Source organism: Seriola aureovittata, chromosome 1 (assembly GCF_021018895.1).
Source record: "Seriola aureovittata isolate HTS-2021-v1 ecotype China chromosome 1, ASM2101889v1, whole genome shotgun sequence".
In the NCBI taxonomy this organism is placed as follows: domain Eukaryota; kingdom Metazoa; phylum Chordata; class Actinopteri; order Carangiformes; family Carangidae; genus Seriola; species Seriola aureovittata.
Genome location: NC_079364.1, coordinates 26,444,976 through 26,589,154, shown reverse-complemented (window position 1 = coordinate 26,589,154; position 144,179 = coordinate 26,444,976). Strand labels below are relative to the sequence as shown.

At 40.0% G+C, this 144,179-nt stretch overlaps 6 protein-coding genes and 1 long non-coding RNA gene across 7 annotated transcripts in view; 6 read left to right on the top strand and 1 right to left on the bottom strand.

Moving 5' to 3' along the window:
• LOC130169704 (synaptosomal-associated protein 25-A-like) overlaps positions 1 to 28,593 on the top strand; it is a 38,934-nt gene extending 10,341 nt beyond the window's left edge. Inside the window, exons 2-8 of the mRNA XM_056376648.1 lie at positions 4,097 to 4,203; positions 5,801 to 5,842; positions 14,445 to 14,493; positions 20,794 to 20,911; positions 24,511 to 24,630; positions 26,076 to 26,220; positions 27,113 to 28,593. Of these exons, the coding sequence (XP_056232623.1) occupies positions 4,132 to 4,203; positions 5,801 to 5,842; positions 14,445 to 14,493; positions 20,794 to 20,911; positions 24,511 to 24,630; positions 26,076 to 26,220; positions 27,113 to 27,181 (615 nt within the window). The 5' untranslated portion in view covers positions 4,097 to 4,131 and the 3' untranslated portion in view covers positions 27,182 to 28,593. The remainder of the gene's footprint in view (positions 1 to 4,096; positions 4,204 to 5,800; positions 5,843 to 14,444; positions 14,494 to 20,793; positions 20,912 to 24,510; positions 24,631 to 26,075; positions 26,221 to 27,112) is intronic.
• Positions 28,594 to 31,494: 2,901 nt separating this feature from the next.
• Positions 31,495 to 34,340, top strand: LOC130169781 (cytochrome c oxidase subunit 5A, mitochondrial-like). The gene is made up of 5 exons (XM_056376788.1): positions 31,495 to 31,653; positions 33,351 to 33,467; positions 33,623 to 33,744; positions 33,868 to 33,990; positions 34,211 to 34,340. The coding sequence occupies exons 1-4, from the start codon at positions 31,581 to 31,583 to the stop codon at positions 33,979 to 33,981; spliced, it is 426 nt and encodes a 141-aa protein (XP_056232763.1). The 5' UTR covers positions 31,495 to 31,580; the 3' UTR covers positions 33,982 to 33,990; positions 34,211 to 34,340.
• Positions 34,341 to 36,837: 2,497 nt separating this feature from the next.
• On the top strand, positions 36,838 to 45,097 carry fam219b (family with sequence similarity 219 member B). Its single transcript, XM_056364843.1, has 6 exons — positions 36,838 to 37,149; positions 37,736 to 37,844; positions 40,231 to 40,324; positions 40,459 to 40,536; positions 41,048 to 41,099; positions 42,265 to 45,097. The coding sequence occupies exons 1-6, from the start codon at positions 37,075 to 37,077 to the stop codon at positions 42,412 to 42,414; spliced, it is 558 nt and encodes a 185-aa protein (XP_056220818.1). The 5' UTR covers positions 36,838 to 37,074; the 3' UTR covers positions 42,415 to 45,097.
• Positions 45,098 to 45,240: 143 nt separating this feature from the next.
• On the top strand, positions 45,241 to 99,907 carry LOC130161406 (AT-rich interactive domain-containing protein 3B-like). Its single transcript, XM_056364721.1, has 9 exons — positions 45,241 to 46,206; positions 47,518 to 48,150; positions 71,480 to 71,554; positions 72,060 to 72,132; positions 91,002 to 91,185; positions 92,679 to 92,938; positions 94,687 to 94,959; positions 95,364 to 95,456; positions 95,636 to 99,907. The coding sequence occupies exons 1-9, from the start codon at positions 46,171 to 46,173 to the stop codon at positions 95,827 to 95,829; spliced, it is 1,821 nt and encodes a 606-aa protein (XP_056220696.1). The 5' UTR covers positions 45,241 to 46,170; the 3' UTR covers positions 95,830 to 99,907.
• Positions 99,908 to 100,747: 840 nt separating this feature from the next.
• On the bottom strand, positions 100,748 to 115,444 carry LOC130161336 (semaphorin-7A). The gene is made up of 14 exons (XM_056364608.1): positions 115,303 to 115,444; positions 112,894 to 113,027; positions 112,762 to 112,809; positions 112,558 to 112,656; positions 112,179 to 112,287; positions 111,003 to 111,110; positions 110,743 to 110,885; positions 110,364 to 110,542; positions 109,734 to 109,842; positions 109,452 to 109,641; positions 108,066 to 108,181; positions 107,704 to 107,849; positions 104,899 to 104,963; positions 100,748 to 102,455 (listed from the first exon to the last, which is right to left on the bottom strand). The coding sequence occupies exons 1-14, from the start codon at positions 115,403 to 115,405 to the stop codon at positions 102,097 to 102,099; spliced, it is 1,908 nt and encodes a 635-aa protein (XP_056220583.1). The 5' UTR covers positions 115,406 to 115,444; the 3' UTR covers positions 100,748 to 102,096.
• LOC130161552 (uncharacterized) lies at positions 112,881 to 121,479 on the top strand. The gene is made up of 4 exons (XR_008826183.1): positions 112,881 to 113,000; positions 116,869 to 117,053; positions 118,421 to 118,567; positions 121,185 to 121,479. It is a non-coding gene; the product is annotated as an uncharacterized LOC130161552 (long non-coding RNA).
• Positions 121,480 to 127,002: 5,523 nt separating this feature from the next.
• On the top strand, positions 127,003 to 138,091 carry LOC130176858 (synaptotagmin-5). The gene is made up of 5 exons (XM_056388274.1): positions 127,003 to 127,507; positions 129,918 to 130,915; positions 134,931 to 135,102; positions 136,511 to 136,677; positions 136,796 to 138,091. Exons 1-5 carry the CDS (start codon positions 127,486 to 127,488, stop codon positions 136,940 to 136,942), a joined length of 1,506 nt encoding a protein of 501 aa, XP_056244249.1. The 5' UTR covers positions 127,003 to 127,485; the 3' UTR covers positions 136,943 to 138,091.
• Positions 138,092 to 144,179: the final 6,088 nt, after the last annotated feature.

Here is a 144,179-nt window from a genome sequence, read left to right as displayed (position 1 = left end):
TTCATTGGTGACCTTTTAATGTCTCCATTTAAGTCTGTGTTTGAATTTGTGTGGAAATCAGAGTGCTAGTCTCGGAATTTGTTGCTCGGCCATCTTCAGGAAATCGTATCACTTTGACCTGACACTAGTTTTAAAGTGTTCGGCTACAAACAGCCGTAGTGGCTTTTATTGAAAGGTAAATGGTATAGTACAGTGTTACTACCTAAATCTTATGTGACGTGCTCTCTCATTCTCGTTCCTTGACACACACACACTGTATACTTCCATGGAACGGAGAGGGCGTGGAAGGTGGATGGAGCACAACAAAGAAAGCAAGAGAGAGAGGCGATGGAGTTGGAGAAGAGTGTGTATGTGTAAGAGAGAGAGAGAGAGAGGAGAAAACAGTGGAGGGTAAATCCTCTTTCCCCGCTGACTTTAATCTCTCTACGGGCTGAGCCTGGCAGTTCAGGCCTTACTGCAGCCGTCAGTCAAGACGAGTGACAGCCAGCAGGGCCACAGGTGGGGGATGGTGAGGGCTGGACCTTGCGTTATGTCAGCTCCAATGTTGTGTGTGTGTGTGTGTGTGTGTGTGTGTGTGTGCTTGTCCATGAAACATGTTAAGCATGTTAAAGAGGAAGTGACTTTCACAGTGGGAAGAATGGACCAGGCTGTTGTCCCTGTCCTTCAGAAAGCTGACTAATGAAATCAACAAGTTAATTTGCTATTATTAAATTGGTCGCATCACGTGTCTGTTGTATATGAAAGTGACAGGATATAATGAGATACCTGGAGGGTAGAGTGGTCTTGTGGATCAAAATGTTACTGTTATGAGGAATGTTACAAGTCAAATCAATAGGTTTCTTACAGAATTTAGATTACAATGACAGTAACACACAGGTGTAGCTGAGAGGAACTAGCTTGGCTTTTTTTTGTCACATGATGTAACTTGCAACCTAAGCCAGTAAGATCATTTGAAAAGAGCAACTGAATTTACCTTCTAATTTCTGGTGTGTTACCTTTGTGTGCAAATAAAATGTGCTTACAGAACAGTGGATGTTAATGGAGCAGGTTGATGTGCTGATTTTTTGAACTTTTTAGCCCCTCTAAAGATGGCACTGTTGGCCAGGCAGTCCACCACTTTGGTCCAGACCATACCAGCCAACATTTGGGTTGTTATAGACTGAGTTGTTGCTGCTGTGAAAGGTTTGTAACATCTCAGTACATGAAGAGTACAGTCTGTTTCTTTTATGGGACATGCATCACTGGAACATCGATACTGTTGCCACTGACAACACAACCACGGCAACACTGTCTACAAGTGGTCATTGCCATAGATATGGCCAGTCTTGGTTCACTGCCATTTAGGATACTTCAGATCCATTGATTCGATTATAGCCTGAGTATCTTCTCCACCACTGAAAAGATGTGCAGACATCGTTCGCAAACTCACATGATCTAAGTTTTATAAAGCTCTCCTTGGGCCTCAGCAGGTATTTACAACTTTAAAATTCAGTTAGTTCACTCAGTTTATCTGTATTTGTCCTTGTCCTCGTCTGCTCTGTGTGGTTCACATGTAATGTTGCTGATCCATCACCTGAAGCTCATGTTGCTGTTGCTCTCATTGTGAGGAGCTCTGGATTACAGCGTCAGCCAAGAGTCTAAAATGTAAAATGTCAACATAAATATTTGAAAGTGCAACTATGTACCAAGTATAGCAGAGAAAAACACACACACACATGCATGCACACACACACACACACAATTAGAGAAGCACTTTGAAATGGCTGCCGCCTCCCCCCTCCATCTCTTTTCCTGGCACATGTTGAATTATTAACTGGCCTGACGACTCCACTGGGACGGAGGCAGAGACAGATAGACAGAAGGCGCGGCACAACAAGGAGATACCTTATCAAACATCTAGCTGTGACTCTAAATGACCTTCTGTGTGTTCACCTCGGTGATGCTCTGACAGGAACTGACTGATGGACGCTTCTGGAATCGAGCAGAAAACTAACTACCAAAATCTGGAACATCAACAAAATGAACCAGCTATTTTTGCAGTTTTACACTAGCACCACCCAAAAAATATAACCATACCCTGGCAGCTTAAAGCCAGTCTAGAATATTACAAATTCATCCATATAAACCTGTTTTTGGAATCAGCCTCCTTCTGCAGCCACAGCATCTGATTGAGTCCAAACGTCAGTGGTCCCTTGGTCCCATCGCTACACTGTACATCGCAGTAGATTAGATTATATAAAGCATTAATGACCCCTGAGTTGAGTGCTGCTGGGTGGTTAAATTTATATCAGTGGCAAGACACATTAGAAGAAAAACTTCTCAATATGATTTGTGCAATAGAAACAAAAGCACATTCGACACACATTTGAGATTTGATTGGACCAGATCAGATTATTTGCCTCATTAAAGGCTTAATTGAAAAAGAACGAGTGAGGGAAAGAAGGAAAGATACAGGGAGACCGAGCTGCTTTTCTTTGTCTCCTCAGCCCTCATCACCTTTCGCTCTGACCAGCAGCAGCAGCAACAGCAGCAGCAGCAGCAGCATGTAGCTCTGTCAGCCTGCAGAGTAACAGCCACATACATTTTTCATGGACCATACCTCCAGCCCTACTGTGTGTGGCTTTATGAAAAACTGTCTGGCAGCGTGCCAGAGGAGCAAAAATAGACCCTGTCTCTGTCCTGATATTTTTTCTTCTAACCGTAGTGATGAACCCCCCCACCCCCTACCCTCACCCCACCCCCCCTCGTTCATCTTGATTTACTGTTGATCCCTGAGGAGGAAATTCAGGGTCGTCAGGGTGTAGCAACAATGTTTGGGGTGTGTGTGCATGCGCATGTACGAGCGCGTGTGATTGGGTCTGTTAACAAAAGGAGAATCTATTTACTCATGGTGTTTAAACAGTCAGTTATGCGTCAGTTGTGCTTATGTGGTAAGAATGTTGCCATTAACTTTAGCTCAGTCAACATCTTTGCTGCCTTTGTTCCATCTCATGTGTTGATGGTCTTTTATTGTGCTATTGACAGTGACTGAGCAGGTCTGAAAACAGCTTTTCACACTTAAATACTGGCCAGCTCTGACTACAGGAACATTTCCAGGAACCTTTTTAGGAAGCCAGAGCAACTCACCTGCATTGAGCCGTACTTCCTGTTTCCCCAAAAAGTAGTTCCAGTGAGTATGAAATAGATATTTGACAAGTGTTGGCATCAGGATTCAGAGAGGGGTCAAGACTGGTGTGAAAAGCTATTCACTGATTTGCTGAAGGACACTTTGACCATAACTGCTATGAAGAGAGATTGAACCTGTGGCCCTGCTGTTATAGAACAACCTGTCCAACCTCTAATAGCTCTAGATGAATCTCACAACAGATGGGAGCAGAAAATGGCATAAATCTTTAAGATGATTATGAATATTCATTCATTCATTTGACTTGACTGCAATAGTTCAGTGACCTCACAAGTCATCACAAGCAGCAGGTGTAATGAAAGCATCAGAGCTGTGCTGCCTTTGCATTCATTAATGATGTTTGAATAAACTGATTTGAGTTAAAGTGATGTTTTTGGTGTTGTTGGGGACAGATGGGAAATGGGCTGCTATTGATGCAGATCAGGAAACAGACTCTTTTGTCCATTGGCCACAGTGGATGTCTTTCCAAAAAGAACTGTACGACAGTTTTATCTGTTACTCGAACTGGACTTCCTGGATTGTATTTCATGTCATACTGGTACCTGAAGCAGGGTGAATGGTTGTTTGTCTCTATATGTCGGGCCTGTGATAGACTGGCGATGTGTCCAGGGTGTATCTCACCCACACCTGATGAAAACCGGGATTGGCTCCAGCCCCTCTATTACCCTCAAAGGATAAGGGGTTTGGCTAATGGGGCTAATGGTACCTGAAGCTGCACACCCTCACCAGTGCATCCCTGTGTGTTGTTTCAATGCACATGCCATCTGATGCTCTGAAATCCTCTGATTTTTTCTTTCATTGAGGTGACATGCTGTCCATAGCACCATCTTTTATACAATTTTATTCTGTTGTATTGTTGATGGACTAACCTGCCTCTTCCTCTGTCTCTCTCTCTCTCTCTCTCTCCTTCAGTCTTTCTTATTTGAGGTCAAAGTTCAACAGTCATCATGGCAGACGAAGCAGATATGCGCAATGAGCTGGCCGACCTCCAGACACGCGCAGACCAGATAGCTGATGAGGTAAAGCAGAGGACACACTCACACACTGTTTAACATGCACATGTTGACACACAAACACTGATGTTATCTGTTCCAATATTGACAATAAAGATAATGCATCACATTATATTTTTCAAATAAATGCAATTTACAGTGCAGTACTTCCTTCAGAGAAAAAATATGATTTTTGCCTGCTGCTCATTGGGCACTGCAGTAAAATGTGATTCCTTATGATCCTGCGTTACCTGCTGAGGTGGCTGCTACAGTGATCTTATTATTATTTAAATTTAACAAAACCTATTGTAATATTTATATTATAATTACTTGTTAATATACGCTTTTTAAAATGCAAATCATTCCATTATTGATCTCAATAAGAAAAAGTGGCATTTAACTTAATTTGGGAAAGATCATCTTCTGTATTTTCATTTGTTTTCAACTCCAACCTCCAGTGAAATAATGATAGATTTTGTGACAGTTGCTTGGGTAATTTGAGAGGGGTGTTGCAAATACAAACAGTCTCTCCATAGAAAGTATATCATGCACTACAATCTACACGTACATGTTGAACATTTTAAATTATCTGCCAATCCAGAAAGCTTGTTGTAACCTGGGTAGTTGGTTTTCAATCAGCCAGTCAATCGTTCAGTCTTCATGAACATTTGCACATCTAACATCACAGCAAAAAACAATCAGTTCAGTTACTGTTGTAGGAGGCTACCTTCTTTTGCCAAATAAATAAGTAAAAATGTAACTTGCTGCGTACTTGTAGGTGAAGATGGCAGCACACCAGAAAGCAGAAAAACAGAGGAGGAATTTTTTTCAAAACTTGGTCAAGAGTTTAAACTGATTTTTGGTACATGACATGACCATTATAATTTGACATTTCAAAATGACCTGTTCTCATAAGGACAGATGTATCCCCAAAGCCTCCAGGCTACCAGACGCAGCTGCTTTAATGTGACCCTCCCTTGTTTTAGTCATTTGTTCTCTAAGTCTATTTCATCAAGACTGTGCTTTTTTGGGATAAGGGAGAACTTTTCCCTTTTTAATGAGTCGAGAGGAGCTCAGGAAGAGCAGATAATTCTGTGCAGCAGAATAATAGAGAAGCTCAAATGGCCTTATTAAACATTCATGAGGAGATAATGCAAGGCCAAGAGGCTTCACGGATGTGAAGGGAGGAGAGGAAGGGATGAATAAGGAAGGCAGGGATTGATGGATGGAGATGAGATTACCAAGGGGAAACAGTGAAATAAGGATTAGGAAGGAGAGAGTGTTTGGTTTAAGAGGGGTCCTGCAGAGGATAGAAAGTTAGCAAACAAAAGGCAGAAATCAGATAATTAATACTGGAGTCAGAGGAGAAGAGAGGAGGGAAATAATCAAAGTTCATTATATGACTCAGTAATTTGTCTGATACATATTTGTGATTTTCTGATCTCCTTTGATCACCTTAATGTATGATTTTAAACCCTTAATATTCCATCTTAACACTGAGATATCTTGGTGATATCTGTCACAGGGGATACGCTTGTGTGTCTGTGTTTGCTCTCTTGTGGACTCTCAGCTAATCAGCCCTCTCTCTCTTTCTCTCTCTCTCTCTCTGCCTCTCTGCTTGCAGTCTCTGGAGAGCACTCGGCGTATGCTGGCTCTGGTTGAGGAGGTGAGTCCAACATTACAATGACACACATCACATTACCAGTCACAACAGAAAGAGAATAAGCATGCTCACGATTACACAAACAGTGATTTATCATAGAGATTGGCGATGGGCGGTTTCCCGCCTCTCGTCCTGAGATAGCTGGGATTGGCTCCTGCCCCACCATGACCTTCAGAGGATAAGTGGTATAGCTAATGGATGTATGGATGATTTGTCTTGGTGTTTTCATTTGTTGACATCTACCAATACCTTCCTCATGCTAAGTAGTGAAGATGTTTTTTTTCCTCCCAGTACATGGTTTAACTAGCTCTTCTTTACATCTACAACACTTGTCAGGTACATTTCAAGTCAATTCAGTAATGAATCAGTGTCTCACTCGGATTCACCTGGTCAGTCAGTTCATGGAGAAAACAACCAGTTTTTAGTACTTAGGTTATTAAAGGGGTGTGTCCTTCCATCAAGAATAAATAAATTGGAGTCTTTTAAAAATGAATTCCTGCTTCTTTAGAGAATCATCCAAAGAGACTTAAGGGGGAGTTGGGGCAACTTCTTTTTTTTAATAATTATCAAATTGGTGATCCTTCCATTGAAATCTGAATTGAAACATAAATTGCCTCAACTTTTGAACATAATTATATTTTATTCAGAACTTGGTTTATTTATTGCCCAGTGATATAGCATCATATTCAGCATACTATAACCACAACATAAGAAATAAAGGCAAACCTCTAAAATGTGAGATCTAATTGCATCATAAGAAATGTTGAACATTTAACACACTGTTCACATTGTTATGGTGATTTCAGAAAACATAACATTTAAAATATTAGGTCCAAAAAGCTCTACTGAACTTGAAGGACATATTCAGTTTGTAACCTGTTAAAAAAGTCTCTTCTTTGCATGATTGTTTTTTCAGTGAACCTTGGTTTGCATAAAACTGTTTTCAGCACTTTCATTGCTCATACTGACGTTGTAAATTGCAACCAAATGTTCAGCTACTCAGTGAAGTGAATGAGAGAAGTGCTTGGTGTCCAAGGAGCATGAACCATCTGTAGAAACGTCACGGTTGGTTGATCAGCCAGGTGTCTGTACCGGGTTTGTTCATCATGCTGTGGACTGCTATGTCCTCTCCAAGTTTGTGAGAGTTTAGCTGCAGAAGAAGGTTCAGCAAAGATATGTTTAATAGCCTGTTCACTCTGAAAATTATGTTCTTAGCTTTCCCTGCATGGGAAAACAATCTCCTTGTATGTTGTGCTCTCCTATAGCTGTGCCTGTCAAGTATAAAAGGTCTTAAAGGAGCTATTTGTGAGTTTTGCTATTTCTACATAGCCAACATTAGCATTAACAGCTGTTTACTAACCACTTACTTACCTTGCAAGTTCAGCATCGAACATCATTCCTTCACTCATCAAGAGCTGCCTCCAGTGGTGCAAAGCAACACCAATGCTAACTCTAACTGTAGCTTCCAATCTGTCCTGAAGACGTAGCGCTGCTCAGAAGGCGTATTATAACCTCTTGAATTATAAAGACAACGATGGCTGAAGCTCTCGTCAAGCGACAATCACCACCACCTGCTCCCAGCAATAAACTACGTTTTGGCGGCAAAGAAAACTTACAAATAGCCCCTTTAACTACCACAGTGTTTGGGCATGGTGGCTTGTTTCTTTTATATTCTCTAGAAGTACTGTTTAAATATACCACTCAGGTGTTTGAGATTAGATATTGTGTCCGTATGCTAAGAAAAGTTAGCATGAAGTTATCTTTAAGAACTGCCAAGCTGATGTCGCTGGCATTAAATCAGCGTGTGCACTGGGGCTCTAGTGCCTGTTACATTCCTACTAGCATCAGACCCCAGCCACTAAGTCTTAATGAGACAAAGCTGGGAGGAACAGTTTTGAGTCCTGCGGCTGACCTCAACAGTGACCTACTCGGCAGACAAGCCTCTATACTGACAGTGGCTGAATATGTGACCTTTGAAGATAATGCCAGGAGAATGCCATTTGTTCATTTCAACTGCTAGTCTCTGATTTGAAAATATCCAGTGGTTTGTTAGCTCAGAGTGTGTTCCCCTGTGATGCTCCTAGATTGTTGTTTTGGATATAAAAACCAGTGAAAGACACAGAGGCAAACAGCTACAGTTTCATGTTCATCTTCTCCTCTCTGTCTGCCAACATGATCTTTATCCATCTCACTTAGTATCTCTCCAGAGAAAAAGGCTCAGTATAGACTGCAAATAGGCAATAAAACAACATGAATTATGGATGAGACTCTACATGCTGCTTCTTATAATACAGTAGATATTATACAACTAGCTCTGGGGTTTTTTTTGAGTTTATGGCTTAATTTTTTAGCATTTGAATAATGGTCAACACTAAAGTTGTGACAAAGCAACTTTCATATATCAGTTTTTATTATTCTCTCTATGTTGCCCATAGATGCCATACATGCAGACTGGATACAAAATGGAGTCTGTTATTAAAGTGATTCTGTTTCTAACCATATAGTCCACCTTTCTCTCACATAGGAAATTGGAAGCACATGCTAATACTCCGTGACCTCGCTGTTGAAAGGGCTTATAGTGAAGCTTACACTAATAGAATGAGTGGGGAGCAGTCAGACCAAACTCGTCCAGTGATCTATCTGAGATCTGTGCAGTGATACCTGCTTGTTCAGGGCCTGTCCAGGTCTGAGTCTGCACCAAGACTATATCAGATAAAACATTCTCAGTTATATGCATCTGTACTGGAGTTTTGATCCGTGTAGTGCCCTGCTAAAAAGGTATTAAAGGACAGTGATGGCATTTAGCCTTAGATGTCTCGTGCTTCCTCCGTGAAGCTTAAAGGATAACGCCGGAATTTTTTAACCTGGGTCTTACTTTTCCATGTTTTTAGGTGTAAATGATTAATAGGGACAAAAATCTTTGTGATGAATGTTCCACTACTGAGCAAGAACGCTATATATGGCAACTGTGTAACAGCTGCTACAATATAATAAATGGGCATCAAAGTATGTCAACTAAAAGTGCTTGTTTTTTCCACTGACAGGTTCAGATTGTTATTATCAGTGTCTGATAACATTATGGATGTGATTCCTACTGAGATAGACATTTTTTTGTAAAAGCGTAAGATCCATTTTGTCTAAGCAGTAACAGCCATTATATCGCTCTGTTCAAAAACGGTAATTAGCTTACAGAACACAGAAACTGATAGTCTACCGTTTGTTTGTGATTGTGACATTCAGTGGTGGAAGGAGTATTCAGATTCCTTTACTTTACTCAAAGTACCACACAATAACATTAACAAAGTAACTGATTGAGGCAGCGGTTTGTTATAATGTTGATGATCCAGAAAAGAAAGCTTATCCTACATTAGTACCCAGTAAGTCGAGGTGGTTCAACTCATCAGCCTAATACCTTAAATGTAATTGTAAAATCCATGCAGAACCTGTATCATAACAACATTATGCATGGATTCTCATTAGAAATGCATGAACTTACATCAGAGAGCAACACAGTGAATCAATTTTATGTTATTATCATATAAATCAAATTTATAGAGATTAATATGAAACACAAACATAAAGATTTTTTTCAGTTGCGTTTCAGTTTTAGCCTTACAGTGGTAATAATAATATCAGCACTGTTGTTCTATTGGAAGAAGTCTTAATATCCACCTCTGTGGCTACACAGTGTGCACAGTGTATACAGTTTACATGTATTACTGTAATAACTGGTGTATTAAAGCCATAAAACACTAGAGGACATACTTTCCTTGAAACATGAGTGATATAATGTGTCCTTGTCTCATGCAAATGTGACCCATAATTCATTCTCTGGACCACCATGTGGCATGACTTTTATTTTGTAAGATGCCATGAAAACGACTGTATCTGCATCAACTGACTGAAATGTTTACAGTGTCCTACGTCTGCAGGTCTTCTGAGTTTGTCAATTAAAGGCATAGTTTCACATTTTTGGAAGGATAGAGTAAGACTTAGACCACAAGATCAATACCACTCTCATGTTTGTGCTGTAAATATGTAGCTAGAGCCAGCAGCCAGTTAGCTTAGCTTAGCACAAACACTGGAGGTAGGGGGGAGAAAGCTAGACTGGCTCTGGCTTTGTATTTAACAAACAATTTCTATCAGTATTAGTAAATATATATATAAATATATGCTAGAATTTGGAATTCATTAACTGAAATCCATTGTATTCTACTATATTTTGCACAAGCTTTGCTGCCTCTATGATGAAATTGTTACCTTTATTAAAACATACATTTTCATTGGATTCCGATTCACTGAAGACTTATTTACATGATATAAAGCAAATACTGGCTCAGTCCTATGCAAAATCTGTGCATCAATAGAATAAACCCCCAAGTGCTATATCTAATATGTATCAGCAATGAAGAGATGTGGTGCAATGAATTCTGTTCTTGGAAATGAATCGACTTGGTAGAGCAGCACATTTCACATTTCCCATGTCTCTGAAATGGTTTTATCAAGACAGACCCAGAGAAGGTTTTATGAAAACGTTATCTTCACACGAGGCCCGCGCGCAAGAGAAATGAGAAACTGCTGGATGGCTCAGAACGAAATGTGAAGAAAGAAAGTGAGAGAGATGGAAATGACAAGGAGAAAGTAAGACAGCCGTGAACACGAGAGGGACGAAGACTGAGACGAGGAGAGTGTGAGAGATAAACAGTGAAGGACATCAGTCCAAAGCCAGTGTCTCTGTGGAGCAGTACGGGAAATCTGATTTTATCTGATTCTGATTTGAACAGCGTCAGGCCTGAAGTCAGATAATACAGTACACATGATGGACATGATATTATATTCATGAGGGCTGTTATATGCCTAGAAACCATTACATTACAAGTTGGCATGTCAGAGAGATGAGTTAACAAATAGTTAATTGATGGTTTTAAGGGGAATTATGTGCTAGCAGACTTTCTTGGCTAGTAGCAGTAACTTCAAGTTACTGCTGGTTGCTTGGCAACACTTTTTTTTTGTACAGCTTGAATAAATGTTTTAATTTGTGATATTTATTAAAAGGCAGCTTTTATCATTTTCAGACAGAGCCAGGCTAGATGTTTCTCCTTGTTGACAGTCTTTGTGCTAAGCTAAGATAAGCTCTTACTATATGTTTAGATATGAAATCAATCTTCTCATTTAACTCAACTCAGCAAGAAAGCAAATTAATGAATTAATTGAAAAATAAATAAATAGTTGTAAAATAGCTGTGATTAAGTAGTTTTGTGTTTATGTATCAGATATCACGTCAGGTGCTGGTTGACCAGTGGCAGGCAGCAGGTGCACATGTGGGTCATCCTGGTGCACTCGTCTCCACCGTGACTGAATTAGCATAGATTCCAGGAGACATTAGGGAGGATATCTCACTAAAAAATCAATACCAGGCTACAGAGGGCTGCGTCTTAATGTCAACAGACCTCTTTCTCTCTTTCTTTGCCTTGCTTATTTTTCTTACTCCATTCTCTCTTTCTTCTTTCCTGAAATTACTATATTTTTTGATCATTACTGATACAGACACCATCGTCAGGCTTTTAGCAACACTTTTAATTCACCGAACCTTTAAGGCAACCAAAGTTTTATTTAAAGACAACATTAATTCCTACTTTATTATTCAACTAAATGAAGTTAAACTTCACAAAATATCCCCAAAAAAACTCCAGACCGCTTCACACCAGCAATTCTTCTAAACACTGAAATGAAGAAGAAGGAAAGAGATGAAATGAGTTTAAAATATTCATCAGCACATGTTCATTTCCTGGGCAGAAGATTATTTTGGGAGAAACTGCTTTAAACATCATCAGGTCCTTAATGGAGACTATACGGCTTTCTGTGTCGCAGCAAAGTGTGACGACCTGATGGTGTGTGTGTGTGTGTGTGTGTCTGTGTGTCTGTGTGTGTGTGTGTATGTGTCTGTGTGTGTGTATGTGTTTGTGTGTGTGTGTATGTGTCTGTGTGTGTGTATGTGTTTGTGTGTGTGTGTATGTGTCTGTGTGTGTGTATGTGTGTCTGTGTGTTTAACCACCCATGTAGAAAGAAGTGATGTCACCACATCAGACTATGCCAGTTGGCGTGGTCAGATATCCTGTCCTGTGTAGTCCTGAAGCCCGACTACCCTTGCATGTCTGTGATTTCCCATGATTCCTGGTGGGTAAACAAGCAGTTCTCCTGCTCGATTTAAGCCCATCTAAACACAAACAGTAACTCTGCTGAGGTTTCCGTGCTGAAGATTATATAATTCTTCTTCTTCTATCCCCCTAGTTCATGTAAATGAACCTGTTTTCTTCTTCTTAACTTCACACTCATACAGATCCATGGCCACTGGTAGATCTTTTTGACAGTCAGTTTGATTGATACTTATATCAGTTTCATGTCCAACCGGCCTCCAGCACTGGACTCTATCCATCACTGCCCCAAGAAGGTCAGAGTGCATTTTGATCCAAAACGGCTGATGCGTGAACTGAACGGCCTTTGGACTTTTATATGTGTTAGAGGAGGCCTCAGGCTCGTGGAGAGCACAAAGCTGTTGTTTTGTTGTGTGCGCAGCAGTTAATGCGGTTATCGTGTACTCACTGAAGTGTGTTATTATGTGATGAAGCCCATGCACAAAGACATAACAGCGTATGAGTCTGCATGGATGTTCTTGTTCTGTGTGTACATATGTGTATGAACGCGTGACAACTGTGTAAGCCAAATCAGAGTGTTTCATTACCGGAGCTTTGTCAACAAATCTGTGGTACCAGCCCAGTGAACATAACAAATATAGCACATGCCATTTGGTGGATGAGTTTATCCTGAGAGTCTGTGCAGAGACATGCAGGAATATATTTATGGCGTTTTGATATGTTCTCTGGAGATTTTTCGCATCTTTTCTGAGGTTTTATGGAGCTTGTAAATTTTTTCATCTGCCTGATTCTTAATTAGGTGGATGTAAATCTGTCTATATGCAACGCTGCCTCATAGAAATTATGTTTCCATACAACTAAACTGTAAGAGCAAATATGTTTTGTGGGAAACATAACTGTGACCGGATTAGGATCTCTATTAACATTACATAACAATAACAATGAGGATATGTTTACATATCAGTAAAATGTTCATAGACATAACAGAAATATTTGTTTTCCTCCAAAATATCTGATCTTGTAGTACCACATCCATTTGCTGTGGCTACAGCATTATTACACTTTTCATGGTTATGTTTGGGGACTCATCACAGCACTCATTAAGTTTAAGGAAAGATCCTGGTCTGGCTTAATACAGAAAAAGTTCACAGTGACTTCAGACAGCAATGCCACTAACATCTTCATTCATTTTAACAAAAAAAAAAAAGAGAGAAAAAAGTTGCCTTTCCATGTAATCCAGCCAGTAATCACATTTCCTACAAAACATTTTTGCTGTTTGCTCTGTGGTTGCTATATGAGACATAAACTTTATTGACAATCTCAAAAGGCTTTCTAACCCATGATCCATGTACCACTGACACGGTACCGATCATGCTTATGTTTTAGGTGCTATTTTTCATTTATTTTCACACAGCGTTTCACTGGCTGTGAGAAAGTGAATCTCTTACTGTCGGTGTGTGGTGGTGTGTATGTGGCCATTCTCTACCTAAATGATTTTTCTGTGGTCAGATTCTTTTCAAGAGCAGTATTTACTTATTCTCTGTGACATTTTATTCCCATGACTTTGCTTCATTCTTGGGTCAAATATAGCTGATGAAATCCTTCCCTTTTTCTGACTGATTGTTATAGCGACATTTTGGAAAATTTGTGTATGTGTTTGATATGTATGTTTTTTTTGTGTGTAAGTAGATTGATACTGCTATCAGGTCTGTACACTAAAAATTAAGCTAGATACAACAGATAATTAGCTTAGCTTTGCATAAAGACTGGAAACAGGGAAACATCTAGCCTGGTTCAGTCCAAAGGTAACGGACTCCACCTACCAGCACTTGCTCACACATTAACATGTTACATCTGGTTTGCTTAATCCGTACAATAACCATAAAATAAAATAAGTGTGTGGAAACAACATGGCAAGTCTTGTCATTTTTAAGATGTGTTCATATAGAGAGAAAAACGAATCTTCTGCTTTCACCACTTGACTGTTTGTGCAGTCTGAACTGATTCATCCAAAGCAGGTTATATATCAACTGCACAGATGTTAGCTGCAGATTAGCAACACATGTACTTCCATTTTTGTTTGGATAAAACCAATGAGATATAATGTGTTAATTAGTGAGCTTTAAAGATGCTGGTTCATTTTGTGAGAGCCAGGTAATCTAACCAGCTGTAGCTCCATTCAGCATACACACATGAGAGAAGTATCAATCTTCTCATTCAACTTTTAGCAAGAAAGCAAATAAGCAGAAATTTCAAACTAGTCCTTGAAGGTTGAGCTGTTTCAACAACATCAGACGAGATCAGTCACACTCAAAAAAGTGATTTCAAACAGTAATTTGACCCACCTCTGCTGTCCTGCACCGTTGCCCTTCACTGATCTCTTTCATTTATTCCTCTTTTCCGCTTCACTTCTCTTTCTTTTCCTCTCTTTCTCTCTGTCTGTCTGTTAGAGTAAAGATGCCGGCATCAGGACTCTGGTCATGTTGGATGAGCAGGGAGGTAAGTTGACAGGGAGCGATCACCAAACAACCTTCAATCTGCTAGACTCGACCAATTCTCTCTCGCTGCTTCTTAACGCTGTATAATGGGAGAATCGTCATCAGCAGCACATCTGGTATAAGACTGTAGAGTCCGAATCAAATTTACAACACCAGGGAAAATGACCTTTATGGTTTTATAATTACTAAAGTAAATGAACAGTTTATTTCTTTTTGAGTTTGTGCCAAGTCTTTAAAAGGAACCTTAGCTACACTGTGAACTAATGTGGCCAACATGATTATACTGGATGTGACTGCTTCAGCTAGCCCTCTGCTTTGCCTCCCTATTATTTCACTCTTATACTTATTTGTCAAATGAATATATATTAAATTAATCTTATAGATTATATTTTAGCTGTATGTTAAACTGTATAACAAGGACATGAACCACTTTAAAATCAATGTTTCTAACCTTGCTCTCTGAAACCTGGTTGAGATGTTTTCCAGGACACATGACTGACTGACTCAGAGGTCAGCTGGTAATTGATATATTTTACTACTATACTTTTTGTGAGGTAAAACAATTGACTGGCAACAAACTTGTGCACTATTTCCTCATATTCCTCCACAACCTCTCCAGTTCTGCCCTGTTTATGGCTCAATCCTCCAATAAGAATTAAAGGGCCCCTCCACAGGCTTTAGATGTCCGCCAGTGTACCAGTCTCACACAGTCCCACTGCCAGATCAGATGTGTGATGTCTTCTGCTGCTCTGGAGGAGCTTTCTAAAGCCTGAGAAAGTGGCATCACTTGGTTCCGATCACTTCAAATAAAGCAGTCTTTATTTGTGACTCTTCATCAGAGGTGATGACCTTTCTGAGCAGTTCAACCAAACACTGATTTCTCTTGTTCAGATTGCTTCATTTGTACGTTTTTCAGGGGCCTGAATAGGTAAAAGTATCCAGTTCTTCACAAAAGATTTTGAGAAAAGTACAATTTAATGTAACAGAAAATATTGTAATAATGTAGTGCATTCTTATTACAACTTTGATGACTGTAAGAGCTTAATTGCACCAGCTTTTACTAAGTGGATATTTTACTAAATTAAAATTTGGCGTGCCACACAAACTTGGTTTACATTGAGATAATATTTACACCCAGTAACTGCTGGGTGTAGCTGACCTACCAAACCTCACATTAGCTTGCTAATATAATATGACTTGTTTAGAAAGGAAAGAAAAAGACATGTATAGAATATCGAAGACAATCTGATGTGACACTTTATCACAGTTTTTAAATTACATTTCTCAAAGACAATACCATGTACCTTATAATTACAAAACATTGGCCTCAATACCACGTTTCCACTCAGTCTCAACCGCGCAAATACTACCAACTGTGATACACATATTCCTCCATGTTTGCACATATAAATAAAACAAAGCTATACCTAAATTTACAAAATGTTGGCAGTCAAGTTCAATATATCTTTATTTTTGAAGGTTATGCTACAGCTGTTGACTTCCTGTTAACACTGTTAATTGATTGGATGTTCTTTAACACATCACTGACATCTTTAGTTTTAATGATGCAACCCAATTTAGTAAGTCAGTAGTTTGAAACTAAGTAGTGGAAACTAAGATACTTAGGAAAGACTTTATGCTTAAACTAAGTAATGGATTTATGAATAGCTGCTGCAGCTGAGCACTGATTTGCAGTGAAATATAAAGTCAGACAGAGGGATGTTTTGATACTGAAGAATTCAATTTTTACACAATCCGTGTACTCATACAGAAATGTCATATATTACATATATGTCCCTATATCAACAGATATATAAGGAGATATATTATTATCACATATATATATCCTCTGGCAATATGGACATATACGTTTATAACATATGAAATACCCATAGTAAATATTTGTATATGTACATATAATGAAAATATCTATATGATGGATTTTTATATGGTACAACATGTTGCAACCATGTTAACAATACATGTTTGATCCAAACGTATATGCAAGTTTATTAAAACAACATACATATGAAAATTCTATGTGCTTTTATATATGTGTTTCTCATAAATTTCTTATTAATTTTAAACATGTCTATCTTCCCATTCAAGGGAAGTGGTCTCAGACTTCTGGACCCTCTGTATATAATATCAACATATATTGACAGGTTTTGGGATGGGTTTGGGATATATATTTATGTAACATACATAAAACATAAACATACATATTTGTATGGGCTGGACATATATGTTGAGATATCAAATTGTTCCAATTTCTAAAAGGTTTGATATATAAGTTTTACGTATATGTTTTTATTTTATATGTACATATATTTCATATATTGAAATTCAATATATATATTACATTTTTGTATCTTAAAGTGTTTGATTCTTTTAATATTTTAGAGAGACTGTACACGACACCATGAACTTTGACTGAATGACTGGAACATGAACAGAGAGGGAGAAAAGCTGCTAAGCACAAGCCAGATTAATACTATAAGTCCTCTTTTATTCTGTAAATCTTGGTCAGAGCGACAAAGTTCCTACGTTCAATCAGACTAATGTTTCCACTTTTTCACATTTTATACTCGCATGAAAGTGGCTGGTGTTTTGTGGGTACGTTTACTGTGTGCAGCGGAGCGTCTACTCATAATATGCGTTGGAGATGTGTGTGTATGCGTGTTACCGAAGGCCTGTACTTAGTTCCATGCGTGAAAGAGCAGTCTAATTGGCCTGTCAAAGGAACAGATAGCCTGTTTCCCCCCTTCGCGCTCTCTTTCGTCCTGTCTTTTCCCCCGGAGAAACGGCTGCTACAGCGCACAGCTCACTGCTGTTATCACAGGACACCAATCAATTCACAGATTTAAATTACCTCTGCCTCTCAGCTAATGTCCTCTATACCTGATCCCCATCTGTCTAGCTCTTTTCTTCTTTTCTTTATTTCATGTTCCTATTCTTTCTCGCCAGCACCTGCTCCATTTGCTTTTATCTCCTGACCTCCACTTTTTGTTTTGCTTTTTCAGTTAATTTGCATGGAGATCCCTCCATTACATTAATGATGAGGCCCTTTCTCGTCTTTCTTCTTTCTAGTCATCCTTCTCCTTCTCCTTCTCCCGCTCCCAACTCCTCCTTCCTGTTTGCAGTGAATACTGAACTACAAAAGCTTCTACCTTATTTGTCTGTGACATATTTTACATGTTATTTAAATCAAGAATTCCCTCTTACATTGCCAAAGAAAAAAAAGACTCGTAAGTAATATCCTTCCATGGTAATCAGTGAAGTCTTGTGGAGCTGTAAACAGGGGGGTAGCTGTCCTTTACACACACACGCAGGTCATACATAGGAGGAGATTTGTCGTTACTTGCAGTGATGTATATCCTGTGTTGGAGGTCTCACTGCAGCTAATGAGTTGCTCCCTGCTTGGCTGTTACGTCCGTGTTGAACTGAATTACACTCAGTCAGGGCTGATGAATTGCATCTGCTCGTCAGTGAGCCCCCACACATGTAGCAAGATGTCATAGCTCAGGGCACAAGATGTTGGTTTGATTTTAGCTCTTGCAGGTTGAAGATGTACATGGAGTGTGATTGTTTTTTTTTTTGTTTTATGTTGATACATTTATTTTAATTGCCTTAAATTAATAACTGGAGATCATAGGTTTCCTTCTTTTTGTTTATTGGACTAGAGCATCACAGCTTGTCCCAGTGACTCTCCTCTTTTCCTGTTTCTCTTGGATCAATGTTGAACCCAAAAATAGATTTACTTGCATACCAGTCAATGACACACAACAAGCCAACAACATACATCAGTGTCTCATTTTCGTCTCCATGACACTGCAAGTAAAGTGAATTGAAGTGATGGACTGGTGCATTTCAAGAGTTATATCTTACAGAACCTGGTGAAGCACGAAGTGAAGGTCTTTATTTAAATCTGACAAACTAAACTGGAGATCTGGCTGGGATCAAAATGTTTGAATACATTTTATGGCCTGTAGTCAGTGTGTACTTTTGTATGCACAGTGCATATTTTTTAGATTTTTAAAGAAATACTTTTTATCATAATATATATCTGATGTGGGTATAATGACACCCCTTTAGGAATGGGATAATAAAGCAGTGAGTGCAGCATATTAGAAAGTTAATGCAAGGTTTACTATTACCAGCATTGCTGTAATGGAGCACGCCTCACCATCAGCTTTTAAAACTGTATTTTTAATACTTTAAAGCTTTTATGGGAATTTCCTTGTAGAAACAGAACTGTGGCCTAATGCCAACGTGGTTTAAATAATAAAATGAATGATGGCTGATTTCCCTTTAGCTGCTTCACTTTCAGGTTCAGTCACGTCACTTCAATAGAATAGAGCTATTGTTAATGTTATTAGTAACACCTGTGCTTTTCCTGATGTTGTGAAGAAGGCCTATTGCACCTATTAAGTCATCCTTCTTTCTAGCTGGTTAAACCTGTGACTGACTCACGGTCCAGGAGGGAGGAGGGAGGAGGGAGGAGGGAGGAGGGGAGGCCCTCAGCCCTGTAATCCTCAGATGAAAGGGAGGAGGCAGGTTGTTAAGTCTGGCCTGGCTGTGCAAAGGCAAGGAGATAAACAATGCCTTTCTCTCTCACTCTCTCTCCCTCTCACGTTCCTCCTTCTCTGACTTACCTGACTAATGTAGTCATCTTTATGAAACATTTGTTCCTTGTATTTTCAGAGCACTGGTAGACTGACTCCTTCCCTCCCTGCTGGTTATAGTTAGGATGTTGGTTATGTAGAAAGTGAAGTCCACTGTTGCAGAGAGGAAGATAAAACACAGAGAAGACGTTTAGTGAGGAACATGTAGTTTTCCAGTTCCATGTTCTGTAGCTGATAGTGTCTACCCCCTGTTTATTGAGGCTCTGTATCTGTATGAAATGACACAACTTATTGTTTGTTGCTTCCCAGATCAAATGAGTCTGATCAGGCAGGATAAGTACAAACAGCTGTGAGCGTGTGCAGAGCTTTTAAGTAAAAAAACAGAAGTATTATCTGCAAATTGCTCTTAAATGATCAACAAGTGAAGTCTGACTACCTCAAATCGAACTTGAGTGAATGTACTTGGTTACATTCACCACTGATGACAGACAAGGTAAGCCAAGGTTGTAATTTACCATCAGATGTTGTTAATGAGTTCAACTAATTATTAGCAGCTGCAGCACCTGAACCTGTGTTCTATGGTCATCGGAGTCCTCTGCACTACAGTGTGACTAATCAAATCTTAAGAGTTTCTCTTGGAGGACAAAATGGGCCTTTTCCCCTGATGGAGATTATTGCCGTCCATGTCCTATAACCATTAACCAGCCACAGAGAGGATCTGACCTTGAATCAGAGCCTTTTTATAGCTCGGTGCCTTATTGACCACCTGAGTAAGGAAACGCGCATGACTTCATGTGCCTGAATGATGCTTTCCATTACATTCATTTCATGATTTGTTTATTGATTAGCTGCTCGTTCATTCGTTTGTCTTTGAGGGCTGTCACATCTTCATGAGCTGGTTTCTGTGTGTGTGGTGTTCCTCTAAACTTTGTATCATCAGGACAGTCTTGGATTTCTCTCTGTGTCGTCTCTCTCTGCTCTCACTGGTATGCAGTAGTATTCATACAGTCGTGCACAGATACAGCTGGATGAAGCATACTGCCTCTGCCGCTCAGATGAAATACTCAGAAAAGAAATACATTCCTCTGGATGGAGGTAGGAAACAAAATGTAGAATCCATAGGGGAAAAAAATCACATGCAAAGCAAAAGCGTGTCAACAGTAATACCCAGGTAATACCCAGGTAATCTTCGTGCTTGTTGCCTTCTTTGCCTTCTGCATCTAGACAAAATATGTTGCCTCTTGCACTGTAGCATCTAGAGCGCCAACCCTCAAAAAATAAACAAACCAGTCAATCTTATTTCACTGCTCTCATGCCTTTGTCCTTACCAGAACAACTTGATCGTGTGGAGGAGGGCATGAACAAGGTGAACGCAGACCTGAAGGAGGCCGAGAAAGATTTAAAAGATTTAGGACAATGCTGTGGTCTGATATGCCCATGTATTAAAAAGTAGGTACCGGCCAGGAGCCCCACGCTCTTGCCTGTCCAGTGCTGGTGGTGGTGGTGATGTCTGATGTCTCTCTTGTCACAGTCAATGTCTTTTTTTTGTCTCTTCTCCTTTGTTTCCCCTTTCTACTCCCCTCCCTTCCTTCCACCTGCGACTTCTTCCTCCTCTCTTCTCTTCTCACGTGCTTTCGTTCTTTTGCTGGGAAAAATGACAATGTGTTGGTAATCAGAACAACTGGAGCGCATCGAGGAGGGGATGGACCAAATCAATAAGGACATGAAGGATGCAGAAAAGAATTTGAACAATCTAGGACAGTTCTGTGGTCTATGTTCATGTCCCTGTAACAAGTAGGTGCTGCCTGTGTCGCCTGACTACATGTGTTTCAGTGACCGCCTACCTGCCTCTCTATCCGTCTGCCTGCTTCTGGTGTATAGAGCATGGTGACCTGTGGTGTGAGCAGTCAGGCCCATAGCCACAACAACACACTCTCTGAACAGGCACCAGCACTGCATGCACGTGTGGGTGTGCTGAAGTTGAGACTGGATTGAGTGAAACATTGTGTGCGTGCATGAACAAAACACACATGCACAACAGGTCCGACTGCCACTTTATTTGCTCTCCAGCCTCCTTGGCTGGTGTCTTCAAAAGCCCTTCATTCCACATTGGATGAGAGATTCTCTTCCAGCAGGTAGCAGCATCAGCAGGGATCTGGCCACAGCACCCACCATACCCCTGAACCCCACCCGAGCACCCACCCTAACACCCTGCAGCATGAGGCATGCTGTGTACAAAGTCCAAGCAAAGAGTAAATCAACTAGCCAACTTCTCTACTAAATTTTTTATTTTGTGGCCATTTATAACTCTATTAACGTTGGTATTTACATGGATCTCTTGCGGTGCATTCAAAGAAAAGTATCTGATTTTAAATGAAATGTTTCATTAAGACTCTTAGTTCCTGGAATTTAAGAGATGCAAAGCATGCTCCTGATTTATTTTGCATTACATTTGAGAAACTGGCTGTTATTTTAATCAAGTATGTGGCAGTACAGTATATTACACAACTGGTACTTGTAGCCAAGCAATCTGAATGATCATTCAGATCAGATGCCTATTTTAAAGTTATAGTTCAACATTTCAGAAATATGCTAATTTGCTTTTTTGCAGAGAGTTGGATGAGAAGATTGATACCACATGTCTGCTGGAGGAGGTGGCAGACGATTGGCTGAGAAACAGGGGAAACAGATAGCCAGCTAGCTCTGTCCAAAGCTAACAAGATACTCCTGCCATCACCTCGAAAGCTCATGAATTAATTAAGCAAATTAAATTGTGCTTGTTTAATATAAAAACTAAACATAGCAATTTTCCAGGGGGTTATGAGCTGCACTATCTTTAGGGGAGCTGTTTGATTAATTTGGACAGTGCTTTGACAGGCTTGGTGTTTCCCCCTGTTTCCATTTGTTGTGAGAAGCTAAGCTAACTAGCTGCTTGTGTAGCTTCATATTTACATGGCAGTGGTGTCCACTCATTAAACTCTCTACAGGAAGTCAAATGAACAAAACTATCCCTTTAAGTATAATTTTTTTTTTGGGTCCAAGTTCTTAGGTGCAATGATTGATTTTTTTATTCTTGATGTATAATATTTTCTATACATTTTTCAGGCAGTACACAGTGGTTAAATTGTAAGTAAGGCTTAATATAGTTCAGGGTGTTCTCTGCTCTGTTAACAGATGTGAAGGTGATGCAACATTTTATTTATTTCATGACCTATTCCAGTACACAAACCTTATAATTAGAATAAAGATGCATTTTAAAGAAATGAGAGCTACTAAAATACCCAACTTACTCTTTAACACACCAACTGTGCCGTATGAACCTCAGATAACTGGTAAACTAAAGATGCCTTGGAGCCTCTTCCCTCTCCTCCCTCAGGACTGTCCTACAGAATGAAATATCATGCATGAGTTAGGCAAACGTTTTTATAATCACACTCTACATCGGGTAATACCATGTTAATGTCAAAGCTCTGAAACCCTGTATTTGTGGCTTTGTTAAGAAGATGGACTTTTCATACCAGTTTTGCCAAACTCCTGTGTGATCTGTTCTCTGGACCTTCACAGCCAAACTATGGCCACTGAGTCATGTCTGAGCATACTATACTCTGGGACCAATACATGTACTGTATACAGTTGTTTATCTCAGAGCTATAGAAAACACAAGTGGCTGACAAACCAAGACAGAAATGGCTATTTTGCATATTTTGTGTTGGGTTCGCAGCAACATATTTCTCATTCAATCCTCTGGGAATGAATTAAGTGAGGTCATAATGATTTGATACATAATGATACATGGGATACACTATATGTAATATTTATATTATTGTCGGGTATTAGTATAAAATGTGGTTTTTGAGAAAAGGCAAACAGACCCAAAACAATTCTATAGATAGATATATGATTTTCTATTTTACATCTGACCTAGAAAGCAAAATTGTGGTACTTCCTTGCCTTCAGTGTGTATCACAATAATTTTTATAAACATTCTGGAGATTAAATTCGGCACATCAAATTATTATTTTGTCCAAAACAGGATTATCATGAGCAGGATGTTGACAATAGTGTAGTTACAATGGTTACAATGTGTAACTAATCTGTTTTACTAGTTACTTCCTGATTTTGGACTGAACTTTTCGTTTTCTGTATGAAGGTATATTTGGGGTTTGCTGCCTCCATTTGGTCCATTTTGGTCCTGCTTCCAGGGTTCAGATCTTGTCTGTTCTATAGCTCTTTGGTCATCCCTGTCACAAACCACTTGTTATGTAATCCCGTGGTTATGTCATGTGTTTCATCTGACTCTTTTTTATGGCGGCCCTGGGTCAAATAGCATAATAAAGATAATTCTTGCTTGTTGTTATAAACTGTCTGGAGCACAGAATGGGTGTGATTTACCACCTCAAGACAATACTGCTACATACAATAGTTTTCCTTCATTGAAAAGTGAACAAAATCAGCTTTTAAACTGTGTATTTAGACAGCCATCGTATTGTCCCTAGTGGTGTCTCCCACCCATAAGGTACTTCAAGCATAATAAAACAATGCTAAGAATTACATTTGACTATTTGACTGTATACAGTGTATCATCCTACAGATCTATCCATCCAGATGAAATGAAGGGCTCATCACAGCTACTGTATCACTTAGTCTTGCATGCAAAATGTTCTTTGGTTGGTTTTCCACAATGGATCTAACTATTTGGTTTTCTTTTAATAGATACAACATGTGTCTGATCCTGTTCCTCTCTAAGTGTTTTCCCTGCCCATGTCAAACATTGTGTACTATGTGTCTGCCTTGCATGTCCTCTCACTCTGCATGTTTATATGTATGTGTGTGTTTGTGTCTCCTCTGTCTGGAGTCTGGTTACTGTGTTTGTGCTCTTCTCTATGTGCTTGTGGGAGAGTGTTTTTAAGTCTTAATTACTTTCTAACACAAGCCACATGTGAACTTATCGTGCTCAGATTGAATTGATCTGCATGTTAGATCAATTATTCACTAACAGACTGCAAGTGCATGTATGTGCCTTTTATCATACGTGGCATGTTGCTTTTAGTACCTAAATGGCTTGAAACCATACGATCCAATGCTTTCTAAACATATATTAATGTATATGTTTTTTATAGTAAATCGCTAGAAAACATGCACTTACATAGACATGCATATACACAGTCACACTCCAGTGCACACACACCCACACACACCCACACACCCACACAGTGTCACACACAGTGGCCAACATACTGTACACTTATAAGCACACCCACAGTGCACCTAATCTTTGCTACATTCACAAACAAGCAAACAAGTGCGCACACATACCTGTACACAAACAAATACAAAAACAAACACTCAATACAACAGTTCCATTGGCCCTGACTGAAATGTGTGTGTGATAGGATTAAGGGTGGGGGCCAGGCCTGGGGATCGAACCAGGATGGAGTGGTGAACAGCCAGCCAGGGGCTCGAGTGGTGGACGAGCGTGAACAGATGGCCATCAGTGGGGGCTTCATTCGCAGGTAAGTGCGTGTGTATAGGTGTTGGCCTGCGTGTGCCCCTCTGTATGCGTGTAGCTGGCATTATTGTTTGTTTGTGCGTGTGTGTGAGAGGTCGTAAATGTTTGTGTGTTTGTGCATATTTGAGTAGGTGATAATGTTTATATAATGTTATATGAGACTTATCCTGGAATAGATCGCCCATTTTGACTTTTAAATAAATATTTCACCATCATTATGGACAGCATGTCAGTTAGTGATAGTTTGCTGCAGGAACAATACAGTTTCCCCTTGGGAATGGATGAAATTGTATCTCAATGTACTGTAACATTTCTAAGCTAACAGAGTGAAGGAATTCCCAGAGGTACCAGGACACATTCAGCTCAGTTTGCAACAATGAGTTCAATAAGGCGATGTAGTTGTTTCATATTTAGAAAAAAAGAGTTACCACTGGAACAAATTTGGATATACTGTATAAACCTGATGTTATTTCACTACTTTCCAACCTTTTTGTGTGTGACCTTCAACAAAACCTGAAAAGGTAAAACTCTTTACAAAAAAAAACAACAATTAGAGATACATCCAACAAAAAAGAATTCAAATTTGTTTAGCAGAGCTTCATTTGAATCATCTTGCGACCCAGTGGAGGGGTCCTGACCCTCTAGTTGGGAATCACAGTATAAAATTATAAAATATAATTCAAGTCATATGGATCTGAGTGCATTGGGGTAACAGGGTGCTTTCGTCTGTTTTTTTGGTTCCTTGAAAACAGGACTCTCTCAGTCATGTAAGGTGCTGTCCATGGTACTGACTCTTCAGCCAACCTATAACATGAATGAGACAGAGTAGGCCATGTGATAGATAAATACATTTTAATGAGTAGCCAGTATCCCTTATTGTTTCATCCTTAAATGTCCTAATATCTGAAAAAGAAAGATACTGACTTGTTTTACTGATGTCCAGGAATTCATTTAAAACATATTGTATCTACTTGTCCCGTTCTGTACTGTACTATAGATAGATAGATAGATAGATAGATAGATAGATACTTTATATATCCTCTAGGGGAAATTCATGTGTCCATTATCCCATTGTTGATAATATAATAATAAAAACAGTTAATAATGAATAAGCAATAATAATACTTAGATTAGTCCACATCCTTTGGCTGAGGTGTTGTATAGCCTGATGGCAGTGGGAACAAAGGATCTCCTGAACCTCTCTGTTCTGCAGCGCAGTGAGATGAGATGTTTGCTGCAGCTGTAGCTGCTTCTCTGTCCTGCCAGAATGTTGTGGAGAGGATGGTTGGTATTGTCCAATATGGCCTCCATCTTACATTGCATGCGTTATACAGTTATACCGTTTTGTGGTGCTTGTGCTTTTGGGCACAATCCAACAGGTCACAACAGTATCTACCACGTAATCTATGGCCATTAATTAGTCCCACTTCCTCACCCTGTGTGCTGTAGGGTAACAGATGATGCCCGGGAGAATGAGATGGATGAGAATCTGGAGCAGGTGGGCGGCATCATTGGCAATCTGCGTCACATGGCCTTGGACATGGGCCAGGAGATTGACACCCAGAACCGCCAGATTGACAGGATCATGGACAAGGTACTGCACAATGAGCCCTACATGTATACCACTGCCATGGAGAAGATCAGGGAGTGTTTGCAGTATTTTTTAGAGAAATGAATGACTCTTATGTACTACTCCTCGCTATTTTGAATTCATAGTCATTGATGGAAACAAGTCAGTTGTTACTAGGCAACAACCTCTACTAGTTGTTGGAGAAGAAAATTACAGTTGAATCCAAAGTTGGACAAAGACAGTGGCAACAGAGTTTATAGGTAAAACTGTGATGCTCCAAAATATTGGCAACATGGGACAACAGCCCGATACAATGTGAGGCTCAAGGAGGAAATACAAGTACAGATTTGCTGTATTTATGTATTTGTATTGATGAAACTAGAAAATTAAGACGCTGCAAAGTGCACAAGATTTTCAAGACTATTCAGTGAAATAACCATTTAAGGGCCCATTTATATTAATGCTAGGAGAAGGTGTGAAAAGCTATGAGGGCAAACAGAGGTGTGGTCAAATTTATACATTTAGTTATGCAAGAAAGTGTAGTTGTGACACTGTATTGTAAGAATTACAGGTAAACTAAGTAAACGAAAGGTAACAGACTAGAAAAAATGTTGCTAATATACAGTAGAGAGTATAGCATTTAGCTGATATTTGGTGTGGTTTACATGTTTAGCATTAGGTAATGTGACAGTGAATGCAGCGGTGCTGATTTAGAGCAGATTACGCCTGGGTTTGACACACTAATGGAGAAAATCTGGTTCACATGCCAATGGACAAAATCAGGGTTAAACATCATTTGTCCATCAGTATGTATGTTTTTATAAAAGTTTCTCATCTCCACCATCTAGCACTGGTTTGACCACTTTTCCAACTGTTACCTGAGCGGAGTAAGAACCCGTCTTTTTTTTCCTTTCAGGCTGATTCCAACAAGACCAGGATTGACGAGGCCAACCAGCGTGCGACAAAGATGTTGGGCAGTGGCTAAACTGCAGTGAAAAAGTGCTTTCATCCCCGTTTAACCCCAGGCACCCTAAAAATAACAACACCAACCAAACCCAGCCCGACCCCCAACACCAACAGCGCCCACTTCCTTGGCTCAACAGCAGGCGCTGCAATATCATGCTTTTATTGTGATACTTGTAGAAGTTTGTACACATGCACATATCATACATCCTTCTGCCCCCCACCCCCATTCCTGACCATCCCTTCCCCTCAGTCCCTTCCCTCCCCTTATTGTCAGTGTTGTTCTGTGTTGTCACTCTTTTGATTTTGTTAAGAAATAATAGTTCTGTCACACAACGTCCACTCAAACTCTCTCCATACTGTACATAGTGCTTCTTAAATGGCTTAATTGATTTAGATCACTTGTCCTGTGTTCTTCATCACTCTTTTTTTTTAAGTCTGCGTGTAATATAAACTGTATGTACACCTTGTTCCATGATGCCCCCCCTCATGTCAGTAATCTGATGTTGTCCATGTGAGACACATTGTGTATTCATCCGTTAAGATGTCGTGATGGTACATGATAAAGCCACAGTGATTTGTTGTTAATATAGTGAACATGCAACATGCACAGCTTGTAACCAAGGCCGTTGTTTGAATACAGTTATTTAATGTAGATGTGGAGCCACTCAGATCTTAATAACATAGTAGACCATGGATACTCAGTGAAGTATTTGCAAGTATTTGAGCCATTTGAATGAAAATATGAACTTTTTAGTCATGACTGTTAGTGCACCAGTCTTTCCCCAACTCTACTAATGGAGCAGCATTAAAACAGTTTGATGCCATATACTGTATAGTATATACTTTTTCCTCAGGGAGCTAAATCTAACCATTCAAAAGCAAGGGTTGAATTTTGAATTGATTACTGACACTTCATATTTGTATCATAAGGCTCAGTGTCTGTGCGAAACACTGCGTTTGTATGTGGTCTGAACAGCATGATTGATGGGACTCTTGTTTAACAGACAAATTATTGGGCATTAATCGTAACAGCTAACTTTGTGATTGATAATGAAAGGAGGTGGAGCTTTGCTTCAAGGTCATAGTTCAGCAGCAACCAATCCAACTGTTCGGCAAAGTTATACACGCACATACCAGGTCAGACTGCTTTACCCGTGATTCAACCCTAGCAATATCAAGTACCGCATTAAGTGTTATGCATGTCCATCCACTGCTAGAAGACACTGAATAATTCATTTTTCCAGGCAAGAAATATCCTAACATGGCAACCGCATGCTACATATGTAGGCCACACAGAGGAGAGGCCCATATTTATCTGCAATAGTGCCACTCTTTTTGTTTCATGTCTGTTTACCTTTCCAGACTGTGACCATCACTGTAAAATAATACCTTGGAAAATGCCAATAAAACCATGATAAACATAGAACCAAACTACGCTTCTTTTGTATTTTTATTACACTATTGTGGAGAAAAATGTTTGCAGTCATGGTACAATACCATGCTTGAGATCAAATTGTCAGCAGTGTTATTTTATTTTGAACTGCAATGACAACCAGTGTTAGGGAAGCTGCTTTGAAAGCTACCAATTACTCCATGCTGGGGGAGGTTGAGCTACAGCAAAGCTTCTCTAGGGAAATATCTAGTTTGGTTCACTAAAGCTACTTAGAAAAAGAAGTTCAAACTACTTTGTGAAAAATTATTAAGTTGACAATTTACATGTGATACAAAATTTTGACTAAATATAATCCAAAAACATCACATGCCATTTCATTGCAAAAAGTGCCTTCTTGTTCACAGGTAAATTGAAAAAAAAAAAAAAAGAAATACCATGATATTCATGGGAAACTGCTGGAATGTCAGGTTTGGTTTTGTACACAATAGCTGCTTGAGTGTGACCATGGTGATTCTTGATTCAAGACGTTTATCCACGATGACGTTGTCGCTGTGTGAACACTGGGTGACACCACTGCCCTTGGCTTTTTGCACATGCACTGTGTATGTGGTGGCTTCCTGACGAAAGCATTCCCTGGGTGTGCCTTCACAGGGGTCAGGATGAAAGAAAAAGAGGGTGGGGCTGGCCAAAAGGGGGTTCGATTACAGTAGAGAATCAATGGTAAAATAAAAAATCATTCCTTTCCTTTAATGGCCCAAAATGTTTTGTAGTTTCAGTTGTTAACAACATATATTCATTCTGTAGGCCTACATAGATACCATTATCTAGATTGATATACGATGACTGCAACAGTAGAATTGGCTTCAGATGCCTCAAAAAGCAACAAAACTATGAAAGCAAGATCAGATGTGCAGTGCCTGCAATATAACAATTATTCTTGTGATCTTAAAAGGACCACGTGACAGAGCGGTGGTTAAAAAATAAGAAATAAAGCAAATGGTGGTCAATAGAATTGGATTTTTCACTTCTATGTGACAGAGTATTGATTAAGTATCAAGTAAACAGGAGATGATGATTTGGCAAAGGACATACATTGGAACCATGAGGCACTACTTTTTTAAAAAGATTTGAGAAAAATAAAAGAGGTTTTATCATATGTGTACTCAATACTTGTCTCATGTTATGTTGAATTTTCTCATTTCTGTCAAATGTGATTGATATCTCTTTTGTGTTATAACAGTAAATTCCTTCACTGACTGACGGGCGACAGTTGTTAGTTCAATCTTTATCCTCCACACACAGTCACATGACCTACAGCTTTACATAAGAAAAAGAAGATGTCACAAGCTTTAAGTTGAACTTTTTTGTAGGTTATATTACTATAGTAATAACTTCACAATTCACAAGGGAACATAAATGTAAAATAATGTTACACTGTTTTCATCCAATTGACGAAAATGTGTTTTTCCTGCGCTGTTCCACAGAGAGGTCAGAGATCAGGAAGCTTATCCCTAACTACTGGTTTTAAGACGCTCTGACACTCGAACTAAATACCTAAAATATGCAGCGTCAACACACACATATATCAAGCACTAGTGTATAGTGGGTATGGAATAAAATACAAGACAGATAGGGAGAGAAAGAGACAGGCAGAGACAGAGACAGAGAGGGAAAGATGTGCAGCAGCATATTACACTAATGGATATCTACTGTGGTGCGCTGGGCTTAGGGCGGATTAGCGTTTACCACGTCATGAGGAACACACACACACACACACACACACACACACACACACACACACAAGCAAGTTGAATCAACAACAGATACACACCACAGGGTAATCCGCTATACCTTGGGTACACCCATTACTCTGCCCCTGCACACGTATTTCATGTGTGTGCATATACACAGAGTTAAATAAAATGGATGAATATTTTTATCCGGTGTTATCAATGTTAAGAAAAAATCTTACATGTATGATTGTTTGTGGTTTAATAAATAAAAAATGATTTCCCCCCTAAAATTGTAATGTCATGTTTTGGAATGGGATTTGTCAGTTCTTCTGCTCCTCACGTGAACTTGTTATAAAAGTTATTTGTATTGGACCAATAAATCAAAGAAACTTGCTTTGTTGCTCACTGAGGGCAAGAGTACATTTTTAAATCAAGAGCTCCCTCTGCTGGTAATATATGCCTATCTACCGTATCTTCTGACTAGCTGGGCCAACTAAAGGGGCACTCCACCAATTCTACAGATTCAATTCAGTTTACTCATCATTGAGAGTAAAGCTTGTGAGAAGTGTTGTGTATTGTCTTTTGTGTCTCTGTAGAAACTTTCTGAAGTTTTAGAAATTTATGTCAGTTTTAGCAGAAGACTTCAAATTTTGTAAAAGAAAGCCTGTGTCGTAAGTGTGGAGTCTAAATGATGTGGTGGTTTATCAGTCAGTAATTAAGGGTCTAATGAAAGATGCATTATCGGAAGTGTGGGGCTGAAAGTCAGGATATTTTCGTCCCTGCTGCCTTGAATTTGACTCTTTTTTTAAGTTCAAGTGTGAATGTGAGTGTGATTAAAAAAAGAATAGAAAGAAAGAAAAATAAAACTTTGATCTCTTCGCGACAAACAAAATTATGGACGCTGCCACAACTGGAGGCCATTTAGTCTCAAAAAGGTCCAAACCAAACCCCTTTCTGGCAATATAATACTAAATCAATTACTGAGCCTTAATAAATAATTATAGATGTGTGAAGTTTGTCCTGAAGAGTCCTGAAGCAATGTTTAGCAAACACTTAAAATTATCATTACAAGATTAAATGGTTTATGTATTGAAGACAGTTTGTCAAAAGGTCAAAACCAAAACAGTTTCTCACTTACAGTACCATGTTCCGGAAACGGACCTATCAACAGCTTGAACGTAGAGGATTCGGCTCCCTCCGCCAGTCACGTGACTCTTGTCTCCCTCTTCGTGTTTGTCCGTCCAGAGTCGCCCTCTTTAGCACAAGGGACGGTTAGCATCCGCTGCGGTACCATGTTCCGAGCCGTCTTCCGACTGTCTGCCACAGGGGCCCGGAGCCTGGCTCGGTCACAACCCTTTTACTCAGGTAGGACTGTCTGCTGTCTAACTGCCGGCCGTGAAAGTAAATAATCTCTGTAATAAAAATTACCAAATTAAGCTTCCCCGGCTAGCTGCCTAGCTTAGCTTCAGATGTGTGTGGAGTAAAAGCTAACGCGGGGTGACATTGAATGATTTTTATGAGTAGCTGGCTTTGTGGGCTTGAAATGAATATTTTCTTCAACCTCCACCTTTTGTAGAGTATTTTAACAGAAGAGGCGCGAAATGAATTTTAGTTTAAAAAAAAAAGTCACGACCTTGTGATGACCCTATGTAGTTAGTTCACGGGTGTCAGTGGCCGCAGTTTATGCGCAGCTGATATCAACACATTGAAACGCTAACTCGAACCATATGAAATATTGGAATTTTAGAAGCCATATTTAAAACTTACACATAGATTTTTAATGATTTTGTATGCGAGTTATTTTGATTTTATTAGTCTCCCATACTAACTTTCCCGAACCGCTCTGGTTAGGTCATCATTGCTTAGCTTGCGCATTGGGTATGTGTGTAGTCTAGGTTACACTCGATAAGGTGCATTCCACTCTTGTTAGTGCGAAGAAACTGTATGTATATTTTTCATTTAAAAAACGTGATGCGAATAAGATGAGTTGTTAGTGACAATGTGATGTGTTGAGGAAATTAGATTTTAAAAAATGAATTTGGATATTATGTACTCCACTCACTGACATAATTTGCATTGGTTTCATTTTTCAATTTCAAGTTGGTTGAAACGGATGTGATGTGGAGGTCACATGACTAAACACTCTAAACACTGCAACCTCAAGCATTGCGGCAAGTTTATAGTCCATTATCTTCTAAATGAGATTTACAGACCCACAATATCACTACCCTGATGATTGTAGCTATAAATGTTGTTGTGCCACCTGATATTAATTTAGTCCTTAATGTACTAAATAATCACTACTGGGCATGTAACCACAGAGACACAATCTCTGTTCCATATTTAATATAGATGTTACCTCATGTTGCTTTGCTCACTGACTGATATGAAAGCAATGTGTACAATGTGACTCAAAAGCTTTTTGAATACATTGGATTTTCCACATGATTCACCCATTTGATGTGAGGTTATCACAGTCAATAATTACAAACACTGTAGATTCATGACTTATCACTGTCAGAAGATTTGATGTTATTATCACATTTTTTTAAAATCTTGATCTGTCCTTCATTCTATCTTCAAATTTTTCACAGTTCTCTTTTGGGCTTGGCATTGAACGTGGGTACCTTAAGTACCCAATCAAATGAGTCTGTAGCAGCAAGTATCAGAAGCCATAACGTACCAAAAATCATTCATAATCGTATGTACTTATTTTTACACAAGATATATACTGGTTTTGTTTGAACAAAGTTGTTGTGCTGCCAGTTTTAGACAACTTTTCAGAAATGTGGCTTTTTTGGTTAGATAAGAAAAAGGGGCGGAGTCATTACTAAAATTAAAACGACATATTAGCAGTTGTGTTTAAAGGTTTCAAGTGATACTAAGCCTTACTTTTCTTAATGACAGTCAAACTTGTTACACAATTTATACTTTGTATCCTAAGTTTTATTTTTTTTAATGCCTTTATAATTGAATTTTGACCTTATTCATGATAATATATATAAGAATAGTCTAGCATAATAAATATTATAAAAATAAATATTCTGTCTAATGTTTTTCAGCTCCATTGGCCTCCAGATGTTACTCTCATGCCAAAGTGGAGACAGACGAGGAGTTTGATGCCCGCTGGGTCACTTACTTTAGCAAGCCCGACATAGATGCCTGGGAACTGAGGAAAGGTGACTGACGTGTTATTTATCATTTCCTCAGTTTGGTCATTGTTTTGGTTCCAGTTTCCAATTTCGTATGTTTATTATATAACTGTACCTGTGACATAATGGGGCTTTATAATTTATAATGTATTATTATTATAATTTATAATTTCAACTTTAAGGCATGAACACCCTGATTGGGTATGACCTGGTACCTGAGCCCAAGATCCTGGATTCAGCACTAAGAGCTTGCCGGAGACTGAATGACCTGGCCAGCGCCATCCGCATCCTTGAGGCTGTCAAGGTGAGCGACACTCCCTTTATAGGTTTGCTTAGGGAATGCATAACCTTCAAGTTTCATCAAGTACTGCCTGTGATAAAATGCTCCTCTTTTGTAGTTGAAATTTTTTTGTGTGTTGTTTCGCAGGACAAAGCAGGCCCCCGCAAAGACATCTATCCCTACGTGATCCAAGAACTCAAGCCCACCCTGACAGAACTCGGCATCTCAACACCAGAAGAGCTGGGCATTGACAAGTTATAGACTGTCAAGGTGAGACTGCACTATACCACACTCCTACGTGTTACTTGGGCATGTGATTGTGGCTTTAAAGATATAATTACTTCAGCCAGAAGTACTGATGCTGTCCAGTACTGCTCCACACGCTACATATGTATGCTGGCTGGCTCTGTGTACAGTAGATCATGGGTTATATTGCATATTACTTGCTTAGAGCTGAAAAAAATCTCTTTTTTTCCCCCTCTGTCCTCAGGTCATTTCATGTATAAAGAGATGAGCTCTCCTGATTCTCTCCTGTCAAAAATGTCTATATTGTTGATTAAATCCATGCTGTCCTGTTGTGTACAAAATGGTGGACCTAATAAAGAAAACCAATAACCGAAGGATGTGTGTCAGTTTTTTTCCTTTCCTGGTAAATCATTGAATGTTTTTTAATCTGTACCTGACAGTTATTTTTACAACAGACTGAATTACTATTGACAGTTGCATTCAATGTTATACATCTTCACTGGCATGGCTTGCAAAGCTCCTTAAATAGAATAAAGCCATTGTTAATGTTAGTAGGTCCACCTTTGCTTCTCTTGCTGTCAAAAATAGTGCATATACAGTATGTATGTGTAGGTGTGTTAAAAACTGTATAAACAAACCATGACCAGTTTGTCTCAGGTTCAGTGACTAAAACAGTAGCACTGTTGTAATGGATGCTCACACAATGAAAAGTAAAATGGCAACCAGTGCTGCAGTTTTTGGACAGTGGTGATGTTATCTGCATTTCACAAATGCAAAATACCTTTTTGCAAAGGAGCAAGTAGTGGTCAAGGTCAAAGAACAAAAATGAGGTTGATGAATGCTGTCCACTTCTCTCTGTGTCCCTCCTGAATTCTTCACTGTCTTTTCTGTGGGGAAATGTTTGGCTCATTTCCATGTGGGTCTCTTCACACCTGTTCTCCAACATTGTGCTCAATGTTTGTCCTTGTCACTGTGACTCTTGAATGCATCTTGCATATAAAGTGATACATAGTTTTGTCTGTTATGGATTCTTGTTTTTCTGATGCTGTGTTGCATTTCACATGCTGATTGTTATACACAATTCCTTCTGTGCCTGTTTTTATACTTAATTGGCAAATGAACTTGAACTTGATCAACTTGATAGACTAACAGAGTGGAAGTATAGAAGGAGGTTAAAAGATGAGGCTCAGATGGGACGTTGTTGCAGCTAAGCAGGGCAAATATTATAAAGAGAAATCTCTCTCACAAAGGTGTGTGACATGTCCTGCTCTGTCATGTTGCATGCATTAGTGACAGCAGGTGCAGTCAGGTGCAATGACCAGGACAGAGCTTATGACAGGATATTAGATTCGAATTTGATTTCATGTATTTCTTATATCATTCATTGCAGTATGTAAAATGCCACATAATGCCTGTGTGGATATATATATATATATATAGAGAGAGAGAGAGAGAGAGAGAGAGAGAGAGAGAGAGAGAGAGAGAGAGAGAGAGAGAGAGAGAGAGAGAGAGAGAGAGAGAGAGAGAGAGAGAGAGAGAGAGAGAGAGAGAGAGAGAGAGAGAGAGAGAGAGAGAGAGAGAGAGAGAGAGAGAGAAAGAGAGAGAGAGAGAGAGAGAGAGAGAGCCTATATATAGAATATATAGGAAGAGTACAGCTTTCAGGCTGCACGGTGGTGCAGTGGTTAGCGCTGTCGCCTCACAGCAAGAAAGTTCCGGGTTCGAGTCCCGGCTCTGACGTGGGATCTTTCTGTGTGGAGTTTGCATGTTCTTCCCGTGCCTGTGTGGGTTCTCTCCGGGTACTCCAGCTTCCTCCCACAGGGGAGTAAACAAATGGGGACTAGGCTAATTGGATTATCTAAATTGACCATAGGTGTGGCTGTGAGTGTGAATGGTTGTCTGTCTCTATGTGACCTGTCCAGGGTGTACCCCGCCTCTCGCCCGAAAAGATGCTGGGATAGGCTCCAGCCCCCTACGACCCTACTAGAGGATAAGCGGAAGAAAATGGATGGATGGATCAAAGTATCTCCAGTATCAGTGATGCAGGTGGAAATGGGAGAAATGCCTTTAAGGCTTTAATCAGAAGATCAAGTTACTGCTGGCAGATTGGGTTAATCTCCAGTGGGACAGGGACAATGTGATACACAAAAGTGTTATTTAACAGACTGCTGGGAACATGAGACAAATCTCACATGTTTTGGGTGGATAGGTGATACAAAGGCAAAAAGCCCAAGGTTATACCAATTACAGCAATGACCAATGGTTCCTATTCCTTTCCATTCCTCCATGGTAATTGACCTTGCCAAAGGTTGCACTCAGTATATAGCAGGAGGAAGGACAAGTCACAGCAACTTCCAGTATGGTACATAGTCCAGAACTATTTTGATTAGTGCTTTTCAGACTCAGTGATCCTTATACTGGGTGTGCAGGTGCCACAGTTTATATCGCAGTGAGTGAGTCATGTATTAAAAAAAGCAAAACAGACCATGTGTAAGTATACCACAGAGGTATTGGCAATATTTTTGGCAATGCAATAGTTAGAGGGGGAAACAGCTCATCATTGTATCTGATAGCTATTCAGTATTCACAAGCATACAATCTGGCAGATTACCGTCTAGGACAGATATTATCAATGACATATTCCTTATAATGTAAAGGGTCGAAGCTAAGGGTTTATATATATACGCTTCATATGGGTTCCTGCTCATGTTGATGTGAAGGGAAATGAGCTGGTGGATATTCTGACAAACACTCTGAATTAAACAAGAGGACATAGTATATACTATAGTAAACGTATAAACCTACAACATGTAGGAGGTTACACCAAATACACCTGGAAAATGCACAGTGCAGTAAACCAAAAACAGTCAAACATGTCCAGTCCACTCGGCGGCGGTAATGCGCTTCTAAACTGGTTTGCCAACCTCCAATAAACACCAACGAAGAAGAAGCAAACGCGGAGCACCCTAAAGAAGAAGAAGCAGAAGAAGAGAACCCTAAAGAAGAAGAAGAAGCCTCCCTGCTCCCGAGGAAAACAACAAAGTCCCCTGCCGGTGGGATACTTGTCATCATGGCTGTGTTGTGGTGTGAAGTGTGACAGCTAACGCCAAGATGATGAACGACATCATAGAGGAACCGGAGAAGGACACGCTGCTTGAAGCGCAGCCGGAGCCACAAGTTTTGTCGGTAATGTCAGCCGACGTTAAAGCTAGCCCGGCTAAGGCTAGCTTGTAAATAGACACTGTGAGGCTCGCTAACTAGCCTAGCTTGTGATTTTGACAGTTCTTTAGATGAGACATGCTCTGAAAATAATTTTCGAGACGGTAAGCTATTAATTATTGCCAAGTTTGACTGTAAATAATGTGGAGGGACATGCTCAGTAAGCTTGAAAACACATATAATTGATTTTCACTTCCTCTAAACCGAAGGGGTTGATGGGAAATTTTGGAGGAGGTTTTGATTTTCAAAATTGTATGTGGTAGGTGAAAGTTTGGTGTTTGTCACTGGATACAGACTTAATTTGACATAAGACTTGAAAACAGTAAGATGAAACGTCACGTTCAAAAAGACGTGCATATAACAAATATTTTTTCATGAAGATTATGATTAAAAAACATTGGAATTATTAAAAATATCCCTATAAACTGTGTCATCTTGTCATTTAGATATCGCATGATGTAATTTAGTTATTATCATATCAATGTCTTGTTTACTTTTTTATCATACACGAATCTCAGCTACATATTTTTTTTTGTCATTTCTGCAATACAAGGGGCCCAGTAGTGGCACAAGACCTAAGACTACTGATGGAGGCATCAGGCCTGTGGAGAAAAGAGGACCTTACATCATGTCCAGAGCTCCAGCCATCCACCTCAAACTACGTAAGCGTGTTCTTGACTCATCATAACTGGTGATGTGAACAGGTCATTATTATGCTGGTCTGTAGGTCAGAAGTCCTTTAATAATTGTTGTTTTCTTGAGTCCAGCTGCGGTTTCTCTTAGTACAAAATAAGAAAGCTGAAGAGTATTGATTATGCAGACAGCATAGTGAGTCATATGACACTCATAGGCTCAGATGCCCTCATTTTCACTCATGCTGTGTGTCAAAAAAGCAATTATTGTTGTCAACTTTTCATAATGTCATTCACTGCCTACTTGTATCATATCATATTGATTTATTTGTAGTGGCCCACCACAATATCAAAATTGACCGTTGCATATTTATTTTACTATTTCAAATGGCTAAAATCTTATTTAATTGTAGAGCTGTGTGCAACGCATTGATTTTCTCAGTAGAGTTGTTATGCTGGTTTAGTTGATATGAGCTTAAACTGGTTTGATTTTATGCCAACCAGCTGAAGCAACATTTGTCATTATGATATGTTAGGGCAAATTTCAAAGCAGCCTACACCAGCAATATGACGATGAGATTAAAATGATGTTTGTTTATGAATGGATTTATGGAGCCAGTTGTGTCGCTGTGTGCAATTTACTGCTAAGCCAAGGCCAGCAAAATGAAGTAGATCAAATTTCAGTATCAGCAGTTGGCAAACCGTTTTAGAGGTGCATTATTGCCACCAAGTGGACTGGAGTCACTCGCTGTCTCATTACGTTCCACTCAGGAGCATCTGCTGAGTAAAGTGTGACACCTAGTGGTAAAACTCAGTACAGTGGTCTGGTCAAGTGTTTGGTTTAATGACAAACTGGTTTGAACATTTTTACAGCAGCCCAACCCGATCACTCAGCCCCCCCTTTCCCCACTCTCTCTATCTCTCTCTTCCTCTCTTTCTCCCTCTCTCTCTCTCAGCACACACAGACACATTAACAATGGACCCGTCTGTCATAGTTGGAACGACCAAAAACAACAGAGCATTTGGTCTTTCCAAAGGGAAATGATATGTGTTTATTTATATATATATAGAGTTGGTAGTCACCTGAGACACATGTTAATGCCAGGTCTGAAAGAGGCCTTTGTGATATGTGGAGCTGTCAAGATGTCTACATTACACTAGTGACTGACTAGCAACTGTGATTCCAGTAATCACATGGCATCTACAAAAACTTTCCACACAGAGAAGAGGTGATGTTGGGTTCTGAGTGTGGGAAGTCACCGCAGTGTTGATCTGTCATGTGACGCCTGAAAGACGTATTGCATCAGCCACATGACATATTTAACAGACTCCTTTGTCTCTGTTTAAAATATGTTCACACTCAGTAAATGAGAAAGATAATGTGTAGAACTCAGTTTATCCTCTGAATTCCTGAAACATTACTGACTTTTTGTATCTCTTCTTTGGAGATACCAGTTAAACCCAACTTGAACAAATATACTTTAATACAATAAGTCAATTTTGTTAATTTGCAAAGAATTGGTTAGGTTATGGTTATCTCTGCAGCATAATAATTTGTTACACCTAATCTATGTTCCCCACTTTCCAGACAACACTCTTGGTTGAATCTGTGATCCACACACATCACAACACTTGTTCCAGGCCTAATGATGCATAATTTGTTTTTATTTAGGCAGAGGAGTAATGGATGTTATCAACTTTATAGGAAAAGATAATTTTCCTAAAGATAGGAAAGTCACCCCATCACCCAGCTGTAGCTGCTCTAACCTTTTTAAAATCTCTTGTAAATGGAAAATTACAGAACAGTTAACACGCACATTTCAGTGGTTATGGAAATATACAATGTTAAAGTCTTTAAAATACCAACAAGCTTCTTGAAAGGTATTTATTGAATTAAAACTCTCAACTAATTTTGTCTGAGATTGAATCACTCATTCATATTTGAAATGTGTGATATCCACTTAGTAACTGCCAAGAGAAACCACAAAACATCATAAATTTAGTTTAGCATCACAACATAATGAGATGTCAAACCTTTACAAAGGAGAACTTGTTCTTCTTGTTGAGGATGTTGTATCATAAATCTCAAGTCATACACTGCGCTGAGAGTAATTTTTCATTCCTAGATCACCTTTCAGTGAGATTGTTTGAGGCTTTATCAGTAAAGGCCCTAGGTAAGGTTTCACTTAAATACTGATTATATAGTATGACTGGGTCCCATGAATTTTGGGAGTCTTTTTTTATGGTTATGTATGATTCTGAACAGTTCATTGTAACAGATAATTGAGTGGAGTGATTGTCCCAGCCAATTCTCAGATTAAAGTCCTCAATAAACTTCTTATGTCACCTATCCTTGATCATTGTACAGTCAGTCCTTGTCAGCACAAAAACTGTTTCTTATTCTGGTTATTCACAGAGAAACACAGGGAGATGGCGAGAAAAGCACTGAAGAAGAAAGCCCTCTCACCAGGACCTCCAGTGATGCATCAGCCCAGACAAGGAGCCAAGAGGTGAGGAGAGGAGGAGGATGATGTTGAGGAAAGAGGAAGCCGATTTTTGTGATGTCAGCACAATGCAGGAGAAGAGATGTTTGTTTTGAACATTTTATTATTTTTTTTTTAACATTTAATGCTTCTTCTTGTAGGACAGTGAAGTACAACAAGGGCTACGCTGCTTTGAGTCAGCATGCTGAGGACACTTTGGTTGCACTGGACTCAGACAGGTAAGGTTACACCAAGTACACAGGGGATAGGGGTTGTTGAATTCCTACTATATGCAGTAAACTGAGCACTGAAACACTTACTGACAGTCGTTTTGTTATTAGAAACAGTACTCTCTCCTTATTGGTCTCCCTTTATGTTATTCTCATAAGCATACACATCTAAAAGATATGTCCTGAATGCGCTCAATCGTTGTAGTGCACAAGCAACATATTTGCTTACATAACAGAATAAAATCTCTTCTTTTCAGTTGTCCAACTAAAAATTGTCATGAGAAGCAAAGTATATGACTAGTTTTAAGTGTGATTACAGATTAAAGAATCACATTTAATGTTTAAGTTTAACGCATCATTTTATATTGTACCTTTTAACATCATGTGATCTTGGCTTTTGTTATGTCCAGTTGGAGTTTTGACATTTTCCTCGCTCTGTTGTCCCTAAACACGTTTTCCAGTTGACATATTTAAATTGTTGACATCAGAATGACAGAACCTGTCCTACTTGTTTTAACAGTGATGAAGAGATCGATTTTGAGCAGTATTCCTCAGGATACTCTTCAGCTGAGGTGAGTTAGACATTCTTCAGATTGTCACACAGTGAAACTGGCTGTATGACTATGGCTGTGTAGGTGTGAAAACACTTTGTTTTTTTTGGCCATTCATACATGTTCAAAGAGAAGTGTTATTATCAGCCTGGACTTTGTTTTTCCATTTTGTCCTTTTATTTTATGACCTCTGTGCGATCTTTCGCTAACACTTTGGTTTGAATTGTCAGGCCAGCACACACAGTTGGAATTGTAAACTCTTGCCCTTCGTCTCGCAAAACCTTCACAATGTAAACATTTAGTACCCATGGAGAAAATAAAAACTGTGTAGACGAAGAAAAAACTGGCAAAGTGTTTGAGAGGTTTTTCGAAGTCGTAGTGCCATCAAATCATGCACGTTTGCTGAACAGTAAATAGGTAAGGGGTTAAGAGGAACCAGTTTGTCTCAAAGGACATAATCGAAAACAACTTGGGTGAAAGAAGTTATCATTGGTACATTTGCACATCAAACAGTTAAAACTGGTGCCAGATCTTGTTTGTGCTTTCATTCATTCATGCGTTTGTAGTAGTAGTAGTATTTACTGAGTACCTGTCCATGGATAAATGTGAGAGCAAAGGATGTGTTTTATTTTTCTACCTTACCATTGTTGTTTTTTTAGTCACAAGCCTCTGGCTGTGTCCTGACCTCAGATATGTAGCCAGAGTTGTTTGCACCGCCAGAGCTTAAATTCAGTATTACCTGTTTTCTCACATTGCTATTAAGTAACTGTAGAATTTTCCTAAGAGACATTTGTACCTATGGGTACAAATAAAGTACCCTAACATAATATATTTTAATAGTTCATGGAGAGGCACAGAGTCATAGATGATGGAAATGGGGTTTTGGATTTGAAAAAGTAAATTAAAATTATATCATACACCTTTGAACATGATTTTTAATCTCTAACACTAACTGGTGGTACTGGCGACCTAACTTGATCCCAAAAGCCAGTTAATTCATGTCCATTGACAGACAATGGCTACCTAAGCAACTTTGTAACTAAGTTTGGTTCATAACAACAAAGATACTTAATCATGAGTATGAAAAGATCATTATAAACAGATGAACCTTAGTGAGATGTCCATAAGGTTAAGCCACATTACTCATGGATGAGTGTGTGTTACTGAGGTCCTTATTGCTCTTCAGGTCCATCCCGATTTAAGCAGGCAGCTGCTTCAGGACGGCTACCGTCTGGATGAGATCCCTGATGACGAGGACCTGGACCTGATTCCGCCCAAAGCCATGGGCTCCTCTGTGTGCTGCTGCTCCGAGGGCCCGTCTTGCTCCATGCAGTGATGCTGGTGCCGTGACTCAAACCTTACAAAGGCTTGGCTCCAGTTTTAGTCGCTGACTTTTGTCACTGGTGCCTGAGGCCGTCTTTTTAACCCAGCTCCACCGCTGCGCTGCCTGAAGACTTCCAACCCCGAAGCCAAACTCCTGTTCATGCAGGACTGCATGCACCGACATCGCTCACCCCACAAGACAACGTGGATGGACGTAAGAACAAGCCTTATCCACTGTGACCCCAAAGCTTGACTATTTTTTTATTTTTCTTTTTATAGAACTACAGGAAGTACTAACTATGCCACTGCTTCAAATTGAGTGGGAAAGTAATTCATCATTTGGGATATGTCCATGTTGACCCAGTGGAGAGCTGGTTACTGTCTGGTGAACAGGTCTGCAGGCCTCTAAGCACGACACGCATACAAGTATGATGTATTGTGTTTGATGTTCCAGTTGAATTTTATTTATCTTATTAATCAACTGTTATATGAAGGCGCCTCACTTGACCATTTACATTCCTTGACTACTGTTCCATTAACTGGCTTTGTTTTTTCTTTAGTGTATCTGTCCTCAGAAATTACATTGGAGTTTTATTCCAAAATGAAAGGGCCACCACTTGGGGAAAATATGACATTATTATTAATATTATTTGAACAAAAATAACAACCTAAAGTTATGTTTTAAGTAGAAGAATGACTTAAATAGGATGTGCAGTGTTGCCACTTCAATTCTTTGTGGCTCATGTGTGATGATAATTATTTTTTCTGCCTCTGCTGCAAACTCAAAAACCTTAATACAAGTATAGAAGATAATCCAAGGCAAGGATTATTTTCCACTGGTTCCATATGTTCTTCTTTGTGTCTGAGAATGCAAAGAACTCATTACATCTTAGAAGTCGCCATTGAGAAAACTGCTACATACAAAGAGGGACTCACTCATGCAAAAAATCATCTTATCACTGTTAATAAGAGTAACACGTACTCTTACCAGATGTTACACAACTATACACGGAACAAGCTGTCCACAGATGAGTTACTGAAGTACTTTGATGGAACCACGGATATTTGTTTAGATTGGACTTCACAGTCTCTGTGTTGTATAAATAAGTTTCCAGAAACCGATGTCACCTTTTAACACGCTGCTACAAAAAGATTGTTGGCATAAAAACGAAATATATTACAGATTCCTGTATAATTCATCCTGTCATCTTAAAATGTTTGGTTATGTGGTTAGATATGTGTATGTTTAAATTCTCTCTTTTTTAAAAAATATGTATATGCTTTAGAAAACAATTTGACACAGATGGGGAGAATTTAAAAATAGGTTACTTTATTATTATTATTGTCTTTTTTTTTTTTTTTGCCAAAATTGATATGTAGCCTCTTAGATTAAAACTTTATCCAGGATCTGATGTAACTCTTAAAAAGGTTGTGTCATCTTTAACACATCAGAGTGTGTGTGTACAGCAGATCAGAGTTACATTATTTTATTTATTTATTTTTTATACATGTTGGGGACACTAAAATAGTTGTTACAGGTTAAAAACAGTAAACCAGATTTGCATTAGAATTGAGGTAGTCAGCTACCCATGTTAGCTGTTAGGCTTTTGAGATGTCACACTATATTTACACATCAGTTCATACTCTTTTCTATTTGTGTTACTGTGTGTCTGTTTCTTACACAATAGACACAGGGATGTGCCGAAAATGGCAATTGTTAATATATGAAAAAACAAATATATTTTTTTTCACTTTAAAAAAAAAAAAGAAAAAAAAAGCATCTGTTCACTCATGTTACAAGCCCGGGTCATATTTTACTATTAATGATTGGTGTTTATTTTGAAACGTGCATTAACAAAAAATGTTTAATATCAGAGCAAGTGACAGCAATCACTTTCTCAGGAGATTTTTCTGTGTATGTGTGGGTGTGCAACTACAAAGTAATTTGCCTTTCTTTCACATACATTTGTCAAATGAAAAAAGTTAAGTGCATAGAGGTTTTACGTCAGGATATATGTGTGGCCACTGTTGTACCTAACCTGTAGGCCACACTGTTATTTCTCATGCTGTGATGTTGGTTGTTACAAGGTGTAACTCTTAGTCATATAAATAAATGGTGTAGCAGACCACTTGACCACCATAAAGAGGTTGAGGATTGGCGAGAGTATGACATTTTGTACTAGAAAAAGTAGACACCTTGATTTGTCCTCTACAGAGTTGGGATAAATTCACAAATTCAAAAGTGGATTTTGTTAAAACCCTTGCAATGAAAATGCTTGTTGCTGAAAATGTTAAATTTTTAACATAAGCAATGGGCACTATCTGGATGATGTAGGAATAAAAGCTGATTCTACTATTAGACTAAGTGGGAGTCACTTGATACAAGTGTGAACTAAATGCTCTAAGGGTAACAGCTGAATTTAAAGTGTATCAACCCCGGCCCTGGATCTGCACAATGTTTTTATGTACAGAAATATTGCACTTAACACCAGTGGTCAGTAGCAAGTACACTTGACCCACCTGTACTATGCAACAATTGGGACAATCTGCTTGTTATAACATTGTGACAATATAGAGTTACTGAGTGCTAAATGCAATAACTGAAATTGTTATTTTATGATGGCAAACACTAATGTTTTTTATTTGATTGTACTGTGTATTGGTTTACATTACTAAATAAAACTCAGTTATCTATACTTTTAGTGTTTTATTGTTTTGATAGTTCTTAAGAATCATTTTCCGTGATGCCTGTCTTGTGTGAAGGAAGCTTTTTCTGTCAGTGAAAAGTAGTTGTACATACAAGGTTGATAAGAAGCCGGTCATGAAGTTGAACATGGTAGTTGTTGATACCTCAAGGGGGCAGCACGAAGCCATGATGCATTCCCAATGCAATACCTATAGAAGCTTCACTGCTGGGCACCTTCCCTGAGGGTTTTGTAGTATTTAATGTAAACATTGCATCATTATCCTTTTCATGTCATGCAGCATTCAGAGAAAGATTTTTTTTACTGTAAGTGTTAAGAATACTTAGTGAGAGCCCAGTATCTATTGTTAAAAGATACATTTTCAACCATGTAATTTGGCTTTGAAAATATATACATTTTCCCTGATAGCACCAATATAAATGTATAGGCTAATATAGGTTAATAGAAAGCACGGATAAATTTATTTGGTGCTATGTAACTAGTTTGCAATTAAAGTTATACACAGTCTTATGCTTTAAGCTTTTTATTGAGATTATGTGGCGAGGAAGGCTCCTCATAGTAACACTTACTAAATATTATAGTACATATACAAATGAAGGAATGTGTATGAATAAAGAAATTAATAAATTACAGGCAAACCAACTGAATAAAAATGTCATGAAACTGAAAAGGCTGTGAGACTTGTTGCTGTAGCTGGGCGGGCCTAAGGCTGTTGTGCGCCATGCAGGGGGTGTCAATTGAAGGGGAGGAAAAAACGACTGAAGGGAGTTACCTCAGCGCTTTCCGAGATATGAGATCGGGCCATTTTCCTGTCGGTCCCTTTTTCTATTAAAGAAGAAAATCACGAAAATCAGTGGGGAAAGACAGAGAGAAACACAGCCACCTTTCGGAGGGTCGTCCAGAAGACTGCAAACAGCGCCTTTCTGCTCGCGGATCAGTCGCAAAAATCTGCGGTGCATGCACAGTATTTCTCCCCCCGTGCGCGCGCGCGTGTGTGTGTTTACAAGTGTTTGAACGAGTGCCAGAAAAGAGGGAAGAAGGAGGATAAAGCCAAGGAAGGAGGGATGGTGGACAATTCAAGCAGTAGTAAGGCACAAATGGTGAGTTGCGGTCCTGCTTAGCGTCTCTATACATTTCTCTGACCTGTAACGAGCTAGAAAACCCTCCGAAAGAGGCAGTTTGATCGCCTTTTATTTACGGAAAGAGAGTTAGCCAGCTTAACGTTACATTTTTCTAAAGAAGAAAGAAGGCGAAGCTTTCAGAACTAATTTGACCTTATGGTAGGTTACTTTTTAAACATATTTTACAATTTTACAACAACATTGTAACACAAATTCACAAAGTGCTTTACAGTAATAAGACTAGTCTTGTTTGTTTCTACGGCACCTTGTCCCAAAACCTATTAGGCTACGCATACGTTATCCACGTATTTTGAGGATGTGGCAGCTAGCCAAATGCGGAAAAGGTGTATATTTTTGTGCAGTTTTAGCTGAGTTGTTGTTTCTTCTTTTCTTTCTTTTTTTTTTTACTTGAGTGATTGTTTGCCTCATTAAGTTGTCTGGAGGTCAGCCTTTTCATTTTTGCAAACACTGAAGTTTATGCTGGAGGCTATTTAGAAGCAGTTCATCTCCCTGTCCGGTTTCAACACTGGCAATATGGATGGCCATTTTATAACTTACAGTAGTTGAGGCCAGTTATTCACCCCGTGCTTTGGTAAAGGCGTTTTAACATGTAACAGCATTTCGTTTTATTAGTCAATGTACTCCTGTTACAATAACTTAGAATAATACTAAGTGCGAAGTACCAACAGTTTTCCTCTCTTTTAGTATCATGATGCAATTTTTTGTGATTGGCTCTTATAACTTAAGTTAGTGTCTGTTTTAACGTCTAGCTCTAAATCTGTGTGGACTCATTAAAACCGTTAACGTGTTCTTTTGAATTGTGTAAGTCCATTTTGCATAGCTTTGGTATGTCTACCTTGTAATGAGCATGTTAACATTAGTTACAAACTGTCAATGAATTTTCCTGCTTCATTGCTTTTAGGTCATTGAGTTTTGATGTAAACTTCCTACCAGGCAGTATGCAGATTTTGTCTGTTTATATTAGCAAATATTGTTACGATTTAAAGCTGTGGTGCTGCAGATTTTCCAGTTTCAGTCAGTGACAGGTTCAAACGAGGACCTTAGTGAAAGGAGTTACAACTTTAAAAATGTTTGTATTACTTGGACTTTAATTATCTAATTTCTGTGTGTGAGTTTATGTTTAAATCAGGCTTTTTTTGTCTTCATAGTAGCTTTTTTTTATGCATGTGCCTTACACGTGTCTCATTTCATCCTGTATATTGAGATAAAAGGATAATTAGATTTCAGTTTATGGTTGGTCATCCATGACTCCTTCTCTACCTCCCACAGCCCAGCATGTCTCAAGAGCCTGGTGTGGCCTTTTCTCAGAACACCTCTACAGGGGGGATGAAGCTGGAGGCAGTGATGGAGCAGCTCCAGCGCCAACAGCAGGCCCGATTGGAAATGGAGCGCAAGGAGAGGAAGCTACGAGAGGCCCACATCATGTATGCTCAGCAGGTTGCTGCCCAGCAGGCCATCTTGGCAGCTGCCCGGGCCTCTGGGGCCAGCTTCATGAGCAAAAGCCTGGCTGGAGGTGTCCCTGGTGGTGGGTTGCCTCCCCGGGTTTCCAATCAGAGCAGTGTGGACTCGGAAAGAGAGGATGACGAGGACAGAGGCCGGGATTCCGGGGATGAGGATGACGACAATGAGATGATGGAGGGAGATGAGGGCAGTGATGAGGATGAGGGAAGTGCCAGTGGTCTGGAGTTCCTCCGCAAGCAGACCCTTGCTTTGCAGCAGAGCGCCTCCCGCATCCCGGCTCGTCCATTTGGCAGTTACTCAGCTTCGGCCCCCCAGAGGGCTGCATCGCCACCTATCAGAGTGAAGCAGGAACCTGACGAGGGCCTGTCTCCTGCGGGGCCTCACTCTGCCACCTCTCCTAATGGACAGGCGGACTGGGGCTTTGAAGATCACTTCAGACAGGTTAGTACCCTGCCTTGGCTCCTTGCCACACCGTTTTTTCCTTAATATATAAGTTTCTGTTTTGGTCCCAGTTATGTCTTCAAAACACGACCCTTCAACCCAAAGCTGGCTTCTTTTCATGCATCTAAAAACAGGATCACTCCATCTAGAATGGTTTGTGGACATTATTGTAATTGACCTTCTCAGGAAGTTGAGCTGTGCAACCACTGGAAGCTACTGTATTTAGAGCGGCAAAGGAGAATTGATTTCATGTAAATAGTATGACAGTAGCTGTTAGCAAAATGTCAACAGTATTTTCCACTGGAAAGTCCCACCAGTAACACATACAGTATACAAGGCTTTAATTTGAGATTCTATGGCATTCATGTATTTGTTCATGTTCTACAAAGGGTTTAACCTTAAATCATATCACATCCACACAGGGTTAGTAGTATACAATTTTTTTTTTCAACGATATCGGATTGGTTCTTGGTATTGGCCGATACACAAGTTCAGGTATCAGAAGGTCTTGGGAAGGAAAAATGCTATTAGAACATCTCTATTGCCAATCTCACCTGAAAAAATGTCCTATCTTTCTTTAAATTTAGTGAATTTATACAGGGCCACATCAAAACACTATTGTTTATTGTGACCCAAAAGAGTAATACTTTCACTGTTCACCACTCTCCCTTTGAGTGTTTTGTTTGATTTCTCAGGCCATTCTCCTGCTGTGAGTGACTGCTTAATCTTGACTCTGGGACAAATCTCTCCGGCAGTATCTTTGTGAGACACTTCAAATCTCTGTGGAGGGTTGACCGCTGATTGGCTTTATTTGGCTAAAAATCCTCCTAAGTGAGTCCTGGCAGAGGGCCAGGTTGAGGCGCAATGTGTTCACGCTCACTAGCTCTCCCCCTCTGCACTCACATTCTGTGTGTGTGTCTCTCTCTCATTCTCTGTCCCTCTTGGCACTTTGCTCAGGCTCTGGTTTGGCTCTGATCCAGGTAGTGGAGTCAGGCAGTGTAGGGCTGCTGCTGTGTGGCTGTGGGTGGTTGGCCGGGTCAGCACGAGCATTTTGGGTGGGTGGGAAGGTTGGATGTAGTACACAGTAGCAACCTGCCACACCCCCAGCCCCCCAGCCCGAGACTTTCGGCTGTGTGCCAAGTGCACTTTCTCTTGAAGGTAAACATTGCCTCAGCACAGTGTTACAGAGCACTGGAATGCCAATTGGGAACCAAGCCGAGCTACATGTGGTTTAGCATCATAGCTTGGGACATAGCAAGTTAAAGAGAGCTCTACAGCCTTTGGATGATATAAAAAGCCTTGGTTGCACAAGAGTGGGCAGTGTCAGAGGACATATCTGCGCTTAATCACTATGGGTGCAGGACTATCATGTGTCTGCATTTTATTACTGTCTATTTAAAGGCAGATGTCTTTGAATGGTGCTTCTCTAGACCACATTTCCAAATTTAGCTTTGGCACATGGACATTTGGTAGTGACACACAGGAATGAGATGTTGAGGGAAAGCAGCAGTATTATAAAGGTGGTGGGAGACGGAGCAGCAGTAGTAGTTGTGTTTTTATTATTATTGTATAGCAACTAGAGCCACTGCCTTCACACGGGTCTGCTGGGAATTATTAAAAACATTACTCTACAAGGTATGAACGTTGTATGAAATTGAGTTTCACTGCATTGTTTAGGCTGCTTATTGTTTCCAGAGGTGTCAGAAAGAGTGGAGGGGTATTATTCTGCGAGGTGGCTGGGCTTTGTGTGAATGTTGTCAGAACAGAAGATCACAGCAGCAAAGTTGTAGCTGACCAGTGCCCTATCTGTGGCCTGGCGTCTTTTATCAGGAGAGGCGGGCTGAGCCTGGGGGTTGGGGGAGGCATTGTGGGATGAGAATTGGTCTGGCCTTTTTTTGTTTCCTCTCTTTTATCTTTCCTGTCATTATGTCAGCTCTGCAGTATTTAATGACTGCTCATCTCTTCAGGCAGTTTCAGGTTGCACTGCTGTAGGGGGAGGGGGACAGTTGGATTTTTGATGTCATTGTCTTCGAGAGGCCAGAGACAAGCCTGGCAGATGCCACAAATACCGAACCTCTATAATAATGGGGGAAGCACATTTATTACGTTCTAAAAGCAGTGAGAGAGGGGATATGACTAGCTAAGGAGACAAATGTACGGAAGTCCATTTACATTAACATTTACATTTCATCTAGCCAGTCACATTGAGTGTATCCAAAGCACCCTGACCGAGATACTGCTGTGTAGTTGTGCCATAGCAGACAATATTTAAAGAGTTTGGGTCATGATTTTATCCAGAGCCACTTACGGACACATAGACATGGTAATAATGTCAATTTGCTAGTTCACCAATATTTCAAACAAATGAAAGTGATAACTGTGATGATTCATAATTCATATAACAGTGAAAAGTCAGTGTATGCATCTGTAGTATTGATATAACACCTAGTTTGTATGTAATTTACCTCGTCCAGAAGCACCAGCACTTGACGGACAACCATTTGATTAGTCCATCTTGTCGTCCTATACCATGAGTGTTTTGAGTGTATGAGTGGTGAGAGCCTGTACAGGTCAGATGGGGGGGGGTTGACAGACACGGGTAGCCAGTGTTTCCGTGTCAGTGATGTATGTGTGGTGACCTCAGCCCTGTCCTAAACAGCAGAGTAAATAATTGTCAAACAAGGGGATGGACAAAGCTGTCGCGTGGAGAGAGGGCTGAGGCGGGCAACTGGCCGGCCTCAGCCCTCTGGCCTCCACCGCAGTGGGACAGAGGCTGCATGACCCCTGTAATCCACCCACCACCCCTCCTGCTCACATAGACACATGCCCATAGACCACTACCTCCTTGTGATAATCCCTCTGTGATTAATAGACTTTTAATCATGCCTCCAGAACACAGATTGTGTCTTATGGTCTAATATACTGGTGGTGATCGCCTCATTTGGATTGGCTGTAACTGAGGGACATTCTGTTGTGTGCTACAGGTGGTGTGTGAGCACAGTGGCTCTTAGTTATGTTCACAAGCTTTTTGTTGCTGTGCAACTTTGCAATTTGACAAATGAGACAAAATGGAGGCAGTGAGCAGAGCATTACTACATTTGCATTGCTATGATCACAAAGGGATAGTGATGGCAAAGCTTCAAGACAGAGTAAGTGATGAGTACCTCTCTCATCACATCACAAGGCTGAAGAGTAAGTTTTAGGCGCGCAACCAGGCATTGAGTTGACAGATTGGCGGCCACATTTGAATTGCTCTTGTGTGATGATGTCCCATGATTCAAGGAAGAAAATTGTCTTAAGAATATGTAACGTTACACAAAATGGCTCTCTTTCAATGTGTCTCATAGTCTAATAGACAAGAACATTAGCTAAATAAATGTAGATGTACAATTGCAAGGTAATGTATTTAGCAGGCTCAATTACAAGAGGCTGAATAATTACCCTTGCAGCCTTATTAGATTTATAGTTTGTCATTTGGGTCAGATCAGAGATGCTCTTGATCTGGAGATTCAGCAAACCAGGAAAAGCTAGAAACTGGAAAAGTAAATCAGTGCAACAGCAGAGCTCACTTGACAAGGTAGGGCACAAGAAGGCAGAACTGGTCTTGGGTGAGGGAAACCTTTAACACAGGAAAAGAGGTCTGTTACTATTGAGCCCTGCCATCACTAGCCACCCTTGAGCCCGATTCTGCTGCTTAGGGACTGAAGCCTGTCTGTTGAGCCAGCGCTGTTGCATAATTTAGCTGTCGCCCCAGCAACACACCAGCCAGGAAGTGGGGAGCTGCACGGCTGCAACACAGAGATCGATAAGGATTGTGTGTGAGCTTTTAGAGGCAGGAATGTTTGGCCTTGTTTATGGTTCATTTATGATAAATGGGAAAGACATTGTATTTAGCAGATGGACTCAAGTTTTCATTTTGATAGTGGAGTGTGGAACACATATGACTTGATGCATCAGCCCACCGCTGCAGTGTTGTTGGGAAAACTGCAGGTGTGAGAAATGAACAACAGTATCACCATCTCTTACTAGTGTCATAGTGGGAGCTTGGAGGCTTCTCTGCCTGGCGTGCATCCTGTATACGCCAACCTGACCTGGTTTCTGCTTTCTGAGTGTTATGTTGGTGTCTCACATGCCATAACTGTCAGTGGGTCTTAAATGGTGTACTTAGTCTTATTCTGTTTACTGGACTTCCTGTTATGCTGATGTAATAAGGCTGGAATTACCATCTGACCCCTATTTGTACAACCTGCCAACAAATGGAGGTTATTCAGATGAGAAGTAATTACAAAGCCTGAGGTGCATTAAAATATCCTGCAATGCTTGTTCAGAACAAGATGTGTGACTGTATTGCGTTAGGCTTGTATTGTCTCTGCCATGCTCAAACTGTTGAGTTACACAGGGAAAACCTCAACTCTGACTGTAAACTTCAGCTGTTAACACTTACAACAATGCATTCATATAACAATGAATACTTGTTTCACCTTTTTTTAACTGTCCAAGAGTTGAACAGTGTTACAAATGGTTATATGTGCAATAAGTCATTTATTTTTTAGCATACAATAAGTGCTGATGAGTTCTTTAATTTTCTTTTTCAAGCTACTTTTGTGTAGCAGTTCAGTTTGAAGATCTTTGAGCACCATGAGTAAAAGAACAATTTAACAAATGAATCCACTATAATAAAAGAAAAAAAGAAAACTGAAGACTTGTAAATCATTTACCTTATGTGTCAAGGAATATACAATTTTAATCTCAATTAAACACTAATACATTCTTTGGTTTTCTCGTACATGTATGTATGTATTTCCTGATGGACACTTGCTCACATATATTTAAGCTCTTTTTAGTTTTTCTGCTTGATCTCTTTAAGTCCTCATCAGGTTCTTTGTCATCTGTGTGACTGCAAAATTATGTTACTAATGGCATTTGTGATGAACGGCCTGGACACAAAATGGTTAACCTCATTTCTAAATTTGCCCCCTTAGCTATAACACTGATCTCCATTCAGATTAGGCTGGGTAAGGTGTCCGATTCTAGATTTATTCTTAGCTAACTTGGGTGTAATTCCCCTCAACATTTTGGCTGACCTGCCATTTCTTTCTTTATTTTTTTTTTCATGTCATACATTTGTTAAACTAGAACAACTTTTTAATGAACATGATGTGTTCTTGCATTGTTTATTGTTTATGCTTATATGCATTCAGGTTTATACCTCCAGCACTTCACTTTATTTTAATGTAAACGATGAAGATAGAAATAAAAGCACATTATGTTAAAAAATTATTTTACTTTGGCCTCCTATTAAATGCTAAAAACACTCTTTTCCCAAGGTGTGTTTTGGTAGTCCAGCAATTTTTACAGACTGATGGGAGGTTTAGTGTTTATACATTTATATGGTGTGTTCCTCTGGGATTTATCAGTTTATGTGTGTAGTTTAGTGCTGTGTGAACCTTGCTTTGCCTCATTAACAACAGACCTCAGTTGCTTGGATTGGATGGAGGTGACTGGGCTTTTAGCTCTGGATTGCCCTTTTTTAATGGCGTTTTTCTGATTAATGCTACTCTGTGCTTAATGTAGCCCGACTGTTATGGCTCTGGTTGAATTTGTCTCAGGATGGAAAGATGGGTAGAGCCTACAATTGCACAATTAGTGACGCATAATTATATTTTGCACTTCCAGTTTCCAGTAGAGTTTGTGTATAGGCAATATGGGAATATTTAACTCAATTAAAATTGTCCACTGTCTTTAGAAATAGTCGATCTGATGATTTTGTATTGTGGACGATCTCATATGATATACAATCTGATGAATCAGATGAATCATACAGCTTACATAATTTAAATATGCTATATTTAGATATTTCATTTTAAAAGTTCATTTGTGGCTAACCAGTTAACGATTAAACAGATAACCTGCTAACTGCAGCTGGCGATGGCAGTCCTTGTTCTGATCTGCAGCCTCTGTGAGTTTGGCGCAGTGGCACATGTACAAGTTCTTCACCTGAGCAGACCAAGAACTACCGTCACCAGATGCAAGATGGTGGAGTTACAGTCTGTTCGCAGGACAAGAAACCTGCCTGCAGGTTGAGGAACATGAAGCAGGATGAGCCAGGACTAGCTGGTTAGCAGTCATGACACAATTCGTAAACACAAGACAGCATTGTGGGCGAAGAGTAGCAATGACCAGACAAACGTGAAGGAAGCGTCAAAGCAGCAGAAAGTTTCAAATTACAACTTTCAGGTCAGGACTTTCAGAATAAAATCAGAGTGGACAAAGGCAGAGATTTGTGAGTTGGGCCATTAGCCGTAAATCTGTGAGGATACTTGCGATTCAAATTGTGGATTGTGATTCTACCCAAAAAAGATTGTCACATGATCTTTTGGCCAGATCGGCCACATTAGTGGCAGTGCTTGCTACTTTTTGCTGTGTATTTGTCATGTGCACTGCTGGCTTAAGTGACGTGAACATGCTCAGCTTAAAATTTCACAATTTTATCTACTAAGCTTTTAAGCAACTGTAAGTATCAGTGTGGGTGGGAATTTTTTCACATGCAAATGTCAGTTTCAGATTTATCTAAGGTGTAATCATCCTGGTGTAGAACAAGCTTCATTTTGTGCTGACCTTCTCTTAACAGCCAAGTGTGGAAGATTTGCTGTGCCCAGAAATAGAGGTATTGAATTTAGTAGGGAGATGAAGGGGGAGGGAGAAGGAGGAGGAGATGCTGTGGAAGAGGAGTTAGTGGTCTGGTTCAACACACTACACTGCCCCACCCAGAGGAAACATTCCAGACGGAATTAAAGAGTTAACTCTTCAAACAGTGAACATTCCCACCGGGGGCTCCCAGCAAGAGACAGGGGGTTTGATTGGGGTGGGTGGGTGCATGTCCGTGTTGTAGTCGGGACCCTCATTGGTGATCTTTCAATTCATTTCACTCAGTGTCGCAGGGGCTGTAAAAGAAAAAAGCCAAAGGGCCTGAATGGGAGGAGCTGGATGGGAGGGCCCCTGGTGCAGGCAGAGACACTTTTTTTATTTGTCTGAGTCCCAAAGGGCACATCTGCTACTGGCAGACGGGAGGAGGCTTCTCGCGCTGGTCACAGTCTCTTCACATCATGGCCTGGTCAAACACGGTGCTGACTGGCAGTGTCTAGTCTTTTGTGATGATTCTGTCATCCACACACAAGACTTCTGGATTCAGGTTGTTAATTCACCCATGGATTCATGGTCCTGCGTCCTTGAGGAGATCCTACGATGTTCATCCTCATCAAAGTGAGGAATGGTTTATACTAATAATTACATTTGCACTCCTCACTGGTAATGTGGGTGAAACATAAACCACACAGATATCCTAGATGGAGAAAACCCAGGCCAAACGTCTTTCAAATGGAGCTCTGTGGTTGCGTGGTTTGAAAACATTTAGCAACTTGTGTTTCAAAGTATTTGTACCACATCACATAAGAGCTATGTCTGTCAAGTGTATGTTATCTGCCATATCTCAGATATCAAATTTTCACTGTTCTTAGTTTTATTAATTTAGAAATCAAAATAATAATTCTATCATAGTTGGGCTTTGTTTGTACCTCCTTCAGAGAGATAGAAAATGCAGCTGTAGTGGTGTTGACATGCTGATTTGGTTTTTGCTTTTATTATCTATATGCCCTAATGATTATGCAAATCATTAGGGTATTTGCGCAAAGTTGTGCCCATGTAACCCCTGTAAGAGTTCCACACTCCTGTTCATATCCCACTTTACATGCACCAGCCCTCAGATTAACAGACATGTTTTCACCAGGGCAAGAAGTGTGTTCTGCTTCGTTGAACAGGCCCATTTCATTTTGCCTGCCTTTGTGTGAGAGGTGTCTGCCTTACAGCTGAAGCAGCGTCATGCAAATTACTTTTTGCGTTTTGGATAATCCCTCATGCGCATTGTTACTGATGGCCACAATGCTCCTCTCCGTTTAATTGAATTGAAAGTCAAAAGTTCTCACATTTAAATGCAAATGGTGCACGTCCATTAGAGTTGTCACACTTTTTTCCCAAATCGGCCTTGGAGGATTGACTTCCTTGCTTCTAAAGGAAACTGAGCTACTGATGCTTGCTGTAATTTGATCAGTTGGTAGTGAAACCACAAGATCCCCCTCCCCTCACCAGTGCTGGTTCCATTCGTCCTTTACAACCACTCCCACTCAGCATATCTCAACACCTGCTCTTTAATGAAGGCAAACAGAGAAAGAGGAATAGCCAAATGAAACAAAGACATCCACCAACGCCTTTGGCCTCCTTGCGTTTTATATAGGCTGACTACATATAGTGATATATGTACAGTACACATGTTTATACTACTGTACTCTACTGTGACTATTGTTCACACCATGTGTTGCAGTGACCCTTGGCACAGTATGTGAGGTCCTGTCGTCCTTGTACCACATATTTAACTTGTTGGTCATCTTTGCGCCACTACTCACATGATTAATTCTCTGAATGTATTGTGTTTGGTATTTAAAGAGATTTTGATGATCCATTTAAAATATAAAAACACACGCACACACTTAAAGTAATCCAGCATGAAGCATATGAACTGATATGTAACCATCCTTTTATTTGTCACAACATTATTTTATAATATAACCATTAAAGCTATGCTGATACCAATTTGAGCTTGGTATCCTTTAATACCCTTTGATCCTAGTGTCAAAATGATGCTTGCATTTTAATATGATACTTTTTGACTTTGTAGAGGATAAAGAAAACATTTTTTTTATTTTGCAAAAGATGCCAAATGTTTTTAAAGCCAAGCAGCTGTAGAAATCTGCCTAAATAAAATTGTTAAAAATTAGCTAAATAATCATTTGCACTGGAAATAAGCTTTTGTTTGGTTCAATGTAAAATGACTTTGCCAACATAAGCATTCACAGTGGTTTGTGCTATTATAATGTCCACATTGTAGATAAAGTCATACTGCAGTTCTTTTGCTGATTTTTTTTTTAGCATTCAGGAGAAAAGGCATTGGTAGAGAAAATTTGCTAAACATGTGTACAATGTTATTTTTAACATGTTAATTTAATCATTTTAATGATGACTCTTTGGGAACTTATAAAACTAATGCTGCATAATATAATGGAATAGGTGTTTGACCTGCTGACACTGAACAAGGAGGTGTCTGGCAGTGTGTTGCCCTTATTACCAAATAGTGGCTGTAATGCATAATTTTATGAGGAAGATTTAGCTGGATTTTTTTTGTTTTGGGGATTTAGATGAAAACATTTTGTGGACATAAAGTGTCTGTGTTGTAGCCACCACATTGGAGGTGCAGTAGGAGAACCAATATTGCCTCATTGGGTTCTGGGCTCATCTCCTTGCAGAAAGGGCCAGACAGTGTGGAAGTGTGGAGCTGAAGAGTGAGAGTTGCCTATTGTTAGTGGCTTTCTTGGCTGTCTTCTGCAACTGCATTGGCTGAGTTCCAGGTTGGTGTCAGCAGCCTGTAGGTGCTAACTGGGCCATTGTGTCAAGGCCCCTGGGTAAATACAGCAGCTGACTGGGACCTGGCACAAAGCCATGCAGAGGAGGAGGAGGTAAAAGGAGGTGCAGGAGGCTTCCCTTTCACTATGGCCTGCCTGCTTTTCAGTCTGCACACTCATTGCACTGCCTGCCAAAATCCCATGTAGTTTATAGTAGCATGTGGTGAAGTTGTTTGTCTGCCAAGTCTTCAAACACAAGCTGTGCTTGTAAGAGGGAGCTACTTAAAGAGGAGGAAGAAAGAAGAAAAAAAAAAGCTCCTGGCTACTGCCCAGGAAACGTCACATTACACTAAAAGCAATGTGTTCACAGCTCAGCTTCCAACATTTAGCCTCTATATATTCAGGGCTGTACATCCCGCAAAGCGGCTCACTTCCTGAATCACAATCATCACAAGAAATTAACAGTAAATAGTATGTCTGTCAAAACCACTGGCTAGTAATCGCAAATGTTGTTGTAGTTCACAGACAGATTCAAATTGGAATAAAGACAAATTTTTCATTTACACAGATTAATGAACAGCAGAGGTGTGTTTCAGAGTAATTAGAAATTACAATCTTATTTAATCTTTTGGAAAAAAAATATTTTGCAGAGGTTAGACACACTGAACAGTTATTTAATATGTGTTGATAATTTACATAAAATGATTAAATTATCTAAGCTAAACTAATGCACACTTGATCACACTGTCATATTTCAAGGGGTTTAATTAAAAAGCAGGCTTTGATTCGATGTTTAAACTTCATTTCCATTATCAATTTATGTATCAAGTAAAATATACTTTATAAAGTTTGAAATTAAAAAAGAGTAACGTCGACCCATTTTAGATTAATGTTTGCATGGGTGTCAGCAGCCCACATATTGTTGGATTCATCATCTGTGTTAAATTGAAAGGTTCATATAATGACTGAATTTTTTCAGATGACAAAAAAACGCATCAGGCTCTGACCTGTAGCTGATCTGGTTAAGAGACAATCACACTGTGAATAGTACTATGGACCATGTCAACGGCAGTCGATAATTTCAAAAGCCACGCTAGTAAATGATTAAAGAGTGGCACAGAAAATTGAATTATTAACAACAGGGACTAGACTGAATATAGGTTATTATAAGAACAATACATTGTGACTTGTCGAGGTTAGCAGAACCCTTACTCCATTGTCTGGTATCCTTCAATGTGGTCAGGGTGTAGAAATTTTTCTTTTGGGCTTAATTATTAATTATTAGCAGAACTCAAACCTTCATCATCATCATCTTGCAAGTATCAGTTTTAAACAGGTACTGAGTGTTAATCTTTATGTCTACAGTTTACATATCAAATCACAAGATCGCTCTTTTCTGACAAACATCAGCATGGGACATGGTTCAATAATGTTTGTGGCAGATTTGGGATGCCCCAACCCCCAGTGGAGCGGGCCTTGATTAGCCAACCATCTGGTCAAACAAAGACATCTCAGGTTTTCCTGCCCTAAATAAATGTGATTAGAAAACCTGAGGAAGCTCCACACTTTCAGCACATGGGGGATGTGTGATCAGATCCAAAACTGGAAGCAACAATTATTAAATTGCAGTGTTGTTCTTGGTTGATGACTCTTTGGAATTACCCTAATGCATGTGCACTTTACATGCGTGAGCACATATATAAATATGTTATGGGAAATTAGATCACCAAATAGATCATCTTGTATATTATGGTTGAAAAACATTCTTTATGGTGCTTGTTAATGTAATGGCATACAGGTTAACTGTACACCATAGGAGCTGAATTAAATTTATATTAGCATGAGTGAATGTGAACCATGCTGCGCAAACATCTGCTTACCTGTAAGTCTGTCATTAGAAACACTGTGTGTCTTTACATTTATTGGTAACTATTATATATACTTAACTATTCTCAGTATGTGTATTCACTGTTATTGTATTACATCAATACAGCCTGTTTGCTCTGTTATCTATATCATATTCCCTACTGCTACAACAATCCACATTCCTAATGAGTTTTATTTAATCTGATTATATATACTGCACTTCTGCCATGTCTGTTTATGGACTGAACTGCAACATGGATTAGTGAAAAGCAAACATTTAATTGCGTTCGGTATCTTGAGGCTTTCAACAATTTAAATATCTCATTTGACTTAGCATAATAATTTGCCTGCCAAATATAATTTCTCCTCAAACCACCTTATGCAGACAGGGGAATTGTGCGGTATAGAACATGATGCATTGCATATGTTACTATATCTGTTAATGATTGACCAATGATTGATTAATCTCTGTTAATAACTTCATTGATCAATAATATATAAAGCAGTAATTTGCTAAATTGGCTCAACATTTTTTCTGAGGTGTTTGCAGTTTTTTCTGCAGATAAAAGCCCCATGATTCACTGTGATCAGCAGAGCCTGTGATGCACCATGTCTTAAGCGGTTTCTCCACAGGGGTCGCAAAATAAAAGGTGTTGGAGGTAACCAGTTCACCAGCTGCTACTTCATTTAGCATTGCCCATTTGCAGTATTTAAAACTGATCCTCCAACAACAAAAAGTGTTTTTTTTTCTTGTTCACATGATTCACCCCTGACCACGTTCATATTCTTGAAGAACTCCCGTTTTTTCCTCTTGATAAAGACATTTCTGGGCTAATACTTTTTTTTCTTACAAAAAAGTTGCCTGCTAGGTGAAGTGAACATGGCTGAAAGACTTTTTGACAGTGCCTGACGAAGATCCCTTTATATCAAAATGTTGCTTTATTAAAATTGCTGGGAGCTATTGGCACAGTGTCCATAACTTTTTTCTGACTCTTGCCTGAAAGACAGTGATATCTAGTAAGAGCATATGGATGCTTAACACATTATGAATAGAATTGAATAACCACACTATGATGAGCAGAGCTTATTAGTTCTTCTAATTGGCAACCATTAGCTTCTGATGTGATGCCAGGATCATTTATCATCCATATAACTGTTGCATATTATAATTATTATTCTGGTCAAATACAAGCACACTGTTAAGTTACAAAAACTGTTCTCATTTTAAAACCCCACAAAAAGTGTATGACCAATGAAAAAAGTTCTATTGCACACCATGGTAAACCTGTTGTATAACCAGTGAAGCTGCTGGCTAATAATTGTCCCTCACTTGTGTCGCTTTGGATTAAAGCATCTGCCAAATGAGTAAATGTAAATGTACGTACATGTAATAATGATTGGATAATTCCATAAGTTCCACTATAATAACACTGTTTTTATATTTTTGTTTAATAATTCCCACACTATTCATGAGTTTGATTGTTATTTTCAGGTTTTTGGGAATCTCTGCTGTTGTTTGAGCATCCAGTAGAGATGTAGTAGCTTGTCAGACCCTGGAGATGAGCTCCAGATGCGTGACGGGCTGCACCATCCCAGCTCGGGCCCCCGGGGGGTACTGGGCTGTCAGAGGTGGAATGCCCCTGCACACTTAACGCTAGCTGAGAGGAAACAGATACCTCTGGTGCTGGACAGAGAAATCGCTCCCTATCGATTAGACTCTACAGAAAGCTGTGAATTGTGCTTATGATTTGAACATTTGATACTGCAGATTCAGATAGATAGTCATAACACTAACTTCTCTGGTGGAGGAAACCCAGAGAATACCGGGACTGCTTTCTAGCCCTCCCCATACGTCTCTGCCCCACTGCCATACTCCAGACAAAGAAGTCATTTACCCATCCAACTGCAGGCGTTGTGACCCCTGTCATTTCATAAGTAATTAGATGTGATGTATCGTAATAGCAGTCAAGGTTTTTTGTTGATTGTGAATGTATCAAGTTCCCAGCGCTGTCAGTATAATGAGAATGTATATAAAGGCCTATCAGGTCTGTGTGATGTCTCCAGCTGCCATTAGCATGGGGGTGAAGTGGATGCTTGCTCTTTGAAAGATGTGAGATATGCAAGGTATTTTTAGCCAAAGCTTTTAACCCAGAAGAAACAGCTATTAGCTGCTTTGACCTGAATGCAGCAATATAGCTTCTTGCCCTAAGCGGCGTTGATTACAAGGGGTACCAAAATGTTTGTGTGTTGTTCTTTTTTACAGTTCTTCAAGCTTTAATGTGCTGTGATATTGTGTGTTGGTGAGATGATAAGTGCTTTGCATATTGGAGACAACTTAATATCTGTCAGTGTACCCTTAACAGAGCAAAACTAATAGCTTCAAATCAAATTATCTTTGAGGGGGCACCATGGGGGCCCCATGCAAGTCTGGGCATAGTTTGGTTGGAAAATCTAGTCTCTGATGTGTAATTTCTTATGGGCCTGAACTACTATGGGAAAGGGTTAACTTATGGAGTACTGTATGTGGTGGCACAGATGTGATTCACTAAAATGTTTGCTCTGCCTGTGAAAGGGTCTTTGAACCAATGAGTGTGAACTTCTGGCCACACCAGCCTATAAACGTTGCATTTGTGTGAGCGAAAGGGGCCAGCTAGTGTAATGGGGGATGGGGCCTCTGCCTGTGGAATGTGGTGTCTTGGTGAAAGGGCTGGAGCTGAACAAATGCAGTCAGTTTATTTGGCAAACCAGATTTGCTGGTCACCAACAGACATGTTTACCCAGGAACTAAATATGCAGATCCACCCCTTTCTTTCAGACTTGGGTCTTTCTTGTTTGTTGCAGTGTGGTCTCTCTCTCTGTGGTTGTGAAACTGGATGAGATCAAAAAGTGTGTTGATTGGTGTATAAGTTAGTTCTTCTGCATGTCTGTCTGCCTGCCTATTTTCATTCTGTCTTTTTACCTGTGACCACCCCCACCCTCGTTTTTCCTCTGTTTCTCTTTTTCAGCTTTGTAATTGGAGTGATTAATGGAGGAAAGGGTGGTCATGCCTGGAGGCCTGCTTTTCAGTGGCCTGTTTAGAAGTGCAGCACTGCTGAGGCTGGGGCAGGTAGCAACATGTTCTGCCCCTGGACGTTTAGCCCCTTGTCCCCGCCACTTTGTCTGTTCTCCCCATAAGCCTGAAACCTCTTCCAGCTACAAACATGACTGGACATTCAGGAGCAGACATGGCCCTGGGTCCTGTTCTCTGCTGCTGGCCTGCTCTCATCTGATATGTGACCTTTTTATTTTTCATACTAATTCTTAATGAGAGCAGGGAATCACTCGTGGATCTATCCATAAGTACTCAAACTCTAACATATGTTCCTGAGTGGCAGTGAGATTTACTTCCCGTCGCACATGGAATCACGATTAGCCCCAGAGCCTTTGTTGGCAGTAGCGTATGGCCAGCTCACCATGAGATCCTTTACAGTACTTAGCAGATAAAGGACGCCATCCGCTCAGCCCATTTCCAACACACCCGCCCCTCACCCATCACCCCCTCCCCATGGCAAGAGGCACTATAAATGATTCCTGGAGTCCCGCAGAGGGATCAAGGCCCTAATTATTTGATTTGGATTAGAGATTGCTGCCCCCCACAATGCTCGTTTTTATAGGCATGCTGAGAGGAAGCAGATTCGCTTTCTTTGTGAGCATGAAGGCAACCTTGCAGACTGGCTTAAACTTAATGCATCATTGCTCTCTAGTAGATGAGGAAACAGGCTTACTACTGTAATTACTTAGTATCTGCTTCAATCACAGATCCAGTTTTCTTAGCAAACAGGTGTACGAAGCAAAAACCTATGAAAATATTTTTTCATCTATTATAACTAACTACAGTACATTCTAGAAAAAAGAGGAACCCGATCTCTTAGTCGTTTGAATGGCTTTTTTAATTAAATGTACAAAATAAGCAAGAGTTTAACTAATAAGCAAGCATGTAGCGTCTGACTATTCGCCATTTATCACTGTTGCTGGCTGTGATCCAGATTTCTGCTGGAGGCCTTGATTGTGATTAAATTACTGCCGCTGTGTCTGTTTAAAAGATTTCCCTCGCTGAACTGTTTTGACAGGCAGCAATTTGGCTAAAAAAGATTAGTCCGAGAATGAGATGTTAAGAGTACCTGTGGGATGAGAGGGGCTCTCCTGTTATTGTGAGGTCCTGTTACTGGTGTACAGGAATGTTGGTGGGTTTCCCTAAAGTCGCCCTCCCTCCTGTGTCTGTTCTGGCAGAGTTCGCACTGAGAGGACTGTGACATTTTGTTACCATAGATTTACTGCCAGGGGTTGCTACAGTGATTTTGCTTGCATGTGTGTGTATTTTGTTTCTATTTATTTTGTTGTTTCCACTGTTTTTTGTAAAGTGCAATTAGATGAGGGTTTGTCATGGAAACCCTCACTGTGTTAGTGAAAGTTAGGGTGTCTTGTTGGAGGTGAAGTGGTTGGATCATCATGGGAGCTGTGATCCTGCCCTCATCTCAGTTTCCCTGGCGTTGCGGTATATGACTGAGGATGATGAGTATTGACGTGTGCTGTGAGATTGCGTCCGGAGGGGGCTGGGGACTTCCCTGTGTTTGCACATCCAGGGCTATTGATTTGGGCCTCCTGTTCAATGGCTGTGGCCCAGGGGACTTGGTCTGCAGTGTGAGGCTGTGTACGGAGGGACACAGAGAGCCACGACAGTAGCTCGAAGTGGGAGCACAGGGGTTGGGGGTATGGCTAATGGCTAACAGGGCTCTAATACAGCAGAGACACGTGCCTCTCTTCTTTAGGCTTTGTTTAGTCCACAGGGTCACACTGAAATGGTCTACTCCTCATTTCGGATGATCTATGGGTTTTTGTTTTTTTTTATGCCATCCCATCAGACAGTAATAAACCTGTAATGTATTGTATGTAAATGACCCACTTCACATAAGTTGAACTCTGCCTACACAGTATGCAGTTGGCTTCTGACCTGTTTCAAGGCACGTGTGGAAATAAATTGGATTCAGTCTGTCTGCTGCTTTTGTTATTCTGAGGTGATTGCCAAAGTGCAACACAATGAACATTTCCTTAGCTCACTGGCTGCTATTTGAGCCGACTCAGCCTCCTACTGGAGGACTGAAATCACATGATGCTTTTATTAAGAACAAGCCTCTTCATCTAATAACAGCTCCACTATCAAATTGGAGAAGTGCTGTCAACATCCTGCGCAATCAATGCCATCCATCCCCCACTCCCCAAGCAGCAGCCATTAACCCTTCTTGTTCTGGCATGCCTGGCCTCACTAAAATGGTGGCTGTACTCCAGACATCTTTCTATAATGGCTGTGTAGAATTACCCCCAGGCTATGCATCAACATTCAAGTAGGAGTGTGTTGTGAGGTTTGTCCGATACAGGGTTATGCAAAGAATGTCAGCTTGTTGCAGACTGAAGGTTGTCCTTTTCAAAACTGCTGCACTCAAAATGTATTGTTTTTAGTGTGAGAGCAACTGAGAGATGATGTTGCCAACTGCTTCCCATCTAAAAACCCCCAAAAAATGATGGGATAATCTTTGGCATTTTTACAAATTCTACAGTATAATACCAAATATGCATCAATTACATGGTGACAGCCTGACAACGTTTGACCCCCCAAACTCAAAAAACATTTCCATAGAGAGAAGTTTTTCAGACACAGGGGAACAGTTTTTACATCAGCATTCTGAAAGGTCCCTGGCGATGACCAGCTACAGCTTACTTCTGGTCATCTATGTTATTCTTATCCCTGATTTGGCGCTGCGCCAGTCAGTCACGTATGGCCATAATGTGATTAGGCCACCCACCGCCTGGCCAGTAAACCTGCTAACAGCATGAGGGAGACACAGAGAGGAAACACAGGCTGCTTAAATATATGAAGGCTTCTGTTCATCCTCCACCGAGCGGATTGGATTATGATTATTTGGAGGATTATTTGAAAATTATAATGTAATTTGACCTAATTGAAATTGTAGTTTACATATCTACAAAATCTAAAATCTCAACTGCAGTAACAAAGGCACATTAAGAAACACACATCAATAATTTCATATAATTTAATTGTGACTTTCATCTGGCAAGCCAAGCCTTGTATGTCACTGTCATGAATGATGGTAGGGTGTGGGAATTTCTTTTTTTCTAAAGAAGTCATTTCTGGGTGGAGTACTGGATGTGATGAAGGGGCTGAGGTGACTGATCATAAGGAGTGGTCCCAAAACATCAGTATCCACTCTAACTTGACAAAAAGCAACGTAGTGTTAACATTCCTCAGCTGACCAAGGTCCCAATTCAAGAGCCAACATGTCTATTCATGGTTAACGGCTTCCATGTTCCAATTACTGCACTTTTTTTGAACCAGCTAGAGAAGCAGTCAGATTCTCTATGAAAGCAGTTGGACTTATTGGTCTTGTGACAGATGACACCAAAATTTACTCTCCAGATCTCAGATCCAATGACAGGGAATCATTGGCAGTGTCCTGACACTCCAATTTGTTTAGAGCATTTGATTCAGTGGAACCAGTGCGATTTTAACATTTTACAATGTTATTTTCATTACTTTAGGATATTTCCAACATATTGATATCAAGATAATTCATGGATATTTATCACATTATTAATTTTGTCTTCATCTCTCACCTCTATCCTCAACCACCAAATTTTAAAGTAAGGTCTCAGATTTGCTGTAACAGATGCCTGTAGCATCAAGTGACAGAACAGCAGTACTTTTACACTGAACAAGGATTTAAGATAGGGCCCCTGTAACGACATTAATCACACCATGAAGAAATGTATGGCAACTGTCAAAATTAACTCTAATATGTTTGATTCACTTAATCAGAGTAAAAAAAAATTACAGAATTTCAGTATTTCTCTAAATCTGGACCCTTATAGAACATATTTAAAGCAGAGGTGGGGATTGAGCAGGAAGCTGAAGTTTAGCACTGACTGGACAGTGTTCTGTCACTTTAGACCTTTGTTCTCTGTTGATGTCAGGAACACCTTGACCCCTGCGCTCCCATAATACAGAGTGTCCCTCGGGGAGGCGTGTGTGTGTGTGTGTGTGTGTGTGTGTGTGTGTGTGTGTATGTGTGTATGTGTGTATGTGTGTGTGTGTCTGCGTGTGTCTGCGTGTGGCTTGTGTATAAACACATTTGTGTTCCCCTAACAAATCCAAGGCCAGTAACCCAGCACCTACTGCTCGTTCTTTTGAAGTTACATTTATAACTTTAGAGAAGAGCATCTGTTATATGAATGAATTCAACCTTATAAATCACTACACAGACTTCACAGTAGGGCTGAGTCATATGGATAAAGAACTTATATCTCGATATACTTCAGAAAAGTGCCGATATACAATACAATATCATGAAGACTTTAACAAAGTATAATATTAAAGTGTCAGTATTTATTTGTAAATTAGAAAAACACAGCATACTGTATGTATGTACTGTTATCTAACTTAAACTAACAGCTAACTGTATAAGTAGTATTTTAAAAAATAATAAAAATAAGACAAGTGCAGACACAACATACATCTTGCTGTGAAGTATAAAAAGTAAGGTCAGTTACCTCCAATATGAGAACTCTATTTAAATAAAAGTAGTTTCTGTACATAAATAAAAATAGGTTTAACAAAAACACTGTGCAGTATAAGAAAAGATGTGCACTGTGCCCCTCCGGTGTCTCCTGACAAAAACACGAACCTGTCAACAGTGTATGTTGTAATCTTACCTATGGTACTATACACCCGTTCAGAAGGGGAACTTGCGGTTGGGACACATGTTTTGTTGCTAAATGGTTGAGCTTTTGGAACATTGCTTCAGATGTTCCACCATCCCAGTGGATTTTCTTCATCATCTAATTTAAAAAGATGTAAGTGGGTAAACAGTTCATTGTTAATAAGGAGGATGTTAATGTGCTCCTCTGAAGTAACTGTTGAGTAACTGATCTTCTTGTACCTCTTTGCCTCTGTTGGCTCTGATGGTTTATCTGCTTCCTCATGAGGTGTTGGCATTGCTGTCAATGCTGAATCAGATGGTCGTGTTGCCTATGGAGTTATAGGAAGTGCTGTGTCAGGCTATGAGCTGCCCTGGTCAGTAAGAAGGGACTCCACCTCTGAGAGGACTCTAAACTTTACTTCTTCAATGTTGTCACGGGCAATGTATGTACTCTTGAATCTGATGTCACTGTCTGAAAAGCTGTTTGTGTCAGGATCATCAAACTTTTCATTGATGTAATCCAGAATCGAGGACTTGATGGATTTTATAAATGTCGTGTCCTCCTCCTGATGTGCCAGAATGCTGGTAATGAACAGATGCAGCACTAGTTTGACGTAGGAGATAGTAATGTATCTGATAATGCATCATTGAACTCCTGGAGGGGAATGTAGGACCTTGTTAGTTGACTCCAGGATCTCTACATCTCAGATGGGAACAAGATTCCATGTCTTCTTGTCAGATGCCAAGCACTGGCTTACTCCTACTTTAGCACCCTCTGTATCACTTTTTGGCTCAACCCCCACCCACTGGGAGACTCTGTGATCAGTTGGTGTGCAGGTAGATTCAGCTGTTGTTGTGCTGTAGCCAAGTCTCTCATATTTTTACAGCTGAATGAGAAACTACTGACAGCCTCTTTCACACAGCTACAGCACAGTTGATTCACAGATCTGTCACACTTCTTTCTGTTGGAGTAGAGATATTTTGTAAGAGAATACAAGTGTCCATCAGATTCTGCTGTGAAACAAACCAGCACAGTTTTTTTAATCAAGGCAAAATAATAGTTTTTGCTTGAATTAATCAGTTATTCAAAATGATATGTCTTATGTGTAATGAACTACTTATTACACATAAGACATTTTAGACATTTTTTACATTTTTTACAAATACTTTCAGACATTCAAAAGTTTTATTTGTAGGCCTACTGATAGGTTGCCATGGCAACATTTACTATAATCATTGAAAACTATAAAATACATTAAATGTAACTATGCAATAAAATTAAGAATGGTGTTATTATGCAGGCATGGTTAAGATTAGCATTACATCTGCATCTACCTTAATTAATCACAGACTTAATACACCACCCACCTGACAAACAAGGCAAGTGTCCTAAAACAAACACACCTGCCATATTACGTGATCAACATGTGCATGGTGGATCCTTCATCTGTGACTTCCATGTTCACTTATGCCGCCACTGAGGTGTTCTGTTGTTTTTGATGATCCCTGTTGTGACTGCAGAGTTCATTCAGCTCAATGTTTGAAAAGTTGGAGGAGCACAGTGAGAGAGAGGCTGAGTGGACTGGTTATATTTTGCATTGAGAATGAACTGGCAGAGAAGATGAGTTTAGAGCAGATTGTGGAGGACTTGTGCTCAAGAGTGACAGAGTGACGTTCACTTTAGTAATATGATATGTAATGTAATACAGCTCAACAGCACCACACACTACAACTTATCATACTGTTGAATTAATTAATAAAACAATTTCAATAAAAACTGAACATAATGACTGTACTGATACCAATGCTTATACGCCTGATAGCCTAAAGCTGTTATTTAATTTATTAGCTTTATCATACATGATTATTATCACCATATAACAGTTATTGCCCCTCCCCTTTGAAATGTAACGCTTTCTCCAATGTGCTGATGGGGACCTTGTCTCTTGCCAGAATACCACTGCAGCTGCTATTTCTTACCATCTTTTTACTATTTTTGTGATATGCTACAACTCTTGAAAATGAAGCTGCAAGTGTTACTTGATTTCTGACAGACGGAAAGCTTTTTCCTGCAGCAGAAGACGTCTGTGTTGTGATGTTTCTGTGGCATAAGTTATGAAAGACTGTACTCTGTATAGTGTTACCCCATATTCTCTACAAATAACATTTTAGTTTAATGTATCTGAGGCTTTTATTTTAAGTTTTTATTCACACAGATACATTCCCACATGTAGTTCTGTTGTTAAAAACTGGTATAGTGGAATAACAATGGAAGATTAGCAAAGCACATTAACTTGCTAACTAGCAGAATGGTGGTGTTTCCCATGAAGCTCTATGGCTCCTTGTTTGCTTACCGTCTGTAATATTACACAGTGTTGACCCCTGGGCCACTGAATAGAGAACATCCAGCGCTTATAAAAACTGCCGAATGCAAAGTTTTTTCATGCAAGAGCAAGCATGTGAGGTTAGACATGGCTGCAATCTGAATTATCTCCTGCTATAATCATTTATAATGGTTAAACGTTAACAGAAGCAGTCAAATTGTGTGCAAAGGTCTATAAGGCCTCCATATGTACCATACTGTATATTTACCTTCACATAATGATTCTGTTGTAATCTCTGTGAAATGCATAAGATACTGTAAGTTGACAGTGAATGTATTTTTGATAAGAAATGAACTGTGTAGATTAATTTTCAACAGAAGATGTCAGCTGAGAGGCTAATGTGATCAAATAATTTTGTTCTTTGAAAATAGATATAACTCACTTTTTTAGAGAATAGCACTTAACTGGTAACTAAAAATGTGAACTTTGGACTTAAAATATTCGTTTTTCATACTGGAAACTTTTTGTTCTAGAAGTTTTGAATGTATCAATGTTCTGAATATGCCAGTTCAATTTCCACCCATATTTTGAAAAAAAAGGTATTTTGGAGACATTTTAGTTTTAGTGTGTGAAAGAGGATCTTCGCTGTTCTAAATAACAGATATCTTATTCAGTAGTTTTCAGACATGTAACTTATATCCTTGAAATATACCATTTGCAGTGGGTTTGCAAGCTGATGGCTGATGAGAATTTGTTTAGGGAGTATGAATGTTGACAACCGTTACACGTACAGAGAGTGAGAGGGTGAAAATGACTTGCTCTCAAGGGCCTTGACAACCTTTGCCCTCCTGGCTCTCGTTTCAGGCCATGTAATTGCCACTGACCAATGGGCTCCTGGTTGAAACTAGACCCCAGGCTGCAGCCATTAACGTCCCCCACCAAACGGATCTTGTTTTGATTCCTGATGCTTTTATAGGTTTTGTCTTTAGGAGACATTCCTGGTCGGCACATACCGTGCACCCCTTTCTGCCCCTATTTTCCTTCCTTCCCGTCTTGTGGGGCCATTGCCCCGCTCCCTGCACTCACAAACATACACACAGCCATGATCAGCCTTTGCTCATGTGTGTGTGCACTTGGGCTACTGACCAGCCCACCCTCCCCTGGCCCCTCCTGACAGCCAGCTACACTCCATGAACTTGGCCACCCATCACAGCTGCGTTAAGATTGAAGGATGGGGGGCCCTTGTATCCAGCTGGGTCCGAAGACATGGGTGGGGGCAGGGCAGGCCCAGATGCAGATGGTTTAGGTCAAATGGAGATGTTTGAGGATGAAGGGGGAGGGGGGCACGGGAGCTCAGGGGCACAATAACTCCAGAGGTTACTCCTCCAACCTCTGGAAAAATGCATTCTTGGAGTTTGAGTATATATTAGTTTTCATGTGTTTGTGTTGCAGAGTGTTGGCTGTTGTGGTGAATAGCATTAAGTTGAGAGTTAAGTCAGTTTTTTAGCACAACATGAACTTCCTGACCTACAGTCATTCTGAACCTGAAGGGATCTTTACAGATTAAAATTAGATTAAGGCATTTTAGAAAAAATGTAGGGGTCAAAATCCTCTCGTAAGAATTGTAAATTTTCAACTTCATTAGTAGAGGAACCGGACAATGTCCACAGATTGGTTCCAGCTTGTCATACTCTTCTGTCTGTCTCGCTCTCATTCCATGTTTCCTGTATTTATCTCTACTGTCATTTTCAAATAAAGGTGAAATGCCAAAAAATTATATTCAAATAAATAATAGACTGTAAACTGTATTACTTTTAAAACACTTGCAGGTAATGAGATAACGGCCACTACATTCTCGATCCCCTCTGTACATGTCGGTAATCACTTTCTGTTTGTTTACTGACTTAATCTGTGTTGTGTCCCTTGTCTGTCGTAGAATGGGAATGCAGGCTGGGCGGATGAGGCTGACAGTAGCAGAGGGAGAGGAGAAGCCTCCAGAGACTTTGCTAAGGTGAGCACTTGGAAAATGTGATCACAGGGTGGCTTCAGTCATGAAACAACCAACAAGACCCCTTTGCACCAATTACATAATAACATACATTTTTATGAAAGTCAAACTACTTGAATTGTAAAAAGGTCAACCTTTTTAAGCATTCTCAACATGCAGATCTCTGAATATATCTCCATGGCCCTGAAACTCCAAGCCAGCTTCAAAGAACAAGCACTGACAAAGACTGACGAATGCGCCGCCTCATATTGCCTCTTCTGTTAGAAATTACACACCACAGTTATAACAGCCAACAGTCAGCTGGCCATTGACATGCATGTATATTCTAGTCGGAACTAGTCAGTATTTCTATTCAAAGCCCGTTCTCAAATATAGAGAAACTGCACTAAAAACTGCACAATTCACCAGGTTGAACAGCCAGAAGGCTCCACTTTCAGGGACAATTTAACATGCTGAATGGGCCGAACAATGCATCATGGTAGTAATAACCTTTTATTTTTTCTTGCAGTTGTATGAGCTGGACAGTGACCCCAAGAGGAAGGAGTTTTTGGATGACCTCTTCACCTTCATGCAGAAAAGAGGTAAGAGTGCTCTCAAGAAATCCACATCATACTAAGCAGCAGCTGCCTCTTCACTATGTTCATGCCACCTTCACCTGTGCTCTCCTCAGCAAAGATTTTCTTTGATTTGTCAGATCTAGCGGCATACACTTAAAATTAGAGGTTCTGTTGGGATTAATGAGAGTCTCCTGAAGAACTCATGTTGGAGTTTTGTGGAAGTAGTTTGTCAATAGGCTCATGATTGATACGTCTTTCAGACTTTATATCCTATCAACAATTTAATATATATTCTAAATTCGTATCTACAAGGCTGTGCTTTCTTAACCCTCAAAGCATGTAGGGTGTTTTAGATTCCATAGGGAAACATTTGCATTATGAATTGCAGTGTGAGCCTAGAGCCACAGATGTGACATTGGTTGGAGTTAATTTCTCACCCTCTGCCTATGTGGAAAAAGCAAATACCACAGGACTTCCATTTCTTAAGAGTCATTTCCTGTCTCACTGTGAAGGGGGAGTTGCTATTTTTTACAGGGCATCTGGAATTTCACTATAGATTGATTGGTGTTTGGCCTACAGCACAAATAGTTTATTTGGTCCTACAATTGTTAGAACCCATGTAAACTGAGCAAGGATAAAAGTGCAAATTTCTTTGTGACTTCAGTCTTTCAAATGTCACTGCTTGTTGTCATGTGTGCAATGTTACTGATCAACTTAAAAAAACATACTGTAACTCTCACTGGCTAAGAAATCCTTTACTAATTCCCCTCCCCAGAGTAAAGGCCTTAAGGGGTCAGCAGGTGAGATCTGCCTTCGTTGATCCTGAGGTTCTGCAGTATCAGAGCCAAGAGGATCTCGCAGTGACCTAACTTATTTAGTTGGCCAACAGCCGGGGAGGCTCAGCTGACCGCGTGCTGCTTTGACACTGCCTACAAGACCCCTCTGAGCAGGGCAGCTAATGCACTTAGGCTTTTATCAGACAAATCTGTTGCCAAGCAAGTTACATGACTTGAGCAATACCTCCCAAGGTGAATCACAATGTTATTACAATGGTGCATACTTTACATTACGTTTTGGCAGGCTATGATGGGTGATAGTGGTCTGTGAGTGTGTGTGTGTGGTTCATCCTTCATTATGTTTTGTCACAGGCCATGATGGGTGATATAGTATGTATGTGAATGTGTACGTGATGCATAGTTTGTTTTGTCAGACTGTGACGGATGATGATGGCGCAGTGCATACATTTGTGTAAATGGGTCCATGTGCATTGACATGCATGTGTAGGTACTTGTATGCATGGTGTGTTCCCATTCACAAGAGCAGCAGCTTCATAGTGTCTGGTCAGATCTTAGCACCCGGAGGTCTTGTTTGGCGGGTGATGAATTAAGCCGAGTCAGAGAGAGGGAGGGACAGGATCTGTCAGGGCCTTGTTAGCATCTCTGTCCAGTGGCTGATGCTGGGAGTGGTGGTTGACCCCTTCCTCATGCTGGTCAGACAGAGAAATCCATCAAGCTGACTAAAATGCCACCTGACAGGAGATAACTGGTTGATTACAGTGCACCACGTCACGTTATTTTCTCTAAATTTGCATGTACTTAAGACAGCAAAATAAGTTTACTTTAAGTGAATATTATAAACAAGTCTGTCTTTTTTTTATTGTGTCACTGTTACATTTTGAAGAACATAAATGTGAAATTAATTATATCATTGCTGTTTAAAAACAAAGACAAAATTTAGTTTGTGAAAGTGTCACAACTTAAAGCAAAGGAAACAAAATACTGATTCACATGTAACAATTTAAATTTGAATATTATAACTCGTGTCATTTACATTTTGTACAAAGGACCACTATGTAGGATTTATTGGCATCCAGCAGTGAGGCTGTAGATTGCAACCAACTCAATATCCCTCCCTCACCGACCCTTTCCAAGCATTTCGGAGAACCTATGGTGGCCATCAGGTAACCTATAAAGGCAAAAGGCCCTCTCCAGAGCCAGTATTTGCTTTGTCAGTTCTGGGCTACTGTAGATACAGGGAAGTGCGGCCTCATTTTAAGCTGATGAAAACACAACTGATTTGTATTTTAAGGTAATTATACAATTATTAAAACTAAATACTAACTACTTACTACTACTACTACTACTTTTATAACTAAAAATAATTATAAATACTATATTCCATTTCTGCTAATACAGCCCCCCCCCTAAATCCTGCACACTGGTCCTTTTAATTTGTTTAGCAAAATTACATTTCCAGAGTTACTTACAGTGAGTGCAACTGGTATCGGCTTGCATGGATCAGGTTCCTGTATCATCATCTGTACAAGTGACCAGTAGTGAGGGAGTGTAAAGGTCAGTGTCCGACAACAGGTCTCTCCAGAATACTCATCTATAATACACAAGTTTGAGGAAAGGGAAAAGAATATGGTGAGAAATGGAAGTAGTAATGTTAGTGCCTTTTATTTGAGTGTTTTTTTTCACTTGGGGAAAATCAAAGGGCAGCAGAAAAAGACTAGAAAATAAATACATAAATAAATAAATAAACAGCCCTGGTGCTTCAAATATGGATGTGACAGTGATGTTGCTATTGACATTAGAGACCTAATGCAATCATTGTACAGGTGGGAAGGATATAATTTCACCTACTCCAGAGTGAGTTCTTCACCTCTCCTTTAAGAACAATGGCACTTGGCTGACTCTTGCTCTCTCTCAAACTGTAGACTTAATCACAGGGAACAAATTGCTTGGCAGGATTCCACTTTTGCTTTTAGTGCCAGGCATATAGATGAAGAGCAAGCCTTGCAAAGCTCTTCTTGATGGTAACCTCTAATTACCTTCCATTTCACTTCGTAGATGTGAGGACATGATCATGGCACTCTTTTTAATGAAATACCATCTTGGAAGCACTTTTGATTTAATGTCATTATTATGTGGGATTTCTAAAAAGGGGAGGTTATTTGTATAGCACCTATTACAGCTACAGAAACACAAAATATATTTTTTTATATCATTAAAACGGTACAAAAATTCCAAACACAAATGAGAAAATAGGTCGGTTCAAAGCAATAAGTAATAAAATGGAGTAGCTATGCAGACAAGCTAACCAAAAGCCTATCTGAAGAAAAACAGCTGCTTTATGAAGTTTTCACAAGACTCTAGAGATTCTAGATGAAGTCTTAACAGTTGAAAGAAGAGTGTTACAATAATCTAAACAAGAGGAAATAAAAGCATGAATTATCATCTCCATCTCAACCATGGTCACCACAGATCTCAAGTTGGCAATGTTCATCATTTGAAAAGAAAAAGAGCAAATAATGATAAGACATGCCACTATAACAGCTCAGAACCTGTCCGGCATGCAGCATATATAAGAGAACAAAATAGGACCTAGTACAGAACCCTGTGGGACACTCCATGACAGAGGCGCTGTTTGACATGAATTAACAGAGACTGAATAAAAGATAGGGTCAGAACCAATCGAAGGCAGACCCCAAGTTTACCCACCCACTAGTTTAGCCTGTTTAATAGAATACCATGAGCAACGGTATCAAAAGCAGAGCTGAGGTCAACTAACACCAATAATGAGCATTTCCCATTGACTGCAGCCATCATAATGTCGTTAGTTAGAGCTGTTTCTCTTGAATGTAGTTCGAAAGTACGAAAATCTGATTGAAAGGAGTTATACAGTCTGTGTGTTTTTAAAACCCACTATGAGCTGCATGGCAACAACTTTTTCCAGCAGTTTAGACACAAGAGGCAGCTTGGATATACTGGCACTTGTGGAGCAGGATTGACTTTTTAATAATCCAGGGTGAGGATTTGAGGAGATTGATCTAGTTTTAAAAGGGGAAACTATATCCAATACAGAGGAGCACTGTTTGTTAAACAACTGGACCAAAGTCTCCACATCATAATGTTTGACAGTACATCTGGGTCAAATAGAGCTGCGAAATTTTCAGCTGTGCTCTGGTTAATGATGTGCCTGTGAGATATATGTTTATGGGGCAGCAGATCCAAATTACAAGAAACATGAAAAAGAACACACTTATGATTGCTGAGAATGAAATCCTCCAAGCGAACACATCTATACTTAGACTATGAAAAAAACTAAGACCATGTGTTATGTTATGCCCTGCTCTGAGCATGGGCCCAGAAACATTGTATAAAGTTTAAAGACTCATATACAACCTTAGAGGTAGCATCGTCAACAAGAGTGAGAGCTACCTGGACAGGATAGTCTGTATTGAGGACAGCAGTTCAGGCTGGAGGGTCTGCCCAAGCAGGCAGGGACGAGAAGGCTCAGTTTGGGGAAGACCTCCAGAGAATTTGTTGACGGCCTTCTGCAGCATCCTACGACTTTTATTCCTTGTGGTAGAGTGACGAGTTGCCCAACCAGTGCGGGCCACCGCGGAGGTCAGAGGAGTCATAGCTGGAACTGCAGTGGCATTGCCAGGATCAACAGGAGCCTCATCTGTCAGGAAGTGGAATGGGTTAGACAGACATCTAAGCAGCTACAGAATAAAAGCTGGTGATGTGGGAAAATGCCACCTTCTTCATTTGTCCTTACAAACAGAAAGCTTAAAAATAGTACCTCACGTTGCGAAGCAGGTTGTGAGGTTAAGTGAAATTCAGTGGAATCTCTGGACAGAGAGAGACAAATGGTGAAGTGCTTTTCCCACCTTGTCGTGGGGCCTCCAGGCCTTGAGAGGAAAGCAACTGCGGAAGGAAAACTTACGAGGGATTCCCATTTCCTGCCGCTGTGCTTCAAAACAGAAAGATTGTGTGTGTCTGTGTGTGTGTGTGTGTGTGTGTGTGTGTTTGTGTGTGTGTGTGTGTGTGTGTGTGTGTGTGTGTGTGTGTGTGTGTGTTAATGGTTGAGGAATTTTAGCAGCTGTCCTAAATCCTTGCTGTGTGTAAAGGGGCCCATTGATGGGCTCTGCATCACAGAAATGGCAGAAGACTCGCATACAAGCCCTCTCTACCTTTTCTGTCTTGGCTCTTATTTCTTTGCTGACTACACTTGTCATATAAGATCATTGGAGGGTCACAGTATTTCTTTTTCACCATTGACCTCTGTACTATTTGTTGCTTGTAAGAGCTCAGCCTTATTCAACTGGAAAACCTCCTGTCATTTGCAGGAGATAAAAACACCAGCTAATGGCCTGACATGCAAATGTAATGTTAATGCATGAGGCATTGGAAGAGTGTGGGTGGAGAATATTAGCCTTCATGAGTTAAACCGACATTACTGTTCATCATATCCATTACGGGTTTTGCTGTTTCACCCCCACAGGGAGCACAGAGGAAAAAAGCTTTGATGCTGGCTCGAAGCCATTAACCACCGCAAAGATTTCGATTAAGCAGATGGGTGATTGTTTGTTTTGGGTTGGGTTGACACCCAGCAACTTTCTCATTTGGAATGGGGGGGGGGGTATTGGGCAGGAGGTGGAGTTGTGAAGAGGTAATCGGGGGGGGGGGCAGTAAGTGAGGCTGCGGGAGCTACGGGTGTGCAATAAAGACAAAAAAAGAAAGAGGAAGAAAATAAGAGTGATGCAGCCAACTGCCTGTCAGCGCTGTCCACTTGAGATGATTAATGGCCACAGGCTGTGATGGACAGAGGCAGAGAGAGAGAGACTCCTGTTCAGTGAAATCACCAGTCAAAAAGGGAGGGAGTAACGGGGTGTAAAGACAAGTGTTTTTGCTCCTCGCGCTCCAGCCAGAGAGCCTCACACGTCGCGGCCAGCAAAGGCTAGATCCATCCCAGTGTGACACTCTTAATGGGAAGTGTAGATTCAGCTTAAGAGGGACCACATGGTGTGCTATCGCTGCTTTAGAGTTATTTTAGGGGGAAATCCTTACGTAGGAGATTTAGGTCTGTTAATAGTAATTAAGTGGTAAGCCGGACTTGTCTGTGTCATTAAGTTGTAGTCGTCTTGATAGTACTTATGAACAATGTGTAGAATTAGAGGAAGGAGTAGGAAGGAAGGAAGGGGAGATGGTAATGATTATAATGATTATATTTTTCTTTATCTCCACAGTCAAACCTACTATGAGTGACTCTGCTCTAGTCAATAATTAAGCATCATATTGCCCCTTAGAAATATATTTTCTTTTATTAGAAAAAAACATTGCAGTTTAAAGTTAACTTCAGACAAAAAGACCACAGACCATTCTGAACATGATGAAAACATGATTTGTAGTGAAAACAGATTAAGAAATCTCCTGCCTCTGCCAGATTTTTTCATCCAGGTTAAGATGGATATTTTTTTCTGTATTTGTGGTGTGGGTAGAGTGGCCTCCCAGCAGGACATTGGAGGAAGTTCCCTAACTGTAACCCTGAGACCAAGAGCTCTGTCCACACCAATTACACCATGAATGGGCTCTGGGGGATCCATGTATGCATTATATTACTCCCCCGGTCAGCTTCACACTGGCCCTCGTAACAGGCGGGCCCTCTGTACAAACACCACACTATAATAGGAACATTCTCTTGCTCTTTGATATGGCCTCATTTTACTTTAGTTAACACCCCACAACTTCTGGAAAATGGCAGCACCTGGTTGGTTTAACAACAAAAAAAACGTGTGTTGAGCAACATTTGTCCATTTTTAGATAGGCAGGTGAAATGATTTTCGTTTGAGATAAACCTTTCGACCTGCTGCTTTGCCTGACAACTATTACACAATAAATATAATAGTTTTATCTGCAATTAGCCAATAAACTTATTTCAACTAGTTTCTGTAATCTGACTCAATACAGATGCAATTTCTAAGATTGATGTAGTTTTCAAGACACAACAAACATGTTTTACACAGGGTGCACTAATAAAGTGTAGTAGGGAAATTACATTTTGTCCTCTATTGTCTTTCTTTATTTCTGTCTCTATCCCTTTCCTCCTACTTTGCCCCCAACCAATTCTCCTTCCCCCTCTGTTTATTGTGCTACAGTTACAACCACTGAAACTTGATAACACCATGGGGGATAGGGGTGGAGGGCCGTGCTGTGGCCTGCTTGGTGAGGCCAGGGGGAGGAGGGGCTGGATTAAGGGGCCTCCTGTCCTACACGGAATGATTAATGATCTCCAAATAAGTGGAGGCCAACCTTTTTGATAGGGCAGCGCTGATGGACAGCAGACAAGGGAGTGACGGTCGCACGTCTTTATGTGTGAAAAGGGTGAAAAAAGAGGATGAAGGATGAAGAGGGCAGACATGGAAACCACAGTAGGAGACAAGGGCAGACGGGGTGCCAGGGTGACTGAGGGGAGGTTAAGGCCACGCTCTTTCATTTCCCTTTGAAATCACTTTGTCAGTGGGCTAAAACGGATCAAGCTCACCAACCAGACATAAAGATAATCAGACAAACATATAAGAAAGAAGCTAGAAGCTAGAAGTGGTAGCAAAGGGCCCCTACTCTCAGGAAAGGGTGGGAACCCAAATGATACAGAGATTCCAACCACTGCTTTCTAATCATTGCCCCAAAGCAAACTTCAACGGTTCTTATTGGACACATCCTCCCCTGCATTCATGATCAAAGATTTTATGGTTACTGTGTTGATATGTTTGAGGGCTGAGATTATCTTTGCCTTCAGTAAACTCCACCCGTCAGCTGGCAAATTGCAGCCCAGCCTTGGAGAGCAAGCACATCTACGATGGTTGTGCTCTTTTCTTCCTTCAAAACAAAAGGAAATAGTAGTTTTCCTGATGTTTTGTGTGTGTGTGGGTGTGTTAAGGGATTTCAGATTAAAATCTTGCGACTTTTTTAGTTTTTGTTTGTTTCTTACCAACCAAGACTACTCTTTGTGTCTCTTCCTTTCTCTGTCTTTTCATCCCAACCCCCAATCCACACTGCTTCCTTGTTATTTCCTCTGTCATTTAGCCAGACTGTTCCACAGCCCTGGATTGCCACTGTGCTGTCCATCTTTAATTACGACCATACTGTACAGGGATTTGAGTCTCTAAGCTGCAGAGCTGGGAGATTCTTAATCACCATGCTCATAAGTAACTGAGCAGGGACAACGACAAGTGCAGGCCTCGAGCAGATTCATGCTTCCCAGCGAGGTCATCAGTCAGGGTAAAAATAACACTGGCTGCTCAGTTCATCCATGCATCTTGTTTAGTCTTCAACGGAATACATTTGCAAATACTGCGCAAAACAAATGGGGCTATTAGATACTCATCCATTTTTGGGGAAATGTGCATGGTCCAAAAAAATTCCTGCGTGAAAGTCTTAACCAGGGCAATGGTTTAAAGAAACCGACATGTACATGATACAGTTTTTAATAATAAAAAAAAAATGTAGGAAGAAAATAGACTAAGTTAATAAGTAATATTGTTTTACCTTTTACCATATCCTTTTGTATAAAATTCCCTGCTCTAGCTGGAAAATTAGGCCAGTTGTACACTGCCAGACTATAGACTCCCAAGCTGTTGTTTACACCCTTGGTATAAATTTCATTCATTCAACCTCTATTTAGGTGAGACATACAGGTTAAGATAGGATTAAACATTTTTCGCAATCTGAAATTTTATATTTATATTTTCCTCCAAATAAAATTGTCCAATAGAATGTAAAATTTCACCATCCTATACATAATTTCTTTGTTAAGCTGTTCCCACATGAAGCTCTCCTGTGATCAACAAATTTCCCAAATGTCTACTATCTCTGCCTATCTGCGTGTCTCGCTTCTCCATCTGTGTCCTGTGTGTGCTCTTAAAGCAATGTTTCCTGGCCCCCACACCCCTGTGATGGATGGTATGAAATACATTACAGCCCCCAGAGGAGCCCTACACCAGTACAATAGCCCTGAGCTCACTTCCAGTGCCGCTCTGCAGGAGTGTTGCATAAGCCACACAGTAACGGAGATCTGAGTGCAAAGGGGCCTAATGGAAAACAAGACACTTGATTTGTGGGAAGAAATGGACACACAGACACTATTGCCACTTTGCCAGTGGAATTATAGTTGATGTGACTTGTTGTGTGGGATACACGATTAGATAAAGATAATGGACATGTCATGATATATATATATATATGTGCAAAGATGGGTGTTCATCCTCTGCAGCTAGGCCTCAAACTTGACTTTTCATGCTGTAATATGTGTTTTTTCTTAAGACAATCTATTGTTTGTAACTTAGGAATGAAATGATATTCTGCTGTTGACCTCATTTTAAGTCACTTTGCATTAAGAGCATCAGCTAAATCCCTGAAAGGTAAAGTATGACCCACTGTAATGGATTCCAAATGCCAAAAGTAATTAGCATTGATGGCAGTTAAAATTTCCAAGATGAGTGCACAACCCCCCACAATCTCTTCCCCCGTCTCAACATGTCCCTCTTTCTCAGCTTATAGAAGCTGATGTCTCCCATATTGATCGGTGGTGCTGGGCCCCAAATGGAGCTTGTCAGCTGATGGCTTTATCTGTCAATCCGGGTGTCAATTGATTGAAGCAGTTAGCTGTGTTATAAGGTTTGCTAAAAGGGAGAGGGAGCCCCTCAATGTTGCACCTGCCACTGAAGACATCACTGTCACCTACTTACACTTTAAACCAGCGATACACGCTCTAATCAGTGAACTGACGCTAGCTTTGGGCCACAGATGATTTCATTCTCATGTATGAGTTTCTGATTTTTAATTTTTCTCTTTTTACTTGTATGCTTTCCATAACCTCTCTCTTCCTTACATTGTGTATTTTTCCGCATGCTCTATTAGCTGTTGGTTGTTGTTCTTATTCATACTAAATATCACTCTTTCCCCTGACTGTCTCTCTGTCTCTCATTTGTTTTACCTGATCTTCAAGCTACTTGAGTGGAAAAAATTTGGTTGAGAATTTACTTGTGGTGTTGGGAGGCACAGTGTGTGACTTATGTACATGCAGTGTCTAATGCAGTTTAGATAGGGAGAGTATAACCCAAGTTATTTTCCGTAACCACAATTTTCAGCTGCCCCCTAAACTCCTCACATGCAAGCTATTGTTAAATGCTAGCTAGGCAGCTGCACACAGAGAACCCTCTTGTCCCCACTCAGTCACTGCAGCACATGGTGAGGCCAAAAACTACTCAGTTTGAAAAGAGTGAAATAAGATGTTCTCATGTAAGATTTAAGTCGAAACCAAGTGATTTTATTTACCTGGGTGGGCAGCCCAAGTAGAGCCCATGTTTGGGAAATGCTGCAGTTGATGCCGAAGCCCCTCCCTCTATTATGTGCACAACATACCATTGCCATGTTACTGTGACATATACATTCTTGTCATTTCTGCAAAGATCAGAGATAGCCGTTTACAAGGGCAAACAGTTGGTTTACTTTTCTCTCACTTGATATTCCAGGCAGATGTAAATATAGAGCGTAGCGGTCATCCACTATATTTGACCACGCTGTAAAGTTTTGAATTGTGTTGAAAAAACACACTGACATGATATGCTCTATCAGAACATGTTTTCTTGTTGAGGGTTTAATATATTGTGTTTAATAGCTGATACAACAGACCTAAAAACATCATAGACTTTATTGTTCACACACTAGACTGTTTTTAATAAAAATACGTCGACGTTTTGATGACTGTATACCTTTTAGTGTTTTCATGCTTGTTCTTGAGTGCAACTTGTGGATAGAAAACAACTATTGACCTTTTTCCAAACTGACTGTAACTCACAATACAGGCCTGTATCATCAGTGTTTAACACTGCTGCATACATCAACAAAGATTTTACCTCACCCTCTTCAACATCCACACTGTCAATCTCCTCTAGCCGTCACCTGCTCTTTGCCCTCATATCTTGTATAAATTGAATTTTGCCAAAATGTATTTTCAGTAAAATTACATTTACAATTTGGATCTTTAAAGCCACAAGAAACAAGTATAGAGGATGTATTTCACGATAGATTTATTTATACCCAAGGTTTATATTCAACCATAATACATCTAGAGTAATAACCGACTTTACACAGTGTTTAGGAAAAGTTCTTATGCAACTGTTTTTGTTTGTACTTAGCAGAATAAGTAAAGTAAACTCAGGTTTTGTGAGAGAAAATGTTCATATGCTGAAATCATGGCTCATGCATGATCAACGCAACAGGCTTCACTTGAGGTGAAGCTTTTAAATCAATCCCTCACAGTACGTCTGTGCAATGCAATAGAGATTTTATTGTCTGAGTTATTTATTTAGTTTATCTAGTGTGAGGAATGCTGCTCTCACAATAACATACTCGAAGCTCTCTGGCAAGTTCATCAGCCACCTGCACAATTTCATTGATCAACAAGATGTTTATGGATGAGAGACATTTCCAGATGGTGGTTGGTTACCTTCAAATGTGGCTGCTGGATGGAGTAACTGAACCATATATATTACAAGGAGAAAGGGCCTGAAGCTCCAATGGATGGATAAACAGATACACATTGTATCTGACACATACACTGAGTCAGTATTTTTTCCTTTTTTATCATGAACAATACAGAACAGAGGGAAGTATATTTCACCTTAGCAAACATCTATCAGATCTCATTCAACCATTAGAGGTCAATCCATTGGTTATATTATGTCCATCACTTTTCTATGAATTTCCATCACAGAATTGCAGAACTTTTTGCTTGCTCTCGGGAAAAACAACTGAGCTCCACTGTCTAATGAAATGATTGTATGCAACAATTTGTGAATTATAATGTGCTGTATTCATGTAAAGTGTCCCACTTTTATTAATATGAACAGACATCTGGGGAAAAGACCAGCATATTCCCTGTCTGGTCTACGTTTCTCAGATGTCACAGATTTCTCTTTTCTGTGATCCTTAAGAAATTGAAAGACCCTGAATAACCATGCAGCATAAGAGATATCAACCATCTTTCCATGCACCCATCCATCCATCAGTTCATTCATCCATCTCTGTTGGCTCTATATCAGCCAGTGATGACTGGGGTCTAGTCAGTTGATCTGCCGGGTCTCTGGGGATTGAGGGGACTTGGGTTACAGTTGGAGAGGCCATCTCACTTTTCGCGCCATCCAACCTTTTCAATCCCCCTCCCCCTCTATTTCACCAGGTGACCCATCTTCATGACCCACGGAGAAGGAGTCATGTTTCTTTCTCTTTTTTCTGTCTGTTTGTCTCTCTATTTAATTTCCGAGATGCTTTACTGTTGTGACTGTTAAGGCAAAAACAGTTAGCACTAATTTCAACATCATATAAGAATGCATCGGGCTTGTCAATGCAGAGATTTGTTGCAAAATTGCACCTGACAAACTTCAAATCATGTTATTAAAGCGCTATTAGTGTCCTTATTCATGTGGTTTCCGCAGAGTGTGAATAGCACCCGATGAGATTTACAGCTTTTGGCTGTTGTTTGGAGCTTTGCCAGTTTTGTAGTGTTTTACACCACAGGCTAAGGCAGTTGACAGTGAACAGAAGACAGCTCCTTAAATATACTGGATGCCTGCTCACTGTAATAATTCTTACTAAGAAGCTACTCTCACTGTTCCCTGAGTAAATATAGGTTCAAGTGACTTATCCATCATTGAATGTTTGCTTTTTTTCCCCTTTAGTATTTGTTCTTTTTATTGAGATGGGAGGAAGAGACGACCTAGAATAACAAGCTGAATCTGAAATGTTGTCTATGGCTTTTGTAAGATCTTATTAAGATTCCAGTGAAGGTGGCACTCCAAACTAGTTTTTCTCTTATAAAGATTTATTCTTCATCTAATAAATGAAGGGATACATAAGTGTGCTCATGTGAAAAAGCTCCCGGTGTTAATGAACTGATCAGACATTTTTACAGCTGCTTTGTCGTTTCTTTGCACAGATGAAGAATACACAGGACTTTTTTTTAAATCCCTTTAGTGAACTGTTGTTGGTATAGTCACAGCATACCACTTCGTATTGTTGTAGGACATTGTCTTTATGTCTCTGTAGGTGATAGATGTGGCTTTACTGGAGCCAGTGTTATGTTTTTTGTAGGATGTCTTTGATTTTTGAGTTCAAATTCACAGGCCGAGGGAAAGACTCTGTTTTGCTTGCTTATCACATTATGGTTAAGTATAGTTGTCACAAGCTAAGTCATTATTTCTTTCTCTTTCCTGTCTTGCTTCTCTCCCTTTGTTTGTCTCTCTGTCTTTCTCCCTCTGTCAATTCACATTAATTGCACTTTATTGACATGACAGGAATGAAACCTACGTAGCCAACGCTACACAGCATATTGACCGACATATTATAGACTTTATTAGACGACTGTTATAGCTTTCCTATCTCTCAGTGTATACCTACCAGCTGTGGCTTTAGCTTCATGCTTGGAATAGCAATGTATCTATAGTGTAACGTTACATTTAACTTCCCTTACGAGGAGGGTACATATCTTAACACTTGATATGAATTGGTCCGTCAGGCGAGTGGTCGTTCTGCCTGGACTAAAGATAGCAAATTCCATACACTCAAGGCTTTTTTACCTTTTATGTCCCTGGCCATGCATTAAAAATAAAACAAACATGCCCCAGCGTACAGCAGGGTCCTGACAATATGCTGCCCTGACGTACGAACATATAAACTAAACAGCCAGGGGCTGCCCGACATAACGTAAACTTCCAGCATGTGGAGCCCAGACACCCGTCTCTCCTGTCAGTGTCTCTCTGTTCTGTGCTATTGAAGGGTTTGGGCTGTTCTGTAGTGATAAATTAAGCCATTTTAAAAAAAATTATGGATGCAGGGTGACAGACTTAAAATACTTTAGGGTATATATATGAACAAAAATGATTTATCTTTCTAAAGGTTGCTGTTCTAAAAAAAAAAAAATATTATAATTATAAGAAGTAATAAGTATTTTTACACAAAAAAATGTCCTCATTACCTGAACATGTTAAGTAGGAATTAATAAATTCCGAATTGCAGCATTTAAGTAAGTTCAAAATACCAGCAGCAACATTCAGTGGTGCAGTTTATTCCATCAAATAATTAATCTTGACACATTTTAATGCAGAAGGTGTTGTTGAGAGCTGATGGTTTGTACAGTACTTTCGGATGAGTGTTTCTTTCTAACAGTTGGTCCAATAATAATTCTTAAAATGAACTGAAGAAATTGTCTGAAGTCCAGAGAGGGAGATGTAGTCCTGGTATGGTCTGTCTGGTGTGTAGATATGGAGGTAGGGGTGGGTGGGTGGGTAGCTGAGCTGTGGGTGCTCTGAAAGGACTCAGACACTGCCATGAGGCCAGGGGCTGTTTGTGTTGGCTGACACCTTCCTTACAGCAGTAATCCAGTCTTTCTCCAGCTGGCTAGCTACTACACCTCCCCCTTCCTTTTTTTTCCCATCCTTCCTTCCATCCCTCCTAGAGGCAGCAAAAAGTATCTCTCCCTTCATGCTTTTTTCCCTTACCTTTTAGATTTTTTTTCTTTTTATCTCTGCCTATTCCTCTTTTCTTTTCTCCTCCCCGTCTCTTTTTCTCTCAATCATGTCACTAATCTGAGCCCAAAAAATCAGAATAATCCAATTGAATTATCCTCATATTGATCACCATAATTAAAGCAACCAAAAGACAATGAGATGATGTGGCGTTTCCTTCTCTCCCTCCTCTTTTTCCCGTCTTTCTTCACTGTAGATGGTGGTTGAAACCTCACACCAGCCAATGCTCATTCGGTAAAGAATTCATTTCCTGTGTGTTGTCCGCTGGAAGGCTGTCGCTCTGTCACTTAATTATTTAAAAAAAAAATGCCCATCATGTGAAGTCAGCGATATTTAATTTACCACTACTGGCGTCAGGGGCACCCAATTGATTTATTATAGAGACCCTTTAATGCGAACAGCTGTTTCCTGCTAAAAATAGGTCAGGGGTCACATAAAATGACCTTGTTCCCCCATTTTTTTCTCCCTTTTGTCCTCACTTTGAGATAGAAAGATGAGGCTGTAATGCAAGTTGGGAAATGTTAAATTATGATTGAGATGGACACTTTATCTGTAACAGTCTGGTTTGCTCAGTTCATGGGGACAGTATCTAATAAATGTTTTCAGCCTCTGAAATAATGAATAAAAGGCTTTTTAGTTGATTGCATATTTGTTTTCATGAACATGTTTTGTTATCGTTCTGCTGTTTGCCATGCTGGAGATTTATTTTCCCATTGTTTAAATGCTGTAAATGATTTCTACCCTTCTGGGAAATCATTTTGGACATGAAATTTATCAAATATAAAGGTAATTGATTATATGCGGAAAATATCAGCTGTATCCTCTAATATCAAACTCTGTCCAAAAGTATTATCCCCAGAGGGCTTGTATTTGTCAAACGTCAGATTGGAAGTATGTCTTTCAGTTTTTTTGAGCTGTCTTTTTCAGTCACACTCATTGCCCTTTTTCTCCTCTGTCAGACTCTGTATCTATATCTCTTATCATTTGAAGTCTAGCCGTTTGAAGGCTAGCCGTGTGGCTCTTGTGTTCACAGTGGAAGTTGGAGGAAGGACTTAGGGAGTGGTTCAGGGGGCCTCAGCCACGGCACTTCCCACCAGAGCGACCTCTGACCCCTGGTGCCATTAATCACTAGGCTCCTGATGGCCCTGTCCCTGGGGGAAAATCAGTCCGGGGCAAAGGATGATGGGAGGTGAAGCCTGCAGCCAATTACAGATTGGCTCAGAGCAGCCGAGTGGACAAATCACGGCTTTACAGAGAAATGAAATACCCAATAGTTGCCTACTTGAGGCCTGCATGGCCTAACGCCATGAATAGGTCTCATATCACAGACGACCATGCTGTCTCTCTAAAGAAAAGTAAACAAAAATATAATAACAGCAGAATAGAGTGCTTAAAATGGCACTGTGAGGCAGAGGAGTTGTGCTGCTATGATCAAAAGAGATGTTTGGGACTGGTCTAATTAAGCCTGTTAGAGCTAAATGTCTCCAGGGTTGGAAACGGAGCAGATGTTGGACACCAAAGGCAGGCGGCACATTGATTCGCTCAAATTAGGAAACTCTCTGCCCCAGTAACTGCCCAAGTGTTGGTAATGTGATTTTTGTCAATTATGGCGAAAGGTGCTTTCCCAGCGCTTTCATATGTAGTGGAGCCATGTTGAAATTTGAAACCTGGTTGATGTCACGTGTTGACTAATTAATGCTTTTTTAGGTTTCAAAACCACCTCTGGTCCACTAAAGATATAGATAGCAATTTGGTTTCCTCTCAAACACACACATACACACTACACTCTCTGCTCTCCTGTCTGAAATTTGTAATGTTGTGCTGTGAAAATAGCTCCTTGTAAATCTGTTGAATCTGATGTTGACTTGACAGCAGATGCTGATAAAGAGGTGAATAAAAGCATAGGCATGAATTAAAGCCTAACTAACTGCTGGCCTGTCACTTTGGGGCCAGTGCTGTTGTGTCTCATTTGTTGTGCTCTCATTGTTCATGGCCAGGCCAGTATGAAAACATGGCTTCCTGCTGACCTGCAGTTTAATTCACACATCAATAACCCCTGGCTGATCTCTGACCCCTCTAGTTGTACTAATTGTTTGATGCAGGATTGATGTCCAACGTTGCATTAAATAACTGACGAGGCACTGGCAGCAAAGCATTCCTGGTGCTCTGCTGCACCGCGGGTTCTGGAAATGTTGCTGCTGCCCAGAGATGTTGTAGAAGGTCAGCCGTCTACAAACGGTTTATCCACGTCACAATGCAATCTTCTTTTCAGTCTCACAGGACTGTGATAACCAAAACCCTGAAGGGGATGGACTTTTTAAAAACGTATTAAATAATTGCCTATTTTCCTATGATACTATTAAATTACCAGTAATTAATTTAAAGATCTATATACAGTTAACTTGGTGGCAACTGATTTTGAAAAGGTGTATCTATACAGGTTTAGGATTTCTTTCTAAAATTAAATAACTCAAATTTGAAAATAGCTACTACCTACTGCTAAAAGTAAAAACAATTGATATGCGTTTGGAAGGATTGTGGCTAATTTAACATATTGGATAATTAAATGATACAGGCCTGACCTTTATATTTACATTAAATACTATAACATTGTACCTCTCGCTCTGCACATACCTAATCCAAATAATTGGTTAAAGAAGCTAGCATCTTGGCAACAGCCCACTTGTTTTGCCAATTGTTAATTGGCTCTGGAGATAAGATGGCTGATTTCTGAGAACAGTGTTTTATGCAGCTTTAACAAGCTGAACAATATTAACCACATACTGTGGTGCTGTGGTTATGTTTATTTTACAGGGTGAGAGGAGGCTTTCCAGGTCTTTTTAGAGGGTTGTATTTTTGATCCAAATATGCATTTTTTATTTTAATGCAACATCTACTTTCTACTTTTACTGCTTCATTAGTTACACCACTGCCAGGATGTTGTATTAGATTGCATTAGATTTTACACATGTACCTAATAAACTGGTTTAACTGTACATATTTTATTCCTGCATGTAATTTCCGTTTCTGTATTATCCTGGCTGCCTATAAGTCTTTGCTGGTCTGTGTTTGAAAGACCCTTGCAACAGGTGTCTATCTTCAACCCCTAACTCTTAACTTACATCCCATTGCTGCAAGGTTAACATACAGAATGAGGAAACTGTTGCACTAAAAAAGGATTGCTTAATATTGCAGGGCCACCAGCTATCGCAGCCACTATATAGAGAACCTCTGTTCTATAGTGACATGTATATTAACAGATTGTAAGCTTTTATTCCTAACTCATTTCTTTTCATTTTCATTGTGTATAAACACAGGACCACGTTTTGTCTGCTGTATTTCTAGATGAAAAACAGAGTGGGTTTTCAGTAGATAAAAGTTTAGTTCCTAAACCACCGACATTACATTCAATATTAAGTAGTGCACCAAACGATCACAGTGATGCCACACCTTCCTGATCTCCCAATTTATGCAGGTCCATGTGTTCACCCCTTGCACATGGCTTAAAGACATGTTGCTAATTTAAGAAAATGAATCAGGGCTAATCTTCATGGCCTGATCACACTGCTATTTTGCAAAGTCATTAATGAGTCCAATTCCAGGTTAAGAGCAGCCTGTGGAAGGGTTGAAGGATTGGCTGGCATTAACTGTGAGGGCAAATCTGTATGACTCCCCTGTGCTGGGCGCGGCAGCACTAACAGCAGAGGGGTGTGGATTTACTCAGTACAATCCTCTAAATGAGCTTCATTATACTGGCCTATCCAGGAACCCCCCACCCAGCGCTGCCCATGGATTAGCAGGTTGTCACAACCCCCAGTCCCTTCCTCCCACTCCATGCTTACACTGTTGCACATTGCACTTTTTGATTCTGTTGCATACGCTGAACCACCCCCTCCTCCTCCCTCTTCGCTGCCCCCCCCCCCCCCCACACACACACACACACACACACGCTCCCTGCAAGCTTCACTGCAGATAAGCTGTTGACAAGATTAATGCATCTGTATCAAAAGTCTAGAGCCGCTTTGCTTTGTGTTGTTTGCGAATCCCCTTTTCCAGGTCAAGCCAGATTGCCTTAACTGGGCTAATATGTTTTCAAGCCAAATTTAACAGGCATGCAGGCAACAGGCCTGCCACCCTTGTCTAACAAGCATCCTGACAGCACTTAGATCAGTATCTATAGATCACAAAAAGATCATGGGTGTTTCAGCCTTGATTGGTGGATGAATTAATGGGTAGTGAAAAATTAATCTCACTTTGTCCTTTTCACTGTAGCAGCTTTAAATGTATTTTCTGTGTCAGGTGCCAATTTGTATCTCCAGGGATGCACATGAGAGAAATTGTCAGCATTATGGTTCCCATTCCTGTTGAGACTGACCATGTTAAAAATGCATGCACGAATGCGTCTTGGAATAAAGTCATCCACCATAAAGCATCTGTTGTGCGTCACTTAGCTATTCCAGTTCAGATGTATGATTTGCACTGTATTGATTGATTTTATGATTTTTCCCTCTCCTCACAGGAACCCCTGTCAATCGTATCCCCATCATGGCCAAGCAAGTCCTGGATCTGTACATGCTGTACAAGCTGGTGACAGAGAAGGGAGGTCTGGTTGAGGTCATCAACAAGAAGATCTGGAGAGAAATCACAAAGGGACTCAACCTACCTACTTCTATCACCAGTGCAGCTTTCACCCTGCGCACACAGTAAGTCTTTGTGCATCTGTGTCACAAAACAACCAACAAAATTCATTTCATTGGCTGTAGTAGCTATAAATTGACTGGATGCACCAGGATACCCAGTCTGTATAATGTTAATCTTATATAAACTGTAATTTGATTCACTTGAACTAAAAAAAGACTCAAGTGTGTGACTTCTCAACTGGAAACAAGCACCTCCCTCATGCCACGGATATGTGTGTGTGGTGTTAGAGCATGTGGATTTCTGTGTGTGTGTGTGTGTGTGTGTGTGTGCGTGTGTGGGCGTGTGTGTGCGTGTGTGTGCGTGTGTGTGTGTTCGGGTTGGTATGAGTAAGGGTGTCAATATTAACCGTGCCTGTGTGTTTATACACATGCCAGTTTGTTTCCTCCACCAAGCCACCTTCCCTCTTCCCATTCAATCCCTCCATCCATTACATCACACATAGAGCCCATTGATTCCCATAGATTTATTGATGTGATTTGGGTCAGAGTTCACAATGACTAAGGTGGGGTTTGACTGACAGCTTATACGCCGAGCCTTGACTAAAACCTGCTCGCTCTCTTGATGGAAACCCTTCAGTAGATGTAGCACCTCTCTATTCTGTCCACTAGTAGGGTGCCCTAATGAACCTTTATGTATTTTTAATGTCGGTGGGCTGTTGTTTGGCGTTGCTTTGCAAGCTCTATCTAATGGACGCTGCTGCTCTTAGCTTCTTATTGATCCTCTGTGTTACTGTTCCACCATTATGCAGTCAGCGTGCATAATACTGGATGTTAATTTTACCGTATGTTCTGATAGGATAGAAAACATACCAGAGGTGTGACTGTGCATACTTGTAGAGCTGCAATGATGTCATCCAAGTATAGTCAGCATGCAAAACATGTTTTGCACAATTTTCATACCAGTTGTCTTGTTAAATGTCTGGAAATAGCTTTCTGGAGTAACCTGATTTTGTATAGGCCCGGTCTCTATAATCAGTGTAGGGGATTAGAGAAACACAGTCAACATAACACATGTGCATTTCTGTCACAAATGTTAATTAAAAATAATGTTTCCTGTCTGGCCAGATGACTATGCAAGTAAATCCAAACACTGACTCAAAGTACTGAAACTGATATAGATATTGTAGCTTTCCAAACTACACAAATTAGTTTGTGTGTATTGGCCAAATTTAAACAACCAGCAGCTACTTTATCACTACTATCCTTGAATCCTTAAATTCCTTGTGGGCATCTAAATGTAGTAATTGCTCTGTAGGAAAAACTTTTTTAAGGCAGAGGAAGAAACTTGGATTTAAACCAAGCCAGTATAATCTACTTATAGTATGTAGTGCTGTATGTTAAAGTTCTCATTTTAAAATTGATTCGAATCAAGTGGTTGTGGTTGCTTATTGTAGTCATTTGAACCAGATTTGTAATGATAATGCCTCCACCAGCCATGTGGATGTTTCTGTGGTGATCTGATGTATTGCCTTGGGTGTGTGTGTTTTGCTCTTCAGGTACATGAAATACCTTTACCCATATGAGTGCGAGAGGAAAGGCCTCAGCTCTCCAGGTGAGCTCCAGGCTGCCATCGACAGTAACCGACGCGAGGGTCGTCGCCCAAGCTACAGCAGCAGCCTCTTCCGCTTCTCTCCTTCTCCCAGCACAGCCCCACACATCCTCTCACCTCCCAAGATGCATCTTTCAGCTCTGGGGGCTGGGACCTCGGGGGCCCTCAATGGCCTGCAGGCCTCACCAGGACCCTCTCTGAAGAAAGGTAGGCATCTACAAGCTGTGCAGGTTAATTTTGGCATGTGGTAACCTTTGTTTATTCATAAATAAAAGTGTGTGGAAAATAAGTTTACCATAAGTGGGGTTAATGTTCTAAAACAGACCTGCCTGCAAGTGTAAGCAAACAGGCCCCTCTTAGAGGGGACTTTGACGGGTGAAGAAGGGTGTTACTGGTGGGAACAAGCAAAATGCTCAGAAGCCTTTCTCTGGGTGGATGAAGGTTATATTAAACTGGGCAAATGTTTACCTTAAACACTGTAACCTCCTTATAGTGGTTGGTATAGACTGGGGCATTCTGGGCACAGATGTGCATATGTGATTATTTATAGAGAAATACTGCCCTCTGTCGTAATTTAGAAAAGCTACATCTAGTCACAGCTGTGGATAAACACATGACTGTATCACAGTACTTATAGATCAGGTTATGGTTTACATTATTGAAGGAGGCTTTTTTTTTTTAGTATCAACATGATAATAAAGCATTTGAAAGACATTATATACTGGCCTTGACAGTAGACCAAAAACTGTTTTCATCAGAGCACCTTACTCCTGTTTTGACACGTGTGTGACTGTGCATACATGTAAGTTTACTGGTATGAGTGTGCATGCAGGAATGTTGGTATGAGAGTGTGCTGTTGGATTTGTGTATTACGTTCACCTTCCATCCCTCCACAATATCTCACTGTCAGTGTGTGTGTGTGTTTTTAGTGTTTTTATTTGACTTTGTGAGTGCGAGTGTGCATGCCTGCATATGTGTGTGTAGTCCATCCAGGTGTTTAAGACACCGTGTGTGAACCAGTCTTGCCCCAGGCTGCTTAGAGCCCTCACCTTTACTACTGATTAATAACACGGTTCCTGCGCCGGGGGGGCCTTTTATGAACTTTGAAGCCTTCAGTCCACATCAGTAGGATCCTGTTGATAACTGTCATTACACTGCTGTCTTATCTGATGTCACTTTGACTTGGCTGGAATGTGACTCTGCCCTGGACCCCGACAATATCCACAGTTTGACTTGTGTGGTGAATTTTACCTTCCATTTACTTAATGTGATCATGTGGGCAGGTCAGCTGAGTAAAGAAAACAGTAATTTTAATAAATGCAGAGGACAGTGGCGGAGCCAGGCGAGGCCTGAGGTGGCTGTGGCTCCCTAAACGGTGAAGCTAAAATGTAGTAGATGAAAGTAAGAACAGGATCAAAGCAGAGCAGAAGTTCAGATACAATCTACAAAAGTAGTGAAAGCTGCTAATAATTAAATAATAATAATATAAATAATAATAGAAAAAATAGAATTGCATTTTCTTTCTTGTTACCTTCACATCCACAAACTACTTCTGTCCATCGCCATACCACACGGAACTGAACAAGACTCTAATTTTCTGTGCCTTTTTTTTTCCATAGACCAACTAACCAATTAAAACTTTATTGACTATGACTCTTTTCATTGATTAGCGTTTGATTGACTGTTGGACGGCAAACCTATTCTATACCCTCTTATCCTTTTCAGTGTTGTCTAGGCTTTCCTGGCTCATAGTGGGCGAGAGGGTATGCCCAGGTCAGGTCACAGATCTATCAGCGCAATGAAGATAGGTGATAGCTGGGTGCAACGCCATCACCGAGCTGACACATAGACAACCATTCAAATTCACTCTGTAGATCCCTAATTTACATTTTCAGTCTATGCAGATGGACTAATGGATCCATTTGTAAAATGAACCCTCCATCTCTCTCTTCCAGATGACCTGACCCCCTCCATCATGGCAGCAAGACCCTCCATGGCCCTGGCTCTGGGTCATCAGCAGGTTGCCGGTTTGGCAAGAGCCGCCACGCTGGAGCAGCTGAGGGAAAAGCTGGAGACAGGCGGAGGAGAGGGGCCGGAGAGGAAGATGGCCCGCCTGGCAGAAGAGCAGCAGCGCCTGATGCAGCAGGCTTTCCAGCACAACCTGCTGGCTATGGCTTCTCAAATGCCTATGAATCTGCGCCTGGGAGCCCCCGCCATCACCACCAGAGGTCAGTGCTGCCAAATTTGTCAAGATACTCTTTAATAAACCTGGCAGTTATGAAACAACATCCAGATTACTAAACAACAAGGCACTTCTGATGTTCAGTGGCGTTTTTCCAGAAAACTGAGTGAACATTGCAGCTGTCTGTCACAATAGCATCCAGTAGATATTTAATAATCCTAGAAAAAACTGTAACTGACAGTGACTCTGATCAACAAGAAAATGTTAATGTCAACATTAAAACAAACAAATCTGTCTAAATCTACCCTTTGAAAGTGTTTAGTTCATCTCAGTAGTATTCCTAAACTCACCGAATAAACACATTTAAATGTATTAATGTTGAGATTTTTTAAATATGTCATGTGAATACACAAAAAAATCATCAGCGCTCTGTCATTTCTGTCTCTTCAGATGAGAAGCAGCAGGACATGTCTCTGAGCATCTCAACTAATGGAAATGCCAGCATCACTGTCTCAGTAGAGGTTAATGGCACAATCTACTCAGGTATGTATGGAGTGGGTTTTATTAAGTGTTAATGTGGTAAATCTTTATTAGGATTTACGATCTGCATCATCTGTGAACTGTTTTTTCAGTTCATTTTCAACACCTAAAATGTAATGTTCACAGTTGTAATGGTCAAAGCACTGTGTTGATCTCTAATGATATCTCCTGTTTTCCTACAGGAACCCTGTTTGCCCACAAGTCTGGTGGGGCCCCGGGGCCTGCTGTGTCGGCTGCCGCTGCTTCAGCTTCCCCCGCTGGAACCAGCACTAGCTTTGGCTTTTCTGTACCCCCGGCTCAGACCCTCAGCCCCACGTCCTCCTCCTCCTCAAAGGGTCCTGGTTCGGCTGAGCCAACCCCCAGTGGGTCACCCTAACTCAAGCCGCCCTTTGTACCTCCTCCCCAGGCCTCTCTTCCACCGGGAGACCCCGCATGAATATACAGTACAATGAGAAACCGATAAGAATAACAAACTGTTGCACAACAAATACCTCATCAACCCTGTCAACCTCTTGGCTGTCCAATCATGAACACAGAGCCTGAGAATATTGTATGACATCATGTGCCCAAACGCACAGCTATGCATTTTATTCAACACACACACACACACACACAAACACACACACACACACACACACACACTACACGACAAACACACACAATCATGCATACACGGACACACACTTGTTAATTCTAATGTACATGCTAAACACAATCAGCTCAGCCAAAACCCACTGACAGGTGTAGTCACAACTGAACTTGAAAAGTTTTATCTTAGGACTTTTGTTTGTTTGTTGCCATTTTGTTGTCTTTTTGATTTTGTGTTTTAGAATGATTTTTTGTGTTTTTAGTTTTTCTCTTTTTACATACCTCAAATCAAGTAACCTGCAGTGGTGTCTTTACCTCAGGAGCTGTAGTATATTTAACCTGAATCAACTTTATTTTTGTATTCTTTTTGACCTAGTTGCAATCAGGGGAAGTCGAGTAACTCACCAGTGGAACCTCGCGTACAGAGCACCCACCTCACAGTGACAGGCCTCCAACCTGGGCTGCTCAGGTTTCTTTAACATGCTGTAGCCCCTCGCTGAACTCAAACTGGTGAATGATCAGATGCTGTAGATCAGCACATTAAATACCTCATTTCATAAAAATCCGCCCTCAGTCCATTATAGAAAGGCTGGAAGTACAAACCTAAATTTCACCCTCTCGCAGGTCCGCACATGCTGTCTTTAAATAAATAGCGCACAATGTTGGGGGGGCAGCAACTCGTATTTAGCTACAACGAGCCTAGCAGACCCTGAGCTCATTTCTCCACCCGGCTCCTATCTATGTTACAGAGTGGTAGTACTGAGGCATTCTTAGCCGCTGCTACAGAGTCAGGTTTGAGTTTGAGTTTTCCCTCATTTTGTTTGTGCATCCTCCCTCCAGCCACAGAGCTGAATGTTAGTCTGACGGCGGCGGCATCCACGCACTGTTCTCAGACCTCACACCAGCCTCTCTGCTCTGGAGGGCATCCCTCTCTCAGGAAACAATGTGACCCTAACTGCAAGGAATCACTGTTAATTTAAAGAGAAAAAAAAAAAAGGATTCATACCTGAAGAATGCACAAGTCTACATGACTGTTTCAAGAATACCTCATCAGACTCTCTCAGAAGGAGAGTTACACTACATACCTCATATGGCTGCAAGGCCATCAAGACTTGACGCCCCCAACCCTGTGATGGAATTGGAACCTGAACTGAAACTGCGTAAATGTACTGACACACTGCTGATGGTTTTGGGGACAAACAGAACTGGGATGGGCTTGCTATCTCTCTCCTCCTGTATTTACTTGTAGAACTTGTTTTATGCTTGCTTCTGTTTTCTTCCTTTATTTTTTATTTTTTGGGGTTCCTCAAGTGTTGTCTGAGAAGAGTGATATATCTGCATCTTTTTCAGGGAAGAGGAAAATAATATAGTTAGTTCCTCACTTACACGTGTAGATTTGTAGGATTGTCAACAGGTTTCAAGGGGTCAGGAAATTATCCTTCAGTTTGACTGCGGACTTCTACTATCACAGTAATCATCTTCTTTCACGACAGCGGCAAAGTGATATGCATGTGTACAATCATGTGACCAGTGTTTGAACACCATAGTCCTCTGGTTCATATTAGACTCTGGTTATTGCACAGCTAGATACCAAAGACTATCCCAGTCGCTCCTCTAAGAATGATCCCTCTTCAATCCTGCTCACACCTGCTGTGGCAGTTCAAGATCTATTTTTGACTGGAAAAAATGTTGCATCTGATCTCACTTGATCCGATTTTGAGTTTTCTTCTCAAGCAAGTAAAATATCTTTAGGGTGATGTGAGGTAAATTCCTTTGCTTCACTTTTTAATGGCATAACTTGATTATTGGAAAGTAACAATGGAAATAAGTCTCAAAATCTGATTTTGTGACATTTACAGATGGATGTTTTTAATGGCTATTAGCAGATATTTAAGTGTTATTATCCACAACAGTTACCACATGCTGTTGCTTCTCTGAGCTGTCTCCCTAATTTAATCCCACCTACTGTGGACATAGACCGTCTCAGCCAATGACAATGGACAGAGGCCCATGAGTCTAATAATTAAAAGACCCACTTCCTGATAATTCAGAAACATCCCTTCAATTATAAGGTCTTTTTCTCCATTTAAAGTAAAATCTTACCATCTTTGAAAAAACATAAAGGATCAAAATTAATTTTCTAGTTTTATCTGTGTTGAATGTGAGGCATTTTAACTGTTTAGAAACCTCTTTAAGCCCAGTGTGATCTGAGGTGGGCAGCCTTGTTGCTTTTTATTAGACTGTATTTTAGCCATTACGTGTCAGGTTTTGCAGTGCAGATCACAGTTGAGGGTTTGAGGGGTTTTGAGGGTGGAGCTTTATGTCCTTGTGGTGTACCCTTTCAAAACCCTGTATGACACATAACTGTATTTTATAAAGGTGAAAATTGTAGAAGCTGCCTTAAAAGTAGTTGCTGGTGAGATCCGGCCAGTGGAGGTTTCACTCCTCCGCTGGTTGGGAAAATGTCTTTCTCTTCGAGCTTAATCCATTGGAGAGTAATCACTTCTTTTTTTTTTTTCTTTTTCAAGGGGAAACAATTCAGTTAGACGTTAGACACCAGTTGTCAAAGGAGAGTTTTGCTATTTATTTGTGTTGATTTTATTTTTTCCTGGTGGACCTTGTTTTTAGTAATGATGAAGCTTAACGATTTTAGGCTTTGTTACTAAAACACTTATTTCTAAGTCCAAGCTTTCTGTTTCACCTGCTCAGTCTAAGCATTGACTATTTGATAATGTAGCTTCACTGCCTTTGTATGTTCGTGTTTGGTTGTGTGTGTTTTGTGTGTGTGCAAGCAGGTTCAGTCCAAACTTTATGTGGTTGCAGTTGCGACAGCAGGGAGCGCCACTGTCAGGATTATTACATTAATGGGGAGGAAGTGTTTGAAGTTTTGATGACATGTTTTACATCAATGGGGGCAGTTCTGTCCAGCATTAGCCTCCTTTACAGTACAGCCACAGTGATCTTCTGCTGTTGAAGGGCACTTTGTGTTTTGTTGTTTATGGAGTGGAAGGTGTTGAGGGTTAGTTGTTCACTTCTCTCTGATCTCTATGTCCCTGACCTCCGACCTCCTGCCACCTGACTTGCTGTGTGGATGAGTATATATGATGTGTTATGCCTGTAAGCGTGTGTGTCTGTGTCTAGTAGAGACACACCCCCCCAACCCTACCCTGTACCTGTACCCTCACCCCCCAGCCCTAAACCTCGTCATACCACAATACCTCAGGGCAGTGGGCTGTATTCACTGTTGCGTTGGATGTTGAAGCTGCATTGGGGGGCGAGTACTGACGGAAGCTGCAGTCGCTGAATGCTACTTTGGTTTTGGTGTTGCTTTTTTTTTTTTCTTTTTTTTTTTTTTTGTGTTGTCAGTAACTGCAGGCAAGGTCTCGTCACTCAGGAAGCTGTGAAGTTGGAAGTCTGCAGAACCTTTTGTCTCTCAGATGATTTTGGAGTTAATTCAGTTTTAAATTGTTTAAAAACTAACCTGATCTGTGTAAAAACAGGCGCATATGCAAGTGGTTATCGAATACCTCATTTATCAATTTTATGTTGTTGTTTTTGGCTTGTACAATGCTCCGTATATTAATTCAACTGTGGGGTTTGTGCATATTTTTGTACTGTTGTTATTATTATGGACATGATAATAATGATATTACTGATATTATAGTTTTCTCTTTGATTAAAGTAAACATAAATAAGACAAAACACATGAATGCTTGTAAAAACTGGTTTGTGCTGATTGTATTTAAGAGGAGCACTTTTCCAAAGTGGTTTTCACACATTCAGTTTTGTTCATATTAGTAATATAAAGATATGGTTCTCAGGGCTTTAAACTTGTATGTCATGATAAAGTTTTACTTTATATCTTATTTCTGTGTGTGTCTGTCTTATTTCTTCTTTAAAATGTCAGTGTACAGTACATGCTAAGGTGTGACACACTCGTTGATGTTTGTTTCATGATTTCTTTCACCCAGAAACATTATCACATCCTTTAATATGGGTTTCCAGTCAACTACCATACTCATTTCCTCTTTTTTGTAAGCAGCACAGAGGTAGGTATTTTTTGTCACAGGTTCCCTAACAAGAAATACAGCCGCAAGTGTTCAGAGAGTGTTATTAATCCTCACATCGCCCAGGGCTTTTTGAGTAACGCTCACCACAGGGACTGCAAGTATTTGAATATGATCAATAACACTTCTCAAGTGAGACTGGTGTGGCAGATCCCCTGTTTGGTTCCCCAGAAGTTGTGAAAATGTCTTTCCATCAGCCCTTTCTGAAACCAGTTTTGGTTTTGCCCCAGTAGGGGTTTTTTAACCTTTCAATTTATATTGAAACTAAGTGTCTTTTTGGTTTTTTTTGTTTTTTTTTAACATGTTGGTTAATGAGTTAGTCCAGCGATGCAGTTCCTGTAAAAGCAAACAATGAAGTGATGCATGCATGAGTGCTATCCATCACTTTACTGCTGCTGATCTGTCAGGTTTGAAGAACTGAACAGGTGGAGTATTACAGTCACAGTTCTTGACATACAATAATATATTCAGTATCACAAAGCTCAAGTACAACTACTTTTGTTGTGTAATTTAAGTGAACTAACCTTTTTAAAAACTGGGTGAAATAGGATTTTAAAAATACAATTTGTATCAACTTTTGTAATTGTTCTGCTTTAGTAATTACAAGGATTTACAATCACCATTCATCAACTTCAGAGAAGTCATCAAAATGTTATTTATTCCACTTATTTACGTCACATTCAATCTAAGCTGTAACATGTTTATAACCATCTAACATACACATATAAAAACACAAAGTGCTTTTTAGCCTCCTGCTTGTGAGCAACAAAGTTAGAAAATACAGCTACAATGTGCTGAACAACATTGTAGCTTCATAAGGTCAAAGGTTTGGTGATATGAATTAATTCACACCTCACTCACTACAAGAGGCTCAACTACAAAAACACTGTTTCAACTTTGCACTTGCAACAACTTAGCACTACTTCACACTAAGAGCATGCTACCTTTAGTCTGATTAACAGAGGAGTCTTGACAAACAGAAAATTGTTCAGTCTGTTGTAACCCAAAGCCCGTCAAGCAAGTCTGAGGTAGAATACAAAACTGGAAATTGCAGCTAGGACAGTGTGTCCATTCAGAAAGAATTTCACATTTAAAGGAAACAGATGACACTGAAACATGGTTTTCCAACAGGACTGAAATACAACGTTCATCATGCAACAATCGTATGGCAAGACTCGAGGTGTTTTCTCTTCTTGTAAAAATCTGAGTTCAGTATGTGTCAGGTTAGCCAATACAGGTTTCCCGCATGCTGTACCCTTGCCCCATTTGTTCTTCTCATATAATGGAGTATTATTACATCACAGTCTTTCAAACCCACTGAGGGTCATTTAACAGCTTTTAACATTATTTTGAACCAGTTTCCAGAGTTGCAACTCTGCATGTGTGTTCTTCTTGTTTGTATGACATAGTAACGAAATTGTCTTAAATAATAAACATGTTAAATGTTTTTGACAAACAAAACAAACAAGGACATACGTCATCTTTGTATGTGAAGGTAATTGTGCACAAAATGAATTATGCTATAAAAATACATCTATATAAATATATATTTCATTATCATAGGTGAAGCGTACGTTTATGTGCAGCTAACGGCATGAGACCCAGACAAGTGCAGTAAAAGGATTCAGAAATGCAAGACTTTTTACATTTTTCCAAACATTTTCAATTTTACAGTCTATTAAAACGATGCATTTGAAGGCCAGCGCTAATTACGTATAATAAAAATTTATGAAATTAAAATCAATAAAGATGATTGCTGACATGATTGTGTCATCTGCTGCTGATGACACTGATGCTGATACATCAAGATGTTTATATAAATACTTTAAGTACGGTGAAATTATTTTTTCAGTTAATTGGGACAAAATAACGGATTTTCATTCTAGTTGCATTGCCGCAGCCCCAGTTATTGTATGAGCACAGACACTCATAGACAAGGCTGGGCTTTAATTCAGTATTATCATGTATCATCTTTCACTGGAATCACATCAGGTCAAACTCTTAATCAGAGCGGCAATCAGACAAACCCAGACGAGTGGGCTTGATAATTGACCCACTGCCCTGCTGCCCATCTGTAGGTCGTACACTGCCAGGTCTTTTCTATAGCCCAATTCCTCTGACACACATTTGTAAGTTCCCACCTGCTCAAGGCTCATGCTGTTGATGAGAAGAAGACACTCGTGATCCTTTGACTTGCAGGATTTGGAGCTGTTGCCGTTAACGTGAACCCAGGAGTACTTGGCGTGATGGGACAACACTGGACACTGGAGGAAATACTTGGACTGAGAAGGAACTGTGATGCTCTCCCCATTCTTGTCTGCATGTGTGTTAGTGGTAGATCTAAAAGCTGAGAAAACAGATACAGATCATGTTAGCTTTCAGATGGATGTTGATTTTGGTTTTTGTATATTCAATCTTTGTTTAATCAGGCAGGTATCCTATTTCAGTGGTGGTGCCAGGATCCTTCTACAGGATGCAACAGGCAAGTCATAAAAAGGGTTCTGTGCCTAAAGGGTTGTGCATCTAATAATGAAAGAGTGGGAAGTGTTCCAAGTGTGTAATGAAGACCAAGTTTTCTAAAAATGTTTCAGGAGCAAATCTAATGTCAGAATGGAGGAGACAGTGACAGGATGGTCCTTTGTGCAACAGTCAGACAAGTAAAATAACTGAGAGATGAGTGGCTATGATAAATAATAGAAATGCGTAGCTAGTTGACTATGATGCAACATCTTAAAGACGTGTTTTTATCAGGGGTTATCATATGATAAAGAAGCTGAGTTGTTCTTCACATGCTCTTTTGCGTGTGAAGAGGAACAAACTTTTTGAAAAAGAGAAGAACAGAATAAAGAACCATGTCATCAGCGCATGGGATTGTGACATTATTTATTTACCAAAGGTGTGAACACTGTGGCACACCTTTGTGCACCTAGAGTGCATGTGATGATACCCACTCTTGGCAAAACCATACTGCATGCAGAGCACAAAGAAGTGGCCACGTCTTTTGTTTGCAAGGTTCTCATAACAAGTGTGCAGAAACACTGGGTCAGTGTCCCTACAGTCCTAAATTCAGATATAATCAATCAGACTTCATTTGTATAGTACTTTTGATATAATCAATGTAACACAAAGTGCTTAATACATAATAAAAGTAATAAAAAAACAACCCCACCCCCACAGCCTTACTACAATAAAGAATATGACAATAAAAACAGGAACTAAGTAATAACTATCATGAATCCCATTAAATTTGCACTGAGGAAACAGGAAACTGAAGACTGAAAAGCAAAGATAATGATAGAGTGATAAAGACAAAATAGTCAAAACACTAAAACAGAGGACATTTATTAAAGTGAGTAGAACCAGAAATAAAAGGTAGGATATTAAAAATCAAATAAAAATGAAGATAAAATAGTAAAGAGAGGAGATGTTTTGAAGTCAGTAAAAGCAGAAATAAAAGTAGAAGTAAAATAAATAACCAGAAGTAAAAGTAGAATATTAAAAGGAAAACAGTCAGAAAATAATCACAGAATAAAAGGAAAAACCAATAAAACAGCCTGAAATATATAAATAAATAGAAAGATAAATAAATACAATTCAATTAAAATCCAGACTAAAAAGGTAGGTCTTGAGTTTGCTTTTAAAAATATCAACACTTCCTGCTCAGGTCTTCAGGGAGGCTGTTCCACAGACGTGGACATTCGTATAATATGCTCGTCTAAGCCTTATGATATTATAAGAGTGTGCATACACCTCTCCCAACCCAGACAGTGTGCACAGAGCTGTTCAGGTTTATATTGGTAATGAAATGGCAAGCCAACATTGGAAATGATAGGGTGTGTTATCAGCTAGCTAACATTATAAAAAATTTAAATATACAAAACTACTATTATTTCCCACATGTTTTACATGTATATCTGCTTAACGCCATTTCATTTCGCAGGCAGTTTTTGACTATTATGATCATGCCTACAAGCATGGCTTTAATATCGTCTCTTTTAATATCTGCAAATATGGACGCTGGTTGGTGCAAGGAACCCCAAGAGGTTTCAGAGAGGTCAAGGCCACCAAAAGAGAAAGGGCAGACAGGAGCACAAGGGGGGAAACAACAGCTAACAAAATTTCTTCAAAAGAAACCTGAGTGGACAAAACATTCAAGTGCTGTCCTGGAATGGTTTTATACTGGTGTGCAAATTCAAGCTGCCCTGCTATCATTAAAATAGGTGTAAACAGAGCAGCGTTGAGTCAGTTTCAGAGAGGAAGCAGAGTACATCCACCGCAGATCTGACACCATCTTGTCAGTCAGGATGTGAGACAAGCTCCGTTCAAACACAGACATTTTCTTACACCACAGGCATAAACAAACACCTCACTCTGTGATATTCTCTCTCCAAGCAAACGGCATTGTGACCATGAAGCACTTGTTCGGTATGATGAGAAAAGAGTAACAATAAAGTTTCAGAATTTTTCAGCCAATATTTTCTTGAGTGTTGCATTAATAGGTGATTATTGATAACCTTAATAACCACTACATATGTTTAGTTGTGGATTTAGTTCTGTACTTGAAAATGGGTGTATTAAGAAAGTAAGGGGGGCCACTGAGGCTACATAGCTACAGATTTTCATGCTATGCCCCTGTAGACTAATGACTGATGTTTAGTGAGCCGTAAAGCATATTGAGGCACACCACGTACAGCACGTCAAACCTCTCAGTTGAATACACCTGTAATTCATTGGACTTGAACAACAAATATTAGGCTTTATATGCAGTGAACTCATAGATATTCTCATACCTTTCTCGGGTTGTTGGGCAGGGCAGATGGCGTAGTTCCCTGTGGACACAATCTGCAGCAGATCACTGTCCGAAGGAAAGGAGATCTCAGTTAGTAAAATCATCCAGTTACATTTAAGACACTGTGAGTGTTAGCAAACCTGGCGACCACGTAACAGCAAGCACTGTAGAAATCCACCACCTTTATGCACACACCAGACAGAATCAATACCTGCAATGTTAGCTGCCCATCCAAGTACATCTGACATCTGAATTGTTATAATGCAGAGTACTCGGCTCATACTTTATTGCTCACCTTTAAGGCCTCAAATGTCCTTGATCCTAAACACCTTTCTGATGCATTGACCTGGTATGTGCTCTCTCGACCACTGGGATCTGCAATCCCTCCATAAAACTTTTCTTTTTGTGACAGCATTCAGACATGTTAGACACAGGTCATCATTTATACTGATCATTCCAATTTATTTGATCTTATTTATTTATTGTTTTCAGTTCTTCTGTTATTTCATTTGTGAAGCACTTTGTAACTTTGTTAGGAAAAGTGCTATTTAAATGCAGTTCATTATTATTATTATCATTATTATTATTAGCACCCACAGAAATAACTTCAATTATCTGTAATAAGAAAAAACTATATTGTGATTAATATACATGTATCATTATTACTCCATTATTAAATTACGAGTATGTGGCTGCTCGTGATTATTGTGGAATGAAAACTGAAAAGATTATCAGTGATTATCAACTATCAGCATGCAGTACATTTCTCAGTAATAAACCGTAATGTAAATTCCCACATTTAGGAGTTTTAGGTTTTGGGGGGTTTTACCAGTTTACAAGTAAATCCACACCAACTACCATTGTTCACTTTGGTCACTTCATTGCACAACATCATTAAATGCTGCTCCTATTCACGCTTTGACTCAGAGCGAGAACACACACCCATTACTCCATTTAAGATTTTCACCCAGCCTTTCCACGTGCGAATACACAATCTACTTGACTCATCTCAGTATCATTTCCTCTCTGGTAGAGGCTCTGAACAAAGTGAGTGAATCAGGCTTTGAACATGATTTATGTTGCACTGTAAGTCAGCCACATCACGGTGTGTGTGCAGATGTACTGCTTCATGGAATTAATTGGATGAGTGTGAAAGGGGTGGCAGGATGTGGGTGTGTTTCTGTATGTGGGTGCGGTTGTGTTTCTGTATGTGGGTGCCGGTATGAACCGAGGTGCTAAAGTTCACCCGAACACACCACCTTCAAAGATTGAGAAACTGAATTCCAGCTCATTTATCCTATTTCTTTGTCATTATATCGACAAAATACTCATTGTGAAGACAAAAAATCCCTTATCATAACAATGCACTTTCCCCTAATAGACCCTGTTTCCAACAATGGCAGTTCTCAGCTGCTGTACAACATCACACACAGTGTGATCAACAGTGAAGATCAAATCAGTTCACAAATTGACATCAGTCCTGTGACTGGGGTTTGCCAAAACTCATGACACTCATGTGCTCAGTGTTTATCAGGTGTTCTTTCTATTAAACTTGTGTTTTATTTGTTTGATGCTGTTGAGCGTGATGCCACAGCTCTAATGTGATCATCTGTTTTGGGGAAAATCAGGTTTTAAACAACTTTGGAAGCAGAACTCAGATACTAGTTGGCTCTGCTCAATCTGAAATTGAAATTAAAATTGTTTTTGTATTTCAATTACACGTAATTACAGTGAGGTTTGGGATGATCTACATTTCTACACTCTTTGATGCTGCAAATGAAGTTATGTACACATGGCAATGTCAATAGAAACTTCTCAAACCACTTCTACAGTATAATCATGCTCAGTATCCACTCATGGTTTCTGCCAAACAGTGGCTAAATACATATAAAAACAATCAGACCTGTCAGTCTATATGTATGTCATACATATAGACATGTCATCTTGTGGTGGCCTCAGTTGTTCATGGTAATGGATGTTTATGGTTTGGATGACAGACACTGTGGTGTTGGTAGCATGTATAAAAGAAATGTTTGCAATCAGGCCAGCTCTACTGTAGAGGGGCTTAATGACAAGATAACTAGTGTCAGATCAGATCGGTACCAGAAACATTTTGGTAACATAATCTTACACCATAAAAGTTGCTTCACAACAGAAATGAAGACGCTATGTCTTTAAAAGGTTACTAAGCTGTAGCAAGCTATTGCACCATAACTCTGATAACACCACACTAATAACATTGAGCAAGTGACTGATTATGAAACACTGTACACACTGTACAACATGCCTGAATGAACATGTGTTGTTAAACCTATATATGAATTAAAGGGATACTGTGTGGTTTTTGACCTCTGGTGCTAATGAGCAATGTTTTCACTAGCTGATCCCGGTTTTGTTTTCATTGTGTACTCGAGAGCATACAGGTGACGCAATACACATTTCTGCTGCCAGTTTCATGGCAATGCATCAACAAAGGGAGTGAACATGAAGAGTGCAAACCAGCAAACATGGATCTAAACAAAACACTATTTAAAGAATATATATCATTTATATCTATACATATAATGTATAAACTGGCTTTGCAAATGCTTGTTTGTTAGACCTCAAGCATACACACATGCATTTTGGTGAGAAACAGTAAACACAACTTTTGTTTGTTTAACAGACAACTTCACAGTGCACCTCTGACAAAACAGAGCACCTTTAAGCTAAAGCCGCTAAAAGTCATTTTTGGATACGAAGTAAAGATGTTTGGATTTTGTTTTAGGTTAAAGGTCTCCAGGTCCATAGAGCCCGGTGGTCTTACTTTGTCTCAGGGGAACAGTGGGTGTTGTTCCAGCCGCAGTAGGGATCTCTGGCTAAGACACAATCCTCACAGCGGTCTCCATACTTGTCACAGTTTGCCACATTCAGCTGGACCAGTTCACTTCTGGAGTTCACATATAGCTTCCTCTGCAATGATACACAGAAAGCATACAGGTCTTATAATTGGCCATACTGACTAATATCCTTGGAAAAGTTCAGATTTCATCAAAAAAAAAAGAAGAACTTTTTTAAGAAGTACCACCAGTAACCTTTAACTCACTATAACCATTATCACCATATGAATAATACCATCCACCCACCGTGGTGGGAGATTAGTTCTGTAGGCAGGGCTGTGTTACTCACGGAGGATGGGTGAAGGATCATGCTGAGGATATGGTCTTTGTGGTTGAAAGGTTCATACTCAGCGATGACTAAAGTCTGATTTTTAGTCCGTATCACTTTATGAATCCCTCCGTTATCTGTTTAAAGACAAAGGAATGGGGGAGAATGATTGAGTCCTGTTTGAACACACCAACCAGCCTCAACACATCCGACTCTATTATCTCATATGTCACGTCTCATATGACTCCTCCAGCAAAACCGAGCCAATGTTTTGAGTAAAAAGTCTGTTACGAGGTTAGTAAAAAAAAAATTCCTTCTTAAAACTTATGTAAACCTTACATCCAGTAAATACTAATACAGCTGACCAACCTGAAATAGCCAAGTAAACATTAATGTGTTTCCATGTAAGCCTGGATGAAGTATCTGTGGTTTGGAACTGTAAAGTTGACATGTTTATGTTGGACTGTGTTGGACTTATCTGACCAAGATCTATTTAGACTTCAGCACAAAATACAGTAAGTGCTTACAGTTGTTTGTCTACAACATTTATCACATTTATATAAGTGTCATGTGTCATGTGTCTTCTCCTTTGACATGGGAAACAGTGTGGTTGGCTCAACACCCTCCAGTCTTCTGCTTGGAGATCAAAGGATGCTTAATATAATTAAAGAGCAGCGTGACTTTGGCAGCTGTTAGACAGACTTGGTTTTAACTTTCAATTCCTATTTCTGAAACTTTCAGATGTTACCAAAAAGTGAACTTTATTTTCATGCATACACAATGTCCCCTGTATTGATGTTCTCTGGGTGGGTGAGAGGTTTTGGTAGCGCCGATGATGTCAGTGCTGTAACTTAACTAGTTCAATATTTCATTTCCAGCGAGACAAAAGGGAGCCACCAGGAAGAGCAGTGGACCTGTATCACATGACGCACAATTTTTCCCCATACTCAGTCATTACAAAAAGGCTGTAGAGCAATGAATGTTTTTTTCTGATCACCTAAAACAGCCCAAACTGTGTCTTTGTATTATGAGAATTTGACTGATTTGGCTCACTAAAATAAAAGTCTTGAGGGTGCAAAAATGCTAAAGCCTACAGACGGCTGAAAACACCCACTGAGTTAATGTTACAGAAATAAATGGGGTGCCATTTGTCAACATTTTCTTCATACAGCTGTGGTTAACCAGCTCCAGGGCCAACGCCGTTAGCTGCTGCTTTGGACCATCTGTGCTGAGGTCTCAAGACTAAATTATGACAGTCTGGCCATTACTTTAATCTCTTCCTCCTGTTTTAATGGGAGTGGCCACCATGGCCAAACTATTTTAGGGAACCTCAAGTGTACACAAATACACAGCACAGTGCACTATTCTTATATCAATTCCCCTTATTCATATTATTGTGTTACTCACTTAGTGACAGAAACAGAACCGTGTGGTTCTGCTTGTGCTGGGAACTGTCGGCGTAGATGTGAGTGTAGATGTGGTGATTCAAAAGAATTGGGCCTGACTTGTTCAGAGGCTCAATACACTGATCCATATCTGAAGTCTCCTCGATCATCCTCATGGTGTCTGGGTAAATCGTTCTGCTGTCCGAAACACACTGGAGAGAAAAGCATTATGTATTAGTGTTTTGGTTGCACACCAACTGACCGTTCACTTACTGTCGCTATGCCCGCCTGCCATGATACATACCTCCCTAGGCCTGTCCCTTTGTTTGGCTTGGCTGGAGACTTTAAACGGGGAGGTCATGAAGATGTTGTCAATATCTTGTATGGTGTAGACACACACAGCACTCATACCCCTACAGAGAGACACAGAGGTCAGCAGGTCTGCACGGAAACATCTGCATCAACAAGAGGCTGCTGGGAGGTCAGTGAATATTTTTGAATAAAACGACTCAGCAGACGGACTTCATTTAGAAAGAGGAACTGAATTCAACCTTTGCTCAAAGAGGAAGCAAAAAAAAACAGTGTCATCTGATCAGACAAGAGAAAAAGAAAGTCGTACAAGCACAGGATGGATGATCCTCAGTGGACAAGTGACTTGAATTGTGTTACATGAAGACCAAACAACAGAGCAACAAAGTCATAGTGGTTTTCACATTATTGTGGTTGACTGTAATATTGTGACATTGAAAAGTATTTAGGTTTGGCAAAAAATGCTTAACTTATAACTAAGTACTTATACTGCACTTCCCGTAATTGTTGCTATACTTCCTCTCATGCTAACTTGATTCAAACTCTACTACATTTGATTAAAGTAGCAGTGTTACAATATTCTTTCAACCTTTGCCTAAATACATAAGTGACAATGGAGCCCTACCATTCGTTTCTGAAGAGTGCGTAAACCCTGGTATCCTGCCACCTGTCGGCATGCACAGTGGCCACATCCACCAGTTGAGAGAAATGCTGCCTGCTGTCAGCGTTTCCACAGAAGAGCCTGGCATTCAACTGGGACGTCCACCTGAACTGCAGGTTGCTCTTTGGACCGCCAACATCTGCCTAGAAGCAATGCACGGCCAAGCGACCAATCACTCCCTCATGATGCATATGTAAATATTGGTTTATGGTTGCAGTTTGTGTTCACATATGTACTTCATGCACATATCAGAAGGTGGAAACACATTTTCTATTCATATATTCTAACCAAAATGTATGTGAAAATGATATAATCCTAATGTAAATAAATAATCAGGCCTTACCATGCAAACCTGGGTCACAAAAGGGAGCCACATGTCACTCTGCAAGTGATTGTCTCTGTTTTTCTCATTATAGAAGGCATACACTTTGTCCTGTGAGGGCCTGTTTTCCCGTCTGCTGAGCACTAAACCCACATAGTGTTGCTCTAAAAGACAGAGAAGAAAAGTCATCATTATTCTCTCCACACCCTTGGGACATAATGAACATTTAAGATAACATAATTTAAATAAAGAAACGTCTCAAGTCCTTAGAGAAGAAGAACCTTTGTCATGCTTTGAAGGTTCAACTCTGTTCTGTCCAAACTTGTAGATGCCAACATTCCCTGAAGATCCAGAGTATGTAATGTAGAAGTCTGCATTGTCTTCTGACTCTGGAAAAGGCACAACAAACAATTACACATTTTAAGGTATGACAGATGCATCATTGTGCTTTGCAGCCAGCATCAGGACAGATTTTATGACCCCCACACCAGCAGCCTGTACTATGAAGCAAGTTTTGAGGTTAGCTTGTGTTAACCTCAGGTTGTACCCAAGGGGTTTTAGTCCTACGATGGTGGACAACCTCTTTCCAGGGTAAATTTTTATAAATCAGTGGAATCATTTTGCTGTTCCAGACCATACACGTGTCCGCTCTGGTCAGAGAGAGTTCATCACACTAATTGGACAAAGACCCTTTAATCCCGACAGGATTTCTCACAGTGTTGATGATTGACCTCATCAGACATGAACTACTTCTCTTCACTTCTCTTCTCCTCTCTTTTCTGTTCTCTTCTCTTCAGCAGCAGCAACAGTCCAACATTACTTTAACAGTTTTTTTTAGATTCAGTTAAGCCAGATAATGACAACACATCCTGGGTACGTTGAACCTGCTTCCTCTCTGATAAGCAAAACCTGTGGGAGAAACCAGACCAGTAGGTACAGTTGACGTCAGAATTTTATATTGAAGTCAGGGTTCTGTGATGGCAACTCCAATACTTCAACCTTGTTGTCCTTAAACAGTTTTGCCACAACTTTGGAAGTATGCTTGGAAAAGCAAAAAAAAATTCCTTCTTAAAACTTATCTAAACATTACATCCAGTAAATACTAATACAATGGACCAACCTGAAATAGCCAAGTAAACATTAATGTGTTTCCATGTAAGCCTGGATGAAGTATCTGTGGTTTGGAACTTGTTTATGTTGGACTGTGTTGGACCTAAGTGTATGTAAACTGATTTCAACTGTATGAGCAGGAAGCAGCAGCGCAATAGTGAGGTAGAAGAAAAAACCATTAGAAAGAGTTGATCTGAACAAATCAGGTTAGTAAGACAGAAAAGAGCACAGATGTTCAGCAGACAACTTTTCGTAAACAAGGTTGAAGCCAGTATAGAAAACTGGTGAATCAGAAAACAGAGGCTCATCAGCAGATTTGAAAACATCCAGTGTGTTTAAAAACTCACCAACAAGAGCAGATGGTTCACTTTCCTTTATGACAAATGCCCTTATGCTTCTTTCTATTCCCTCAATGCTCTTAGAGGTGGTGCATGAAGGTAAATGCTCTGTTAAATTCTGCAAAACACACATTAAGTCTTAAAGAAACATACGCCCCTTTTCTCCACCCAAGATAGCACAAGTGTCATTTAACCAACCAACCAATTAACTTATACGTAGATCTTTAAAAACAAAAAAATAAAAAACACAGTAGGAAGTATTTCAGTGCATTTACTTGGAACAGCATTAGTGCGTTATTTCAAGTAAACAAAACAAAGAAGTGGTTACAGTAAGCAGAACGGAGCACCGTTCCCATTCTCAGTAACACATCTGCTACTTCTGTCCTACCATCACACAGCACACCGTTTCCCTGCCATTGGTTCCGCACACAAACACGTGGTTGGCCCGATGTGTCTGGTGGACCACGCTGATTTTATAGCTGCAATCCTAAATGACAAGGGGAAGAAGTAAGAAGTTTTGTAATATTTCAGGAATATTCAACAATCTGTCACTATCATATCTAACCGACAATCCAGCTGTTACACTGCTCACCTTTTGTGAGCCGCATTGCCCCCACATCACCTTCTTCTCTACAGGAGTCTGTGAAGAGAATTAATGTAGGTTATTACTGTGCTCCATATTTCTCTAAAGGCTTATTTTAATACTTTCAGTGCCACACACTACCTTCCGAGGTTTTTGAAAGTCGTATGAATACAGGTGCGTTTGTCCAACAGCTGTGACTTTGCCCGGCTGTCTTTGCAGGAGAATCCGTATGGGTGCATCGTTTCCAGGTAAGGAAAACCTTTTAACTGCAGTATCTACAATTAAACAGAATATACTGAATGAAAAACGAGGTTGTGTGTGTGTGTGTGTGTGTGTGTGTGCACTGGATGTCCACTTTGAGGACCGGGTGCCCCAAGAGGATGAATACTAACTGCTCCTCTGTCTTTTTCCTCTAACGCCACCAGTAGGTCAAAGTTTTTACTTGTACAGTGAAATATGTGCCAATCACATCTACTTGATGGATTGGCACAAAATGTTGTACAGATATTCATGGGTCCCAGACAATGAATCCTACTGACTTTGATGATCCCCTGCCTCTCAGGCGGCACCATGGGGTTGACATTTGTTGCTTTGAATGAAATGCCTCGACAACTATTGGACGGATTACTATGAAATTTGGTTTAGGTTTTCATGTCCCCCTCACAATGAATTACATTAACTTTGGTGATACTTGCTAATGGTAAGCTACATACTAATTTCTAAAAATCAACTGTGTTGTTTGTTGTTGCCCCTTTAAATTGCTTGTTTAATACCAAGACATAAACCAAAATATATTCAATTCAAAAATCATTGAGCAGAAAAGAGCAGCAGGGGCAAAGTATCATACTGTCACTCCATTGTCTACCTTCATGGTGGCCGTGCAGTGGTATGTCTTGTCTAGCTCAGAAAAGAACAACAACAATTATAGGCTATGTAGTTTTTGATCTGTCTTTGTTTGAGCCCATGAAGGTGAGTTATTGAAAACTCCTCCAGCAGTAAATCCTCCTTCATGAAGGTTATAATGTTTAGACAGTCGTTGATTCAACTGCATGATGTTTCTGTTATTTAGCCTACTTTCGCTGATATAAATGGGGTGGACAAAATAATAGAACCACCTGGACGCCACGGTAAGTGTCCTTATACAGCAGAAGTTTTGTGTTGGCACATCGCTTACAAATATCAGTTATTGGGCTCCTTGATTACCGGTATTCGGTATTGGCCTTCAAAAAAAACATCAGTCTATCTCTAATAGCAGCCATACACAATGCTACCTAAATTCAGAAATGCGTCATTTTGGTAGCAGGAGCGGATAACTTGCAATAAAATGTGTCAGACTGTGAACATAGGAATATGCATATTAGTTTTGACACCAGGGTCAATGTGAAAGCAAACTTGCTCTACAAGCTAAATGATTTCCTCAAAATTTGTGAACCAAGGTTCTGGTTTAGACCAAATATCAACAGACCTTTTTCACAGCAAGAAAGGCACAGGTCTAATTGAAAACATTAAAAACAACTGCGCTCCATTTATTCAGCCATGATTCATTTCATTATTTAAACACATGCTTTTCCTGGTGCGACATGTCAAAATGTCTATTGTGAAAAGATCCACAATTAAGTCAGTTCTCCTAATTGGTTTAGTCAATTAAACTTTCTAAAAATGATTAAATTTAGCAATGGATATTCATGTTCTTCTTCTGGTGTTTCCTAAAACAATAAAAATGAATAGGAATGCCCAAAAGTGCTCTTACTGCTGGATGAGTTCTCTAACTATTTTCAAGCATATGGACCCATGAACTGATAAATGCAACAAATAAGCAAGAGGGAATACAGATGGGTGACAAATTAAAGATGAAACCAACATAAAGTGGACAACATAAAGGCTAAAGGAGTTTAAGACTTTCTGGAGACTAAAACTCCAGAGAGTCTTCATTCCCTCTGTGTTCAACACATATGATTCAAAACTTTTTCATACACATTAAAACATTCAGTGACCTTTTGCTGCAACAAGTAGTCAATGAAATGATTAGTCAGTTAACCAGCAACTGCAGTGGCTTCCCGAGAGTATTCAGACCCCTTCACATTGAAATTGCCTGAATTATAATAATTTCTACCTTAGCAGACTCTGAACATAGTGCAAGTGACATGAGCTGCTTCTTCTAAATTCTATTCTAAATATATTCTAAATTGCTATGGTTACTTTCCCCCCATATTACATATTAATGATAATACTCAAAGAATCAGTACTGTGACATTACAGACTATTATAACCCTGAATTTTAATCAATTTACTGTTTTTACTGCCTTTTCTTTTTCCCAGATTTTACCTCCCATCATTTACTTCTGCACTATACTTCTTATTACAATACAGTAAAATTGTTCAAATTAAGCATTTTAAATGAATGAAACAGCATTTATTTCTAAAGTAAAACGTCACAGTCACTGCCAGGAAAAAACCCTTCGCATTACTCAAACACGGTAAAACACTGTAGAACAGTTTTCTCGCGACATAAAAACAAATGAATGTGAGGGAAAGCGAAATGTTTCATACCATTTTTTGAGAATTTTATCCTCGGTGAATGTGCTGGGTCCTCCTCGGCCAAAGCATCCACGCAAAACGATAATGAACACACCGTGAAAACTAGGAGTAACATCTTCAGCACAGCTGTCACAGACACACAGGAAGTCTGTTCTGCACTGCTCTGTAGTTTTACTAGACATGAACACGTCCTCTATTGGAATAGCTTTCTATTGTAGCCTATAACATACCTCCACAGTTTATTCTAAAATCATAACATCCTTTTCCGTGTCCTTAAACTGAGAAGAGTCAACAGCATATGGCATAAATAATAATAATAATAATTATTATTATTATTGTTATTATAATTCTTAACTCAACACTTATTAGCACCTCTGATCATCACTTGGTCTTCCTCAACCGATCCAAGACCAGTTATCAAAATAATTTATTTTCACAAATGTAAGCTCAGTGTCACAATTAAATACAGGTTCAGTAAGACTGCTCCTCATGGCTAACATAGATGAAAGGGACAAATCCCTTTTACCACTATACAGGTGGTGTTAAGTTGATATTCTCTTTACCTTATTCTGTTGTTCTGTCGTACTTAACTTAAATATTAACGGTTGGTAAAAATAAAATTACGCTACTTTAAATGTAGCTTTCACATCAGGCTTGTGGTTGGATGTTCCACATCATCTACTGCCATCAACGGAACATCGGCAGGTTTCCTGTGTGTTAAAGGATGTGATCATTACATTTTGCTTTTTTCGGGTGGATTATAAGATTGCTAACTGCTTATTTGGATCATAAATTGTTACCTCAGAAACAACTACTCCATGTCGGGTCGCTCAATGTAATGCAAACGATCGGCCACTAGAGAGCGTAGTAGACCACCAGCATCTCAGACCAAAACAAACGCTTGGACGGCCCCTGCTAATTAGATTAGATTCATTTTATTAATCCCACAACTGGGAAATTAATTTACCACAGCAGAAAAATAAACATCTATAGAATAAACATCTATGGAAACATATATAAAAAATACACCAAATATACACTAATAAATACAATATACACAATACACACGATATGTACATTGAAAAGTGCAAGTTTGCACATGGTCAGAAAGAGCAGGAGTTGTGGAGTCTGACAGCTGCTGGAATGAAGGTAATGTAGGCTAAACTCAAAAGTGCGTAACTTCAGAAAAAATAAAAATAAGAAAAATAGAGCAGACATGAAGTGGAATACAAAAGGCCAAAAGGATAGATGAGGACCTCCAACGCCTGACTCGGGAAAATACTGAACTTGTGGTGTGTCACATCAGTTGTTCATTGTTGGGAAATTTATGATACTTTATGACTAGATAAACATAATCATCATGGATAAGAACTGTATACATCCTGAAGGGAACTTTTCATATTATAAAGTTGTGTTTGTTTTCAAGACAGTGTGTGAACTTTGTATTCTTTGAACCTTTGCACTGCAAGCTCTTTGTGTGTAACTTGTTCCCTTGCTGCAAGAATAAATATACTTTTTATTCAGATTTAACCTTCGGAAGAGAAAATAATGAAACATATGGTGTCTGTGTCTTTTCAGAAACTTGCCTCCAAATCTGACAAGGAGAAGGCAAAGATGAAAAAGGAGGAGGAGAAGGCAGATAATGAGGCAAAAAAGAGGCTCAAGAAGGAGATGAAGGAGCAAGAGAAGAAAGACAAAGAGAAGAGACAGAAGAAAGAGAAGGAGCAGAAGAGAGAAAAGGAGGAGAAGAAGATAGAAGACAGGTGTAAGACCCTTTTCCCTTCAACCCCCCTCCCCGTTTACCGTTTCATCCTCTTACCCTTCACCCCTCCACCCTCTAACTCTTTACTCCTCCACCGTCTTACCCCCTTGCCTCCCCCACTCCTCTCTCCCATCCTCCTTCTTCCTCAACCCTGCCAACCATCCCCTCATCCCAACTCTCCTCACCCTCTTACACCTTTACCCCCTTCCCCTCCACCGCTACACATTTACCTATCCACCCCTCATAAACAATAACAATAATTAAATATATAAAAATAATTCAGTCATATCCACCTATTTCTGTCTTTATAAAAGATAGTAAAAACACACATACAACAACTTGATGGCAAAGTTTTCAAATATTTCACTTTCTGTAAACTGAAGATTATCCTTCAGTTATCATACAATGAGAAGTGTTTCCAGAGACTGAAAGTTTTTACTGCAGCTGATACCCGAGTGTTACAGTTTAGTACTGCATCAGTGTGTAGAAATATGTATTGGTCTCAGATCCTTGGTGAAGATTAAAGATCTCATTAATATTTTTAACCTTCCCTCCAGATATACGTATATATGTATATATGGTATACATGCACCTGAATGATGACAGCGTTATTTTACAATACAAAACCACAACACTGAGGTAGTTAGGGAGCACACACAACAACCACAGTTTTACAATGCTCCACTTTTGTAATTATAACAACAGAAACGTACTAAGGTTTTCTTTGTGCAGGGGTCTACTGCAGATCACTGGAAAAAAGGAAATGTAACCATTTGTTGAGTGTGCATGTGCAAGTGTTTGGTTGAAATACCAGCCTAGGTAGTATTTGTTATTCGCAGTTAGATTTTTTTTGGTTTGTTTTCATTGTTTTACAACATTGAATTACTGTGGAGGTTTTAGACTGATCAACAGAAAGGACCTGACCACTTCTTTCACCACTGTGTCCTTCTTAAAAGATCGCTCATATTTAAGCAGACAGTCCAAACAGTGGTACTCATGGCAGTAGTAGTGACAGCAGCATTTGTAATAGGTTAAAAAAGACAATATATTATTCTGAAGAGGTTAAAATTCCAGTTGAGTTAAAAAGCTCATAGTTAAAAGAAATAATTCATTTAAAAAGGCAGAGGTATGCTGAAAAAGACCACATAGTCGCTATATAATGTTTAAAATGTCATTAAATGGTTTAAAAACATATAGTCACTATAACAGGATGAAAATGTCATTAAATGGCTTAAAATTGTAAATTCATAAGATGTCTAAAAAGGGGTTAAAATGCTAAACAATGTTTTATTCATTTCATGGGTCATTTTATCTGTTACAGTTAAAAACTAACTTGAGAAGTTATAATCTCTGTCTTCCACGAAATAGGTCGAGATCTATCAGGATCGGAGATCGATTAGTTGGGTCTACGCCCACATACAGGGGAGATCGTTCCCGGTGTTTTCTTCACTTCTACTAAAGCTGTGGTTGAAGAAACACCACATCACTATGTGATCATTTATCCCTGTTTTCCAGGTATGTGGTTGAAAATGTGAACAGTGACATTGTTCCGATGATTTTATAAAACATTTTGACAGTCAAGAGAAGAGTTATATGATGTCTGAGTAAGATAGAAACTATGTTAAAAGTAGATATGAGCGAGCCAAACTGCCGCCATCTTGTATAAATAGGATACGCCAAGCGTCTTCATTGTTTACGTGTGTGAGCACACACAGGAGAATATATTTTGCACAGTTTATACCTCGGTTATTTAGTAATGTATTGTGCACAGTTATATCTTGTTTAGTTAGTTAATTAATTTGTTCAACCTTGCTTGTTTAATTAACAGCTTTTAAATGAAACAAGGGTGTGAGTTTACCGAGCTACTTTTTATAAGATTTACTGAGGTTACTGACCTAATATGGAAAATGTGTGTTTAAGGAATACTGTATTTTCTTTTATTGAATAATGTAAACTCAGTTGCTGTATTATGATAGTTTGTGTATTAAGGAAACTGCAGGGTTAGATGGTTAAATTAATGTGCAGTTTAGAGACAAGCAGCATTTAATTACATTATCTGCAATGTAAACATGTGATACAGTATATGCAGATGTATTCTGTTTCAGCAGAATTGTTATCATGTATTTTATTTTGATTGACTTCTAGTAAAGCTCTGGTCGAGGAAACACCATATCACTATGTGATCATTTTAACACATTCTTATCACATGTTTTTAGGGAACGGTTTGTCTCTCCCACATTAGAAACCAGCAGTAACTCCCTGCTGATGACTGAATCATAACACTCAGAATTACATTACACTAGAATGTGTAAACTTAACCCTGCCCCACCACTAGAGAGCACTGTAATCCTGCTGTTCCCATTATTGGTTGGGGAAACTCATACACGGTAGATATCATAGTTATGTCCAGGCCTGGTCCTAGACTCCTTACTACTCTATGAGTGTCCTTTAGGACTGTAAGCTATGACATGCACTGTTTTATGTTCTGTTACATACTGTTTAATGATCTAAAACTGAAGCCATAGAATCTAATAATGCATAGGCCCATATTTAATCTATTCATACATGGACTGATGTATTAATTAAAAAATACGAGATCTGCCGTAACCCAGTATATTTCTCTAGTCTACTAATGAATTTCTATCAGCCAGTGCTGCACCATGAGTGTCGCATGGGGTTGCAGTGCTTGTGCAACTGGGTCAGGGATCAGGTTGAGTAGCAGTACCGTGAGACGACACCGGGACTCCTCCATCTGTTGAGTACCGTTGCACTGCAAGGTTTGACAACCAGAAAAATCGGTGCATGATGACTGAGAAAGAGAGAGTTCAGTGAATCAACCGCTAAAAACTTTGAGAAATGTGCCGCTACCATGCGATGTAAATCTGAAGTTAACCAACACTAACACACGCAGCTAACTAGCTAACCGCTACATCTACATGGTGCTTGCAAATGATTGACAGTAATCAAAAACTGCAATTTGCAAGTAGCCAAATAAATCTATCAGATGTAAAGATCAAGTGTCATGGATTAACTGAAGCTAAGTCACTGAGTGTGAGCACAGAGTACAGGCATCTGAGTAGTTATGAAGTGAAATTACACTGAAGTAACTGCTCTTCCCGCTGTATCCAGGTTTTATATGGCCAGACCAACCAATTAGATAAGAGTAAACTTTGAAGTCTGATTGTGACATGTTTGTGATCAATGATTTGTGTCAAACCAGCAAGAACAAAGATACTTTTGTTATTTTTTTATTTGGGAAGAAGTGGGACAATTTGGTGGGAATTTGGTAGACTGCAAAGGTCAAACTGAAAGGTATGAAGGAGTATTAGGGCCATGGATGAGGCCATGCACTTGGAGAAAAAAATCGAACTGTCAAGAACAAAGTCGAAATGTTGAGAATTAAGTCGGCAACTGATCAAGTAGTTTGATCCTGAAGGTGTGGTGTCTGAGAAGCAGGCATTACTGCAGCTAAGGTCCCAATGCGCTGTGGCACATCGATTTCTACGATAATTGTATCGTTATCAATGGCTGTATTGATGGCCGGAGCGACTGTGCTGACAGAAGCAAGGAAAATGACAGGGGGAGTTGACTTGATTCTCATTTCGACTTCATTCACAAGATGTGAAATAAAATAAAAAATATTCCTTTTGACTTTTTTCTTGAAATTTCTACCTTTTTTTTCAAAATGCATGATTAAAAAAAATCTTCCTCCTCTCATTTTTTGTTCTCATCCATGGCTCTAATTCTCCTTCCTTGAAAGGAGATGTTGGCAACCCCCAAAGCTGCTCTGTCTTCGCTGCTGTGAAGTCTGTGCTGCTGCTGGTCTCTGCATCCTCGCTCAGTTCCCGGCTCGGCCCTGGCTGGTCGGCCGCTCCGCTCTCTCCCTCCCGCCCTTGCTGCTGTGCGCTGCTGGGGCTGTGGTTGGCTAACAGCTGCCTTACACAGCTATTTGGGTTGTGTATGGGACTGACACTATTTCATGTTGTGGCAATACAGTGCACAGTGTTTGGTTCTTAACATTGTTTATTTCATTTTGGGCAGTTTTAGTTTAGTTGTTACCTGCCCACTTTTCTCATTTTGTATGTTTATGTTGTGATTATTTTTGTAGTAACTTGTGTTATTCTTTCTTCAGTTGTTGCAGGCCGGTGGTGGTGCTGGTGACCCGGGTGGTGGTGTCCTTCCCTTCTGTGTGCCGTGTCCCTGGGATTGTGGGTGATTTCACATTGTGTGTGTGTGTGTGCTTGCCACGTGTGTTTGAGTGTTTGGTTATTTTGACTTTAATATTTTTTTGCATTTAGTAGATTCCCCACTTCCCTCACTAGCTCCTGTCCGCACCTATAGGCCTCAGTTCCTGATCCTTATTCCCTCTTTTTCTTTATCTTGTGTATGGCTGGATTTTGTAGTGTTTTTATAATGGTATTTTTGTAATAAAGCATACCTTTTTTGTAAAGTATTCGGAATCACGTCTCTTGCCTTGAGTAGAGTGAACCTGTGTGTCCTATTGACTGGTAATGGTAAATAATTCTTTGGGTGAAATTCCCAAGGTGGCGTTGTCAGGCAATTTAACATGAATTTGTATTGGTGTAACCCTCTGCTCGACGCCGCAACACTGTTGGCTTCATTTTTCAGCCTCTGTGGTTGCCGCTTGGCTGAAACACAATACATAATTTAAAAGTGGCTATTTGTCGGTATTGTTTGCTTTCATTCCTGGTGCACAATGAATCTTGGGATAGGTTGGGCCATTAAGGATCTACCTGATGAATCCCTCGTTGCCCAGGAAAAGAAGGCTTCAATGGAAGGAGCCTATGAAATGGGACAGCCTAGTCGCGCCGCTATGACACAATTGGTCCTCAAACGCAGCCATTGAAGGATGCGGAGAAGTGGGGAGGTTTAACAGGAGGGACTCTCATGCATTAGCATGCACGCGCTGCCAGACCGGAGACCAAAACAGAACAGAGAAACTTAACACACACACAGGGGGTGTAACTTTGTTCTCTGCTCAGGATGCCATTACCCCACTTTATCTTCACATAGACATTCATTGTTTGTTGTTTGTTTTTTTTGTTTGTTTTTTTTTAAAAAGAAAAAATCCAATTTATGTGAAAACTTAAGTTTGGCTAAAAGACTTACTAATAGTGTTACTACCATGACATGAGCATTGATCTTGTTTGTGAGCTTTTGTCAGGAACCCAAAACAACAACCAAACAGTGACTGTATTTGCTGCAAGGATCACTTGGACTTAGCGGGGACAACAGCCAGTGTGTGTGTGTGTGTGTGTGTGTGTGTGTGTGTGTGTGTGTGTGTGTGTGTGTGTGTGTGTGTGTCTTCAGCCAACAGATAGGCTAGAAACTGGACTGCAGCTCTGACTGGAAGTTGGCCAGAAACACTCTTAAATGCTGCAGCAGGACATGTGCTGAAAGCTCACTGCAGTTAATAATCAGAGCAGGTGGCTGAGCTGAGTCGACCAACACTCATGACACTCTATGCAGGATGACACAATGGAAAGGAACAAAAGGAGTGTATTATACCATTTATTAGTGTTACTCATACTGTAAGGATTTCATCAGTCAACAGACCAACAGTCAGTGGATGCTGGCTCAGATGAGGACTGAAGATGCCCAACTCTTGTGAGTGAACCGTTATAGCTGTGTGTGAGATTTCCTCTGACTGTATTCCTGCAGTTCAGCTGCTCTAGAAAATGTTTTCTCCTGAGGTGTGAAATATTTTACAGATTATTCTCCAAGCAATCGTCTGATTATTTAAGACTGCACAGGTTTTGGATTTGGAGGATTGGGGATTTAGCACATGAAGAGAAAAGGTGCCTGAAGGAGGCGCTACTCTCATCTCTTCAGAGTCCAGTTGTTTTCAACTGTGGCTCCAGTCATTCATTTAAAGGGATCCTGAGTTTGCATTTTCAAACAATATTGCTAAACTTGATATGAAATTTTATTGCCATAATGAAATTAAGTGACGTTTTTTGGTCTGTTTCATTACTTTTTTTCTTTTAACTTTAATCTTAGGTTGTTGGTCCTCCAAATACATTTCATTCATTTACATGAATTTCCCCTAGGGGATAAATACAGTATCTATCTATCTATCTATCTATCTATCTATCTATCTATCTATCTATCTATCTATCTATCTATCGATCTATCGATCTATCGATCTATCGATCTATCGATCTATCTATCTATCTATCTATAACTTTTGGTGATATTAACCAAAAGTGCACTATTGGTGCAAGTTGGAATACAAGAAGTTATTGAAATTACAAACAATATCTATGTTCTTATATCTAAGTTGTTATTTTGTAATCACACTTTTTAAAAATTAAAGTTTATCACTTAATTTGGCCACCAACTTTCTGCAGATATTTTCCTACAATAGATGATGCCTCATCCAGCTGAGGAGGAAGACCCCGACCCCCCTGTGTGGCAGCTGGTCGTCTCTTTCTTCTGTAATGGAATGATCGAAGGTGTCGTACTGCTGCTCCTCCTCTGGCTCCTCATTCAGATTCTCTTCGTCACGAATTTGGAAGGTACCTAAATGTGACCAAATGCCAGTGTTGGTGTGTTGGAGGGAACAGATTTAAGGAAAGATGTACAATGAGATCAGAATCCTTACTTTAATCTTGACTCTGAGTTCAGCCTTTATCTTTCTTTGCAAGTCAGATGTGTTTTGTTTGTGACACAAATATTAAAGATAAAAAGGGAAAGTGATGTGTTATAGATACTTAAGATGCACGGGTCCAGATTATTTGTATGTGTAATGATGGATTAATGTGAACGGGGTGATTCCTAATTACCGCATAGAATTACTACCTAACTGCAGTCATCCCCAGCTCCACCTCTAAGCCTGTTTTGGATAATTGTTTTGGTTTTCTGGCAACCAACTCCATTTTCATCGACCTTGTGTCCACCACCAGCGAGACACTTTCAAAAGGTAGGCAACTAGCTGGAAAACATAGTGGAACATTGAGCAGCTAAAGAGTGTTTTCAGTTTGTTACGCTGCCTCCAAGTATAAAATAAATAAATAAATCAACTCATGCAGCTTTAAATAGGAAGATAGATTTTTATCGTAACACCCTGTCACATTCTTTAACCTTTAAGGCAGAAAAATACAGTATGTCTTTAGAGCCCTTTAATTTGTAGTGAAATTACACGCTTGTTGGCAAACAGTGTGACTATATGAACCATGGACTTTGTTAGGCTATAAATATGGCTGCCCTCAGGCCAAAATTCCTGGTAAGAGAAGCCTTATGTCGCTCCGGATTAAAACCTACTACCACCCGGGGTCACTTCTTTTTTGTTTTTGTGTGGGTGGGTCAAATATCCACTCATTTGAATACAGATGAATGAGCTATCATTTTAATGTATACCCGATTTAGCAATATCCATCAGTGCGTTGATCTTTAGATAACGCAACTAATTGTTCAAGATACATTACATACTAGGGTACTCCTGGATGTTTACACTAGAATTACAGAGACAGAATTAGGTTTGAAGTCATCACATTAAAAATATGAATATCTAAGAATAACAATAATATTAACATAATCATGGTCTTCATGTATGTGGGTGGTCGTGTGTATATATAGACACTTAACCAAAGATGACAGTGTCAACGCCCCCTGTGAAAATGTGAAAATAAACAGTTATATTCCCATGTTAACCATAAATAGATGCTGTGGATAGTGGTGGTCAGGATTGTATAAATATGTGTGTTAACATTTCAGGTATCACAGACATCTTTTGAGACGATTAACAATCAATGACATACAATTCATCATGTATTTAAGATTTTCTTGGGGTTACAGGTGGGGTCCTTCTGCCCCTGACACAGAATATGTCACATATTCTTATAAACAATTGGTTTATAAATAATAAACCAATGTACAGTGGGGTCCAGAAGTTTGAGACCACTTTTCCATTCAAATCCATATATTCATGATATATTAGGTTTATTTTCTAATAATTCAATATAGATAGTTTTTATTTGTTTCATTTAATAATGTGGACAAATCAATTGTTCAAATCTATCAAATTCAGTTTAGTGATGGGTTAATATAAAATTGTGTATTACAGATGAATGGAAATTGTTTATGGAATCACAATTGTTAATTGTTGTTGATTAATTGACCTATATATTTCTTGGTACTCACAGAATTGGCCTTGAAAAGCTGTGTGGGTCATAAAAAGCCCATATTTTGGTTGAATCAGAGTAAAAACCAACCAAAACTCCTAAAGTCATCAGCACCTGGAAAGGGGGTAAAGGCTTTTAAACTTAAAGTAACTATAGGTAACAGACATGCTGCAACTTACTGTGCCACATTACATCTTTCTTTCCCTTTTTATACTTGGTAAGTAGTCATGAAAATGTGCTGAGGAGGCCATTTTGCACCCATACACCAAGAACACCATTAGCTCATTTTCTTACCATTCACATCTATAGTCATTCATTTGGTTCGTTCACTTCCCCAACCTGAGCCTAGCAGCCCCAGTAAAGGAAAGAGAGGAAGGTGTTCAACTCACGCTCTGCCCAACACCTCCGTAACACAATCAGCCCTGGGATATTACGCTCTACATCGCTGTTGACTTTTCGGTATTAAACCGAGAGCAAATACGTTCAGTATAAACATTTGAACCATTTTCCAAATATGTTCATTAAAACCCTTTCCTCATTATGTTAGCTCATGTTCCATTACGTTTCTCAAAAAACTCATTTGCTGTTGCAAATAAGTATCTGATCATCTGTGCATCAAAAGCTTTTCTGAACGTGGATGTGCAGCTTCACAGAGACTACAAGCCTCTCTAAAACCAGACTCATGGTTGTGAGTCTAGTGACGACTGTTAAGAGGACGGGGTAAGTTTGTTGTTTTCATCCAATAGTGAAGGTGGCAGTAGTGTGACATTATCTCACTGCAGGTAGTAGAGATCATATGAGTTGTTTTTGGAAAGCTCATGCAGTGTGAATAGGCCCACATTTGAAAAACATTGAATTGTTGACCGGCTCTTCAGCCTCTGGTGATGACTCACTCGCTCAGATTTGTTCAGGAATGAGATGTTTTCTGTGAAACATATGCCACATATTGTGAAAAAGAAAACTGGCAGGGAGAGAAGGAGCCTGTGCATACACACACACACACACACACACACACACACACACACACACACATACGTATTTGTACATGGCGAGGGGTGACTCACTCTCTTTTTGTTCATGCCACCTTGTTGTGGTTGTGTAGGTGGCGGATCCAAGACAGTGGTATGTGACCTGCACTCTGAAGGAACTGCACACATTTACAAGCTAATGACTGTTTTCATGTTTGTAGGTCAACCTACGATAAATTCAACTTTACCTTAGTCCTCATGTGAGTGAAAAAAACGATGCCCTCTTTCAATATACTGTACAATGCTGAAGTCTATAAAGATCCTCGTCCACTGTTGAACTGCAAATATGCTTCTATGAGCAAATTAACTGAGCAAAAAGAAAAAACACATTTTTCCGCCTGTTTTCTGAGCAGCTACGACCTGTAAAGCGTGACCGACAGACACAGTCAAACTTTCATGGGTCATCCAGCAGCTCTGTTTCCAAACAAAGTATTAGTAACATCAGATAATGAGGAGGATACAGCTCAGTTATGCAAAAACTTTTCAATAATCAGTTGCTTCTACTGAAATATGTCCATTGTGTCTGTTCTTTGTCATAAAGCAACAATGTCAAACCCAGAACCAGGGTCTGTGAGATAATGTTGTAAGACCTTTCACAGCCATTGTGATCATCTGACTGTGACACCACACCTGCAGGTAGCTCCACCTGTCTGTCATATGACTCTGCCCTTCCAGGTAGTACAGGACCGTTGAGGAGCGTCTCTTCCTGCCACCTTCTGGCCTAATCATTTAGGTACAGTCCCTTGTTATTGCCTTGCCTGAGTGTATCTTTCATTGTCATGTAGAAATGACATTTTTGATTCAAGACAACAACAATATCAGACTTTGATCAATTGGCCTGACATGAGTCTCTGGGCTGGGATAAGGAAACTTTATTTTATTTTATTATTTTGTGAGATAGCCTATGTACAGTATATACGCGTGTCTCAATTAGCCTGTGACCGCTGCTTATCTGTTGTGTGCTGCTCCAGTTCTGTGACTTCTATAATCTGTCTTCAGCAGCACATGATGTATGAGCTATAGGCCTAATTACTGTGATAAGATGCCGGAGAGCGGCAGCGCTGGTATAGGCTGAGCTGCTTTAAAAGAAGCCGATGGACCCTTTCTGCTTCCAACGCACAATCACTGCGATTGAAATAAAAGCTCAGTCACCCGATGAAGCTATTGGCTGGGAGGCTCCGGGTCCTTGCGCACTGCCGATGGACCGCTCTCATAAGCGCTCGCTCTGACTCGACACACGCACATCAAACTGCGTGGGACCATGTCGCAGTACACTCTGGGAGGTAGGAAGCCTTACGTGTTCTTGTGATTGTGTGTTTCTTACTTTTACTAGTTTCCATTGAGTCCGGAGTCTCGGTGATCGCTTCTATTTTTTTTTAATTACAGCTTCTTTGTGCACTTCAGTTTTTTCCAACAGAAAGAGAAAAAAAGAGCAAATATTACAACTTGGCACAGATTTTATTCAGAAATCATAAAGGTAAACTGATCTCAGCCGTGATGAAGAGCTAAAGAGGATGAGGATGAGGCAGTTTGAGGAGGATATGCACTCACACACAACTGACGCTGTAACAGAGAGAGAGGCTGTAACTCACAGGGAAGGTGTCCCTGTTTGATTTAGATAACTTTGTGTGAATAAGGACCAAGAGTGTTGTAGACAAACAAACCAGATTATTCCAGCCAAAGGGCAGAATAGGCTTCATACACTTTGTGTCAACTAAAGTAATTGCATGGACTTCCCCATCTTGTTATTACTATATACATGTCTAAATGAAGTTTACCCGCAGCCTGCACACACAAGTAAGAATTCTGCATTAAATGCTGAATTGGCTCAGCTCATGTTTCACCATTACCTCATTTGCTCTATAATCATCAGAGCTCACTGGCTGGTCAGTCTGACTCATGTCAGCAATACCCTCAGCCTTTATTTTCTAACACCACTGCAGCATTCAGCCCATCTGTACTTTCATCTCTTAATGGAGGCTGGCTGAGGAGCTGCCTGCTCCTGGACTGACTCTTTGACGGGGCTGAAATGGATCTGCGCTGACAGCCAGCACAACACTTGCTCTGATAGTGATCTAGTCTTTCTAAGGATGCACCTCCTGCAGTGAGCATCTGATAACTCTCGTGATGATGTGAGAATCCATGTATGGTGCATATTAGGACACTCCCTCAGATAGTCAGATAAAATGTGTGTTTTCAGTGATTAGCCGCTGATTTAAAAAATCTGGTTTATTAATTAAGAGTAAAAATCATAGCATTCGTCCCTACTAAGTGTTGGTTTTTATGTACGTGAAAGGTCTTCAATAGTAATAAAAGCATTAAGCTTTTCTCTGTAAATGATTTTCACTCTCACGGCTGGTTGTTTATCTTGAAATGGTCACTGGTGGAAGCTCACAGCTTTCGAACCTTATTTTCACCGCTGTCCCCCAGTGTGTCTGATGCATGAGTCATCCCAGTGCTCCCGCATTATCTGACGTTAAATGAGCATCAGGGTCTATGAAAAGCTGTCTAGTATGAGAAATCGTCAAGGCTGACATTGAGTACTTACACATACACAGCATACACACGCATTTCCATGCATACTATCAATACATGCATACTGTCATGCATATATACTGTATATACATGTAGATTGGGGTGACAAGCAACAAAACTGCTGTATAAGGCAGCTCTTAACTTGCTTATAGAGGGCAAGTGGTTAGATTTCATTGTTTACACCACTTAACTATGTCAGTGTCAGTTGTCACTGTGCTGCTGCTTAGAGGTCACGAAAAATGAAGAGAAGTGAAAAACAAGCGTGTGAAAATAAAAAGGTAGCTTTACATTTGTTACTAAAATTGTTTGCTCACTTATGTTTAAACCTGTGTTGATGCAATTAAATAAAAAATACACCACAATTTCACTCAGTGCAATAATAACAAGTGTATGTAACAAGAGTATATTTTGATTTTTTTTTTTTTTGAAATGGGCAAAACCATGACATCATAACCTCGTAACGTAAGCAATTACATGAAATGAATGAAAAACAAAAGAGCAGAATGTGACTGTGTGGTGCCACGACTTCTGGTTGAAGTGCCGCTTGGATACATATACACTCAACCACACATATATCTACACATATGTGTGTATGATGTTGTTGGTGTCTTATCCAACTTTTAATGGTAATGTTTTGTGGGCACACAGACAACATTTGTGTGATGAAAACACACACACACACACACACAAACACACAAGCACATGCACACACAATTTGATTGCCAGGAAAATTGACACCAACGCATTGCATGTGCTCTGCTCCTGCTTTGGATCAAAACAGCAACTGTGCCAATACCATTTATAGAATTATGATTATAACCCCGAGATATTTCCTCTTTAATCTCATCAAGGAGGCAGAGTGCAGACACAACAAGATAATGTTTAGAGTCAGATGTCCTAAGGTCTTTTGTGATGAATCTGGCTTCATTCAAAGTCTGTCGTTTTTTTTCTCACTGACAGGTCACTCAGAAACACAAAACTGATTTAATTTGTCAGTTTGTGATGCTGCTCCTCTCTTTATCTCTCTCTTGTCTCTCTTTTCTCTCTATTGCTTTCTCCCACTCAAAGATTCACTGCACCTCAGTTTCTCATGCTCCTTCTTAGTCCCATCAACACATTATTAAGTCCTGACTGCTTTGTTTTCATCTGTCTCTCTAGTTCACCTGCAGATTCTGCTGGCTGTGGGCCTGGCCGTGTTCTGCTACTGTCTGGTTCTCGGTTGCGTCCTTTGCTGTCGCAGAAAGAAGAGGGCTTCATCCGAGGACAAGGAGGCAGTTTTCTTGTCTCCTCATCCTGCAGAGAGGGTGACCGTGACATTGACTCCGTCTCCGTGTACACAGCCTGTTAAGCAGCAGTATGAGGAGCTGGATGGAGATGTGTTGGAGTTTCCTTCCTCTAAAAGCAGCTCTTCTCCCTCTGAGGATGATCTAACTGCTCTGCCTTTTGACACCAACCCAACCAGTTCAGCTGAGCTGGTGCAGTCTCTGGGGTCATCTTCCTCAATGCGGCGCCTCAGCACCCCGGCTGTTCCCTACTCACCCAGTAAACCTCAAAGTCATGGCAGAGCTTCTTTGCCCTCCCTCACTAAGATGAATCTGGTGTCCAAATCTCGTCGGGCGATGGGTCGACGAAGCACTGTGAGCGGTGAGAGTTTTCTTTACAGCGAGAGCAGTCGACTGACTGCTGGTGCTGCCAGAGCTCCTACCCAGCAGGGGGAGCTATCACGGTATGGCTCTAACTCTCTATCCATCCCCTCTAAACCCGCTCCTCTCCTGCACTTCTCCCTGCTCTTCTCCTCTGCCTGTGGCACCCTGGCGGTCAACATCCTGGGGTTCTCGGGGGCCAGTCGAAGGCGCAGTGGGGTGTTTGTCCGAGTCAGCCTTCCTCCGCTCTGCCCCTCCCCTCAGCAGATGGCCTCTCGGCGCCGTAGCCTCAGCCCAGACCTCCACAGTCAGAGCTTTGTGCTGCAGGTGGGCTCAGTGGAAGAGCTGTGCACCTGCACCTTGAGACTAGCTGTCTACAGCAGGGACTTCTCAGGCCTGAGAGAGACTGCGCTGGGGGTGGTGGAGCTGCTCTGTGAGCAAATGGATTGGGAACCCGACATCACCACCACCTACACCAGGCAGCTCAGCCCAACTAAAAACAAGTTGAAAAAGGTAGATGGTGATTTCATTTATTGTATTGATGTATGCATTACCGTTAAGTGCATAGAATAAGAAAACAGACAAAGGTGCAGTGAAAAACAGATAATAAGAGGTCCTGTGATGAAAGCCCAAGAAGGACTTCGCTATCAGCAACTGGACCTGAGCCCAACATGAAAACCAAGTGAAAGTGTCTGCAGAGTCTAATAAAAGGGCAGATTGGCAGCCTCCAAAAGCCCACAGAGCAGTTGTTGCCTTAACCAGCACCACACCAAAACCTTTATTTAAGTTATCTGAATTTAAGTGGAGGCCTGTAGTCAGAACTGCAGTTCACACAAAGAGCTGGCTAACTTGGGGTAAAACCCATGTCAGCTGTCTCTCTGGTCAAGGAATAGTTTGATATGAATCCGTCCATTAGCTATACCACTTACCATATATCACAGGGGATCTGAAGCCAATCCCAGCAGACAGCGGGCGAGAGGTGGGGTAACATGCCAACTTCACACAGAAGGGCTGGCAGGCAGGTCTGAACCAGCAGGTGGTCGGTTTAACTTAGCCTACAGACTGGAAGCAGGTGGAAACAGCTGTCCTGGTTCTGTCCAAAGGCAATAAAACCTGCCTCCCAGCACCTGTGAAGCTCACTAATTAACATGTTTTATCTCATTTATTTAATCTGTGCAATGTAAAAATTTGGCCATGTAACAGTCAAATCCTGAAGTCTCCATTCCTCATAAAGCTCACACTGACATCAGAACTCTCACACAAAACCATAACCTGTTGTCTTTGGACTAAAGACTGCAGATTAACCAAGCAAGATATGACTAGTTAATTAGTGAGGTTTAGATGTGCTGGTTGGCAGATTTCGATACCTTCAGATAAAAACCATGCTAGCTTCTACTGTCTGCTGGATCACTGGTATTGATCTTCCCATCTAACTCTTGGCAGGAAAGAGAAAAGATTTGCTTTAAATGAAAAGAAGCAATCTCTAAAATGATAAGACACATTCAACTGAGTGGAGTAATTTGTTGCATTTTGATTGGCTGGCGGAAGATGCAGTCTGGGGTGCTCGAGTAATGAGGCTCTTTCTCTTGTCGTTTTGGGTGCTGTCAGATCCAATCAAAATTTTACACAGACCTTAGACCCCAAGGCGATTTAATTCTGACTCAAACAGGAAACAAAGTGGACTGGGACGTGTGGACCAGAGACCTGGTATGTTTTGGGTCATGCCCTTGAGTTTTTCACACGCCTGTGTCTGCCCAATGACCTTAAGTACAAACTGAAGCAGGGTGGACTGTGGGCTTTGTGTGTGTCTGAGGGTGTCTAGCTGGGATCATAACTCCTTTTTGGGCTACTGATTGTACTTCCTGCTCTCTTTGATCTTAATGTATATTTCAAAACCTTTTTAACAAAGTCCGCATGTTCAATTGATTTCACAGATAGAGAAACTATGCACATGGGCTTATAAATAGCACATATCATGTTTTATCCATGAAGGAATGTAGCATCTAATCAGCTCTCCCGTTAGCCAGTTTTCCACTGTTGTTAGTCATGGTGACATTGTTGTTAGCGATTGCAGAGCAAACAAGCAGAGTGCAGCAAATTGGCAGTGCGCCCACGCCGTGCCCTCTGCAGCTCTGTCGAAGCAGTGCCAGAGGGCATTAATAACAGGCTTTTGCAGCGAGGGGGGTCCTGATGTTTTAGTGGACATTAGTCAGTCAGTCACTCTGATTTTTGCCACAGAGTCATGCTGTGTGCGTGGTGGGTGGGCAAAAATCCTTTCTGGTGGGTGGGCCAGATGGAGTCAGTCGAGATTACATCTTTTAATGTAGCCACTTCCTGGATTTATAGAAAAACACCAGGTTTTGTGATTAGTTTAAGGGGACCAGCCGGGCTATTGACGATTATTCATCTGCAGTACCTTTGACACCCCATGGGAGTGGAGGGCATGACATGATGGAGATTTCAGGACTGTACATTTAGCTCAAGAGGAGCCTGAACACAACATTGCTCCTATTGACTGTCAGGAAGATCAGCAGGAAGAAAAATGGCCACTAACCTCTGCTTTCTGTTGTTAGCTAATGAGCATATGGTTAACTTTAGGAGTACATATAGGAATGTGAAATATTTAATCCATTTAAACTGATGATAGAACTGGAAGGAAGTGATCTACACATACAGTAAACATATATTATCACCGTATTTTCTCCATAACAACACAACACCCACCTGTCACTCAAAGCGGCCACGCCCTCCATTATGCAGAACTTTAAGCCTAAATAAAATTTAAACAGCTGAGATATTCAAAAGTTCACTTTCCGTGCAGTTGCCATTAGGGGGGAAAATAGGCTATCAGAATAAAACCATTTTTTGCACCAGGCTGTAAACATGTTGATTTCTGCTGTAAAGTTGGGCATTTTAACGTGAGAGTCTTTGGGGATTTACTCACTTTTGGAGCCTCAAGTGGTCATTCGAGGAAGTTTTTGGCACTTTGTTGTTGGCTTCATTTTTCAGCCTGGAGGATGTGGTGGCAGTGACCTGGAGATTACTAAATCTGTGACTGAAAGATTTGCATCTTGAGAAAATGTGGAAGGGATAGTATGCTAAACTGCGGAGTGCCTTATAGATGGAGCCTGCGGGGAAGTGAAGCTGTCGCTGATAGTGTGAATATTCGGTCAATCATTCCTATACAAATAAAGGATAAATGAAGTAAAACCACAGGGAGAAGTTTGTCAGTATCATAATACTTTCCCCCCTATCTTCTGAGGCTTCCATGCTATGGAGATCATTGGATGACTCATATAATCTGTCTGTTGGGTCCCGTTATGTAACTAGAGTGAACAAAGTTACCAAATAATAAGAGAAGAAAAGACTAATGCAGTCCACTGCAAATAAGTCTTACTTCCAACTATATTGTGCCTGAGGATAAGATAAGAGTAAGAACATTTTTTCATTTAATTTTGATGTTATTTATATAATAGTACATTATATTATAGTATTTGTTTTTGATATAAGACAAATTTTGAGGAGGAAGAGGATTCGGCTGTACAGCCGGATTTTATGAACTAGCCTCAAATCTTATTATCACAGGTAAAGAGAGATGCAACACAGTTCTCCCTCTGTTTGGTTGTCAGTGTAGAGGTAGGAATTTAAGATTTATGAGAAAAAATGCAATATGCAATAATTTATTTTGCTTCATATCAAATCACCATTTCACCGAATCACCAGTGTTACTTTCCTGAAAAACAAACCTCAGGCTGTAGCTTTATTGTGTGTTTGCAGAATAACGTCACTCCTTTTAAAAGGCGGTGTAAATGTGAGTGACGGTCTCTGAGGCGAAGTGCTAGTGACAGACAGAGGCAGTGAACCGAAACTCACTTGTTGGATGAAATGGCCTTCACACTCTGCTGCTCAGCCTCAGCAAGTCGCTGGCGGGCTAACGCTCAGACAGTTTTCAGCAGACTGTGATTCGCAGGACCCCAAACAATGCAAGCTAATGAAATCTGACATGAAATCAGATGGAAATGACCATCATACTTACACATTAGCTGTTACCTTTAACCAAAGCGCCTTAGTGCATGAATATCAATTATTACAAAAGAAAATTCTTTCCACTGACAGAAGAATGATTAACTCTGAGTGGCCAAGAGGCCTCATGAATAAAAGCTGAATACATTTCAAACTGACTCAGAATGAAACTTTTAACCTGTTCCCATTGACTTACAGAAAATCCCTCTGAAATTCCCCTGATGGGAAATTGAAACGTTGACTTTGACACTTTGGTCGACATTGACAGAACTTTAGAAACATCTTGATGAGCATGGCTTAGAGCATGGGATTTAAGTGCTTTACAGCTTGGATCTGCTCTGTGTTCTTGTGGTTTTTCCCCCTTGGCTTCGTTTCATTCCCAGCCTCCCAAAGGATGAAGGGAACATCTGCTGGGGTGAAAGAAGACTTTTTCTTCCTCTTGCTAAATCTCTCACATTTTGTCTTTATCTCATGGTTCTGTTCTTCTTCTCCCTCCCGCCCTCAGAGTGTGAGTTCTCAGGAAACCTTGGGTCACAGGAAGAGCTCAGTGTGTGCACCACGTGCTTTAGGCCAACTGTTCATCCTGCTGCAGTACCAGACGCTGGCCCAGCGCATCAAAGTGATGGTCCGAAAGGCTGAGAATCTGGCCAAGCTCACACGGATCCCAGGAACTCCAGGTGAAGACCAGCAAGTCCTCATATCTAATAAATAAAATAGGCTGTTTATCCCCTGCCCGGCCTTTTTTTATTATTTTTTTTTTGCATTTGAAGGAATAATTCAACATTTGCTTATTTGTTTTCTTGCGGGGAGTTAGATTAAAACATTGGTATTGCTCTCATGTGTCGGCAGGGGTCAGATGATCCAGAGTTTGTGGTTTTTACATTTTGCCTTCTAAACCAATGAAATAAAAGAGATGTAACATGTTAATTCATGAGCGGTAGGTTTAGTGGTGCAGCAGTCTTTACGCTACGCTACATTAAGCTAACGGCCTGTTGACTCCAGCTTCACATTGAACAGACATGACAGTGGTTCCATCTTTGCGCCTTTCTCTTGGCAAGAAAGTAAATATGTGTATTTCTTATATACTATAAATATGTGTGAAAATATTCCTTTAACTGTTTCTCACCTTGGTTGTACTGACAGCAGCAGTAGGCAATATAAAGTCTGTACGATTATCTAATGGCAACCTGCGGAAACTGTATCAACGTCTATTAACCTCCTCAAGTGGATGGATATTACTTTGGACTTTACAAATATACCATTAGATACCATTAAATACATGTACTTAGTATACTTAGTCACATGCTTAGACAGCATGCTTAATATAAGCTGCATCGCACATGAGTACACTGGATGACATGTAAACTGCTAATACTGCCTCTGACTGTATTCTCCTCTATTAGTCCAGCCATGGTCAGACAGACTGCTTCCCTGATGGGTTTGTAGTAATCAGATTAGGAACCGATCAGCCCGGTGTCATTTCCCCTCCTGTCTGTATCACATCTCGCTGCATCTGATTTAAAGCTCTGTGGAGAGGAGAAAACAGGAGCTTCTGTAAAAAGAAAAACAACTTTGATGTTTTGGTTTTCTCACACCTTAAGGGACAGTTTGAGACAACATGGTCAGTTGTGTGTTGCTGATGAGTTTCAAGATCAAATGGGTCCTAAAATTAGTGAAAATGACTGCTCTTTGCAGATGCGTGATTCTTATCTGACAGTGACACATTGCTTTTTAATTTGACTAAATCCAATTAGCTTGCAAGACTGGTTTTAAAAGGGAAATAATATTTTGGAAGTGATGGTGCCAATTCGTAACAGTGACAGTGGAGAGGAGCTCAGAGAGGATTATGAGGATGTAAATCAGCATGTGTAGATACATTTCATGTGAGGTTAACAACATAATACACAACACTGCAGTACTGTAGATTCATTCATTTACACCAAGTATTTATGTAAATGATTTTACTTTTCCTTTTTATTCATTGACCCTTGTAGAAATAAAAAGTTTAATCTAATTATGAGATAAATAGACCAAATCTGATATATAAAATACAATGATGACGGTGGATATCATTTGTTCACACAGACCACTACGTTGTCATCAACTTGCGTCAGGATGGGAAAGTAATTGGTACCAAGGAGACCAAAGGAGCCAGTGGTCCGAACCCCGTCTGGAACGCTCCATTTCTGTTTGACGTGCCCCCTGGTGACATCACTCAGCTGCCATTAGTGCTCGAATTCATCATCATGCAGGTGAGAAGTTCTACATCCTGTATATACAGTACGTATTTGAGAGAAACATGCAGTTTTATGTTGAAATGCTGCAATACTGGAAGTGAATACCTCATTGTGACTTCTTAATGATCTTCAGGGCCGTCTCTACACTAAGAGCAGTGCTTTGGGTCGTGTGCTGATTGGCAGCGATGCTTCAGAGGCGGGACAGGGACACTGGAAGGAAATGTGCAGTCGGGGGCAAATAGAAACGGCTCGCTGGCACACCATCCAATCAGATGTGTAGGACTAACAGACAGACTGCACCAGTGTCCCTTTGCAGCCTAGTGAGTGTCCTAGAGGTGGAGTTCCTTGTAGGTGGGAATAACATGCGATAACTGCTGCCAAAGTATTTATTTTGTATTTTTTTTTTTTTTTTTTTAGTTCTGTTGTGGATTTTTGCTCGCCATGCTAATTTTGAGAGTTTTCCATGTTATTTATCAACAGATAATGTTCATGAATTAAATACTTAGTAATGCTGTTCAAGGGAGAGACAATATTCAGATGGTCCGTGTGTATGTACACATTGATCACCATGTGGAGGAGCGTGCGAGGAGGGATGTGCAGCAGTTCTCTCCATATCAACAGTATTCTGCATCCCTGCATTGCCTTTTTCATTATTTCCACTGTGACTTCTTAAAACTGTAGTCTGTAAAACTGTATCATTCTGGATGTACTGTATGCAATTTGTGCTGATGTTGTAGTACTGTTTGTATTGTGCCCAGAGGCTACAAATGTTAATGTTCAATAGAACTTGTTGGATTTTCAAAGATTTCAGTGCAAATTTCGGTGCATCTATGTTGCCACTCTGCCTGTGGTTTGCTGTGGTGTATTGCTGTGCCAGTATTTGTCCACAAGCTGTAAACACATCTGACATTCAGTGTGAGGCCGTTACACTGGCCTCACTTTGTGTAGCATGTGGGCTGAATTATTGTTTTATTTGTGCAGTTCCCAAAAGGAAAAAGGTTTTTGTCCTCTTTTCAGCCACTGGAACTTACAATAAACATGTGGTGGCTTTATGATTCACAGTCGTACTGTAAAACAACCAGTATTCAGCCAGTCAAGCAATGCCTAATGCCAAAAACGTGTGTGTGTTTCTTTATAACACTTATTATTATTTCAATATCTAAAAATGTGACACCCTTTGTAACAAAATCAGAAGGGTGGGTTTGAACATAACAATTCTTGACATTTATTTGGCACATATATAATAATGACACATTTTAGAAAATGTAATGTGTTTTTAATACAAATCAATTGAGTTTATGTATAGTATATAGACCATGTTGATGCCTACTGGTGGCATGTATTGTCTCAACTGTATATGAATGTCTTTGCTTTTAAAAGGAAATAGTGTCAGAAGATCTAAAATAAATCATTATATTATATAAATAAACTTTTGTTGCGTATGGGTGACACTCCAGAGACTCTGGCTGTGATAAAGCCAGAAAACATGTAAAGACAGTGAAACCTGTCCTTGATGGTAAATGGACATTGAGGAAAATAAGACAGCCCAGATATGAGAATCAAAGGTTTGAACTCACGGCATTCATCAGCTATATTGGCTTTTTTCCAGACATGTCACAGTGGGAAAAACCATAGGTGTAAATAAACTGAATGATGGCTGAATTCCATTTAGTTTTGCCATTTAGTTTCAGGGTCCAGTTATTGTGGGTGCTGGCTCACTGCCTCACTGTCATTGCTTACTGAGATGTAACAGAGGCGTTAATGTTCTGACATGTTTTCCCACTTTGACAAGTCAAAATGTCTGAGGCCTATTTATTCATATTGGCTTTGAATTGCAACGCGTTGTAATGTTATTTACTTGCTTCCTCTTAAAAAGGCCTATTGTACTGCTGGAACAACAAATGATACATTCATTTTATAAATTTAAAAGCTCTGGGAGAGTTTTGTCAGAGACCCTGTGAACACTTACATAGCTACACTTGTCTGATTTAACGATGGTTCAAATTCTTTGTATTTGAATCACCTGAATCATCTGAAGAGAATCGGTCCTGGAGCAGCAGCAGCTTCTAAATATGAACAATGATTATGATATAGTTTGCTAATATCATTGGATGGCAGATGAAGCTGTAACAGTGGGTCTTCTGAAAGCCTTTAAAAGTCTTGCTTGCAATTCTGTGAGACCATACTTTAAACACAGCGGTGCTTTGAGCTAAATGCTAATGTCAGCATGCTAACATGCTCACAGTGACAACGCTATTGTGCTGATGTAGTTTAGCATGCTTTCAGCTAACATTTGCTAATTAGCATTAAACACAAAGTAATGTTAGTGTTTGTAATAATGATGACGATGATGATGACGATGATGTCACTGAGAGGCAAATGCTGCAGCTGCACCAGATACAGTGAGTAGCTGAGCTCCTCAGACAGTGTGACAGCTGTCATGGTGATTTGATGGAAATATGGGGACGTTTCTGCTTCTTAGCTGGACGAATGACAGTCAATAAAATAAAACTCAATAAAACTTAATTGGATGAAAGATTTTTCAAACTAAAACTCCTTCGGTCACTATAACTGAATGCCACTGTCATCCATCTCCAAACATCCACATACAGTATTCTGTGTATCCAGTTAAAGTCTTGCTGCTGTGAGGGACAGTGATATTTGTAGATTTTGGCATCATGGAGCAGCCTGATAAAACTTCAGTTACTATTCCCAAGACATATGCAAACCTTTTCCCTAACCCTTCCTGGTCGATTTTTCACCCAGCCTGTGTTCACATCATCTGGTCCTGACAGAGATGTGACAAGTGTATGCTTTATGACTAAATCCCTTAGTCATTATTTCCTGCTCACAGTGGGCAACATCCCTCCCAGTAGTTATAAATATCTATAGGATGTGCAATCCAAAGGTGATGTAATCTAACTCCTAGGGTGATCTTCTGTCATATCAGATCATCAAATGTAAATGCAGCTACTCAAACACACACACAATAACAGTACACACACTAATGGACACACACACAGAATAAGTCATGTCAGACCATTACAATGGGTAAAATGTGGAAATTTGCATCATGGGCCCAGTTGGATGGAAAACACATTCTCACACTTAATTACACTCTTCATATCAGGTCACACTTCCCATTCAGCTTTTTTTCTCTCTCCTTTATACAATAGGCAATACAAATTCATGGCTCCTTTCCTCACTCTGTAATTTGCACCGTCTATTGGCTTGAACCATCACTTCTGTCCATGAAGTGAGTTTCAGAAAAGCTGCAGATGTGCTAGAGGTTACTACAGGGCAGCAGGTGGTCAGGTTTATTTTTTGCTTGCCTGTAGTTATCTTCAACATATAGTATAAACTTAGAAAATGCAATCAGTAAAATAAAGTTAATCTATAATAGAGTAAAATGTATAATTAAAAAAAGATCATCTATGATTTCAAAATACTGACTGAATTGAATTTGAGCAAATATTTTCCAAAGATGCTTCTGTCATGCTTGGAAGTTAAATTCTTTAAACATGAAAGCACAAAATACTGCACATCCTGCTTTGTGTAAAGGATTTGGAAAAAAAATCCTGGCATGAGGCTGTTAAGCATTTGATACAGACACGCATCCATTTCTTCAGTCCTCTGATCTGCCCACTCTCCTGGGGGAGGCTAAGTAAATGAGATTTAGTTGATCTATCCGCAGTATAGCCTCCTCTCTGTGTGGGCCTGCATGACTCTGCCACTGTCATAAACAGATTTCCCACATCAGTTGCTGAGAAACAAAGCATTTAACACTGTTTCCTCAAATGTCAACGTTTGAAGGTAAAAGAGAGAAAAAAGTAGGAGACTTTATCTAAAACAAGTCACCCACTATCAAGGGTTCATAATGGCCTTATTAAGAGTTATTAATTAAACTAATGATTCTTTATAGATCAATTTAAGCCATAAGTGAGAAAAATTTTTGAACTGCCAGGTTGTGAAAAACTGTTGATCCTCTGCCAGCAAGTTGCTTTTAAGTTCATCTGGTCAACGCCTCCAATAGACCATTTGACCTCTGACCTTTCGGGAAAGTACTGCAGAGCACTAGGACCACAATCAGTTTATTATCTTTTTATTAATATTTACAACTGCAGACTTCATGATATGGGTATAAACAAATACGGATACGTTATTCAGATGTGAACAGTTAATTCACTCTGATCAGATATACACACAACATCTTACAAATTCAACAAATAAGTATTTTGTATCAGATGACATATTAACTTTTGGTGATTGCTTATTGTAATGTGAGAAACTATTTTACTAACTATTTATTTTTTATGGTTTAATGACTTACTAGTGTTTTTTGAATGTTCTGGCTAATAAATCCCCAGTAAGATTTTTTTTTTTCTACATCTTAATTATTGCTTATAACTGATCTAATGATAAAGCATTAGTAATGATCAATTAACACTGATAAAGCTATTATTGCAACATTCATCAAATGCTCATCATTTCCTCAAACTGCTCATTATTTGCGGGTCATTATTTCCTCACATATTGTACTTCACCATGGCAGCATGAGAAACAGAGGAAACAGGCGCTTAATTTGTGTCGTGCAGCATAATGTTGCGCTCGTCGGTGAACCATAATAAAATGTTTCAGATTATCTCCTGTGAGAAATCAGTTCTGCAATACAAAACTACCTGGACACTGACTGGACTGCACACCATGTTCTCTCCCATGCAGGTACAGAAAAATATAAAACAAGTGCTAACTCTTTCCACTCCAGTAGGCAGCAGCCCCCAACTCACAGTCCCCGAACAACCCTGCGTTGGTCTGACTCTCTGACTGTGTTTTGCCACTATTGATCAACATGTGCCAGCTACTCTACCTGTGTGTTCACCTGTCTGACTGCCCTCTGGGAAGCCATCGGTAATAATTCCCCTCAGAAAAGAGTGTACATATCATATTGACAAGGTGACAAAGTTATTCATTTGTGTGAAGGCGCAGACAGCACTGATGGATCGTGTGTGATGTTTTATAATAATGATAATGTTTTGTGTGGTTTATAAACTGTGGAACAGTAGCACAGAAACTATTATTCTCAACCATTACATGTGGCTAATGATTTAGGGACTAATGACTAACATCTTCCACACTGCACTACAGGGTGCATCCGTGACTCACTCCTTCAGTCTGATGCTGCTTCGGTTGCCTTCAGTGGACCCACGGTCTGACATTTACTGCCTGTCACTGTGCACCTGCTTTCATCTGAGGAGACAGCAGGGCCTTTCTGTCCTGGGGTAGAGGGGACTTGTCCTCCTCCTCTGCGCTACTACGCTTAATTGGATGCTGAGGCGTGCCGCCTACACGTTCAAACCAGCTGCTTTTCAAACCCACTGGTATGACACAAACATTAAACAACTGTGTAGGAACACAGAAAAAAGACCACAAAAACAACTTCCCACACTGACTCATTGCCTTGTATTCCCTACTGCGTTCCTTCAGATTGTCATGGAGGTTTAATGATAAAATGATGACCAAAACAACTTCATGAAGCAAGGGGAAAGTGGGAAGCTTTTTTTTTTTTTTATAATGCAGTGTTACCTAATTATGAAATAAAATGACATAACTTTAAAGTCAGTCAGTCCATAACTCTGAGCCACACTGAAATATATTGATTGCTCTGACATTTGGTAGAAGTATTCATGTTCCTTTCAGGATTGAATGTATTAACTTTGGAGAGCCCTTGACTTTTCATCCAGTGGCATCATTAGGTCAAATTTAGGTTCATGTAATACTTTGGTGTGAGTCCAAATAACTGCAAAACAAATGACATTCCCCTCAGCACCAGCTGTAGGTTAATTTGTGTTTAGTGTTAATTACCAAAATGTCAGCATGCTAACACGCTGAACTAATACAGTGAACATGGTGAACATTATCCCCATGCCTAAAGTTACTCTCTAGACATGTTTCAAACTATGTAAAAATACTCTTTTATGAGTAATATCTTGTTTAACGTGATTTTCCAGTTGAACTCACATACCCTGATGTCTCTGTTTATACTCACAGTTGATTCTAATTGTTGAGTCACTGGACTCAGCATCCTGTAGCTCAGCTCTTTATTGCACACATCTTGGTAGTTTACCAAGCAAGTATTTAGAGTGGAGGAGCTATGCAGTTGTTAATTAAAGTCTTTAAACTTGAAGTTTATTTAAAATTAACTTAAAGTCTTTAACCATTCTCAGGACGTTATTAAACAACTTTTACAACTTTATCTTTTTAAGTGGCTGGTTTCTGGCTGGACATGAGATATTTTCAGTGAAGAGACAAACAAGCAAGCGGCAGCTGCAGAACTATAACTTTGACTTATATTACTGTGTGAATAACACACAACTCTAGCTTCATACAGCACATCGCCATCCTACTGTGATGGATCTCTCAGATCTTTTATAATTTACTATATTTGACCAATAAAAACATCAACTAGTGATGAAGAAAATACCATACTGCTATTAGACTTCTGCTTTTTTTTTATTATACTAACACACAAGCATGACTGCCAGAACCTTAAATCTGTTAGCATGCTAACTGTTTTGTTTACATTTTCTGCTTCATCTGTTTCTATTAAAACCGCATGAACCAAAATGAACTCAGTGATGCAGCAATACTGGAGATGTTGCTCTTTTATACGTTGCTGTATATATTTATATATACATTAATGAAACTGATGTAAGTGAGCAAGGCTATTATTCATAAAAATATGTTTTACTGTCAAGCAATCAAATATTATTAGAGTAAGGGGGTATTAGATTTAGATAACATTAGACTTGTCACCTGACTTGACTTATGATTTCCTGGCCAGAATGTGAGAACTATGAAAGTTTGACCATGACTCATAATAAAACTGCTTGAATGTTGCCCCCCTCTAGTGGATCTCTGGGGTAATGCACCTGCTGGCTGAAAGTCCAACAGTAAACCTGGAGATTTTACTGTTGAGGTGCTTCCTGCATCAGCCAGGGCCAGGTCACATCAGCACGAGTCTGTGTGTGTGTGTGCGTGTGTGTGTGTGTCTGTCTGTGTCCTTGTATGCAAGTAATGAGAACTGATTTATCATACAGAGGAAAACTGGTTTCTGGTTTCCTACAACCACATATATACACACACACATGCACACACTGACTATAGCTTTGAAGTAAATAGCATCAAAGGCCTGGCTGTCTCCAGGTGAAAGCTGTTGTCTCCACTGCAGTAATACAATAACGCCACATTTGAGCTATATTATGTCCAAACAAACACACACTGCCTCTCTGCTTTTCATTTCATTTCTCTGTTGATGTAAGATGCAAGACAATGTGTGCGCATGGAACCCTGTGTGTGTGTGTGTGTGTGTGTGTGTGTGTGTGTCTGTCTGTCTGTCTGTCAGCCCTCACATCTGGAGCCCAATACAGTCCTGGTTGAGGATCAGAGAAGGGTGCTGAGATCAGATCTGCCTCTTTTTCTTTATTAGAGCTCTCTGTCACCATGATTAATGAACGCTC

What these genes read in the sequence shown, in the direction of transcription:
- fam219b (XM_056364843.1), top strand. Translation starts at nt 37,075, where the DNA reads ATGATGAACGACATCATAGAGGAACCGGAGAAGGACACGCTGCTTGAA. An exon ending in CGGAGCCACAAGTTTTGTCG is followed by an intron (nt 37,150 to 37,735) that starts GTAATGTCAGCC and finishes CTGCAATACAAG; the next exon opens with GGGCCCAGTAGTGGCACAAG. An exon ending in AGCCATCCACCTCAAACTAC is followed by an intron (nt 37,845 to 40,230) that starts GTAAGCGTGTTC and finishes GGTTATTCACAG; the next exon opens with AGAAACACAGGGAGATGGCG.
- LOC130176858 (XM_056388274.1), top strand. Translation starts at nt 127,486, where the DNA reads ATGTCGCAGTACACTCTGGGAG. An exon ending in CTAAAAACAAGTTGAAAAAG is followed by an intron (nt 130,916 to 134,930) that starts GTAGATGGTGAT and finishes TCCCGCCCTCAG; the next exon opens with AGTGTGAGTTCTCAGGAAAC. An exon ending in ACGGATCCCAGGAACTCCAG is followed by an intron (nt 135,103 to 136,510) that starts GTGAAGACCAGC and finishes TTGTTCACACAG; the next exon opens with ACCACTACGTTGTCATCAAC.
- LOC130161336 (XM_056364608.1), bottom strand. Translation starts at nt 115,405, where the DNA reads ATGTTACTCCTAGTTTTCACGGTGTGTTCATTATCGTTTTGCGTGGAT. An exon ending in GATAAAATTCTCAAAAAATG is followed by an intron (nt 113,028 to 115,302) that starts GTATGAAACATT and finishes GTTTAATTGTAG; the next exon opens with ATACTGCAGTTAAAAGGTTT. An exon ending in CACTGTTCCCCTGAGACAAA is followed by an intron (nt 104,964 to 107,703) that starts GTAAGACCACCG and finishes TCCTTCGGACAG; the next exon opens with TGATCTGCTGCAGATTGTGT.
- LOC130169781 (XM_056376788.1), top strand. Translation starts at nt 31,581, where the DNA reads ATGTTCCGAGCCGTCTTCCGACTGTCTGCCACAGGGGCCCGGAGCCTG. An exon ending in GTCACAACCCTTTTACTCAG is followed by an intron (nt 31,654 to 33,350) that starts GTAGGACTGTCT and finishes AATGTTTTTCAG; the next exon opens with CTCCATTGGCCTCCAGATGT. An exon ending in TGCCTGGGAACTGAGGAAAG is followed by an intron (nt 33,468 to 33,622) that starts GTGACTGACGTG and finishes TTCAACTTTAAG; the next exon opens with GCATGAACACCCTGATTGGG.
- LOC130161406 (XM_056364721.1), top strand. Translation starts at nt 46,171, where the DNA reads ATGGTGGACAATTCAAGCAGTAGTAAGGCACAAATG. An exon ending in TTGAAGATCACTTCAGACAG is followed by an intron (nt 48,151 to 71,479) that starts GTTAGTACCCTG and finishes TGTCTGTCGTAG; the next exon opens with AATGGGAATGCAGGCTGGGC. An exon ending in GCTTTCACCCTGCGCACACA is followed by an intron (nt 91,186 to 92,678) that starts GTAAGTCTTTGT and finishes TTTGCTCTTCAG; the next exon opens with GTACATGAAATACCTTTACC.